Genomic DNA, 113905 nt, shown 5'->3' with positions numbered 1-113905 from the left:
AAGCCATTTAAACGTCTGTTATGGGGGAACAAACTTCTAAATACTCACAGAAATTTAAAAAATCACTTTTTGACTCCATTTAGAGGTATGGTCCTGCCTAGAAAAGGCTTTAGATGTCTGTTATTTTGGGCTTTTTATGTCTGATCCCGACCTGACGTCTATTCGGGTGACGTTGATGGGACGTCGGACCTAGTCCGACGTTTATATAGACGTCTGATCTGTACAGATCGGACGTCTATAAAAACGACTGACCTGAACAGATCAGACGTCTAAAACATCGTTGTATTTGATTGGATCTTTCTCCGCTTGAGGCCTCTTGGGTTGCTTCTGGCTCATGGTGAATCGAGTTTACAACTTTATATTTTAGTTGAAGATAATGGATTGTACGCTTTTTTGTATTGGATGGTTTTAAAAACGTAGTGGAGGGAATTTGAGGAGTGCAAAACGCAAGAAATCGCCGCCCAAGAACGCCGCCCAAGGACACGAGCAAAATTGCACCAAAACCCAACAAAAACGCATTTTAATCGGTTCAAATGAAAGATAATTCATCAAAGAGTAATGTAATCGGAGTAAAATTAATTTAAACGGTGCAAAAGTGAGAAAATGAACCTGAAAAATGTAGCCCGTGGAGAGAAAAAGAGAGGAAGATAATGAATAGTGATTGCGCGTAACGGCTGCCTCGCGTTCGGGGTGTTTTAATGCAGACATTTAGGAGTCGGTTCCCCCCATAACAGACGTCTAAATGGCTTTGGAAATCGGAGTGACGAGATCATACGTCTAAAAATTGAGTCAAAAAGTAACTTTTTAAATTGTTGGGCTGAGTATTTAGAAGTCTGTTCCACCCATAACAAACGTCTAAATGGATTTGGAAGTGAGAGTGGCAGGATCAAATGTCTAAATGGAGTCAAAAAATGACTTTTTAAATTTTTGGGCTGAGTATTTAGAAGTATGTTCCCCCATAACAGACGTCTAAATGGCTATAGAAGTGTGAGTGGCGGGATCAGACGTTTAAATGAAGTCAAAAAGTGACTTTTTATATTTCTAGGCTAAGTATTTAGAAGTCTATTCCCCCATAACAGACGTCTAAATGGCTTTAAAAGTCGAAGTGGCGGGATCAAACATCTAAATGGAGTCAAAAAATGACTTTTTAAAATTTTGGGCTGAGTATTTAGAAGTTTGTTCCCCCCATAACAGACGTCTAAAATAGACTATAGACGTCAGACCCCCCAACCTAGACGTCTAATAGTAATAAAAAATTCATTTTTTTTACTTTTACGTATCTTTTTGGCATCCAATGGAGATGTCTGGCGTCTGAATAGACTATAGACGTCAGACCCCCCAATATCAGACGTCTATTTACTCTTTTTAATTACAAAAATGCCACTGGTCATTTTTTACGTTTGATATTTGAGGGTTGGATGTCTAAACGGTGACATCAAAGGTCTTTTTTGCACTAGTGAATATCAAAAGTATTTATGGTTAAAGTCTAACAGCTTGGCACAACCATCTCAATCTCCCAGTACATCAATAACCTACATTTCTCAATCCATGGAAGGACAAAATTCACGAGTAATTGACTCAGGTGCTTCTGATCACATTTCTGGTAATTCCTCTTTATTCTCATCTATTTCCTTTCGAGAAAAACCTCAATTCATAACCCTTGAAAGTGGATCTAAAACTTCCTCAAAAGGAGTCGGTCATGTTTCCTTGTCTCCCTCGCTCAATCTAAACTCTTTCATTTTTGTCCCTAATTGTCCTTTTGATTTAATTTCCCTAAGTCAATTGACCAAAAATTTAAATTGTTAGATAACCTTTGATCATAAATCTTTTATTATACAAGAGTGTGGTTCAGGTTGACAGATTGGAGAAGGATATGAAGCTGGCGGATTATACCATTTTGGATCTCGTCCAAGGGTGTGTTGTGTTGCTGCTCTTAATCCTAAAGTGCTACATGATCGACTTGGCCATCCTCATTTGTCCAAATTAAAAAAGATGTTTTCTGAACTTAGTGGCCTCTAAACTTTAGAATGTGAGTCATGTCAACTAGGAAAACATGTTAGATATACCTTTCCTAAAAGGTCTCAATCAATATGTAATTCTAGTTTTTCCATCATCCATTCTGATATATGGGGACCTAGTTGTATTGCCTCCTTTGGCTTTAGATATTTTGTTACCTTCATTGATGAATATTCAATATGTGCTTGGGTTTATCTTATGAAAAATCGTTTTGAATTGTTAGCCATCTTTACATTCTTTTTGAATGAAATCAAGAATGAATTTGGTCAAGTAATCAAAATATTAATAAGTGATAATGCCAAAGAGTATTTCTCATCCTCATTTTCTCTCATCCTAAGTTCTCATGGTATTTCACATCAATCTACTTGTCCTCATACATGACAACAAAATGGTATCTTATATCAGTATGCTCGTACCCTTTTGTTTGATGCCCATATTCTTGTCCATCACTAGGGGGATGCCATCTTAATTGCATGTTATCTTATTAATAGGATGTCCTCCTCCTCTCTTGATCATAAAGTCTCTTTCTTCATTCTGTTTCCTAATGATCCTTTCTTTCACACATTTCCTCGAGTGTTTGGCTATGTATGTTTTGTTCATGACATGTCTCTAGGACTAGACAAACTCTCCGTGACTAGACAAACTCTCCGCTCGCGCTCTAAAATGTGTCTTCTTAGGCTATTCTCGACTCCAAAAAGGATATCAGTGTTCCTCTCTTGAAACTAAGAAGTATTACATGTTTGTCATGTCACATTCTTTGAATAGACTCCTTACTTCTCTTCATTTGTTTAGGATGTTTCTATTCTCCAATAGGTCCTTCCTATGCCAATGGTTGAGTCAAATAACTTCACTATCTATATCATTCCAAGTCTCGATCACAATCCTCCTACACTCGTTTCTCCACATACTGAGATAATCTCACACAGAGTCCCAATGGATTGTCCATCTCCCCAAGAAAATGGTGAATCTCCTACTTTAGATTCTTCTCCCTCGTCAACTCCTCCCACGCCTCCTCGTGCAAATGATTCAGAATGATCTATTGCCCTAAAAAAAAGTACTCGTTCCACTCGAAAACCTCATCCCATTTATAATTTTCTTAGCTATCATTGATTGTCGCCCTTCTATTTTTCTCTTTTATCCTTACTGTCTTCATTTGTTATACCCAAGATGTGAAAGAAACACTTGATCATCCTGAATAACGACAAACTATGATTGCAGAAATGCATGTTCTTGACTACAATAATACTTGGGAGTTGGTGCCCTTTCCTCTGGGCAAAAAGGCGGTTGGTTGTCGATGGGTGTGTGCAGCGAAAGTCAGCCTTGATGGTGAAATTGATCGGCTCAAAGTCCAGCTTGTTGCAAAGGGTTACACTCAAGTTTAAGGCCTTGATTATTGTGACACTTTCTTTCCTGTATCCAAGATGACTATTATTCGTCTCTTCTTTACCATGGCCATCATTCGTCACTGGCCACTTCATCAATTGAATATCACGAATGTCTTCCTACATGGTGATGTTAAGGAAGAATTTTATATGGAGCAACCTCCTGAGTTTGTTGCTTAGGGGGAGTCTGGTATGATATGCAAATTGCATCAATCTTTATATGGCCTCAAGCAATCACCATGTGCTTGGTTTGGAAAATTTTGTTCTATTGTTCAAAAATTTAGGCTAAAACACAGTGAAGTAGACCATTTGATTTTTTACTATCATTCTTCTCTTGGGAAATGTGTTTACTTAATAGTATATGTTGATGATATTGTCATTACAAGAAATGATGTTGTCGGAATATCTCAACTGAAAGAGTACTTGTGTAGACATTTTCAAACCAAGGATCTTGAAAGGCTCAAATACTTCTTAGGCATTGAAGTAGTGCAATCAAAAGATGGAGTTGTAATCTCCTAGAGGAAGTATGCTCTTGATATATTACAAAAAACAGACATGATTGATTGTAGACTGGTAAACAGTCCCATGGACCCAAACTAGATATTAAGGACAAAAGAAGGTGAATTATTCTTAGATCTAGAGAGGTAAAGGAGGCTAGTTGGAAAACTGATTTATCTCACTATTACAAGGCCAGATATATCCTTTGCAATTGGAGTGGTTAGTCAGTTCATGCAGGCTCCATGTGTTGACCATTGGAATGCTCTTATTCGCATTCTAAGGTATGTCAAAAAGGCTCCCGGGCAAGGATTGTCATATGAAGATAAAGGAAACATTTAGGTCTTTGGGTATTATGATGTAAATTGGGCAGGTTCTCCTATTGATAGACGATCTACTTCAAAATATTGTGTTTTTTTAGGAGGAAACATTATTTCATGGAAAAGTAAGAAACAAAATGTAATAGCTCGATCAATAGCTGAAGTCGAGTATAATGCCATGATGTCACTAACATGTGAACTTATATGGGTGAAACAATCTTCAAAAGCTTAACTTTTGTGACATCTATACTATGAAGATGTATTGCGATAATCAAACTGTTCTCCACATTGCATCAATTCCAGTGTTTCACGAGAGGACTAAACATATAGAAATTGATTGTCATTTTGTTCGTGAAAAATTGTTGACAAAAGAAATATATACTGAGTTTGTTGGGTCAAACGATCAACTCACAAATATGTTGACTAAGTCATTAAGGGGTCTTCGAATTGAGTTTATTTGTTCCAAGCTTGGTACATACAATTTGTATACTTTAGCTTCAGGAGAAGTGTTAGAATATTTACCCTATTTATCATCATTATATTGTGTCTAGGGTTACGTTATTTATCATGTACTTGTATCAAAACTTTCTTATATATAAAATGAGAGTGAGAGGATTCTTTCAAGCCTCGAAAATTATTTTATAGTTTTAATCTCAATTATATATAACTAATGAAAATTAATTTTTCAACTTTTTCACATATTTTTTTTATACTTTTATATATTTTTATCTTTATCTTTAGTTTATAATTTATATAAGAATGAAACAATATTGAAATTGTTTTGTTATATGATTATATTAAAAAGTTTTTCTTATAGCTATTGTTTTATGTATTTTATATTTTAATAATTATTTTGTATTGTAATAATAATGTAATTTTTAAAATTTTATCTATTATTATTATAAAACATATAGAAATACGTTTGCTTGTATAGTGTGGATTTATTTATTGGCATATAAATAGATTTTTAATCTATAAACTATTTTCAAAAATTATGTTTGGTCTTTAAATTAATTATAGACTTATTTCATTTATGCAGATGTGAAAGTAGGTAAAATATTTTTTCTCATAAATTAGATGTAAAATATCTTTTCATGTGATAAATAGAGTTCTTAACGAATTATAATATATTTTGTAGGTGTAATTTTAGAGAATTAATGTTTTACTTTACTCTTATAAAATTTAAAATCAAAATAGATATATTATTTAATTTAAATATCAATTACATTTTTTAAAAATAATTTTAGAATAAAAAACATGTTTATATATATAATTGAATATTAATGGAGTGGAAGGTTATTTGTGGAAAGGAAAGGACATATGCATAACAACATAGTGCATATTGTAATAAAAGAAGAAACCTAACCCGTGAAGAACCAAAATAAAAAATAATATTAATTATTTTTATTATTAATATTAAAAGATTAATATTAAAAGAAATAAGATTACTCCCTTTTGTCACTGTCTGCGTGAGTGTGGATCTGGAAAGAAAGGGAAGGGGAGGGAGATTGCGGATCCGAATTGCTGTTAGGGTTTTAAAGGGATTTTTCCTTTTACTTCAATGGCCACGCCCTTTCCCATTCCAGTTACCGCAGCGCAGGTTCTTCTTTCTCTTCTTTTTCCTTTTCTTCTACTTCACATATTCATGTCAAATGGAATCACGTATTTTCTGTTTTTACAGGTTGGAACATACTTCGTGGGACAGTACTACCAGGTGCTTCAGAGTCAACCAGAGTTCGTGCACCAGTTTTATTCCGATGCCAGCACCATGCTCCGGGTCGACGGCAACACCAGGGAAACCGCCGCGGCAATGCTTGTAATTTACAGCTGTCTTTTTTTTTGTTCCGTAAACACCTCTGTTTTTGGTTTGAGTTTGGTTAGTTTTTGTTGTAGTGTTGAGTGAAAAGAATTGTTTGTTAAACTGAGGAAGGAATGGGTTTGTAGTTGAGTAATTTCAATTTTGCTAGAGGGTGTCGCTTGGATGCATAGAATTGTGAGGTGCCGTAACTTTAGTTGTGAGATGCTCAATTAGTTCCAAAGCTTAACTACTTATTCATTTTAGCGACAAATTAAATGTGGATGAGAAGTTTGGTGATTTTCATTAGGAGATGGAAGTTAGTGCTGAGGATAATAAGAGGGAATTTGTGTGGCAATATTTGTATCACGGCTATGAAAGATTTTTGTGGTTATCTACTTGTTAGTATAGTGATGACCCATCGGGGATCTTAAGATTATGGAGCAAATGTCTTTGAATTGGAATCATTAAATAAGTGTGGGTGTCACGGAGAATTTGTGGTTAAACTTGATAAAAAATAGTGATTGGGAATTTGATGCATGCTGGTAGGATTTATTTATTGATGGGTCACTTCTTGAAATGATTTCATATCTCGTTTTGGGAATCAATGTAGCTGGTAGTGCAGTTACACTATTTTATACGATAACAAAATTATGAATGATATGGCTGTAATGCCTGGCCTGGATTAATATGCACATGGTTCTACTTGTTGCTGCGATACTAGAAATTTTTTTCTGATGCCTTCTTTGAATATTGATGAGAGCAACCAGAGGGTGTGGAAGATGAGGGATAAAGATTTGAAGTTGCCATAGAACTTACGAGGCTTTTGATACCATTTTAGAGAAGGAACTTAAGGAACATTGATAGAGAAAAGAGAGAAAGAATAACTCTCTAAATTCCTTGTTTTTAATATACGAGAGAGTGACTACAACATGAGAATTGGTAGAGATAATGAACAGTTATAAATACAGATGACAAGAAACTAACTAAAGTATTCTAATTACATCAAACTGAACTTTTAACTGAACTCCCTCGGAGGTAGTTTAATAACTGCTATATAAAATATTCACAGCTCTAGTCTTGATGAATAAGAGACTGAACATGCTTAGTATTTCTAATTTGGCTTGTTTATCCACATTTTAGAGAAGGAACATAAGGAACATTGATAGAGAAAAGAGAGAAAGAATAACTCTCTAAATTCCTTGTTTTTAATATACGAGAGAGTGACTACAACATGAGAATTGGTAGAGATAATGAACAGTTATAAATACAGATGACAAGAAACTAACTAAAGTATTCTAATTACATCAAACTAAACTTTTAACTGAACTAACTCCCTCGGAGGTAGTTGAATAACTGCTATATAAAATATTCATAGCTCTAGTCTTGATGAATAAGAGACTGAACATGCTTAGTATTTCTAATTTGGCTTGTTTATCCACATGTTATATAAGTTTTCTTCCTAATGTTAAATTAGATATTTGTGATATGAATGTATGAAACATTTTATCATTCTTAGCATTCTAGTTTATTCCTAGCATTCGATTCCATTATATTAAGTCCTTGATTGTTTGAAAGGACCTGGCATTATCTGTAATTGTTTATGGCTTATGCATGTACAATTGTTAGTATTGCTCCATTTTCCCTACAACTAAAAAATACTTTTCCAACTGCAGCAAATCCACGCCGTAATTATGTCACTTAGTTACACTGGAATTGAAATCAAGACTGCACATTCTTTAGAGTCTTGGAGTGGTGGAGTTCTTGTGATGGTTTCTGGATCTGTGCAAATTAAGGACTACAACCAGAGGAGGAAATTTATGCAGACATTCTTCCTTGCCCCGCAAGAGAAAGGCTTTTTTGTGCTCAATGATATTTTTCATTTTGTTGAAGAGGATCAAGTTCACCAGCAACAAGCAGTTTTGCTACCTCAGAGCAATCATGATTCTCAGTTGAATACTTCAAGTGCAATCAATAAGTCAGGTAAGTTCTGTACCAGCTTGAGCTCTTGTACATGAAGGTGCTGAGTTGTAAGAAAAAATATTCACATGTTATTGTTTGATTTGAGAGTTGGCAGTGCAGATGTAGGAGTTTATCAGGTTTTGTAGAGTGAAAAATTCTTATTGCTTAGAATTTGACTTTGAGTCTAACTCAACTTTACAAAACCATCCTGTGAGATAAAGTTTGTCCCCATTTGTGTACTCTTTGAGCCAATGTGGGATTTGAATTTTCTCCAATGTACACCCTTTCACTTCCAGCAATGTTGAGCTTGAGCTTGAACCCTGCAAAAACTCGCTTGAGAGGTTTAGGGTTTCCCCATACCTATGTACCTTTTTTTCAGGCTCTATTTGAAGCCAATGTGAGACTTGTGTTTTTTCCAATATGACTTATTGTGGCTATAAATGTTAGAAGTTATATCACTGTGATGTTGTGCCTCCTAGTCTTACCTGATCTTTTATGTGAATTATAGATGAAATGATGAGATTGTTTCGAATATATGTTAAAAGTATCAGTAAAATGGTCTGTAGTTGTTTGCTTGGCCAAACTCCTTCATAAAGAGTTGTAGGAGAAAAAAATAAGAAAAAATGAAATGAATTTATCCGTAAGTTAAATTTAGCTTATGAATAAGATAGTTTGTAGAAGCTCTAGGGTGTGGCTTCTCTAAAACATTTCAGTTGGAAATCCTAACTGCATAAACTATCTTTTAGACAAGCAAATCCGTTTATTATTGTCACCAATTCTATTTGCTACACTGTTATCTGTTGTCAACTGCCACAACCAGTATTATCACTTTGACGATACATAAAAGACACTTGTTCGTTCAAATTGATTGATAAAACTGTTTCTTTTCTGATTAATGTAGTTTTACTTTATAAAGTTGTCAGCTGTCAGTGAAACACCAGTACAAACCTCATTATCTTTGATGATAAATGTTTTATATCTTTGAAAAAATAAACAGGTTTTACTTTAAGAAAAAATCTGATAAGTAGACAATTTGGGTGATTATGTGATATTAATGATTCTCAAATTCATATGCTTTTAACTTTTTAGTAATTTAGAACCATGGATTTTACAGTATCCAACTACCTTCTGGGAGGAGATATTCAGGCTAGGGACTATGTTGCTACAAATGAGGTAAAAGAAAACGGTGTAGTTGATAATTATGGATTTTCAGAGAAAAGATTGCAGCGGGGCCCTGATTCTGAGCATATTAGGGAGGATACTGCTGTTGAAGAGTCAAATGGTTCACTTCAATCTTCAGTGACTGCCGTCCAAGACCATGTACCTGCTTCTCCTGATCAACCTGCTGGGGAGCCCCAAAAGCACACTTACGCTTCCATTGTACGCACTGGCTAACCATTATATTAATTTCCAAAATAATGTTTTCTTTTGGAATTCTGTTATGACATTAGAACTGACAATGTTATGGACTGTTGGAAGTTACGGGTTGCTAAAGGACAATCTACGCCATCTGTTGCTTCTCAATCCTCTCATAAGAATGTCTCCCCTTCAGAATGGGATCAAGCTCCACAGAGTAGTATTCAGCAACTTCCAACGACTGCTTCGACAAATGCATTTGAAAGGTCTGAGACTGATGCAGTGGAGGAGCTTCCCGTAACAGAAGATGAAGGTTACTGTGTGTACTTGTTGAGAATTAATTAATTATTCTGTCCAGTTATTAGTTAATTACTGGTATTCAGCACATCTTCATGGCTCATTGCTTGATAACCTAATAAGTTAGCTTGTTTAAAGACTGTTTCATGTAGTAATTATCAAGTATTCATTGGTAACTATCAATAATCTTGGTCTTCTTGGAATTGCTTTCAGATGAAATCAAGTCTGTTTATGTGAGAAACTTGTCCCCTACCGTGTCTCCTTCTGAAATTGAAGAAGAGTTCAAGAATTTTGGTAGAATCAGGCCTGATGGTGTTGTTATTAGAAGTCGCAAGGTTTATATTCCTCGTTTTCACATAACTACTAATTATGGTTTTGAGTCTAAACTTTTCACATGTATTCAGGATGTTGGTGTTTGTTATGCATTTGTTGAATTCGAAGATATGACAGGCGTTCATAATGCAGTCAAGGTTTGGATTTGCTTTTAAATATTAAGTTTGGGATGTGCATTATTCATGAATTGTCATGGGTAATGTGCACCTTAACCCAAAATTAATACTGAACATGCTACTTTGTGTCAGAATCTAAAATCATGATTGTTTATATTTGCAGACAGGATCTGTTCAGATAGCAGGAAGACAAGTATACATTGAAGAAAGGAGACCAAACAGTAACATCCCTTCTCGAGGAGGAAGTATGATTTTCTTAATTTTTTAATTTTTCTTCTGTTTTTTTTTTCTTCCAAGTTCGTCATCATGAATGTCCCCAACATATTGGTTATAACATGTAGATATGGTAAAATGATGAATCTGTTTCCACTTTTGCTAATGGAGATGAGTTGATGGTACTGGTAAAATATTCTCATGTGACTTGCCTTTTTAACAAAGGCAAATTTAGCAATGATATGCCAAAATTTTATCTCAATGACATTGGGTTCCTGTGATTTCTTATAGTCCTAATATGTCGACTCAATGTTTGGTGACTGTTTGACATTGAGAAAGATATGTTAAATTTTGTTTCGGCCAACCTCTTGCTTCACTGTGGTTCATAAATTATCACAATGATCTACACAATTTTTTACTAGCAATATTTTATGTACCAATATAGTTCCAGAGAGGTTCATTGCACCCTCCATGTTTTTTCCCCATAATTCAATATTTTAAAGCTACTTTTTTTTTCTTCTTATGTTACGTCATACTCTCTTTCAATGCATTATCTATCGTCAGGACGGGGCAGAGGCAGAGGTAGTTATCAGTCAGATGCACCAAGAGGGCGTTTCAATTCAAGGAGCTTTGGCAGAGGAAATGGTCAAGATGGTGGTGATAGGGAGTACAGCAAATCGAAAGGAAATGGTTTCTATCGACCGAATCCTCGCCAAGAGAGGGGAAATTCAGGGCATCATCACGTACCAAGAAATGGGCAGAACCTTGCTGAGTCCTGAGTCAACAGATAACTTCTGCTAGAGAGTCCAATTTTGGGTCCACATATTTCAACTAAATAGTCAACTTCAGTAGATTAGACCAAATTTGATATTCTTCATGTCTTAAATTAAGTGTTAAGGGAATATGGATGGGATAATTTCGTTTTTTATTGATAAATTTTGTTCAAGGGGCTTCGTGTTTCATTTATTTCTCCATGAATTCGATGTTTAGCTGGAAATGTGTTTAAAACATTTGACATTTATTTATTCCTAATTGAAATTTGAAATTAGTTTTGTTAACAGTTCTTTGATATGTAATCGTTTTAACAAGATTGGTGGATCAATTTTTCTTATTTATATATAGGGCTTTTAGCAACTGGCCTTTAGACTTACACTCTATTCTGCCATATTATTGTCCAGGGTTTTCCTTTCTGCATTTTCATGGATTCTTCCTGCACCTTTACAGGGTTTAGGATTTACCTGGGCAATGTAAAAAGTACTCTTTCATGCGAGTCATTGGAAAGATTCTAGATTGATTGATCCGAAAGGTTCAGAATACATTTCTGAAAGTTAAAATTTTGGGTATTGTATTATGAATTGCATAATGTACAACTTTTTATTTTGAATATTGTCCAACATTTTCAATTATATAATGTAGAATGTATTGTTAGATTGTATAGTCCAAAAATAATTCATAGTTATAAAATTATATTTTCAAAATTGCTTGCATAATCCTAGGAACAAAAAGGGGGTAGAGTAGGTTTTTGAATAAATAATCCCTAGTGTGAAGGAACATGAACAGAAAGGGGTAAAGGTAAAGTTTGTAACCCTGACAATGGTTGTTGTGATAGTGTCATAGGTATGCACATTTGGGAATCTCCATCCTTTGATTCTGAGAATACCTGGTAACGGAGGGAACCATCTGCGAATCCTGGTAATTGTTCCTTTCTCCTTCCTCTCAATGCTTAGCTCAATGCATGACCCTTCATTATCACCCCTTTGTTTTTAGTTAATTCACTATCTTCTTCTGTCTTTATTCAGACTGCTAGTGACAACTAAGTGTTTATAAAGGACATAATATAATCCAAAATACAATTTTTAAAGCCAAATTTTTGGATCTTATATATAGTTGGTGTTTCATATAGCTTTGGAAAAAGTAAATTTCGAGTTAGGAAGTTTGTCGTCTTTAAATTTAGACTATTAAATTAAATGTAATTTATGATTTATTTTTGTTCTCATACTGATTCTAACTTAAACAAATATAAGTATTAAAAATATATAAACTTAACATAGGTTAAATGAATACTAATCTTAATATTTATTTTTGTCATCGACTGCCGACGTTAACTTACTTGCTTGTAATATATGCTAATACCGGTTAATTTATTTATTTTTAATATCTATTTAAATTAGTGTTTGTTTAATTTCCACTAACTTAATAATTTTTAATATTTATTTAGTTAAAGTCAAAATTGAGTTTTTTGTTTTTAATATTTATTTTAGTTAGTATTTATTAAATTGACATTACCATAAATATTTATTTATTAAAAATTATTTATATTTTATTTTTTTTAATAATTATTTGTGTGAAACCGATTTAACTTATTCTAATAAGGTACTATATGATCGACATTAATATTTAAAAACTAAATTTATGTCTTTTTTTATTGAATTAATACTTTAATTTGAAATAAAATTATAAAAATACGAGTAACTTATTATTTTTATTATTATAATAAATTAATGCACGAATTGCTTGATGTTGAATTATGGAGATTATTTAAACTGTTTAGATATAATATAAATATTTAAAAAGAGTACGATAAATTGTTAGTATTAGATTTGTTTTTCATTGTCTAAAGCTTTATATAGAAACTAGTTTCAAAATTAGCATTAATATACAATATTACCACAATAAGTTTCATACATACATACGTTTACTATATATGTCACAAATAGCACAGTTAAACACAAACTAAGTCGTAGAAAGTTGTGACATTTTTAAACACGTAAGCATGATTTGTAATGACACAATTTCAAGTCCTACAACATACCTTTTACTAACAAACTAATCCTGATATAGACCGAAATCATAAGAACAAACATTTCCAGATCATGATTCCTAAAAAAGGGAACAAATTAAGGTTGTAAAACTTTCGAGCACCACTGTGATTTGCTATGGTTAGTACAACAAAATTGTTCTCCCTTATTCACAAAATCGCTTATTTCTTTCCCATGCACCTTCACGAAACTCACTCACCATCTTCTTTCTATCCAAAGCATTGAAGCCATAGAACGCTTCTGATAAACTCAACCACAAACACTTTCATTTCAATTTTCCCATTGATCTTGTTGATGCGATTTGATTGTCCTTGCTAACAGTGCTATCATGTCCAACATTTTAGCATGTTTCCAACTCCTAGAACTCAATGTCATATCTGCACAAGACTTGGCTCCTGCAGGTCGTTCAATGAGGACCTATGCAGTGGCATGGATTGACCCAGATCGCAAACTTTCCACTCGAGTTGATTCTCACGGCGGAACCAACCCAACTTGGAATGACAAGTTTGTCTTTCGAATTGATGAAGACTTTCTGTATGATGAAAAGTCTGTGATAACTATTGACATTTACGCTCTTCATTGGTTTCGAGACATTCATGTGGGCACTGCTCATGTTCTCTCCAGTGACATTTTTCCACCACCTTCACAACCTCAACCCCAGAGAAACACTTACACACCCACAGGAATGAGATTCATGGGGCTTCAAGTTCAAAGACCTTCAGGTCGCCCCAAAGGAATTTTGAACATTGGTGCTGCTAGAATTGACAGTTCCATGCGCAGCATGCCTCTTTACATGCAAAACTCCCCAATAGTTGGATACAGTCAAGATGATCATGATCAACCAAAACGTCAAGCCAAGCCAGAGCTTCGACGCTCAAAAAGTGATTCCAGCTCAATGCTTGGCTCAGAAGTGGTAGTTCCCGACCCTCAAGCCAAGACCAAAAGGGAGAGGGCAAGTTCTCAAGTTCTCGCTTCAGAAATAAGCTCCAAGAAGAGTAAAAAGAAAGCTAGCTCCATATTAAGTGCCACATTCATGAAGGGAACCCCAAAAGATGGCAAATTGGGTAGAAAGAAGACTAAAGCGAGAGGCCATGATTCACCAAACAACTTCAATGCAAGGGTAAATGTTGATTACCCAGTAAAGTCCACGCCCAAGCGCCAGTTTCAAAACTCTACCTTTCCAGCCAAGTCTTATAATAACAACAACAATTACGTAGGTAGTGTGAGAGCCACTCCATTGCATGCCTTTGCGATTGCAGACACGACAATGGAATATGGAACCCCGTACCGCTCCAACTTGGGTTGTCGTCCTTTTATGACGGACTCCGAATTAGGTCCGTCAGCTTCGGAGGTGGCGGAGGTGGTGGCGAGACTACCAATGGAGGAGGGGGAGAATTCTACGGAGGGAGGGTGGAGCTTCGATGACGGCGCGGAGGGCCCGCAACCTAAGGGGGAGAGGTGGCAGACGGAGTCCAATGTCACGGGGGCAAGCAGAAAAGGGAAACATTCACGAAGGCATGCAGATGGGTCAAATGGGTTGTTCTCTTGCTTCAGTGTAATATGTGGAGTTGAGTGCTCCATTGTTTGCGGTGGTGGCGGCGGCGGCAAGAAGCATCGCCGGCGGCGGGTTCAAGCAGTGGACAATGAAAGCTTTCTATCAGAAGAGGAGGCGTATTGAGGGGTGCATGCTTGCATGACTGGTCGAACATGGAGATAAGAAAATTATGTGAGAATTCAGTAAACTCAATCTTCGTAATTCATTGTACTTTTTATGTTTATTTTAACCTGATTCTTTTGTACTCCATTGTGTTTCTAATGAATTTCACGTTGCAAATCATATGATCTTTGTTTACTGATGTTGTAGAATGCATTTTTAGATTTTGATGATGGTGTTTACTTTTGGATTTTGAGGGCGGTGAATATTTTCTGAAGAAAAAGAAAGGTGATTTATTAAATCGTATGAAGTAGAACAAAACTTAGTATAAGTTATTATTGTTCTCCAATCAAATTAAAAGTTTCACTTAATTTCTTTCTTCTCATATTACTGATATGAAATTCTAACTGAAAAAAAAAATACCATAAGAATAAATGTTTATCAAATTTGAGAATTTACATAAATTTATGAGAGTTGAAAACTCGATTCGTAAACTCAACTCGTAAGAGTTTATTTCAGATGAAAAAAAATTATATAAATAATATCTTAATTCAAATAAGTCTACAAAATTATATAACTTTAAATAAATAAAATTTATAGTTATATTGTTCATAAAAATAAATATTGTAAAACATAAATACATGAATTATTGTCATTAATTTTGATGCATTTCATTAAAAATATAACTATAATTTTCAAGCTCGCAGAATCGCTCCAAACTCGCGATTTTACACGATCCTACCGATTTCACAGTTGATTCTATCGAGTTTACGCAGAAAACGAGTTTAGTTCTGAATTAATTCGGAAGCCATGTCTGAGAACTCGAGAGTTTGATAACCATGATAAGAATCGTTCTTAATCATACAATATCTTATTTTGTCAAGTGAACAATCCAAAGATAAAACTTTTACAAAAAGTAACGAAGGAGCTTCTACTTTCAAGAACAAACTCTTAATTCAGTAAATTTCAAATTTGAACTTGTATGTTAATCTGAGTTTATCTACCCACATATATGAGTAACTATCAAGATAAACTTGGAACAAACAGAAAGGAGTTACTAAAAGCTGGATTGACAAGAAAATCCATATGAAATCAGTCATTCTAGTAGCTGCAACAATGATCATGCTATACTCAACAAGCACAAGATGAGTCAATCTTCTTTGACATCTACCACAGTGCCAATTTCATAGAAGTTACATAAAATTTCTTCAGGCAAAAAATACTAATGTATTTGTGATCCTGCTGGTATTACCTCGTGGCTAGAGAATACATAACTAACCAAAGTGTATAATAGAATGAGGTGTAACAACTTCCTACTGCAAAAACTCTCTAGGATCAGTAACATAACCAGTCAATGCAGATGCAGCAGCTGTATATGGCGAAGCCAAATATATTTGACCTTCCTTGTGTCCCATTCGGCCCGGGAAGTTCCTATTTGTAGTTGAAACACAAACCTGCACAACCAGAATGTAAGCAATGGGGTAAATTATTCAGATTCTCAATATCATCACTTGGGTAGAAAGCATATAAATGCAATCATACGACAAAGGAGAAACCATTTAATCCCTTGGCATAACATAACAGTATCACTTGCTTAAATATTCAGAAGCATACAGCTTTATGATCTACAAAAATCTATAGAACTTCAAGATATATAATATGATTGCATTGCATGTACTAGATAGCCACCATAAAAATTAAAGTATATTTCAGCCTAACCATTTCAGGCTTCTCTGATAGTCAAATACAATTCTAGAAAAGTTTTTTTTTTTTTTTAAGTACCCTTTTGTAACCAAGAAAGACCAAAATAGATATTCTACCGAAGCTGATTAGAGAGACTTCTAATCTTAATGAAATGAAATCTTTTAAAAGTTGTGTCAGATAGCCCTAACTTTATATTCTCACCCAACTTTCTTCATTATTTTCAAGCCAGAAACAAGTTTCTACTTTTACCCTTTGTTCACTTGAATGAATTTGGGGGAAAATGATTGACTGGATTTGAAAGGATTTAAAGATAAATTTTTTGGTTGTTTAATTGAGTGAATTTGGAGATAAATGAGAGTGAATTTGGAAGCAACATTTGTGAGAATTAGTGTAGGATTTGATTGATGTGACAGATTAAAAAAATTTACTTCCAAATCGACTCTCACTTACTTCCAAATTCACTCAAATAAACAACAAAAGAATTTATCTTCAAATCCTCTCAAATCCACTCAATTACTCTCTTCCAAATCCATTTAAGTGAACAAAGCCTTAAGGAATTTGGTTTTGTTTTACAAATTACAGATTTTAAGCTAAATGTCAACTATCAATCGATTGTAAAATAAAAATTACAAATTATTTGTAACATTGTAGTTAGTATTGCACAATTCACATGATGATTCACCCGATTCAGTGCCAAGACAGGTCAGTGCCAAGATTTTCAATTCCATCAATGTAATAAGGATAAATGTAACATAGGGAGAATTTGAACTACACTTGTCAATTGCAAGATGTGGGGAAGAAGTAGGGAACTTGCCTGAGGTTCATTCATGCGTGCATAAGTATCTTTTGGGCCACCCAAACAAGCACCACAACTAGGACTAGCTGGAGTGTCACACCCAGCTTCTTCAAATATCTGTGAGCAAGTCTTACCACCAGATCCAGGAACTGGGATGCTGTATACGTCCATCCAAACCTGAAATTTCATTAATAGATACCAGTTGGAAAATAGTCATCTAGCATTATTTCCCAATAGAACTTTATTAATAACTGTACATCAACTGATGAAAATATACAAACATGAGCTTCTTTTCAGACCTTTTGGGTAGCAGGCACAAGAAACGTGGGAACTTTGACCTTTTTACCCTGCAGATTCAGACATTTTCTAAGTTAGGGGAAGTAGTTCTAGGATTCATGTTGGAAATATTAATAGTTAATGGACTTGGGAAATAATATGTTTACATATCAAAATGATAGTCCTCATGGGTACTAGTGACTAGAAAGTTACATGCAATTAACAACTGTAGCGTAAGAAATAGTCTCCACCAAGTCTATCAAAATCCTATTATATGGATATTTTGCATAACACATGTAACACATTCTATTGAATAAGCAAGCACATAATCCCATTCTAAATTATCGCTATAAAATAATATTAAGTTACCTCTATTTTCTGGTCAAATTTAAATAATTCATGGGAGAGACATAGGCACAAAGGTCACAAAAAGGCTGGTAAATTCTATAAGCAATGCAAGATAAAATACCATACAAGAAAACACGATGACCAGTCCCATACATTTTAGGATACAAATTGGTTATGCCATACTAACAAATGAAAATAATAGTAAAAAAGTCTAGGACTCAGCTAGAAAAGCTTCCAGTAATATCTTATCATAGATTATAGATATACAATAGGAAAATATGATGCTTACTGATGCCAGAAAAACTTTTGCTGCAGCCATGAAATCCTCTGTTTTCCCACCTGTACAAGATCCTATATATACTCTGTTAATCTTCACGTCCTTGCACTCTCTTGCCAGAGCACGGTTATCAGGAGAATGAGGCTGCAACATTTATAAGCATAATATTAGCAAGGGAACCTAATGGCAGCATCATATAATAACAACACAAATGCATAGAAAATAAATACAATACAAAAAACCTCACTGGAAATGCAAACAAAGACTAACCTTGGCCACCACTGGCTCCAATTTTGAGACATCAAATCTATACTCTGAGAGAAATCTAGAGAACAACAAAAAAAGGGTGTTACTAATAGATAAACCTGACTACCATTGAATACTATTTCTGCAGCTAAATCAAGTTTTTCTCCAGTACAAAGATTATAGACATTTTTTTTCCTTCCCCAAGTTTAATTCATAAGGGATGCAGGTTAAAAAATTATTTGTTAGAGATCACACATAGACTAGAGATATAATCATGTTATAAGTAGGCAAACCTCACCTACAATCCGGTTTTGTAAGGTTTAATAAGTTCACTTTCTAAAATGGTATAAAAATGCATTATGACCAGGTTTATTAAACTTATTGCGTCACCCACTTTTAGACCAATTATCGAACCACCAACAAATATCTAAACTCTCATTCCCTATCGTAAGAGACTGTGTTGTAGATCCCAAATCAATTAGGGATATAATCATATTATAGTATATAAGTAGTTCTAAGAGTGTTAACAAGCAAAATTCATGCATCAAAGCTTGGTTTGATAAATTAAACCCATATGTATCTTGAGAATCCAAGGGGGTGATCATAACTAGATCTATATAGCATGCCAATTTCAATATAACATTGCCAAGAAGCAGCTATCATAATCATAACACACCGAAACATAAGGATAGCAAATAGTTAGTCTTATACTTTCTTCATGAGTACCATATCATCCTCCTCATAAGATGAAACATTTTCTTCGTAAAATCCCCAAAGTCAATATGAAATCCAAAGTTGTTCTTCCCACAAAGTAAATATCAATTCCTTTACTCATACTCCAATGACAGGATAAGAGTATGAAAATCTGTAACTATACTATACCCATATTGAAAAGTCGATATGAAACAACACAATAAGATTTTCCTTACCATGTTGAGAAAGCGTGAAAGAAGAGACACAAACTGGCTGGAAAACCATGTGTCTCAACTACACACCAAGTCTGGTTTATATAGAAATATTGCTTTAGTATCATAATTACATGATATTCAGTTTCTCAAATAACTAACATCAAATTGATAAGTATCCAATCACTAGGAGAACCCACCCTCAAAAGTTAGCTATTAAAGGAGCAAAACCAAACACTTACGCTCTACCAAGCATCCATATTACACAATGGGGGACTTAAGCACCCCATAATACCCAAGTTCCCATCACAACAAGTCAATCTACATTATTCTAATAACTCATGAAAGAAATCTAAAGTAAATGCATAATATTTGATACTCATTCTCAGTGTCTATTTATACTGACTATGGATTTTATATAGTGTCCATCAAAACTTTCAACAGATAGAAAGTATCTTATTAAATACAAAGTTATACAAAAGCATTGAGCTTTCCCGACACTGAATAAAACCAGGAAAATCAAGAATTTAGAAAACTAGAACTACCTTGCTTTCTGGTCGCTATAAACAGGCTCATATGACAGAGATGTCTTGCCCTGCAAAAAGAAATGCAAACAATATTAAAACTAATACTATAAAAGACAGTATCAAAGAGAATGCAAGATTAAATGGACACTAAATATAGCCACCCATTTCATCAATACAGCCAAACTGAATGAGATGTATAATTCAGAAGGCAAGATTAATAATTGGAAACCAAACCAATAAAAAAAGAAAAAAAGATAATACTTTCACTATCAAATGCCAATCAAGATTATCCACGATAGACAAATTACTGTACATTCCTCTCAATGATTCTGAGGTACATCATGATATTGTGATGTTTACCAGATCTTCTAACACCCTCTCAAGGCAAACCTTACTAAGCTTTTAACCTTGTAACAAAAAAAAAACCTCCACAAAAGGAAATAGCATAAATACGAAGTGTGAAGTGCACCCATAAATCATAGCTAAAAGGGCAACTTGCAGATGCTAAAGCTGACCACTGCTGGAAAGATAACTCAACAATACAGATGCAATGATCATTAGCTTGATTTAAATTTCTCAGCAAGCTATAAATATGGCATGAACTAAAACTTCACCAAGATAAGTATTTGGAAACTTCAAACATCAAGAAGAAAACAAGAAAACAGAGATCTAGTAATCTTGGAAATTAAATCTTGCAAGGGCACCGTAAGTCATAGCCAACATAAGTTACCATTAGAATGATCATTAACGGAAACAGAAGTCATTTCATGCAGGTATGATTACCAGTGGGAATGGGAAGATGAGTAACACACTAAACTCAGCTGGAAAATCAAACACCCAACAAAGACCAATGGCACAACAAAGGTCAACTTTGAAGAGCCCAAGGTTTTACAAACCCCATACATCCCATACATCCAATGTGGAACTCGATCCCTCTCTTTACAGTGAAATTAGATCTTAACATTCTTATATAAATTATCTATTTAATTTGACAAACGAAATTCCAAATTTTGAAAAAACTCGACAGTTGAATGCTAACAATAGAAGTTATGGAGGATGATGTCAAGCTTAAGATAACAGGTTTAGATAAGAAAGAATATACATAAAGGAGACTCCACATAATAAGACATTGAATTGATATAGTTAATGATGAGGCAATACACAGCACCAACCACTATTAAACTTGGGCATATTATCCTAGGCTCCCAATTCTAATCAAATTATGAAAAAGATTAGGAAATTTAAAGAAATATGGAAACCACAGCAAAGTGATTATCTAAGAAATATTTTAGGATACAATCAATATATTAAGACATTTAACATCAACCAAACGGTACTAAAATCTTTTCAGAGGCACAATATCAATTTCAGAGAATCTCAGTGGGACAAACCTCAAGATATTTAAATGTAGTACTATCAGCAGGAACAACACCATTCTTTCCACCAGCTTCGACAACCATGTTGCACAATGTCATCCGTTCTTCCATCTATCCAGGAGGAACAGGTTACCAAAATAACAATTACAATCAAAAGAAAAAGGGTTCACAGATTGAAGAAATACATAAGGCTCATTTACTTGTGTTTCTGGTTCCTGTTATAACTTTTTAATTACAAAGCCACCAACTGTTTTCAATTGTCTTTCTGTTTTCAAATACTTGTAAAAGAGACATTGAAAACGACTTTTTTTTTTCGGTTATCTGAAGAAATCTTTCAAAACAGGAAACAAACTGGGAACAATATAACAGTTTTGCAATTAAAAAGAGAAAACGAAAAAATGGAAATACAAGTAAACGAACTCTTAGTGTTAAATCATAACATGACATCTTGCTCTACATGCTTACAGTTAAACTTTCAACAGTTGTGCCAACAAACTCCATAGCTTTATATGTTGCACCAGCCACACCTATTTCACCAATAATCTGTAAGGTAAACCATTAACCACTGTAAGGATGTAAATTTTATATTTTCCAAATGAAAATAAGCTAACAGTCACAGTCACCTAGTACTATGGCATGTCCAAACCAAAGTACAGGACCAAGGCACTTACTTGCAGAATTAAATCCTTTGAAAGCAAATAATCAGGCATTTCTCCATCCATTACAAATCTCAAAGTTGGGGGCACCTGCATTTTAAATACAATATATTATGGATTAAAAAATGAGTGCATCAAGTAAAACAAATAAGTTAACAAGCTTATAAGCTAGTTTGACCAACACAAAAGTGTTTGGCAAGTTACTTCAAAGTATTTTAAGAGTTTTTAACTGATAAGCTACATACAAACTATTTCCTCTAACTTCTAGCTTGTAACATATAGCTTATTTAATTTTCTTTCTTTACTATCCCTTAGATTTTAATACATTTCTTCATTGTCCTTAATTCTTTATCCATTATTATCTATTTTCATTATAAATTGAAGTAAATAATGCTTCATTACATGAAGCTAGGTAAAAACTCACACACAATGAAAATTATATCAAAGAAACTCAATGCAAAAATAGTTTAAAATGAGAAATAAAAAATTTAAATTTCTGAAAGTAAATAAAAATTGAATTTGATTAATACTCATTAGATCAACTAGTTTAAATAAAATAATATATCCATATAAAAAAAGCATATATAACTTTTAAAACTTAAATATAAGCACAAAAGAGTTTAAAAAAGAATTTGATTGTTTTTAAAAAAATCAATAATTGTAATTACATAATACATTTTTGTCTAGAAAACACAAATTTGATTTATATGATAAAACTTATGTAGTTATGTCCTTTTATGACATTTTTACATTTACCAATCAGCTAGTTGTAACAAACACTTCTAATCCAATAAAATAGCTCATCTGGTCAGAACTCTTAAGTTATGAGCTTATCAGCCAGTTTTTCCAAACACACCCTATCTCTACTATTAACAAATTAAACAAAAAGGTACTATTCCATCTTTATTCTTGTCCCAAAATATTCAAAGAAATCTTTATTCTGTTTTTTATGTTTTGCTCTCATAGTATATTCAAATTTTTTTGCACTCAAAATGGGAAGATAAGTCTTGGAAATACAGAGCAGCCAAACAATATGTTCTTTCAAATATTTGAATATTATAAATTATAAATAGTTAAAAGAAAGAGACACAACAAAGTTGGTTGCAAATTCTAATCAGTAATAAGAGAAAAATGACATAAAAAGAGAAAATAAAACACATTAAACTTTTCATTCTAGAACTAGCAAAGATAAAACCTTGTGCTGGAGTTGATGATAAAGGTAAAAAAATATATAATGGTTCTACAGAATATCTTCTATTAAAAACCAAGAGATGTGAGTCTTGAGCAGAAGCTACCTTGAGCAGAAGTTTCCCAGTTCCCAGCACAAAACCGGCATCAGTATTTCCAATCCCTGTAGCAAATTGACCAAATGCTCCAGCAGTACATGTGTGAGAATCAGTACCTAAGAGAACCTGCAGGTAACCGTGAAATTAAAAAAGCAGGAACCAAAGTTATGCTAAACAAATGAACAATACATCACCACAGTAAAATTATCTTGTTATACTAAACAAACCTCTCCTGGCCGACAATGACCTTCCTGTGCAAGAGCAACATGGCAAACACCCTTATAGTCTGGATTTGCCTGCAGTTTTATAATCTCAGAGTCAATGTTCTTGGAAATTGTGCATTACAAAGCATTTAAAGAATTGAGTCAGACAAATAAAGATTTAAATATAAAAAAAATGCATACCTTAAAATTACTAAGATCCTTAATATCATAAAAATATTTTATATTTTGCTCCTGGCAGAAATCTCTTAATATGTCCACATTGCGATTGGCACGTTCATCACTTGTAAATATATAGTGGTCAGGTATTATTACAAGCTTTTCACGGTCCCAAACCTTCAAATGAATAACACAATCAGGAAAACACAGAAATAAAAAAACACAATCAGGAAATCACAGGCGTGAAAACACAATCAGGAAATCATATAAGTTAGGTCTCAGCATGTAACGAGATTAACTGCCAACCAGTCCTAGAAAAATTAGAATCACTCTAAGAGCCACATAAGTATAAGAACACGCAAGAAAATTTCCAGCAAAGGCAACTTTCAAGGTAAAAGAATCAACCGTGTAATGGACATGAAAAAGTGCACAATCAAACCAGTAATGTATTTTGAAGTTCCCACTTACAAAAGTAATAATCATTTTACATCCCTTTTCAGCACTCAATGCTAGAACCTCTCACATGACTTCTAAACCGACAAAGTTCCCACCCAGAAAGCACAAAGCTACATTCAACAAACAGAACCTATCCCGTAGATTGTCCTTCAAAATCAATTTCACCACATGACCCCAATCCTACTTTCTTCAACAACCCTCACAATTCATCTTTTCTCGAACCGTCCTCAAAGTTCCAATAGACTTCCAATCCAACAGCACAATCAATGAAGAACCATCAGAAAAATCAAAACTCCCATAAAAGATAGTCTTGAGTAATACCAGCTAAGCCAATTAACTAACTCACCTTAGCATCCTCACCAAACTCCTTCTTGAAAATCCCAATAGAACCGGGCCCGCAAACATCATGTGTCATCAAAATATCAACATTGACCCAAACATTGTCCCCAGGGCTCAACTCGGCCTTCTCAGAAGCTCTGGCCAATATCTTCTCAGTCATGGTCATTGCGGTTCTCACCTGAAACACATAAAAATAAGCAAAATTCACACACAAAAACTCAAAATCAACTCCAGAAATCCAAAAGGGAGCCCGAAAAACTCAACTGATCCAGTGGTAGAAGGCTGGCGCTGAGGCGCCGCCACAGAACAACGGATTCTCTTTGGAACCGCTTTGAAGCATCTCTGAGAGGAGAATGCGTAGAGAGAGAGATCCTTCAGAGAGACAAACAAAAGAAGAAAAAAGGGGTTAGTATGGGGCAAAGCTAACCCATTGGAGAAACAGGGGTGGAGAAAAATGAAGTTTTTTGAAGCATGAGAAAGAGAAGAAAGTGAATGACGACTATGCTTGGGGATTGGGAGCATAGAAGGGAATCATAGAACGAACCTTTGTGCGGAGAAAGGAAGTGAATGATGGAGAGAGAAGAGAAGAAGCCATGGATTATCGATGTTGAAGCTGTGATGAACACAAAACTAGTCAGTGGAGGCTGTGTCCTTTATTACCCTGTTTTGATTGAGTGTCTCTGTTTTTTTTTTCACAAGTCTTAGGAATTCTGAGTGAAATTAATTAATGAATTAATAAATAAACTAAAAGGAGGATCGTGTGATGCACGAGTACGTATGGTCTCTAAAAACTATCAGGGAAGATTTTTTTAGTATGATATAGTTTATTAAGGTAATGAAGTAATATTTGTAATTGTCTCGACATTTAAATTATTGATAAAATTTAACCATTTAAAATAATATGGAAAATGAGATATTAATTGTAATCATGCATAGGACATAACAATTTGTTGAATGATGATCCCTTCACCTCCCATCTTCTTCACCATCCCATCTTCTTTTTACATCTTTTCAATATTTTTTAAATTCCAAATTTATCTTTTTACTTTTACTTTTATTAATTTTATTTTTTATTTTTTAAAACCTATTCCCAACTCATAGCAAGCCCTACCCCCTTTCCCCACTGTTACTTCCTCTCTTCTTCTTAGTTTTCACTTCCGTTGATACAACATTCTCCGTTTTGGTTTCTCCTTTCTTTCTTCTCTCCATTGGTGCGTTGGTGGTGCATAGTTCGGTGGTTGCCTTCAACGGACATCCGACGGACGTGGGCTTTCGTTTAAGGACAAACGAATATCCGACATCCGTTGTAACCGCGGAATCGGGTTGAATAGGTTCTGATTAGGATTTCTGCGGAAGGAATTTTAGGTTACCGCCATTGTCATCGTCGTCGAGTCTGAGTGAGTTTGCGATTGTCCTTGCAAACCACGACATGGTTTGGTTTGATTGATTACAGCCTCTTACCAGATTTCGATCACCACTTCCTCCCAACTCAAGGCTCCCCTCCTTCACCGGATAAGCTCATACTCTGTCACACCGTTTCAGATTGCACAAACCAAAAATTTTTATTATTTGCGTTTAATTCTAATTTCCCATTAGCTTTTTCTAATTCATTCTTATTTCTAACTCTGCAACCTTTCTTCATTCGAAATGAGATTAAAGGCAATTTTGAAAAACATGTCATTTTTCTTTGTTAATTATGTTTACGTTTACATTTCTTCACATTTTAATTAATTAAATATTTTTAATCAAACCTTAAATTAATAGATTATGCTTCAATTTAGTCAAATAAAACTTATGAAGTTGAGACTTAGTTCAAAGGTGCTCAACCTTCTCAGTATTTCCTTTATGAATCTCACATTTATATCTTCGAAAACTTTATCATTTGAATTTTTATTATAAAACTCGTGGTGCCATTTTTAACCACAATCACGTATGAATATCAACACACAAAATATCATGTCCCAATATTTACACAAAATAAAATTGATTGAATACACAAAGAATACAATTAAACAAACTAAAATCAAGAAATTAAAATTTTAGAGGATGAAATCTAATTTGTTTTGTATGAGAATCAAAATGGACATATTATTATTTTACCATGGTTAATGATACAAGGATATTCGATGAAAACTATTAATGAAAGTGGTTGGTTGTTGGATAAAAAATAAATAAAAATTAAATATTATTGAAGGACAAAAATGGAATGAAGAGCTGTAGAAAACAATACGTGGTAATGGAGGGAGTAACACTCTAATTTATTGTAGTTAAATTTAGATTACTGTCTAAATCATGTTTATTTATTGAGAAAATTTAGACAATATCGTGTAAAATTTTAATATCGATTTTTATAGAATATGATATTTCATCCTTAAAAAAACTGCCAGAGTTTTCTATATCTATTACATAGTTAATGATATTTGCATAATAATAAAGAAAGCTCATACATAGTATACAAATATAATAATTTTAAAACTAAAACAAAATACTCTTTGTCAGACCCATTAAAAATCCATCCAAAACCCAGCTGAGTGGAAGACAAGTGTCGAGGAAGGAGAACTGAAAAACAGAAAGTAGAAGACAGGTGTGAGCAGCGGAGTGGGCGTTCGCTAATGACGGTAGGAGTAAAATTCTAGGTTTTCAAAAATTCACGCCACTTCTTCATGCTTACCTTCTTCTCCAAATTTCCGAAACCATTTTCTCCTCCTTCTCTCTAAAAAGCTCTTACTTCTCTCTAAGAAATCCTCATTTTTCCTTCCTCCGATCACCACTCAGGCACCATTTCTACTTTCCCGGCGTCGAGGGCGTCCGTTTGAACCGATCAGTTTCAGATTCTGGACTGGTAAGTTCATCTCTCTCAGTCGAGTGGTTTTTTTGTGCATGCAAGCCTAGTTTTGGCTGCTTGAATTGATCACCTTTCCATATTTAATTCTGATAGTGTGTTGGTCCTTTACTCTGGTATAGTTTTGAAATCGGTGAGCTTTAAGGGTAGAAGAAACCATAGTGGTGAACCTGTATTCTGCCTCTGTAAACGTTCGGTCATGCTTAGAGGTAAGGGAAGCTTATATAATTTGATTAAGATTCTTGTTTTGAATGAATGTACGTTCGTTGATTTCTGAATGAATATGAAGTATGAGTGTTGATATGTTTTGACTGTATGAAGTATGAATATTTACTATGATATGGATGTATGAAGATAGATGTTGAGAAATGTATTGATAAGATTATGAATTCTAAGTCTAGAGTTTTATGTGAAAATTGATGTTCGTCACTGAAGATCTTTGACAGTTGGGTTTTCCTGTAGACTCGGTTGGAACTGGATTCTTTCATTTGGAAAGAATTCCAATTGAGGACCGAGCGTCTTTGTTCAGTAATATCTGTATATAAGCGTTCAACCAAGGATATTCGTTCCTTGGTGTTTGACGATAAACTTAAGTATATCTATTGTATTTGTATATTTCGTTCGTTCGTAAACACTATTTAAATGGTATCTTATTATATTTATCAAGCCTTTCTTCTATAAGATTAGTAGTGCTCGGTCTTACACCAAGCGCTCGTACTAAGTAGTGCTCGGTCTTACACCAAGCACTCGTACTAAGTAAGTGCTCGGTCTTACACCTAGCGCTAGTTCTCATTTCCGTAATCTATCTTTATAATAAGAACGTTCGTCCAAACTCAATAGTGTTTGCTCTCTACAGTGCCCGGTCTTCGACTGGCATTCGGTTTCCTTGATGTTTAACTCATTAAGAAGCTAAGTATTTATTGGCGTTCGGTTTCTTCATATGATTCCGTCAAGTGCTATTATTTGATGTCCTACAGTATCTGTCTTAATTGGTTTCAGCCTAGAGTCTTAGTACTCAGCCTAGGCTTTACAGTGTTCGGTTTGAACTCTCAAGAGTCAGTTCATTAAATTGGCTCACTTGGTAAACAACATTCGATTATATTAGTCTCTGAGAAGTATTATTATATTCGGTCCTTTTCACAACTAGTGAGTAACTTATCAATTTGATTATGTTTGAGTTGGAGACATCTCGGTCTCACTCCAAGTGTTCGGTCTTGTTCTGGATTAAAAACTAACGTTTGGTATTTGGTATCCTACGGGATCTTTATTCAAATTGGTTAAGTTGAAGTTTTAATGATGAAAGATGATGGAATATGATATGGATGAAATGACTTTGATTATGAAAGAGTATTCCGGGGAGGAATATCTCATGAATGGATATTGGAATTGGTAAAGTATGAATGTGGGCACGCTAAGCTAGCAGATCATCCTCATATTCCGTGATTACTCGTTCTCACGTAGAGAAGGGTAAGTCATGTGTGACAGGAGGTCCTAGTCCTTATGGTTAATTTGGACAGATAGGACTAACCTCGGGTGGCAGTTGTTGAGGGTATCCCAGTTACTACATCACCCGGGTGCACGAACGTCGTAGCTACACAGAATTCATACAGTCCGAACAATCAGAGTATAGTATTAGGCTTTGCATGAAGGAGTTAATGATTTATCTTGTTTAGTTGATTGTGTGAAATATATGTTGATACATGAATTAAATTACATAAGCTTACCCTATTTTCCTGTCTTGTCCGTTTTGTACGTTCGGTCGTTTGTCCTGTTGTAATGATCATCCGTGTGGATGTGAGCAGAAGGAGAAGAGATGCTGGAAGAAGCGCTGGAAGAAGAAAGTTTGGTCGAGGTAGAAGTTAAGACCGAACAGTAGAACCGTTCGGTCAGTAGTTAGTTTATTTGTACGATGATCGTTCGATCATCTTTTACCTTTTTCTTTTGTAAGACCGTTCGATATAGGCCTTTTGTAAACCGTTCGATCTAGATTGCTTATTTGTACAATTTTAACTTTCTCATTATTCTGTAAAATACCAAAAACTGAAATTTGTTGTTTTTCTGCTTTTCAAATCTTGTAGAGTTGTAAAAAAGGATTAGAATTAATTAAAAAAAACAAAAAAATTGCTTAGCATCGAATATTAACAAAATTCAATGTCAATTTGATTAACGTCGAATTTTTTAAATTCGACATCAATTTAATGTCTCCCGATATGATGTCGACCTCGAATTCGATGTGAAAGGCCAAAAAACAACGACGTTATACGATATTTTTGTACTAGTGTGTTGTAGGAAAACCTTTTGTCAAAGGTAGTTTAATAACCTTGTTAAAGATTAAACACTTTATATAAGTTGTCAAACACTTAGAATTATAAAGTTTTGTTTAATGTGCAAGTTTAGAAATAAATGTTTTTCAATCGTTTAGTTAAATCTACTACTGTATTTTGAGAAAGATAACTCTTAATAAGGATAATGTTTGGTTGCAAGAGCTTGTATGAAACGATTAAGTTAATAAGTAATTGCAAAGTTTATAAGAAAAACGTTTTGCAAGACTGAAGTATTAAACACACAATTATTTCATACTGTTTCACTCCACCAAGCCACGTCTAGTTCTCCTCTAAGATCTCTTAGAGGATTCCACTATAATCTTCAAACAGATTACAACTAAGTATTTGCATCACTCCTAGTATCACCTAGTCAATCCTAGTAACCTCATTACTCTACTAGACTTGAGTATCACTCACTCTTGGTTGTGGAGTATTCTTCACCATTTCTGGTATCCCTAGACAATCACAATATCTTCCTGATATGTTGTCTAGTTGAGTTTCACTCACTCTTGATTTCTGCTAGACAAACCCGTTTAGTTACCATTTAACCCCACCGAGTTAGTTATTAAGTATTTGTATTCTCTTCAGAATGTGCAATCAATCAGATCCGCTTACAAGTCCTTAGAAGATTACTCTCATAGAGAAGATGTGTTTACAATACAATTCAATTTAACTTACTTTTAGAGTTTTCTCTCTTTTTACAAATGTAAGCTTATAATTCTATGAAGCTTGAGAGTATTTTCTTTTTTTTACCTTGTTTTTCTTTTCAGATGATTTCTTTCGTATTGGTGTGCTTATTCTCTTGATCTTCTCTTCAAAGATCTTCAATTTATAGGTTTCAAGAAAATATCTGTTAGATAGTACTTGTTTTGATCTTCGGATCTTCTTAAACTTTTTGTAGGTAACGATGGTAGGTTAAAGTCAACTTGTGAGAGTAGACATGTTTTTTCAGTACTTTATGAAAAGTAGGTTGTACAAACTCTTTGGCGCAACTTTTGATAAAGAGAACATTCCATAAATGTCTTACTTGTCTCTAACGTCCACTTCTGACTTGTATATGATAGAGCAGGTGGATACTTGACATAAGTAATTTCCAAAGAGTAGAGTAGATATACATGCAGACATATATGTTCTTTTTCTAATCACTTTTGTTGTTTTGAAACGTTGAGCATTTAATGTTCTTTAATGCATATTCATTTTAATGTGTGCTCAGAAGAACTATAAGCTTTTCAAATTTTCTATTGCTCAAGCAAGATTTGGTCATTTAACCATTTCTGTAGAGATTCCAATCAGTTCATAAAGGTTTCATCATTGGACGAAAACGTCGTTTGGTACAAGGTATTGTTTGGCCTATAAGGAGTTTCCTAACAACGCTTTGTTTAATGATCTTCATTTGGTTTAAGAATGCGTTTAGCAAGATGTCTTTCAATGCATGCTTTTGGAGCAATGTTTATATCTTTTAGCGTGTTTATCAAAAACATTATTTTGCTCATTATTGTGAGAGTTCGTCTAGCTTGTTCAGCAAAGTATAACAAGATCGCGTTTAGAAAGACTCTCATATAGCACATTGACACATTTTGTGAGGAAATCGTTTAGTAGTGTACTACTAAGATATTAATGTGTTTACTAAAATATTAGTGTGTTTACTAAGGCTTTTCATAAAACATTTAGATTTCATAAAGGTTTTTCACAAAACACTTATCTTCCAACTATATTACTTTTCCAAATATAATACTTTGTCATATGTTCATTTTGTTTATTGTTGTTTATTAAACTTCAAAACATATTGAGACGTTAGACGGTCTAGTCTTATAAACGATCTTGTCTTACAAGTAAAGATATTGGCAAGTTGGACATTGTATGGAAAAAAGATGGAGGAGATTAGCTTAATTTCATTGTGCTTTGTTCTTTAATGAAAATTCATACTGTGAGCTATATTAGGAGTTATTTGATTTTCACAGTAGTAATTTGAAGATCTTGAAAAAGTAATTTATCTATTATAATGCATAATTAGCGGTGGCTAGAACTCAATACTTCATTTATGAAGAAGTGCGAGAAACCATGATCTCATATAAGCTTCAAGAGTTTGAGCATAATAAATTGAGTTTGAGTGTTTTAAAGTCAAAGTACAAAAAGGAAAAAAGAAAAACGAGAGAAGTCAAAGTATTCATTAGAAGATAAGGTAGAGAAATTGTTAGAATTATAAGTGTAAATCTAAGTCCCACATTGGATAGAAATGAGAAAGTAGAACATTATATAAAGACTCATTAACCTATTGCCTTAAGGTTCTAAGATTTTGGGTAAAGAGTAATATTAATCTCTAATGTAGATGGACTCAGGTCTCATTAATGTTGTATGTTTGAATTAGATTAATATCTTATTTCTTTGAGTTACCAATCAAAAATATTATATGTTTGAATCTTATTTCTTTGAGTTACTAATAAAAAGGTATCTTGAGAATATTTTATACCTGAAAACCCTTTAGCTTAACAATAATTTCTTTTAAACTAATATTCTTTTGTTTATTGAAATTCAAAGGTTAAAATTGATTCATAAAAATATTAATGTTAAAATGAAAATTTCTTGATGTACTTAAATTAATTTTGAACTAAAAAAAGAAATTAAATATTATTAGACATAAATACTAAAATGAAAATGCAGGATAATAAGCCACAACTAAAAATTAATAATTAAAATAACATATAACATTTAACTTTTCATTTATGTACCTATAAAATGAATTATTATAAAAAAGACTTATATGATAAAAAAATATTATGCTATAAAATTAATATTTCAAATCAAGCGGGGCAAGATAATTTTTTTTTCTTAGGACAAAAACAATGATAAATGAATGTAGAGGTGATGACTTATTGTTTTCTTTTCATAATAGAAGAAAGAATAAAAATAGTGAATAACTTAAGTTTTTTTTTCCTTTATAATATTTAATGTTAATTACTTTACATTATCGGATGAAGTGCACATCAAGTAATTTGGATTTCGTTCTCTTTAAAAATAATCAGATTAAATAATTTTTCTGAAAGTTGTTGTCCTATAAAAAAAAGAAAATCTCATGTAAAGGGATAGAAAATCAATATTCGATAACTCTTCTATTATTTCAGTTTAGTTATATATTTTTTAATTTATTTGTAAAATTTGTGTGATTTGAATAATTTTTATTATTTTGTTCTTAAAACCCAAAAATTCTTATAAGACCTTTTATTTTCTTAAATTTAGTTATGATCTTTCTTATCATTTTACTTTTATTTATGTTTTTCATCTGACTTCCATGAGTCCTTAATCAATCTATATTAAAAAAATAAAAAATATATATTTACTCTTTATTCGTTAAATGATTGAAAATGTTGCTTTTATTTTAATTTCTCATTCAAAACTTTTATAATTAATCTTTATTCTGATTAAATAATTGCATAAACTAATGATATTATAATAAGGGTGAATAGTTAGTTTCAATTTAGGTTTAAATTCTTGTTAGTCCTTATATTAGTTTTAAAATCTTAATTCAGTATTCAGATTTTGAATAATCTTAATTGATTTTTTAAAAAATATATAATAAATAGACCATTTTAGTTAGTTTTACTAAAACGGGATGAATTTTGATGAACATTAATAATTAATTAATTACTTATCATTTTGATTACTAAAACGGCTATAACTAAGCTTTATGGTGCAAAAACAGTTTTTTGTGAATTCAGAGAAGGAAGAGGAGAAGGGAGATTGGTGACAAAATGGTGAAGATAATCATAAGACGTAAGAGAGCGAAAATGTTAACGAGGTCACCTCCGACCACCGTACCTTGTCGTCGACTCCTCCCTTTTTGAATTCCAATGACGTGCCCATTGTCAACCTCCTCGACGCTAATGACACCCATTACAACATGTCATTATCTCATTAGAAACCTATATTGGATCTTGTAGTAATTGAAAGAAATTAGGTGATAGATAGAACACTTAATGATTAATCAATCCATTTCTTACTTCAATACGTTAATTTTAAAAAAAATGTCAACAAACACATACAAAATATTTTCACCATTTCGTGACTCTTTGCTTAACTGAGAGCAATGAGTATAATGAAACCTAATTTAGAAATTGATTTGATTGTATATTTCTTGCTTTTCGGACTAAATTCATGAGAAAATGTTTGGAGAACCATGAGTTGTGAAAAACATATAAGAGACCATGACACTACCTTTAGATCAAAATCTTAAGACATTGAATTTGTGGATCTTTTCATTTTATATGTTTTGCTCTTATTGCTCAATTTCATTCCATATGAGACAAGTACCTTGCATTTCGCTCTAGCAAAGTATATTGTCAATTACTTTCAAGAATATTGAAACATGATTACATTGATTGTGAGTTAACTTTCTTGTTGAAAAACCAAGAGAATTCAGAAAAAAAAATGGTAGAACAGTGTTGATAAATGATATGTAACATGAACATGCTAAAGACTTATTTGAATTTGTAGGACTTTGTTGTAAATAAGAATGAGAAGTTGTATTATTTTCTAGAATACTAATTGAACCATATTTTTTTCAATATGATTTTACATGATAGATGGTTTTGTGTTGAAAGTGGGAGCGCTGATAATCCACCAGTGAAACTAATCCATGGTTTCCTTCACATAGGATTAGGGATGACAAAAAAATCCACGGACACGAGTATTTGTGGATAAAATCTACGGCTGATATTTACTATTCGCGGGTAACGGGTAGCGGGTATTTTAATACCCGCTTTTAAACGGGTTGGGTATGGGTAGTATACTACCCGACCCACGGATATCCATTACCTATAAAAAATAATAAAAATTAATTTATATATATTTTTAATTAAATTTAATTAAAAATAAAATAAAATAATATTTTATTAGGTTAAATTTAATTAAAATTAAATTTTAATTTGTGAGAACCTGAAAAACGAGACAATAGAGTGAGTAGAGTTATTATGGGTTAGGCTACCGAAAAGCAAATGCATTTTGGTGATATGAGTAGCCAAATTAATTCATTTAAGCTATCCTTCAACTGTACAGTCCCATACCTATACAGTCTCTAGAACCCTCTCATTCAGGTGCATGTTCGATTCTTCCATATGTCCCTCCCACTGGAAGCCTGCCAGGAGCCACTCTTTGTTTGTGCCTCTTGCACCCGCGATCATCCTCGCCCTCGTCAGTGCCCGGGTGTCACATGCCCACCAGCTTCCGCTTGGTTCGTCCTCGAACCACACCGTACTGGGAGAGACTAGGCTTTGATACCACTTGTAACATCCCTAACGGAGTGCCACTAGAAAATAACAAAAAACCAAAATTTACGCAAGTTTTTTTTTTCTTTTAAAGATAACATCGCGAAAAGAAAACCTCAAAAGTCTAAGCGTCTTACAACATAAGGTTCAAACCTTACAAATATCAAATTCATTATTCAAAAACATAAAATAACTTTAAACACATGATAAATTCCCCATAGCTATTCCCATATCTCTCGTTGTGCTACTCCATCTCTGCCTTCTGCAACGCCATCTACTCCCGTACAAGTACGATCATCGTAGGTGGAACCACAACCACAAAAGGAAAGGGTGAGTAACTAAGAGCCTAACATAGCATATAATTTCAATGTCAAAACATCATAACATAGACGATCCTAGTCATAACCTTACAATACATCGCATTATTCAACTCATAACCCAAATCATCACCACCCAGACTATCATAGTCATAACATCACAATACATCCTGATATTCGAAACAATGACTCAGATCATTATCACAAGCTTCTGTTGTTTCCTTGAATTTTGTCGTACCAAACCTGTTTCGTAAAACAGGGCGATTCGAGTCGTCTTCCATCGCAACTTCAGACCTATCTCCCCGACTCCTCAAGGAATTACAAGTAAAAGCTTCGGTTAGGCACACCCACTGAGCTCTATACTCACACGAGCCAAAATAAAGACCAAACGCACACCCCTCCCATGCACGCACACAACAACCACTAGACCAGACTCCATCCACTGATATAATAGCGCAAACAATATATTTAAATACTTTTTCAACCTTTTTCGAAAATTAATATAAAACCAATATTAATTTGATTTTCTTTCCTTCCTTAACTATTTCTTAACATGGTCTCACATCACAATTCATTATGTAATACCACAAAATAAAATACTTAAAGTAAGAAATCATTTTATTTATACGGGTCTTAGATTCTCCCCTATTCCAAAAAATTTCGTCCTCGAAAATTAAGGCTACTATGCGAACAAATGCAGGTATTCTTTTCTCATAAACTCTTCAAGCTCCCAAGTCATCTCTTGAGTTTTCTCGTTCCACAACACCTTCACCGTGCGAATTTCCTTTCCCCTCAGATTTTTCGTCTACACCTCCAACACCCTGACTGGCCTAGCTTCGATTGTAAGATCTTCATGAACTTGTATATCATCAACCTCTAACACATGCATAGGATCTGGAATGTATTTCCTCAGTTGAGACACGTGAAACACGTTATGCAGGTTTGCCAACTGCGGCAGTAATGCTATCTCATATGCTACTGGTTCAATCCGCCTAAGAATCTCATAAGGACCGAGAAACTTAGGTGACAACTTCCTCGCCTTGATAGCCCTACCCACACCTGCCATCGGCGTCACACGTAGGAACACATGATCCCCTTCATTGAACTCAAGCGACCTTCTTCTCCGATCAGCGTACGACTTCTGTCTACTATGTGTTGCTCTCATTCTTTCTTGAATCAACTTCACCTTTTTAGTAGTTTGTTGCAACAACTCAGAACCTACTGATACTACTTCCCCATCTTGAAACCAACAGAGAAGAGTTCAACATCTTCGCCTATACAAGGCTTCGAAAGGCGCCATCCCAATGCTAGAATGATAACTATTGTTATATGTGAACTCCACTAACAGTAAGATCTCACTTCAACCACCAAGATGGTCCAAAACACAAGCCCTCAACAAGTCTTCTAATGACTGAATAGTTCTTTCAGTCTGTCCATCTGTTTGAGGGTGATATGCTGAACTCATCCTCAGCCGCGAACCCAAAGCATCCTGCAACTGTTGCCAGAACCTCAAGGTAAACCTTGGATCCCGATCCGATACAATGTTATCTGGTACACCATGCAATCTTACAATTTCTCTTATGTATAACTCTGCTAACTTCTCCATTGACATCTTCTGATTGATGGATAAAAAGTGGGCACTCTTCGTCAACCGATCAACTATCACCCATATGGAGTCGTGACCCCTCGATGACCTCGGTAAGTGAGTTACAAAGTCCATCGAGATGTTGTCCCACTTCCACTGGGGAATATCCAGCTGCTGTAACATTCCACCCGGTCTTTGATGTTCAATCTTCGCCTTCTGACATACCAAACAGGAAGCTACGAACTCTGCAACATCCTTCTTCATTCCGCTCCACCAAAAAGATTCTTTTAGGTCTTTATACATCTTAGTCATTCCCGGATGTATACTAAGATTACTCTTATGCCCTTCCTCCAATATGAACCTTCGCAAATTTGTTGTTGCCGACACACACACTCTTCCTTGAAACCGAAGAATACCATTCCAGCACAAAGCAAAATCTTTGGCTTGATCAGTTCCTAACAACCCCACAATTCGTTGCAGCTCCAGATCAGTTTTTTGTTCTGACTTCACTTGCTCCAAGAAACTACTCGTAATTGTCAGATGACTACACCACATGTGTTCCTGACCCAAATGAACACCGAGATTCATGTCCCTCAACTTCTCAATTCACTCTAACTCTTTGATCATCAGAGCTGACATCTGAACCCGCTTTCTACTCAAAGCATCCGCCACGACATTTGCCTTTCCTGGATGATAAAGCAACTCAAAGTCGTAGTCCTTCAAATATTCCATCCACCTCTACTGTCTCATGTTCAACTCTTTCTGATCAAACAGGTATTTCAGACTTTTGTGGTCATTAAAAACATGAAACTTCGCTCCATACAAATAGTGACGCCAAGTCTTCAAAGCAAACACTACAGTTTCCAACTCAATGTCATGCGTCGGATAATTCTGCTCGTGTATCTTCAACTGACGAGAAGCATATGCCACTGGTCTTCTATTTTGCATTAATACGCATCCCAACCCTTGATATGATGCATCATAATATACCTCAAACGCCTTGTCTATATCTGGAATAATTAGCACTAGAGCGGTTGTCAACCTTTTCTTCATATCTTCAAAGCTTGCTTCACACAGATCAGTCTAGACAAACTGTTGGTCCTTCCGCGTCAACTGAGTCAGAGGACCTACTATCTTGGAGAAACCCTCTACAAATCTCCGATAGTAACCTGCTAGTCCAATAAATTTCCTTACTTCCGACATCGATGTAGGACACTCTCACTTCAACACAGCTTCCACCTTGGCTGGATCGACTGATATTCCTTGAGCAGATATCACATGACCAACGAATTGAACTTCATCCAACCAAAACTCACATTTCGACAGCTTGCCATACAATTGGTGCTCCCTCAAAATCTCCAACGCTATCCGCAGATGTTCAGCATGTTCCTCTCGGTTCTTCGAGTAGATAAGAATATCGTCAATGAATACAACGACAAACTTATCCAAACAAGAACGAAAGATACGATTCATGTAATCCATGAATATAGCTGAAGCATTGGTCACACCGAAAGATATTACAACATACTCGTAGTGCCCATAGCGTGAGCGAAACACTGTCTTCTGCACATCATCAAGCTTGACAAGAATTTGATGATATCCTGACCGTAGATCAATCTTTGAAAACACTCCAGCTCCTTTCAACTAGTCTAATAGATCATTAATTCTTGGCAACGGGTACCTGTTCTTGATAGTGACTTTATTAAGCTGCCGGTAATCCACACATAACCTTGAGCTTCCGTCTTTCTTTTTCCCTAGCAACACCGGCGCACCCCATGGAGGCACACTTGGTCTGATGAACTTCTTTTCTAACAAATCTTCAATCTGCTTCTTCAACTTTTCTAACTCCGCTGGAGCCATACGATATGGAGCTACAGATACTGGCCCTGCACCGGGCATCAGATCTATTGCAAAGTCCACTTCACGACTCGGCGGCAAACCCGGTACCTCCTTAGGAAAAACATCAGCATATTCCTCGACTACTAGTATTCCACTGATCTGCTCGTTTATGCTCTTCTTCTACTCTTTCACTATCAACATAAAGCAAACAGCTCCACTCTTGAGATCTTGTACGACTTCCTTTGATGTTGACATTTTAATGCCTTCTAGTTCCTGGAAGACTACCCTCTGACGTCCACAGTCAATCATCACATGGTTATCAGCTAACCAATCCATCCCCAAGATCACGTCCTGACCTTCAAGCGGCAAGCACACCAAGTTGACTTTGGACTTGTGACCTGCCACCTCGATCGGACACCCAACACAGATTGAACTGGTTTAAACATGTCCGGATGTTGGAGTAGAGACAACAAGCTCACACCCCAAGTCAAACATAGAGAGTCCAAGATTCTCCACACACAAAAATTATATAAACGAGTGTGTCGCACCCGAATCAAACAGGACATGCACATTTCTACCAAACAAAGATCAAGTATCAAGTATCAGGCTACCTGACTTCTCGGCTTCTGCTCTCGTCATGGCAAACACTCTACCCGCAACCTGCGACTTTCCACCATTAGCTGACTTCTGAGGCGTTCCACCAAATGACCTCTTCTGAGGGAAATTAAGAGAGATATGCCCAGGCTTATTACATGTGAAACACGTCCTCACCTCCTTCTTGACGTCACTTAGCTTTGGAAAATTTCTTCGGATGTGATCTCCGCCGCACTCAAAGCACTTCAACAAACCTGACCTAAACTGTTGCGGCCTCTCATACGGTTTCTTCTGCTGCTTGCCCCTGGAAAAGCTTCCCTTCTGGTTCCTTATCACACGCCTAGACTCATCCAACCTCTCAGCTATCGTGGCCTGCTCCACTAACTCTGGAAATTCATTAATCTTCAGGTGAACAAGTGCCTTCAAAAGATGGTGGCGCAATCCTTGCTCAAACCTCCTGCACTTCCAATCCTCGACTAAGTATAGAAACGAGCCAAATACTCGAATCTCTCCTTGTAGTCTTGCACATACATACTTCCTTGCTGAAGAGCCAGAAACTGCGACTCTCGTTGCTGCTTAGCGCTAGCCGGAAAGTAACGCTCCAAGAATCTAGCTCTGAAATCTTCCCAAGTAGCAACTTCCCCTCGGGTATACATGCCCCTCCGCATCCCATGCCACCAGTACTCAGCTTCCCCTGCCAACATATATGTAGCAAACACTAACTTCTGCCCCTCAATGCACTCGATCGCTTCAAATATCTTCTCAAGGTTGCAAATCCAGTCATCTGCTTCATCTAGAGTTGCCTTGCCATTGAACTTCGCAGGACTGTGACGTAGAAATTTGTTCATGCCCACTCTCGGCCTGGGTGCCTGCTCAGCATGTTGTGCTTGCAAAACCCGAGCAATCTATCGCATTGCCTGTGCCAGCTCCGCAGTAGCATCGGTTGGAGTAGGATTTCTTGGTCGTCCCGACATCCTTATCATTTATAACGCAAAAGATAAGCAAGGAAAAATAACCACACAAAAAAAGAAAAAAAACATCAAAATTACGCCACCGAACTAGTCGAGCTCACTCCCAAAAAGTCCCAAGAGCCCCAACAACTTCCAGGGAATATTGACTTCCCAGAAGGTCACCCATCCCTAAATTACTCCAGGCTAAACACGCTTAACCATGGAGTTATTATGGGTTAGGCTATAGAAAAGCAAATGCATTTTGGTGATATGAGTAGCCAAACTAATAACTTTAAGCTATAATTCAATTGTATAGTCCCATACCTATACAATCTCTAGAACCCTCTCATTCCGGTGTATGTTCGATTCTTCCATGTGTCCCTTCCACTGGAAGCCTGCCAGGAGCCGCTCTTTGTTTGTGCCTCTTGCACTTCGTGCATCTTGCACCGGCGATCACTCCCCGCCCTCGTCAGTGCCCGGGTATCACAACCAACACCATTGACAATATTGTTCAATTTCTTTTACTTGGACTGTGTATGAATGATTGGATTATTAAGTGCTTTGCTGGATTATAATTTTCCTTGTCCTTTTCAAAGTTTTGATGACGGTGATTAGAAGAAAATGAAAGCATAGATCTAGAAGATGTTGAGCTTGCCAAAAAGTATCAATCCAATCTTCGGGTCGATGGAGTGCGATTGTCCAATCTCGGTGCTCTTTTCCTTGCTTGTTTTAGTTTGCTACTTGATTATATTTAATTTTGTTGTTTTTTTGTTTTACAAGTGATGGTGAAACCACCAAGCAGGGAAGGATGAATTTTTCTTCCAGAAGTGGTGGAATAAAGACGAATAGTCGATCAAAAAGTGTTTCCCTGAAGTCTAGTAAAAGGTCCAAAGATGGAAACAAATTGAAAGATTCTAAGACAAATAGCAAATCTGAGGACGGAGTTAATAAAAAATCTAAGGAAGACACTCCTAAAAGTTCTAGCAGTAAATCCATTGTTGCTACTAAAATACTGAGTAAGAAATCGAAAAATACTGATACTACTTCTACTGAAATATGTTGTTTTCCAATTTTCTTTGTAGCTTCTCTTTAACTTGAATTTCATAACTCTCTCCAACCACCTTCACCTCTACTGTCTATTTCATTTTATGCAGACTTCACACCATTTAGAGAGACCACACCAAAGGTTGTAATCTAACAAAGGTTGGTGTCTTTTACTTTCCAAGGCTATATTATAGCAGAAGTTGAGCCATTACATCTTTAAATTGTTATTGCTATGCTATGTTTTCTTTATTTATTTATATTATGAATATGAAGTTATTAACAAGTGAATTGTGATAAGGTTTGTGGTTCCTAAGTACATGGGTTGTGCAAGTGATATGTATAGCTTTTCCAAATTTGATTGGAAAAGAAACAGAGGGTTTTCATGGACATGTAATTACTTGAAATCTGCTGTTAAGACTAAATTCTATTTTATTAAGAAGAAATAATTGTGATGAAACTCTTATTTGAGAATCTACCAGGTAAAGTAGAAATTAGATTGTATCACTTTTGTGGATCCTAAATTGTCATCCGTGGTCTGTCTAATTTCTAGAAAGTGGACGAAATTCTTGAACTTGTGAAGTCAACATGGAGAGTTTTAGGAATCACAGAGACAATCCATCACCATCAACATGGAGAGTTTTATTAATCTATTTTATTTTGGATGTTTACCTCTTTAATTTTTAATATGAATGTGGTTCTTTCATTTACTTGATTTCATCAAGACAAAGAAGTCATTTTGTTTGATAGTAATTAAGATTAAGTTTGCGTTGTTAAAATTCCACTCATTGGGATATATTGATTATTAGGCATTTAATGTATTTTTCATTGTTGTTTAGCTTTTTTTTTCTTTTTGTGATACTGTACTATTTGACTAATTAATATTTTTCGAATAATGGGACACAACTAATTCTTTAATCATTATTTAATGTTGAATTACATTTCTTTTTCATTATGGGGATGTAGTGTGTTATCTCACAAGGGAGCATGGGTTTTATTGCATGCACTTGATAAATTAAATAAAATACCTAATAGTAATTCATCCAGAACTTCCCCTTCAAGGCTTGAAGATGCTGAATTTGTTAATAGCTTACTTGCTTCAAAAATTGACAACCTTGAAGATGAATGTCTGAAAATGCAATTCCAATATCTTTATTTTTGCACATACATTTACTTTTTATTTAATAGTAAAATTATCTGTTCAAGTTACATCTCCAAGCTTAGAGGTTCTATCATTAAAGCCATCCAGTGATGTTGTGGTGGACCGGAAACAGAGTGAGAAGATTTCCCATGAAGTAAAGGAGACAATAGCGAAGGAAAATGGTGACACGGGTCGTGTAAAGATGTAGCATTTTCAGAAGGTTGTTGGTAGTGGAAGTTCAAGCACGATTCACGCGCTAAGATCAGTGGAAGACGAAAATCTTGATTATGACAACAATGCTAGCTCATCGAGTTTTGAGTTTGATAAAGGAGAGAGACCAAGGAACAATCCTGCCACTAGATCTCTATTCAAACATATTCATTCCAGATGAGCTTTTGAGATCTGTGTAAACATTTTCTTGATGTATAAACCTTGTATTTCTTCAAGATAAAAAAAAACCAACTTCATTGGGATCACTGGATATGACAGAATTATGTCAGAATTATGTCACTGTATGATATTTCCTAAAACTATTATAAATAGTTTGATTTGATATTGACTAATCTTATTTTTTTTATTGAATTTTCCATGCGATGGACTAGTTTCTTTAGTTGATTTTTCTTTGATTGCAGAAAGGTTGGAGAAATAAAATATCCTTCTACTGCCTCCGTTCAATTTCAAACTGAGGCATAAAACTCTATCTCTACTTCCTCGATTCACTAGCAACCGAGGCCAAAAGTCTGGCAAAAAAAAGTAAAAAAAGGAACACCTTCTACTACTTCGGTTGTATTTGAACCGAGGTAAAAGCATACACCTTTTTGTCTCGGTTTAGAACCGAGGTAAAAAGTGATAGACTTTTTGCCTCGCCAGTATATACCTCGGTTGTGGAACCGCTGCGAATAGGCGAAAATAACCGCTGTCGTTTTCCTTTACTACACTAGTTAAGTTAATGAAACCATAATTTTTTTTCTTAAAAACACATTTTAGAACATCCTGGTTCATTAACCAAACCCTACTATATTTCTTGAACTCATTTCTTCCAAGTTCTTTTCCTTCTCTCTACCAAATCTCTTTTCTGAACCATTTGATTTCCGATCAAGTGGTGCCCAAGCATCCACAACGTACAAACTTTCAAAACCAACCGATCAATTTCGGGTCTTAGTCGGATAAGTGGCTCTATCCAGTTCTTCTTTGTTCTTCATCTAGGACATGCAACCCTTGCTGGTTGCATGTGTCTTGTGCTTTCCTCTTTTTCATTTCCCATTCCATTCTAGCTCTAAGACTTGTTCCTATCACTAATGTGGTGGTCTATAGGGTTTGGTTGAGTTCTTGTTGCGAAAGGTACGGTTGAGGTGTTCTTGTGAGCTGGTTAGTTTGTACTTGAGGTAAGGGGAGCTAGGTCTTTCTTAAAATTTATTTTATGAAATGTGTAGATGTGCTGAACTTTGTGTGACCATGCCGTTTGGGTTGAACTTATGTTTTAAAGAGATTTTCTGTATGAATTGAACTACATGCTGGAAATTGTGACTGTGGATTTGGTTGGGCTGAAGTGATATTTGAAATCTGATATGTTTGAGGTATGGGTTCTGTTAAATGAGGGTTCAGATGGAAGGTGAGGGAGTATACACTGTGTTGAGTGAACTATTAGGATTTTAGGCCACTTTGAGAGGAAGTGGGATAATGATTTTGAGCATTGGAGGTCTTGAGTGAAATTGGGTAGTTCAGATAGGTTAATTTTGACTTGTTAGGAACATCAAACTAGTCTAACACGAGTTACAAGTGGTAAAATTGAATTTGGGTCACTAAGTTGTTGATTTTGGTTTTCTAAAGTAGAAATTGAGTCTAAATCACCTTAGAATTGTAGTAGGAACGTTTATAATCATCTAGACAAGTTTAATTAGGTGTAAAACATGAATTAGAGGTGTTAGAAATTTGAGAAAAGGCCTAGAAATGGTAAGGGTTTGTGTGAGTGCATAATTCTGTAGAATTTGCGTTCTGCAGATGATGCAGAGTCACTATGCGAATTGTCTCGCATAGCGAGTCCCTACAGAGGGTACTCTCTGTTTGAGGCATTCGTTGTGCGAGCTGGTGCGCTGTGCGAATGACTAAAGGGTGCTGCTCTCTGTCTAGTGATTCAAATAGCGAATCTGGTCGATGTGCAACTGGTGGTGGTCTGAAGTCACTGCCAGTTTAATTCGAAAGGCGAATTGGGCGCGAAGCGAGAGTTTTAAGGGGGTTGGTCTCTGTCTGAGCTCTCGCATAGCGACTAGGGTTCACTATGCGAGAGACATGAGGTCTGGCACCTCAGTGAGTTAATTTGCCTTGCGAGTGAGGGTGCGCTGTGCGAGGTGATCCTGTCTCACCTTGCGAATGATGTGTGCTGAGCGAATTCTCTGAGTCGAGATTTCTCTTTTGCTCTTTCTTTGGTTGAATTAAGTGTATGGAATGATTGGAATGCATAGTATGATGGTGGTAATGTTATTACATTGAAAGTATGAGATATGTTTGGTGGTTGAATGTAACAAAGTATTGGTTGATGGACGTAATTCCATGGATCTCAAAGGGATGTTACATGGTGGTGCCCTATGTTATGGATGTAATTCCATGGATCTCAAAGGGAGGTTACATGGTGGTGCCCTATGTTATAGACGTAATTCCATGGACCTCACAGGGAGGTTACATGGTGGTGCCTTATGTTGTGATCCAAAGTGAATTCTCTTGTTGAGATTCGAGTATGTTTAGAATGAATGCAGGAGCTAAGTCTTGGGGGTTATCCTGAAACTCCAATGGTCTTTCATTCTCAAGTAGAGAGGATTGATCCATGTCGTGAGGAGTAGCAGGAGGTCCTAGTCTTGGGTGCTTCCAGTATGGCCTAAGGTGAGTGATAATGGACTAACCTCGTGAGTGTGGTAAGGTGAAACCCATTGGCAATGGCTTTCGAAAGCAGTAGAAGCCACCACGAGTGCACAACCCGCCATAGCTCGGCAATCATTCTAAGTCCGGACGAGTCAAGTTTAAAGTATAACATGTTATGATGTGTGATCCAATTTACTTGAATCAAACATGAATGTTGTGTGTTATTATAATAGTATGAACTTTGTATATCTAGCTCACCCTTGCTTCTGTGTTTATCTGTCTGTGTATTGTTTTCTCTTTTGCGATGATCACCTTAATGGTGTGAGATTGGTGTGAGCTTAGGGAGACATCTGTTTCAGTTACTTTAGCGATAGGGGTTTGAGGGGATTCAGTAAAGAAGTCGGAAGAATCTACAGGTGTAGATATTGTCTTTCGTAGGTTTGTTTCTTATATTAGTTAAATTTATCATATATGTAATATTCATTTTAGTAGTATTTTACTATTAAAGATGGGATGTTACATAATTTATATTATATTATATTAGATATATTTTTTGTAATTTTATTTTAAAAATGTATAAAAAAATTTATTTATTTTTTGCGGGTATCCGTAGGTACCCGCATATATTTTCTAAACAGGTACTTGTACGGGTAACGGATCAGGTAACATATACAGTTTTGTCCGGCGGGTCAGGTTACGGGTAGGCATTATTCGTGCCCGACCCGACCTGTTGCCATCCCTACACAGGACCTCTTGGATTGCGTTATTATATGAAATTTCAATCCATGCTTTCTTAATTTTAAATTATGATGATGCAATAATCATATTAGTTTTCTTTCTTTTCTTAATTTTATTTGCGTTGTGAAAGGTGAATTCCTGCAGAGTTGCGAGCAACCTCGAAACCCAAAAAGTAAGACAAGTTACCCATGTTTTTTATTTTGAATTGCTTATTTAGGAGATGAGTGATATGATCAATAGCAAGCCTATTATTGCCAGTAAGAATGATGTCGTCAACGTAAATTAAAAGGATGGTGTTGGTGTTACCTTTGTTGGAAGTAAATAAAGAATGATCACCAGATGTTTGAGTAAATTTATGAGAGAGAAGAAAAGAGGAGAGCTTTTCATACCATTGTCGGCTTGCTTGTTTTAGGCCATAGAGTGATTTATGTAGGAGACAAACTTGGTTAGGATTAGAGAGAATGAGTCCCCGTGGTGGTTGCATGCAGACTTCCTCATGTAAATCTCGATGTAAAAAGGCATTGTTAACGCCTAATTGCCTTAGATTCCAATTCTTTGTAGCCGCTAATGAGAGGATTAACCGAACAGTTGTGAATTTGGCAACTGGTGAGAAGGTGTCGAAATAATCAATACCTTCCAATTGTGTATATCCTTTGACAACAAGACGAGCCTTGAATCTATCAATGGTGTTGTCGGCTTTGTGCTTGGTCTTATAAACCCATTTACAACCTATTGCTCTCTTGTGGGAAGGAAGAGTAGTGAGAGTCCAAGTCTTATTGTGGTCAAGAGCAGCAAGTTCAGCTTGCATAACATCACGCCAATGTGCATGTTGGATGGCTTCTTTATAGTCAGTAGGATCGTGGATGCTGTCTATAGAAGAAATAAAATGTCTATATGCAGGAGATAATTTATCAAAACTAAGCACATGCTCAATAGGATATTTGTTATTAAGAGTACTATAAGATGATATTTGAAAATCTTTAAGGTAAGCAAACATAGTTCTAGTGTGAGTAGACCGCCTAACAGAAATAAAAGTATTGTCTAAACGCTCTTCATTGTTAAGAGAAGAAGAATTATGAGAGCCAGGGGGAGTGAGCTGATCATTATCATGCATAATGTTGTTATGATGTAAAGGTAAAGCAGAATGTGATGAAGTATTGGATGCCATGTCAGGAAATTCATTTTCACAGAAAACAAAATTTCTAGATATTTGAATGTCATTAGTTGCAAGACTATATGTTATGTATCCTTTAGTGGTGGGATGAAGACCAAGGAAAACACCAGCAGTAGCACGCGGATCAAGTTTCTTTATATGAGATTGAAGAGTGCTGGTGTAGCAGAGACAACAAAAAACTTTAAGTCTAGTGATATCAAAAGTTGTGTTATAAAGTTTGTCATGTGGAGAGTCGTTATTGAGAAGGGGAGTAGGCATGATATTTATGAGAAGAGTGGCATAATTAAGTGCATATGTCCAAAATTGGTTAGAAAGTTTTGAATGAAAAAGCAAAGCCCTGGTGACATTTAAAAGGTGTTGGTGTTTTCTTTCAACAATCCCATTTTGTTGAGGAGTTTCATTACAAGAGGTTTGGTGGATAATCTCTTGAGAACTAAAATAATCATGCATAGCAAATTCAGGCCCATTATCAGATCTTATGATTTTAATAGTGGTTTGAAACTGATTTTTAACATAAGATATGAAATGCAGAATGTGATTTCTTGTTTCAGATTTGGCATGCATTAAATGAACCCATGTGTATCTAGTATGATCATCAACAATTGTTTAAAAATATCGATGAGAGTGAATGGATGCATTGAAGCAGGGTCCCCAAATATCTATATGTATAATATCAAAAGCATGTAGAGCAATAGAGTTATGAGTAGTAAAGGGTAATTTCTTTTGTTTGGCAATGTGACAGGCATTACAATTGTCTGATCTATAGTCAATGCAGGGATATTTTTGTTTAAGAACCTCCAATCTCTTATCAGATAAATGGCCCAAGCGGTTGTGCCAAATGTTGTTGTTGATAGCAAGGAGTGATTTTTGTGAACTGGCAGAGTGCACACAAGGAGCAACGTGAAGGACATACAAACCTGCTTGAAGATTAGATAAACCAATCTTGTGGTGTGTTGTTAAGTCCTGGATAAAACATTGGGAATTAGTGAAGGTCATGTAAACATTATTATGCAAAACCATTTTGGATATAGAGATGAGACTATAGGAGAAATCTGGAATGTAAAGAACATCAGTTAGGCAAAGTATATCATAAAGTTTTATGTTTCCTTTATGAGTTACTTTAGTGGTGATGCCATTGGGAAGATTAATAGTCACAGGCAAAATTTTATCATAGGAATGAAAGTGCTTGAGGGAGGAAACAACATGGTCAGTAGCACCAGAGTCTAAAATCCATGTTGTGATACCTGTTGCTGCAGCACTGTCAAAAGTTAAAATGGTTTTACCTGGGTCCTGAGAACTGGATATCATGGAACCGATTTTGGGGTTGGAGGCATTGTCCGCAGTAGGGTTGATGAGAGCTATGAGGGCCTGATATTGTTGCTTTGTGAGGCGCACTTCAGGGTCAGAATTGTCTCCTGGACTGTTAGTGATAGGTTCTTGGCTTCTTGAGAGGAGACTTTTACCATTGTAGAATTTGTGTCTGGGTGGGTAACCATGTTTCCTATAGCAAACATCAACTGTATGTCTAGTGTTGCCACAGTGAGAGCAAGATTTCTTGTTTGGAAGGGGTTTTGCAGGAAACCCATGTTTCTTGAAACACACAGAGTCAGTGTGACCATTCTTGCCACAAAAAGAACAAGCAGCAGTGCTTATAGTAGCATTGATAGTTTTGGGTTCAATGATATTTAGGAAATTATTGTTCATTAACTGTCTCTCCTATTGCATGACATAGGAAAAAATCTCCAAAATGGGGGGTATAAGATCCAGTAAGAGAAGATGAGATTGGATATTACCATACTGCTCATTTAGGCCACAAAGGAATTGCAATGATCGGTCTTCATGTTTCCTTTGCGAAATCGTTGAAAGCATTTTGCAGGAACACTGGACGTCACAGGTGCATGTTGGATCAGGGCGAAAATTCTCTAGCTCATCCCATATGATGCGCAATTTAGTGTAAAACTCACTGACGGTGGATGTTCCTTGCTTCAGGAAGGAGGCATCTCTTTGCAGCTCGAAGATGCGCAACAAATCTCCTTGGAAGAATCTTGATTTGAGATCTTTCCAAATTGCTTGAGCATCTTCCATCCAAAGAATGTTATGCCTGATTTTTGGTGACACCAAGTGGACCAACCAAGAAACCATCATGTTGTTGCATCTTTTCCAGGCGTTGTGAGAGGAATCTCCACGAGGTGGCTCTTCAGCAGTTCCATCGATGAATTGAGATTTGTTCTTGGCGCTCAACGTAGTTGCCATGGACTTGCTCCATGCGTGATAATTGGTTGAATCAAGAAGGGGTGAGACCAAGGAGGTGGCTGGACTCTCGCTGGGGTAAAGATACAAAAAGCTTGAAGGCCGATTATGTTTGTCAGCCATGGTAGAAGAGTAAAAAAGAGAAGAAGAAAAACCCTCAAGAAAGCGAAAGAAGAAGTAGAAACCAGAGTCTGATGCGCGCCACAGAGCTCTTCAACCCCACAAAATCGGCTTGTAGGGTGAGGTTTACACCCACTTATAAACTATGAATTAGCCTTATCTCTAGTTGATGTGGGACTTCCAACACACCCCCTTCACGCCGAGGTATAAACATCTTGTGCGTGATAGTAGAAATTGGGTGGTCCGATAACGGCCCGATAGCGGGTGGAATAGAAGAATAGAATGCCCACTTAGAACTCGCTAGGATAGGCTCTAACTATGGCTCTGATACCATCATAGAGGTACCCCGATAATGAGAGGCAAAATATTGTCTTCATATTCATACTCATAGAGAAAAGTATTGAAAGCCATGAAGAAGAGAAAACGTGTATATTTCTAATGAATGTAGGAATAGTTACAAAAAGATATAAGCCAATGCCTATATATATACAGCAGAAAGGAAATTAACAGGAAGCAGTTGAGTAGTGAGGCGGTGGTAGTTAGGATTGAGATTTGACAATTAAGCGGTGAAAGATTGGACCGATTGGTGAAAGGTAGACCCAAGTGATGGAATGGAGAACCGAGCGGTAAGGTTGAACCAAGTGGAACCGAGCGGTAAGTGGAATCGAAAAGTAAGGTGAAATCGAGCGGTAGGAATTTAAGATTTTGAATTCTGACAAAATAAACAACTTTATTTCATTATTTTATATTTTTGGGAAAATAAGGCGTGATACCAAGAGCCCATCAAAATTGCAAAAGATTATTTTAAAGTTTCGTTTAGACTAATTATCTTAGTTGGTAAAGCATGGTATATAATTCGATTTGTCTATGACATATAGAATTTAAAATATTTTTATTATTAGTTAAATCATTAATATTTGAAATCCACGCAATTTTCATCTAAGCTTTTTTATAACAGTTGTAACATCCCCAAAAATACAGTCTAAAACTATACAATAGAATAATCACATTAAATAGTAATACAGATCAATCTTACACTAAAAGAGAACGTACGGTTATAGCCGAACGACCTTACAAAGAAGGACAAGAAATTAAAGCTGTACAGTGTGCAATTCTGACCGAACGGTTTACAAAAGCCCATACCGAATGGTCATACAAAAGCAAAAGGGGAAAAGGTGATCGAGCGATCACCTTACTATCATACTATACTACTGACCGAACGGTTCTACTGTTCGGTCTTAACTTCTACCTCAACCAGGTTTTCTTCTTCTAGCGCCTCTTCCAACAGCTCGTCTCCTTCTGCTCACATCCACATGGATGATCATTGCAACAGAAGGACAACCGAACGTACAAAACAGACAAGACAGGAAACACATGGTAAGCTTATGTAATTTAATTCAGATATAAACATATATTTCACACAATCAACCAAACAAGATAATTAATCATTCGTCCACGCAAAGCCTAATACTAGACTGACTGTCCGGACTGAATGAAATCTGTGTAGCTACGACGTTCGTGCACCCGGGTGATGTAGTAACTGGGATACCCTCAACAGTTGCCACCCCGAGGTTAGTCGTATCTGTCCAAATTAACCATAAGGACTAGGACCTCCTGCCGTTCCCACACATGACTTACCCTCCTCTACGTGAGGACGAGTAATCACGGAACATCAGGATGAACCGCTAGCTTAGCATGCCCACATTGATACTTTACCAATTCCAATATTCAATTCATGAGTCATTCCTCCCCGGAACGCTCGTCCATAATCCAAAACATTTCATCCATATCATATTCTCTTCATCTTTCATTATTAATCATCTCAATTAAGCCATTTGTACAAAGATCACTAAGGGTACCAAATACCGAACGTTAAACTTTAACCTTTAACGAGACCGAACACTTGGAGTGAGACCGAAAGGTCTCAAGTTCCATAACAGATTAAGACCGAGAGGGTTACTGTAGGGTTGAGAAAGAAACCGAGTACAACTATATATCAAAAGAACGACTAGAACTAACGTTACTTACAAAGTGAGCCAATTAGATGAACTGACTCTTGAGAGCTCCAACCGAACACCGAAAAGACCATGCCAAGTACTAAGACTCTAGGCCGAAACCAATGGATGCAGACACTTCAAGACATTCAAAGAATAATACTTAGAAGAATTCACATGAAGAAACCGAACGCTTATAAATACTTAGCTTATTTGAATTTAGCCTCAAGAAAACCGAATGCCAGTCAATGACCGAACACGGTAGAGAGAGAACTCTATTGAATTTGGACGAACGCTATTTTCATCAAGATGGATTATAGGAAAGAGAATGAGCGCTTGGTGTAAGACCGAACACTACTTAGTACGAACGCTTGGTGTAAGACCGAGCACTACTTAGTAAGAGCACTTGATGTAAGACCGAGCACTACTAAACTTATATTAGAGGGCTTGATAAATATAATAAGATACTATTGGAGTAGTGTTTAAGAATAAATGAAAATATACAAATACATATATATATACTTAAGTTTATAACCGAATACCAAGACACAACTATGCTTGGCCGAACGCTCATGCACAGTATTTCGAAACGAAGACGCTCGTCCTCAACTAGGATTCTTCCCAAATGAAAGAATCCAATTCTAACCAAGTTCACTAGAAAAACCGAACGGTCAAGGACCGTTCAGTGACGAACGTACACTTTCATAAGGGAAATTTCATACCAGAATTATTTATATTCAACTCATTTCTCAACATATATCTTCATAATTTCATACATTCATATCATAGTCAATTTTCATACTTCATACAATCCAAACATAGCAACCATCATATATCATATTAATTCATTCAATTCAACGAACGTTCATGCAATACAAGTAACATACAAATTAAATTAATAAGCTTCCCTTACCTCTGAGCGTGATCGGACGTTCACAGAGGCAAAAATATGGTTCGCCCTACTACAAGTCCTTCTACCCTCAACGCACAACAATTCTCCAAAACTAAACCAAACACAAGACCAAAAATGGCTCAGAACAAGATGAACTCATGCAACCAGAATATTGGCTCACATGTGCCAGAAAATGAACGGCTAAAGGAGAAGAAGAACTTACCAGTTCAGAACCCGAAACCGATCGGTTCAAACTGAAACTCTTGACGCTGGAAGTGCTTCTACGGTGTCTGAACGGAGATCGGAGAAGATAAAGGGTGAGATTTCTTAGAGAGAAGGGAGAATTTTTAGAGAGAAGGAGGAGATTTCAGAAGGTTGAAGATGGCCGGTGCATGCAGAAAAGTGACACGAACTTAGAAAAATTTCAGTTTTACTCTACCTTCAAAAACGTTCGTCCAATCCGCAACACATACCTATTTTCCACTTTCTGACAGACCTCCTTTGCTTAACATGTGGCGTCCGTTCAGAGAGTTTGGATGCGTTTTAAATAGTTTTGACAACAGTAATTTGCATTTAAGTTATATCTACTCCGCCAATTTTGTCAATAAAATTAACTATTATTATACGTTACTATAACGGCATTTATTTAAAGGACAAACCAAAAAAGTCAAATTGCAGCATCTCCAATATTATTAAATTTAGATATTTACAATAAATATTTTTGTTTTACATTAAAATGTTTTAAAGGATTTATACATTTTCATATAAAGTTATTCTATTAATAAAAAACATAAACAGTTCATACACTACCTTTTTCATTTATACTTAAGTTTGTTTTAAAATTAAAATATTAAATTCATGTTTTTAGCATGTATTTTGTCAAGATACAAAGCTTATTTTCAAAATATCCTCTATATTATATACCTAAAAAAAATAATATATTTTAAAATAAACTAAAAAAACTGCCATTAAAGATGGTATAAGTAGATACCCTTTTCCTTCCCTTTCCCAAGGGGAAAATGTGCAGTCACCACTTTGAGGTCCACTGCTTGAATTTAGCAAATAAAAGGTCATTGTCTTAATACTCGACTCAAAATAATCAGCGTGTGTTTGAAGTTCATAAAAGAACTCATGGAGGTGCAGCAATGGTGGAGGATCAGATTCTCCTTCAGGAGTGCAACCATGATGGTGTGTTTCCTCAACGTAATAACTGCAATCTTCTTGCTTCATACTTTTTTCACCTCTGCCTACACCCGCAACAAATTCTCCTATGCAAATTCGTACTCAGGCTAGTCGTTTCTGTCTAATTTTTCTCTTTTTTCGTGGAAAATTTTACTCTTTTAGTTGAATTGGCTATGGGTATTTGTTGATTTCGTTAATCATGTCCTAAAGTTGAGTTTTTTTGGGAAAAGATTGTAGCTTTTTGCGTGATTGATTGGATTAAGGGGAAAGGGGGTGGTGTGAGTTTTTTTGTTCGTATGATTTTTGAATTTTTTTATTTTTTATAGACTGTGATTTGGGGCATTCTTAAAAATTTATGATTTTTGTATCTGGTGGTTCTTATGCCTTAGAATTGTGAGTTTGAGCTGTCATGGCTGTGTAATGTACTGTTGTTTAAAATCAGATGATGGATTTCTTGCCAAGTGTTTGTCATGCTGTATTTGCTTATTGTCCAGAAAAATATATGAGTGTTGTTCATAGTTTTCTCATATTATCTTTGTTGGTGGTCCTTCAGTGATGGATGTTTGAACTTGTGATTAGTGTCTGAATTCTGTGAGATGGGTTTGGATTTGAACCGTTGCATGTTACGAGAGAGAAAGATACAAAACCAAGTTTAGTTGATTCCATAAATAATAATTTGTGTTGCTGTAATTGGTAGTGATTTTCTTGTCTCATAATAAGATAAAAAGTGAGACAAAAGCATGACATGATCGGGACAAAAGCCCGTTACTGAAGGATCATAAGGATAAAAGAAAACAAAGCATCCTTCAAGAGAAAAATGAAATCATTTCAGTTTTGAACTTTTGAGCAAAACTGTTATCTTACAATGATACTGATTCTACTTTTGAAATACCTATAATAGACTGGTAGGGATATACTGGGAAGTTTTTATTAAACTTGCTTGAATCATATGTTCCTAATTTTAGTTTCAAGTTTTTAATTGCAGCTCAACTCAGGTACATTAAGGAATCTGAAGAGATTCGACTTGCCTTGCTACCTGTAGAGCTGATAAAAAGAGTGAGTTTGGAATTAGTTTTGTTCACTATATTTGTTATTTATATGGTTGATGCACATTAATCATGTTGAAGATGCCAATAGTATAACTTATAAATGGTATACTGTTAGGATTCCAAGTGTGAGTCTAAGTCCCACATAGATAGACATACAATATAACAGTCCATGCATTTTTTTTTTCTGGCAAGCTGTGATATTTGTACATTGGGAAACGTATACCTGAAGTCCATCCAGCAAATATGGCTAATGATGAGTGTAAATATAGTTAAATTTGTTTCACATGTAGTTAATTATTATTAATCATTTCAATGACTTCGTAATATTATTAACCGCTTGTGGCTTGTGGGGCAAGGCTAACTACTATTAGACTTTTCAGTGTTAATCACAGTTGACGCAATTACATCCCTTTATTCTTAACACTTGTGAAGCAAAGTAAATATGACTACATATATAGTTAACCACTTGTGATAGACAATAACCTTTTGACATTGTTAATTACTTGTAAATCAAAGTTAACCATCATTAAATATTTCAATAATATTGTGACACTTCTAATCATATATCATGACTCTCCTAACCATTTATAAAACAAAATTAACCATACTTTTAGTATAATTAAACATGTTTTCAGGTGGAATTTGGGTGGATAAGATGGAAGTGGACGTTTTCCTTTGTGACAAATTGATAGTTTATTTCAGAAGTTCTGGAACCAATCTCGACTTTGTTGTGGTTTTCAATTCACTCTCTAGTTGGAAAACTGGGAGGAGCTGATCTCTCAAATTATTCACAAACAAATTTTTTTATTCACTAGCCACTTGAAAGCTTTATCTCTCTGTCTTTGCATGTCCAATATTAACACAAATTAAGATATACTTTCTTAAACTCAGTTTCTTGGACAATGCTCAAGTTTTTATTCTTTCAGCCAAATCACTCTATTTTATCATTTATTTTCCCTTTTAGTTTTTGTGATCATACAGCGATGAGACTTCATTCCAGGTCATTAACTTTATTGCTCTCTGTTGTGTAAATCTGTGTTTTTCCTGAGCATAGCTTCACCAGAGTCATATAAATTGTAAACTTTTAGTTCTTCAATGGGTCATGTTAGTACATGCAGCCATCAGTGATATGCATAATCATGTTCATTATAATCAGATACTCGTTTAGTCATTAACTTAAAATTGCCCTAACTCTAATTTTTAAAAGTTAGAGATCACAGTATTCTTTAGAGATCAAGGTCGTCTTCTTCATGTTTGGCCTTGAATTACCTTGAAAAGTTGGCAGTCCCAATATTTCAATAGCCTGACAAAATATCAGTATGCTGCTTACTTTTCCACTGCAATCATATCTCTACAGTGTGTGAGCCCTAGGCATACATATCTGGAAGAATTTATGTACTATGATAGTGAGGAAAAGTTTAAACTTTTGGTAGCCATGGTTTTTTTCTCAATTGTTACAGTAATCTGCTCTTGTAACTTCTGGTATATATATTTTTTAAAAATACGTTTTTCTATAAATCTGAGTGTCTTCCTTTTAGGTGAAGGAGATTGAGCACGAAGTATACACTGAACCAGAAACAGCGCAGAAGAAAGACACAAAGCAGACTGCTGCTGTTGATCTGTCTAAAAGGTTAAAGGATTTCCATTCCTTGAATGATGCTACCAGCTTGAAAGGTGTTTCTCTTTTCTCCTGACAAACCTATAAACCCATCTCAATCATAACTTGCTTTTGTGTACAAATACACTAGAAACTCAGTAAATGTGCATGTTCATTATTTCTCTATTGTCATTTGTCCATAAAATAATTTATCGGTTAAGTTTTCCAGGGAGTGTTAATAATGTTTTCAATTCTGTTATATTTTGAATTTCGGATTATCATAGTGATTGAACAACATTTGTTAGTTATGTGAGGATCCTTCATTAACACTTCTTTTGACATGGACATGATTTGAATTTAAAGATGTTAAACTATAAGAAATAGAGAGTTATTGAGCTGAAACAATGTGTTTCTGAGACATGAGTGTTTTATTCATATTGAGAAAATGAAATCAGTAAGATAAATAGAGGAGATATGGTATCATCTAATACGAGAGTAAATAAAAAACATTCCTAATAATTCATATGTGTCAGGATATGTGAATTTATTGCACAATTAATATAGCAATTATGTGTAATCCCTAAAATTAAGGGATTAGGATTAGTAATTATTGGGCAGATTTCCTTTTATTAAGATCAGGTATTATTGGGTAGATATCTCCTTATTTAGAGACTTTATTTCAGGAGATTTTTTACCTTAATTAGACAATAGTCTGTTTCTTCTTAAACACCTATGTATTGTTTCAAAAGCATGAATGAGAGAATAATTAATTCCAGCATCCTACTACTGTTTTACAACAATATGTAATCTGAATATTCTTGATTCTAAAAGATTATAAAAGATATTCTTGATTATAAAAGATTTGTGCCTTATTTTTATAATTATAATACTCCTCCTCAAGTTGGAGTATATAAGCCATACGTGATGAGCTTGTTGCAAATATAACTGGTCCTTGGTCTTCTTAGAGACTTGCTGAATGTCTGCCAACTATTCTGATAGGTTCCTGAATTGGGAACCTAATCAAAGACTCTCTCACTCACCAAGAAGACACAAGAAAGAGAGAAAACTGAATACCCAATAGTTTGAGTAATTCTTTTATTTTCATAAATAAGGCCTTTGTCAAGAACATTCTTAATATAATTTAGGATTCCTGTGATTGCATCCCAATGGTCTTGATAAGCAGAGTTTAAAGATTGACTTACTACTATCATTGCAAAAGCAATGTTAGGATGAGTCAGAACGAAATAATTTAGCTTACCAACTAACCGTTTTTATCTCTTAGGGTTAGAATAGGGTTCTCCTTGGTCAGTTATAGTGTGTGTCCACAAACTTAACATTTAGCATAGCTATTTGTTCTAAAATGTCTAGAGTGTATTTTCTTTGACATATGACCAAAGCTAGAGTGTGCAACTTCTATACTGATGAAATACCCTAAGTGTCTAACATCTTTGTTTGTAATTGTTGAGCAAGATATTATTATAGGTGGATGATTTCTTCCTTATTAATACCTATGATAACAATGTCATCCATATATATAATGAAGTACAAACGTCCTTTGGGGAGAATGTCAATAAAATAGAAAATTATCAACATCACTTTGTATCATTCCAAACTACTAGATAGTAGTTTGAAAATGCCCAAACCATGCATGAGGTGATTGCTTGAGACCATATAGGGACATTCCATATTAGATAACTGCTTTGAGTAACAAATCCAAAAGGTTACTCCATGTATACTTTCTCATCAATATCAACATGTAAAAATGCTTTATTGTTGTGAAGTTGAAACAAAATCCAGGGACAAATAGCTACAATAGAGAAGAAAAGCTACATGGTGTTGCTTTTGAAACATGAGAGAAAGTGTTAGTAGTATAATCTTGTCATCTCAAGGTATGACATCGTGGGAAACAGGCTACATATATCCTAATTAAAAGGAACAAGTGTATAATATAAGACAATCTCAAAGAAAGAGACGTCAATAGAAATAAAATACCAATGAAGTTCAAGAAAGAAACATTGATACCCCTTTTTAGAATGATGGTATTTGAGAAAGAAACATTTGAATGACAGAGGAGAAAGTTTATCTTGACCAGATGTTCGAAAGATGTAGAACCTTAAACCCATGGAGGAACATATATATGGGAATGAGGAAAAAGGTCCAAGTGAGATACTTGATTAGTATGGATGAAATTCCTTTAAAAACTATGTGTGTCAAGATGTTCTTTGAAGTACGTGAATGTTCTTTTTTAAACTTGTGGGGCAATCTTCTTGAGCATCCAATGTACCTTTCAAAGTCATCTGTTGAGATTATGGTTTTCTAACCCTTCATGTGTTTGTTGCTTGTTGATGTCGTCTATCGCTTTAAGCAAGTCTTCTAGTATTGGGTCATCTGACAATACATCATGAGACTTCTATTGCTTTTGTTGCATGGCTTCAAGTCTTGGGTCATCTAACGACTCCTCACAAGACATCTAGCAAATGACAAATGTCTGGAAAACGACTAGTAGCTCAAGGTTATACACAAACTTATGGTATTAACTATGAAGAAACCTTTACACCAATGGCAAAATTGAACTATTAGAATCATAATGCCTCTTGTTGAAAATCTTCATTGAGAGTGCATCAAATGGATGTGAAGAATTCTTCCTGAATAGAAATTTGGAGTAAGTTTCTAGGCAGCTTAACGACTTTAAAGGAAAACATAAATCTGGCACTATGTGCAAGTTGAAGAACTCCTTGTATGGACCAGGACCAAAATAGTTCCCTAGGACATGGATCACTTAATTTAACCTTGTTATGATACAGGCTTTTCAGGAAAACATAAATTTTCTACTATGTGCAAGTCGAAGTCCTTGTATGGACTAAAATAATCTCCTAGAGCACTACTATTCACTAAATAATCTCCTTACTATTTTTGTTGATGATACCCAAGGAATTGGGAGACTTAATGATCAACTTCAAGCAACATTCAGAGTAAAGGACCTTCGATGCTTAAAATTGTTTTTTGGGCCTCTACACAAATATTGGAAAAATAAACTTCAAATGAAGAAGACTCTCCTTTGGAGAAGGAACCCTACCAGCAATTCGTAGGAAAATTAATGTACCTATCTCTTAGTAGACCAGACATTACTCTTAGTGTAACTACAGTGAGTCTATTTATGGATTATCCTACCAAGAGATATGATGCTGTAATGCAGATTCTTCATTATTCATCGAATGTTGTGACATGTAGAAGTAAGAAGCATGCTGCAAGGAGTAGTTAAGATGCATACTATTGTTGCAAGGAGAAGTGCAGAAGCAGAATTTAGAGGAATAGCTCAATGTGTCTGAACTTATTTGAATAAGTAGCTTACTTGGACACCTATGTATTCCACTTGAGGTCCCTATGAAGTTGTACAGTGATAGTTAATCAGCAATGGGCATAGTTCACAGTCCTATTCAACATGATAGCATAGGATGAAGCATGTGAGGATTGACCGCAACTTCATAGTGTCTGAAATTGAACGAGGAACTTTCAAGCCTACACTATGTATGTGCCAACCAAGTTACAAAAAGCTAATGTGTTCACGTAATTACTGAAGTCACAATTTAATTTAAATGTTTAAAGAGCTGAAAATGATTGAGTATCTATTCACAGCCTGAGAGTGTTGTATTTAGTGTTGTTAGATGTTAAGGTGTATGTTTATGTTAATTGGGCTCAGCCCATTCTGTATTAAGGGGTCTTGGCCCATATCTTACATTATAAATAAAATACCCTATGTGTATGCAATACACACAAGGGAGATTTCTCCCAATCTTCTCTATTACTCACATGGTATCAGAGTCATGGTTAGAGCCTATCCTAGCGATAATTTGTTATTTGTTGGGCATATTGCTCCACCCGCTATCGGACCACCCATTAAAAATGTCTAATCCCACGCTCGAGATGTATATGCCTCGGCGTGAGGGGGGTGTGTTGGAAGTCCCACATTGACTAGAGATAAGGTCAATTCATAGTTTATAAGTGGGTGCAAACCTCACCCTACAAGCCGGTTTTGTGGGATTGAGTTAGGCTTAAAGTCCACTTCTAACATGGTATCTAGAGCTTAGGATTAGTTCCAGCCAACTCCACGGTCTCCGACACACATCACCGCCGCCGTCGCCGCCATCGCCGGAGTTCCAGAATCGACCGACGACGACACCATCGGAATCGTCTCGGCCGGGCGACCATCGTGGTGCAAAGATCTCGGTGAACGGACCACCCACACGCCGTCGCTTCCCGCCGCGCGTGGAGGCGCGTCACTAGAGAGTTCCGTCGCCGATCAGGACTGTTGTGATCGCCTCCTCGCCCTCTTTCTGGATCTGTGGTCATTGTGTCAATCAGAGCACTTTGGATTTTTAGGGTTTCTTCCTCTGCATGGCATCTTCCTCGTCTACCAACACCTCTGTTGGTGGCTCATCTTCTGATCCCACAATATACACCAATTATGTGAATGTACACTTGTCCATTGACAAGGTAGATGGCACAAACTATGCAACATGGGCGTCCGACATCAAACTTTGGTTGAAGAGTCAGGGGTACGTAGATCACCTTAATCAAAATGTGACTACTGCTACCACAGATGACACTTCCCGCTGGATGAAAGTTGATGCCCAGTTATGCATTGTTATAAAGTCCACCATTCACTCCTCAGTGAAACAAATGTTTTGATCATATGAAACATGTTTAGAAGTATGGGCACAAGCGAAGTTGTTATACACAAATGACACTCAGCGTCTTTATGGTGTTTGTCAGGACCTATTCACTGTTATTGGTCCGCGCAGTCCTGGTCCCATGGCAGAGTATTTGGGTAAAGTCCATGCCCTTCTTCATGATTTTATTGAGCTATTACCTCCTGCTTCCACCCTGTTGAAGAATTGGAACAACGATCAAAGTTCTTCATGTTGTTGGCATTATACGGACTCTCTGATGATTTCTCTCATGTCCGTGATCAGATTTGGGTTCTCCTGTCATACCCAACTTTACTTCTACTTGTTCTTCTCTTTTGCGTATACCGAGCAAACCAGTCACTGAGACATCTCCTAATTCCTCAGTTATGGCTGCCCAACATGATGATCGAAGTCAGTCTCGCAAGCCAGGTAAAGGACGTCCAAAATGTGACCACTGTGGCAAGTTAGGCCACAAAATTGATAGATGTTAAGCGTTTCATGGACGTCCTCCTCGACCTGTAGCAATGGCTAATTCTGATCCACCTCCCCGATCACCGTCTGCAAACCATCCTACTTCATCTAATACCATAGAAAACCCTGCAATCTTTCACGAATTTCTCAGATGGTATGAGGATCGTCAGCACTCTAGTTCCACTACATCTACATCTGTTGCACGTACAGGTACACCTTTTGTTGGTCTGACTCACTCTCACTCCCTCGGACCTTGGGTCCTTGACTCAGGTGCCACCGATCATATCACTGGTAACAAGTCTTTGTTTTCTTCCTTGTCATGTCCGGATAATTTACCCTTGGTAACAATGGCGGATAGGTCTAGAGTCTCATCTCTTGGTGTTGGTACTGTTCATATTTTTCCGTCCATATCCATTAATAATGTACTTTATGTCCCTGGGTCTCCCTTCAACTTATTGTCCATAAGTCGTCTAACTTGTGCCCTTAATTGTGTTATTTCATTTACCAAAGATTCTGTTTGGTTGTAGGACCGGAGTTCGAAACACATGATTGGCACAAGATGTGAGTCTCATGGCCTATATAATCTCCGCCCTTCTCCACATGTTGGCGTAATCATGGAATCACCATCCCTTCTTCATGCTCAGTTAGGTCATCCTAGTCTTGCCGAACTGCAACAACTTGTTCCGAGGTTGTCGAAATTATCAAGTTTGTCGTGTGAGTCTTGTCAGTTAGGAAAGCATACTCGTAGTTCCTTTTCTCGTAGTGTCTCACAATGAGCGTCGTCCCTCTTTTCATTAGTTCATTCTGATATTTGGGGACCTAGTCGTGTTAAGTCCACTTTAGGTTTTCAGTATTTTGTTACCTTTATTGATGACTATTCCAGATGTACTTGGTTGTTTTTAAGATGTGTGTTTATGTTAATTGGGTTCAGCCCATTCTGTATTAAGGGCCTTGATCCATATCTTACATTATAAATAAAATACCCTATGTGTATGCAATACACACAAGGGAGATTTCTCCCAAGTGTAAATGGTGTTAAAATTAAGGGATTATAATATGGATTTTGTTTTAATGGTTCTGAAATCAAGGGGATTATGATGATCTCAAGAAAATAAAGAAGGATTGGCTGTATCATTAGGAGAATATTGTCTACCTATTTATAGGATCTGATTTGTAACTAAAATTTAGGGGTTATTCCTTTTTATATTTCCTAATCTTTAGCTTAACATCAACACATCTTCTGTATATAACATAGATTGGTTTTACAGTGAAGAAACACAGTATATCTAAACCTTTTGTTCAAAACGTCATTCCAACAAAATTTGTATTGGCATTGGAATTAATTTCTGTTATGATTTTATTTTCAGCTTTAGAGGAATGGAGAAAGAGGAAGATGGAGAGGGCCAGACAGAGAGAATTGGAGAAAAATGGAACAACTTCTCATGCTTGACTTTATATATTCTGTGACATAAAGTGAAGGTTGCACGCTGATTTAAATACATAATGGGACAACAGTAGACATTAGTATACACTGTATAGCAGCTTTAAAATTTCCTTACATAGCTTATGTTATAAAGTGCATCTTTTACAAACCCAAATCTACTTTTGTTCTCTTTATATTTCAAAATTTAGAAATAAATAACTTACCCATGTCTTGATCTTGTTGGATTGTATCATGTTTACACTGTTACTATATTATGTATTTTGATTATTCATTTCTCTGTTTTACACTTTCATGTGTTTGATGAAAATTGTTTGGTACCCTTTATAGCATTTGTATAGTTTAAATAGCTTAAATTCCACTGTAATGCAGATAAATAAAATAGCTTGCTTTTGTTAGTCACAAAATTTACATATACTAAAACTTTTGTTTATCATTTTATGCATTAATTTATGAACAGAAACCATTCGACCTATGATTTAGAACTAATTATTGGTTTCCTTTATAAAGATTTTGAAATTTAACTCTATTTTCTGAAATGACAGAGAAGCCAAAATCAAGCCAATATGGTAACGAGCAAATCCTTTTACTTTCTTGCTCCAAAGATCTTATTATTTTCAGTGGCAAGATAAGTGAGTAACACATGAGGATGTTGAACAAAACTGTGAAAGTGGAAGTTATGGTCATGATTTTCAATTTTTTTATATGCAATTAGAAGTCGTGCTCTAAGGAGTAGATGACTTTCAACGTGATGGTGTAAATAAAAAATCATGGGGAAGTAGGATGAGGTTTTTTTATATAAATTACTTAATTGTTATAGTATATTTCACCTTATATTCTAAAAAATTGTAACTAATCTGTGTATGTTTTATTCATGTTAAGAAAATATATTTAATAAATAAGAGTTGAAGAAATTGTAAGTTTAGTTTTATATTTATGATTGGACCCTAATGTATCACTATGGAAGGAATGATGAAGGGAAAAAGAAGAGCTAACGTGATATCCCATAATCTCACACTTGATAATTCATAATTGATATATTGTAACATTATATTTAAGGTAACATCTCATAATTTCAGACTTGATAATAGTTGATATATATATATATATATGTTTTAAACTCAGATTTCAACTACAAACTCATAAATATAACTCGAATTCCTCTAATTTATTCTTCTATCTCTTTCTTCATTCGCATTGAATCAGACGACATTCCTTCATCTGCTCCTGTATAACGAATTATACGATCATCGCACATACAGAAACACAAACAGTAGGGTGAGCTAACATGCAACAAATCATTTATAAAACATGCATAATTACTTTGATATACTCAACAAACATTATATAATAATTATGTCAGACACCCTCATACCATCATACAACAATCGCACCATAGACACTCATCCCATCATACCACAATCCCTAATAAACACTCATTTTACAATACCCAATAGACACTCATTCAACAATACCCAATAGACACTCATTCCACAATACCAAATAGACACTTATTCCAGAATACCCAATAGACATTCATTCCACAATACCCAATAAACACTCATTCCACAATAACCAATAGACACTCATTCGGATGATACGTTGATGGGCAGTCACGGGAGGTTATGCACTTATGATGACTTCTACTTCTTCTTACAAATACACTTCCAAAATACTTCATACCATCCACAAGGTTAGTCCTCAACACTATGTCCAAAACCGGCACATAGACCAGGACCTTCTGCCCCTCTCACCACATAATTCATCCTTCTCTACTTGAGACAAGATGATTATTAGAGTATCAGGATAACCTCCAACAACAGGACCCTCAACATCAACATATACATTAATAGCATATCATTACAGAATCTCTCCACGAGACTCATATCATGTTCATATTAATCAACTCATACCATGCTCAAATTCATAATACCATACCCACCACAATAACATGAATTCATCAGAAATTTTCATTCCAACAAGATATATTGCACAATAATTTAACAGTACATAATTTGTTCAATAAGATTTAAGTTAAAAACTTGTCGAGTAGACTTCCAGGAAAGAGAGGTGCGTCACAATGGACAACTTAAGTACCAAGTCTTTCCTTAGCCAAAGTGTTCATCAACTAGTTTTTAACAAATTTCTTATTTATATATTCAAAACAACAGCATATAATATTAACACATAAATTCAATATAGATAGATATATAACAAGCACATATGTTTTTCATTAACAATATTCACACATAATTTCAAGACATGAATAGTAATAAAACAATACTAAATCATAATATAAAAGCTTAGAAAGGTTAGCTCCCCTACCTCTATTCCAGACTTGGTTTGTTGATCAGAGATTGTTCCCGGAAAACTTCCAGAATCTCCACACTAAAATCCTTCTTACTCTAAATTCTTCCTAATCTTATGATTTCTCTCTACTTCTTGGTGCAAAACCCCCCTCCCCCTTGCTTGGTATGTATAGGCCAAGATTCTGGTACTATTTGTTTTTTTTAATTTATTTATTATATATATATATATATATATATTTATTCTTTTATCATTTTAATCACCGAAAGATGTTTTGGTGTTTTGCTATTTCAATCATCGAAAGTTTCTTTGTCCATTTGTTTTCTTTTTCTTTTCTTTTCTTTTTTTTAAAAAGAAAAAGGTAGAAAAGAGTTTGAACCCATGTTCTTGAAATCACCACAATTTTCTACCATTTAAGCTACCAAAATTTCTTATTTAGCTTTCCACATTTTAGTTTTACATAAACTTATTAATTATATTTTCCATTCATAAAGAAAAATTTATTACTACTAGTAATAAAATTGTTACTATTAAGGTAAATATTTTTCATAGGTCTTACATTCTCCCTAACAACAAAATATTTTCGACCTCGAAAATTCTATACTTCAAGAAAATAGTTGAGGGTATAATTGCTTCATTTCTTCTTCTAGTTCCCATGTAGAGTCACCTGTTCTCTTATCCCAAACCACCCTGACTAAATTGATAGTTTTCCCTCTAAGTTCCTTTGTTTTAGTGTCTTCTATACAAACAGGTTGTACTTCCACTAAGATATCCTCTCGGATTTGAATCTCCTCTATTTTTAAAATGTGAGAAGGATCAGGTACATACTTTCTTAGTTGGGAAACATGAAACACTGAATGAAGATTGGCCAACTGAGAGGGTAACACAATCTCGTAAGCGATTGACCCAATTCGTTTCAAAATTTGGTATGGACCAATGAACTTAGGAGAAAGTTTCCTCGAGCGAAGGGCTCTTCCAACACCCGTGGTTGAAGTTACTCGCAGGAAAACATGATTCCCAACTGCAAACTCTAACGGTCTCCTTCTTTGATCTGCATATGATTTTTGTCTACTCTGAGAAGCCTTCATTCTTTCCCGTATCAATTTTACTTTATTGTTGGTTTGTTGTAGTAGCTCAAGTCCTATTAAAACAGATTCACCATCCTGATACCAGCACAACGAAATTTGACATTGTCTGCCATACAAAGCCTCATAAGGTGCCATATCTATGCTTGCTTGGAAACTGTTGTTATAGGTAAATTCCACAAGAGGAAGTATTTCATCCCAACTACCAAGATGATCTAATACACAAGTTCTCAATAGGTCTTCTAATGATTGGATAGTTCTTTTAGATTGTCCATCAGTTTGGGGATGATACGCGGAACTCATTCGTAATTTGCTGCCCATAGCTTCCTGTAGGGTTTGCCAAAATCTAGAAGTAAATCTTGGGTCTCTATCTGACACAATGCTAGAAGGTACACCGTGCAATCTCACTATTTCTTTTATGTACAATTGTGCCAGCTTAGTCATTGACATTCTCAAATTTATTGCTAAGAAGTGAGCACTTTTTGTTAATCGATCAATGATGACCCAGATGGCATCATTACCTCTCATTGTTCGTGGTAAATGGGTAACAAAATCCATAGCAATGCTATCCCATTTCCACTCTGGAATGTCTAATTGTTGTAACATTCCTCCAGGCCTTTGGTGTTCCACTTTTGCCTTTTGAAAAGTCAAACAAGCCGCTACAAACTGCGCTACTTCCTTCTTCATTCTAGGCCACCAAAAGGACTCCTTAAGATCTTGATACATTTTAGTCATGTCGGGATGCATGCTAAAATGACTCTTGTGTCCTTCTTCAAGGATTAATCTTTTTATCTCTGCATTGTCTGGTACACACACTCTACTTCTAAATTTTAATACACCATCAGGTCCTAACCTAAATTCTTTAGTTGGTTCTGTTTCAATCAATTCTGCTATCTTTTTCAAGTTAGGGTCCACCAATTGTTTCTCCTTGATTAAACTTAGAAAGTCACTATATATAGTCAGACTACTACATCTAATGAAATCTACTTCATACTCCATCTGTAGCTTCAGATCTCTGAATTTCTCCACCAACTCTAATTCTTTGATCATCATATAGGAAACATGTACCATCTTCCTAGTCAAAGCATCAACTACTACATTCGCCTTTCCCGGATGATACAAAAGTTCAAAGTCATAATCCTTTAAAAATTCCATCCACCGCCTTTGCCTCATATTTAGCTCTTTCTGGTCAAATAAGTACTTCAAACTTTTGTGATCGCTGAATACTTGAAATTGGACACCATAAAGATAGTGTCGCCAAATCTTCAGAGAAAACACCACTGCTGCCAATTCTAGATCATGAGTAGGATAATTCTTCTCATGACCCTTTAATTGTCTTGAAGCATAAGCCACTACCTTCTTTTCTTGCATGAGCACACAACCTAACCCCTGGTGTGAAGCATCACAATAAATCTCAAAAGACTTACTTGGATTTGGGATAATCAATATTGGTGCACTTGTCAACCTTTGCTTCAATTCCAGGAAGCTTTTCTCACACTTATCCGTCCAAACAAACGGTTGATCTTTGCGAGTTAGCTGTGTTAAAGGCGCTACTATTTTAGAAAACCCTTCTATAAATCTTCTATAGTATCCAGCTAAGCTCACAAAGCTCCGTATTTTCGTTATAGTCTTTGGTCTCTCCTACTGTAGCACTGCTTCCACTTTGGTTGGATCCACCGCTATGCCTTGAGCTGATATAACATGTCCCAAGAATTGCACCTTCTGTATCCAGAACTCACACTTTGACAACTTTGCATATAGTTTCTTTTCTCTCAAGATCCCAAGCACAATTCTTAAATGCCCACCATGTTCTTCTCGACTTTTGGAATAAATGAGTATGTCATCTATAAAGACTACAACAAACTTATCTAAGAAGGGTCAAAAGATTCTGTTCATGTAATCCATGAACAAAGCTAGAGCATTAGTTACCCCAAACGACATAACTACATACTCGTAATGCTCGTATCTCGATCTAAAAGAAGTCTTCTGTACATCTTCAGCTTTAACCAAAATTTGATGATATCCAGACCTTAGATCTATCTTTGAAAATACTTGAGCTCCATGCAACTGATCCATCAAATCGTTAATCCTAGGCAAAGGGTACTTGTTCTTGACGGTTAGCTTGTTCAACTGCCTGTAGTCGACACACAATCTAGAGCTACCATCTTTCTTCTTCACCAGCAGTACCGGTGCCCCCCATTGTGATACGCTTGTTCGGATGAATTGTTTTTCTAACAGCTCTTCAATTTGCTTCTTTAGCTCTGCCAACTCTGCTGGGGCCATTCGATATGGAGCTATCGATACTGGTTCAACTCCAGGTATTAAATCGATGGAGGATTCTACTTCTCGTTGAGGTGGCAATCCTGGTACTTCTTCTGGGAACACATCACTAAACTCATTAACTATGGGAATATCAAGATTTTGTTCATTTTTCTCAACTTCCACATGAGTCAAGATAATGAAACACGAAGATCCTTCTTTTACTTCTTTTAACACTTGTTGTAATGACAACAACTCCGATTCTTCAGGATCAGGGAAAATCAACTCCTTCTTGTTACAGTCTATAAGGATACGATTGACAGATAACCAATTCATTCATAAGATTACATCTAAACCTTGTAGAGGTAAAGATATAAGATGTACTTTGAACCTACGTCCTTCTACAACTATTGGACATTGAGGACACATCCTCGATGTTTTTATCAATTTAGAGGCCGGTGTAGATACTATAAGATCATACTGCAGCTCTTTCACGGGTAGGTTCAACTCTTGAATAAGAGTTTCAGACAAAAAGGAGTGTGTCGCTCCAGAATCAAACAACACATTCAAGTCTCTACCAGCTATAATACAACATCCAATAATAAGGTTACCTGATTTGGCAGCTTCTACTCCCGTTAAAGCATAGACTCTTCCAGTCGCTTGTGGCCTATTGTTAGTCCTTCCCTGTTGAGGCGGTTGTTGAGGTTGAGTTGTTTCTCTTTTGTTAGAGGAACAATCTCTAGCAAAATGTCCTTCTGCTCCGCAAAGAAAACATTTGTTGTGCATAGTAACTTGTGGACAAACGCTCTTCAGATGAGGTCCTTCGCAGACGTAACATCGGATTATTTTCTGTTGGGGTTGTTGCTGATGAGAATTCCTCTAAGGCTGCAGTCTTTCATAAGGTCGGATCCTTACATTCTGTCCAACTCGTGACCTAGATGGTCCTCCCACCCTTTGTGACTTCTGCTGAACTTCAATCTCACTCGTTAACCTTTCCGCAACTTTGGCATGTTCCACTAAAGCAGAAAACTCTTTAATAACTAAAGGGTTCACGAATAATTGTATGTCTTCTCTCAATCCATTTTTAAATTTCCTACACCTCCATTCTTCATTTGCTGGTTGGGTGTAGAAACGTCCCAAATGTTTGAACTTGTCTGCATACTCAGCTATCGACTTGTTACCTTGCACGAGCTGCAAGAACTCCACCTCTTTTGCATATCTTACACTGTCCGGAAAGTACTCAGCATAAAACTTATTCTTAAAAACATCCCAGGTAATAATCTCACCACCTTCCTTTGATACTAGCTTCATGTTGTCCCACCAGTGTACTGCTTCTCCAAACAGCAGATACTCGGAGTATGCCAACCTAGTTTCTGATGAACAATTTTTCGCATAAAAAATCTTTTCCATATTTCTTATCCATAGATCAGCCTCGTTTGGACTTGTCCTCCCATTAAAAGTAGGTGGACGGTGTTGTAGAAAGTTTTCTAAGGTTCATTCCTGAATCCTATGAGGTTGAGCTTCTACAGACGTGCCATTCTCAGATAGTTTCCTTAAGGCTTCCACATGTTCTCTTTGACTGGCTTCAGAATTCAGCCTAGCCGCTTCTAATTATTGTAGAGTCGTTTCGTGTTGTTGCACTAAAGCAGCGCCCTGTTGTTGAAGAGCAGATGCGATAGCCTCCAAAGCCCTTGCCAAGCTAGGCATATTAGAGGTTTCACAGTTGGGTTGTGTGCGTGTCATTTCTCTGTTCACACAGAGAATTATTGCCATTATGATTCATAATATGAGTTCGTAGGATAAATCCACAACTCTTAGGTCGTCATAAAGACGAACTGCTCTGATACCATTAATGTAACATCCCATAATCTCACACTTGATAATTCATAATTGATATATTGTAGCATTACATTTAAGGTAACATCCCATAATCTCACACTTGATAATTCATAGTTGATATATATATATATATATATATATATATATATATATATATATATATATATATATATATATATATATATATATATACATGTTTTAAACTTAGATTTCAACTACAAACTCATAAATATAACTCGAATTCTTCTAATTTATTCTTCTATCTCTTTCTTCATTGGTACTGAATCAGACGATATTCCTTCATCTGCTCTCGTATAATGAATTATACGATCATCGAACATACATAAACAAGTAGGGTGAGCTAACATGCAACAAATTATTTATAAAACATGCATAATTACTTTGATATACTCAACAAACATCATATAATAATTATGTCAGACACCCTCATACCATCATACAACAATCGCACCATAGACACTCATCCCATCATACCACAATCCCTAATAGACATTCATCCCACAATACCTAATAGACACTCATTCCACAATACCCAATAGACACTCATTCCACAATACCCAATAGACACTTATTCCACAATACCCAATAGACACTCATTCCACAATACCCAATAGACACTCATTCGGATGATACGTTGATGGGCGGTCAAGGGAGGTTATGCACTTGTGATGACTTCTACTTCTTCTTACAAATACACTTCCAAAATACTTCATACCATCCACAAGGTTAGTCCTCAACACTATGTCCAAAATCGGCACATAGACCAGGACCTCCTGCCCCTCTCACCACATAATTCATCCTTCTCTACTTGAGACTGGATGATTATTAGAGTATCAGGATAACCTCCAACAACAGGACCCTCAACATCAACATATACACTAATACCATATCATTACAGAATCTCTCCACGAGACTCATATCATGCTCATAGTCATCAACTCATACCATGCTCAAATTCATAATTCCATACCCACCACAATAACATGAATTCATCAGAAATTTTCATTCCAACAAGATATATTGCACAATAATTTAACAGTACATAATCTGTTCAATAAGATTTAAGTTAAAAACTTGTCGAGTAGACTTTCAGGAAAGAGAGGTGCATCACAATGGACAACTTAAGTACCAAGTATTTCCTTAGCCAAAGTGTTCCTCAACTAGTTTTTAACAAATTTCTTATTTATAGATTCAAAACAACAACATATAATATTAACACATAAATTCAATATAGATAGATATATAACAAGCTCATATGTTTTTCATTAACAATATTCACACATAATTTCAAGACATGAATAGTAATAAAACAATACTAAATCATAATATAAAAGCTTAGAAAGGTTAGCTCCCCTACCTCAATTCCGGACTTGGTTTCTTGATCAGAGGTTGTTCCTGGAAAACTTCCAGAATCTCCACACTAAAATCCTTCTTACTCTAAATTCTTCCTAATCTTATGATTTCTCTCTACTTCTTGGTGCAAAATCCCCCTCCCGCTTGCTTGGTATGTATAGGCCAAGATTCTGATACTATTTGTTTTTATTTATTTATTTATTATTATTATATATATATATATATATATATATTTATTTATTTTTTTATCATTTCAATTACGGAAAGATGTTTTGGTGTTTTGCTATTTCAATCACCGAAAGTTTCTTTGTCCATTTGTTTTCTCTTTCTTTTCTTTTTTTTTAAAAAAAACAAAAAGGTAGAAAAGAGTTTGAGCCCATGTTCTTGAAATCACCACAATTTTCTACCATTTAAGCTACCAAAATTTCTTATTTAGCTTTCCACATTTTATTTTTACATAAACTTATTAATTATATTTTCCATTCATAAAGAAAAATTTATTACTACTACTAGTAATAAAATTGTTACTATTAAAGTAAATATTTTTCATAGGTCTTACAGTTTACATAAGTGAGTTTTGTTGCAAATATAAGATTTGTTTGAACTAGTTTCTCTAAGAAAATAAACAAAAAATAAAAATGAAATTCCACCCTAGAAAAGTTAAAATTAACTTATATATCCGATGTGTTTTAGAAATTTTCTGACATAAATTTTTCCAAGTTTTTATTTTTAACAACATAAGCTAATTTTGAAGTAATGATTAAGTTAATTTGATTTTCATTGATATCTTTCCCTTGAAATTGAGATGGAGAAACTCATCAAAATGGTCATAAAAAATGTGGTTGAAATATTTTTTTAATTTTTAGACTTGACGAAAATGAACCTTACTCTTACGTATTTTCAATTAAATAAAAAATAAAATATTACGTAATTTTAAATGAAAAAACGGTTCAAAAACCTATTTAAGAAATTATTTGATTTTCTTAGAGATGAATCCCACTGTTATCATTTTTATGTATCTCCATTTATAATGAATAATTGGTGATCACGTGATTCTTATAAATTCTTAAAAGAAAAAACTATTTGAAAAATTATTTATTTTATTTTATTATCAATTTTTTATTTTTTGAAACCTTTTGTACACAAATTTTAATAAATGACGAATTTACCTATTCCTAAGGAGACTTTTGATAAAAAAAGATTTGGTCAACCCGAGACCCATAAGAAACTAATTAATTAAATAAAAGAACTTTTATTATTATTATATATATAATTTTTATTTGAAAAAAATCGTTTCATTTTTTTATTTTCATTTTTCACAAAAGCGGAGTGTCAAAAGTAAAATAAACATCGTGAGGCATAAAAATGAAATAAAAAAGTAAAAATAAAAGATAAAACTAAAACCTAAAAAGTACCAAGAAAAAATAAAAATAAAATAAATAAAGTAAAATAAAAATGAGTATATGTGAAAAAAAAGAATATCCATGAAAACAATTGACGGAGAAATTCACATAAAAAAAAGCTTTGCTAATTGATACTCAAAGCAAAATATAACAGAGAAAAAAACATGAAGACAACAATACCAGAATAATGAGGAAGAAAAGAATGAATACCTTATGCAGATTTGGAATTAGAAAGGAAAGCTTAGATGGGTAGCTGTGTTACCTCTATGCATCCTTCAATAAGGTTTTGTTTTTATCCTAAAAGAGGTAAAAAAGAGAGAAATTTCAAGAATATTCCGAAGTGCATGTTTGTGGATATATGATTATTGAACTCCATGTTGAAACCTATAATAGAATAATTGATTGATGGTGCATCTAGACATAAAGTTTATCAATTGATTACTCTAAAATCCAAACTTAATGTTTAATGTAGACTTCTAATAAAAAGATATAAGACATTAGGGTTTTTATTAATATATTTAGATTATTTATAAGATATTAGGACTTATTAAATAGTGGTGTAAATGTTAGAGTAGGAATTAGAAATATATTGTTTAGTTTTTTCATATTGATTTGATGTATGAAATCTAACCCATTGAAGTTTTTATTGTATAAGTACTTTCATCAATTTAATTGCATTTTAGATCTTAGAATATTATTCTCATAAAAATTAATTTTTTTCATATTCAAAGTTTTTCACCTAAATTAATAAATAATCATAGTTTTTCTAAACAACACGAGTCTTTTGTGAGAAATTGAAAAATGATATATGAACAATATATTACTTTACAACTTGTGATAACACTTAAAAAAAAATCAAATCGTAGCACAATATCTTATATTAATTCTAATTATTATCATGAATATTAATTCTAATTATTAGAATCATATTTTTCTCTATTTGAAAATTCTTGATACAACACATCACAAAAATGAAAACATAAAGTAATATCAAGATATTTATTCTAATTAATACTATGAATATTGCTTCTAATTATCAACATCGCATTTTTCTCTAAAATTAAAGATTTCAAAATATTCTTTCTTGACATGTCTTACAAAGAGTGTAAAAAACATATAGTTGAGATGATGATATGTATTAAACTCTTGAACTCTTGGACTCACGAAAGGTGTGATAATTAAAAACAAATTGGACTATCACTTCTCTTCCTCTTTTTAATTTAATTTAATTTTATTATATATTTATTATTATTATTTTATTTTTTATTTTATTATATAATTTTTTATTCTTTTTTACTAAAATTAAAGTTTGAAAATAAAAAAAAAAAAATATTTTACCTTTTTTTCTTTTTTAACCTACAATTAATTAAAAACATGTTTTTTTTAAAAACATATTTATATACTTGAACAAAATTAGGCGTCGATACATATGATCCTCATATACACAAATTCTTCTATATATATATATATACTTACTTGGTAATCATTTATCTCACAGACCAATCTTAACATGTAGCCTATATATAATAGGTAGTTCATTGTACACTCGTTGAGTAGTTATGATTCTTCATGTCATAATAAATGATATAAACATTCATAAACTCTCATTGATATTTTTATTTATATAATTTGGATTATCAGTAAAGTTTATATATTTCACCAACATATGTCGTAACTTAATACTTAGAATATACTAAAAACTACAGGTTAGGATACTTTTTCATTAACATCATTTCACACTATCATAACAATATTTATATAATGTAAGAATAATTTATATAATATAAGAATAAGTAATTAAACATGCACAACCTACTATAAAAATGTTTTGTTGAATAAGTGACTAAACTTAGCACTACTACACACTCTTTAGCATATGGTCTCTTATGCTCTTTATGATCGGTCATTATTTAGAGTTAATACTTAATTCTTTAACTTGACTCCAAATCATAGAAAAGCTCCCACACCATCTTTATTTATCCTTAAACAAAAATTTAGTCTGCTTTAAGCAACAATTGAATCTCAATCTAGATATTGACTTTGAAAACACAATTATAGAGGATTATCCTATTGCATCTCTAAAGCTTTAGGCTCTATACATTTTATCTCTTTAATTGTAGCAAAAGAGAAACATATAAAGTTAAATTTCATAAGTTTAGTGCATACTTCCTTAGAGGATGATTAAAACTACAAAGTGATTAGATATTGTTTTAGTGAAGCTAGATTGTTTGGATTGAAGATAATAAGATGAAACAATTGAGTTGTAGAGATATGATCATGGTGAAGATGTCATGGGACGTGAGATGTAGTGATTCTTCATGGATGTTAGAATTTTTTTTATGAAGTTTATTATTATGTTTTATTTTTGGGAAGAATGTAAAAGCTTATTTTTTTAGCTTTAGAGAAAAAAGTTAAATTTGATGAAGCATAAATATTCATTTAAAATAATTTTGTATGGTTATAAATAAAAAATAAAAACTAAGAATTTCGTTTTAAATGTTTTATAAGCATTCATTGGTCTAAAAACCAAGTTCTCAAACTTCTCTCTAAAATTTTATAGAATTATTTTCTTGTTTTATTCTTTTATTTTCCAAACCAATATGAAAGAAATGATCAGGTCTATAAAAAGGTTGAATAGATCTTTTAAAAATTCTTTGAAATTTTTTTGCATACTTAGTCAATTAGACATTAGTAGGGGTCATTTAAAGATTTTGAATCTACTTCATAATTTTTCTTCAAAATCTTCAAAAAGAATGATAAAAAATAGATGACTGAAACAATAGAAAAAGATGTGAACATTTTGTTTATACCTTTTAACCGAATTTGGACTATATCCATTTTTCTTTCTTACAATATACAAAATTCTCAATCAATTCTTGCTTACCTAAGTAAATAAACTTAATCCTCAATGTTATACTCCTTGCTTTCAGAATCTTGACTTCATTGTAGTGAAGGGTATATAAATAAGATACACTAATAAAGTAAACACTTCAAAGCTTGAAATTGTTTATACATGCAAGTTTGCATAGGCCATGAACATTTAACTTTTTGTGTGTGTTTTGCCTTTAGAAGCTTCCTTTTATAGATGTCCTAAATCAAATAATTGAGCTTGAAATTTGTGACTTTTTCTTGTGTGAACGCCCATTCAGAGTCACGAATAACTTTGTGTTGACACCTTTAGTCGCTACACTCAAAACACAATCATTTTTATGTACTTTTAGATCATCTAATCTAAGCTTTATTGAATTATAATTGAATCTAAATTCATTGAAATTTGGCTAAATGAGATTAATTGAGCTTGAGTCAAAATCATTTATAAAAACAAGATTTTATGACTTGGATAAGCAATCAATGTTATGGACAAACGACCTCAACAAACAATGAGTATAGTTAGAGAGTCCAACATTTGAATCTTACCAAATGATATGATCAATCATTTGAATCTTACGATAAGGTCCATTTGTTGTATTACAATTATTTATAGATGGTATTTTGATAGCAAGCAATATTAAACTTGAGGAATAAAAGGTTAAAACTGAGTTGAATAACAAGTTTGAAATGAAAGATCTTAAAACTGTTAGGAAGATTTTGGGGAACAAGATCACTAGACAACAAAGAAAAATCTTCTATATGTCTCGAGAGGCTTATCTGAAAAAAAAATTCTTGATAAGTTTAGAATGACGAACTTGAAACTTGTATCCATACCTGTTGCATCTTACAACAAGCTAAGTGATAAACAATTTTATAAGACACTAGAGGAACACCGTTATATGGATAGTCTTCCACATGCTAACATTGTTGGTTTTGTTATGTATGTAATGGTCTGCACACATCTTGATATAGCCTATGATGCGAGCACTGTTAGCAAGTTCATGTCAAATCTTTGGCGAGCTCATAGGAAAACTCTTAAGTGGATCCTTTATTATTTGAAGAGATCACTTGAAGAAGTTTGGTTTATAATAGATCTAGATTATTTACAAGGGATGCTCCCATAGAAGGAAGGGTTCGTGACTCAGACTATGCTAGGTTTTTGGACATCATAAAGTCTCTCACGATCCCATGTATTTACTACTTATGGTACTACTACTAGTTGAAAGGTCACACAAAAGGTAGTGGCTTTGTCAACTACTGAAGCATAATACATTACCATGACAGAAACTATGAAGGAAGCCATGTGATTGAAAGGTCTAACCAAGAAGTTGAGGATGCAAAACCAGATTCTCATAATCTATTATGATAGTATTAACACAATATAGTTGTCTAAGAACCAAGTCTATCATTAAAGAACTAAGTACATTTATGTGAATTTGTATTTTGTGAGATAGAAAATTGCACGAGGATATGTGAAGGTGGTAAAGGTCTTAATAAATTATAATCCCTTTGATATGATTACGAAAGTGTTGCTAGAAAATAAGTTTTCATTGCTTGAATTTGATCCAACTAATTAATGATTAAGTCTACAATGAACTTAACCAAGAATAAGCAACTCTTAGCTTAGAAGATTTATGCTAAATCAAAGTTTAGATTTGAGAAGAATTGGTTCAATAAAATCTTGTATAAAAGGTTCATAGACCAATTTGAGATATTTTAAATGATTTTATAATATAGTAGAACATATGAATAGAATACTAGTATTATAGTGTCAACTAAAACTAGTAGAATATGTTAGAATCATCTAGTATCCATTTAATTTTATTATAAGAAACATTGTTCACATAACTTCTTAAATGAATATAGACCTGTCTCATGCATGTGAGTTATACCTATTTAAATAGTTTTATTAAAAGACCTATTAAATATCTACTATTAAATAAATAATTAAAAATAAATATTCACTATTAAATACCATATCCGTACTAACTGAATGAACAATAATCATATCATTGCATGCAAATATCCATTAAATATATTTATTTATTATATATTATAAATTTTAACTAACATAAAATTAGACGCATGCTCGACATGTAATCGTTGAGTAGACATAGGAGTGTATGATAAGTGTGTAGACATAACTTTTTGTTGTTGATGATATTTCCATTCAAGAAAATCTTCAATGTGGATACAATCATATAAATAACATTCTGCCTCGCTTTTCTTGTAAATCAGCTAAAAGATATCTTAAACATTTAATTATTGGCTTCACGCACTTTAGTGACAATCCAACTCAACATAAATATCAACCTAATTTTAGTGGGTTTTGTCATCGAGTTAACTCCAACTAGTTTATGATGGAAGAACTCACATATTACTCATCCAAAAATCCCATTAAAAATATAATTTTAAACTTTATTTCACTTAAACGTATTCGAAATACGTTATTCAATTTTCTGAGCTTCTCCATTTCACATAAATTTAAATATTTTATACAAAACTTAACACCAATTATAAATTATTAAGCAACTCCAATAGAGTTATTTATAAAAGTTGTTTGATAAAATACAGAAATGGATCACGAGATGTGGAATTTCTTATTCAAAAGTATACTTACTAAAAAATGTATGCTGTGAGAAAAAAAGTACTAGTGAAAATGTATTTTAATTATTACGTTATATGTTAATTCCATAACTCATACATTAAATATTAGTATATATTAACAATATTAGCATTAGAGTGAATTTGTAGGCAGGGTTTTTAAATCTACATAATATTATAGAATCCACAAAATTAAAATAAATAACTTAATTTAATTTGATAATTTTTTTATAATTGAACTTAATAACACATTAAATTTTAAAATATATTTTCATAATTATTTTAATGTCACGTTATTTCTGACAACAAATACAAATAAAATCTTATAATTTGTTTGAATAGAGCTAAAAGTTACATTTGTTGATGTGATAATCTCTCGTTTATTGATCATGTAATTATTATTATTTTACTCACTTTTCAATTTGCGATTAATTTTTGTTTAGCTTTTCTTAACATTTACATTTTTATTTTATTTAAGTTTTCTTCTAAGAATTTTAGAATTTAATTTAACCTCATTTTTCTTTATAAATCTAGTTATAATTTTTTTCTTATATTTCGATTCTTGTTCTTTCAACAAATGTGAACTTTATGATATACTAACAAAAATGTTTTCACTAGATGAAGATAATTTATAAATATGTTTAAAATTACTTTAATATATTTAAATTGAAATTCTTTACAAATTCTTAATAAAAAACTTCAAAAAAAATATTTACCTTTAGCTGAAATAATTTATTTTCAATTATAAATTGTTTTTGCCAATTTACGTATTAATGTCTTTTCTTAATGTTTATACTTCAGCAAAGAAAATAGAATAACATCATAATAATAAAAAATGAAAACAGTAATTAGCCAAAAAAAATACAATAATATTATAATAAAAATTTTAAACAGTAATTAAAAAAAAAGGCCCCTTGATAACCCTATATATTATTATCCCACTTCCTTTCATTTCATTTAATGTAATTACTTAAGAACTAAACTAAAAATTCTAACATGTACAAGCAAACTATGTTGAATCCAAATTTTATTCTAATTTTGAATTTAAACGGTTTTCAAAGGACGGCTATTACTTGTATAGCAGTTCTACTGAAACAAGTAGTTTAAGAGAAAAGTGTACATGTGTGTGTGATTATATATATATATATATATATATATATATATATATATATATATATATATATATATATATATATATATATATATATATATATATATATATATATATTAAAGAAAAGGTAAGATAAGATCACATGTGATTCCTTGTGGTGTTCATAATTTGATATTATATTTATAATGTTTTGTTGTTTTGGGTGTCTTTTCAAAGTAGATTATGATCAAGGTTTTAGGATGTTGTGGGGTCATGTTACAAGTTTTAAAATTAATCTAATTTGTCTTTCGGCTTAAATAGTTTAACTTGAATAGAGTTATGTTCTGGCATCACTAGTGTTTCCAGAAGACCATTTATTAATAAGAAACTTTTGACTATCATCCCTTAATATTAATTTCACTTTTATTAAGATTGTATAAAGTTAGTATACCTCCTCTCCATCCAAGGTGAAAAGTACTGCTGAACAAAAATATAGTTATAATAAATATTGTTATAATATTATATATATATATATATATATATATATATATATATTATTTTTATATTAGATATAATTATAGTATATGACAAAATATTACACAATAATAAATATGATTATGAATACAATACGTTACAAATTCTTTTAAATTTGATAGTTGACACGTATACATAAAAATAATAAATTCAATAGTAGACATTCTTCATTTTATTTGTTAATCAATTGCAGAAAAGACTTTTTATGAGTAAAAAAGCCAACTGAGACCACAACAAGAAGAGTCAAAAGAGACTATAACGAGAAGAGTCACTAGAGATAACAACAAGGAGAGCCGATGGAGGCTACAGCGAGAAGAGCCAACGGAGACCACAGTGAGAAGAGCCAACAGAGACAACAACGAAGAGAGTCAACGGAAGCCACGACGTTGATTCAACAGATGCCACGAAGGGAGAACGTCATCTGAAGAGAAGAAAAACTTACAAAGAGAAGTATGAAAAATGATGAACAAAATGTAAAGAGGGTAAGAAATTAGAGATTGACATTCTACGATAGGAAATTTGTTTTGAATTTTATTACAAAAATATCACTACTTTCAACATATTATGATAGATTATGAATTAATAGTCATAATAACGCTTATTATGACAGGGTTTTTTTGGACCTATAATATGTTTTGAATTTTATTACAAAAATGACATTATGTCTACCTATTATGATAAGTCTTTCAAAGTATGTCATAATAAACTTTCGTTTTATTACGAAAATGTCACTGATTATTATGACATGTAGATTTCACCTATCATAATAAATCATCATAGAAAACATTTTTTCCACTAGTGTATCTTTACATGTCTTATAATTTTTATTCATTTTTGTTTATAAATACAATAAATTTTTATAGGAAGTGTTTACTCAATCTCACATATTTGACTTTACTTATTTAAATTTTTTTTGTTTATAGATTTAAGCGTTGGACAATATTTTTACCGATGGATTGTCTTTTAGTTTCAATCGCAAATAAATAGAAAATCTATTCACATAACTTTGAAGGACTAACACTCTTTTTTTAATAAGAATAATTAGAAAACTAAACATTTTTCCTTTAAATGGAGAAGATTATGTAGAAAATTAATTAGATTGGAAAAGAAGAGTTAATAAATTTTGTGTTTTCTACAAAAAGAGTTAAGTAAGGAAAATGTTTAAGAATATCCTAAGTTTTCAAGAATATGTCACATAATGTTTCAATTTTTGAGGGAGAGAGAATAATTCATCATGCGCCTTCAATTAGATATTGGAATGAGTTTAGGAGTATCCTAAAAAGGAGTACCATCTTATTGTGAAATAGAGTCGATGAATAAACTCTAAAGGCTCCAATAAAGAAATTTGAGCATAGAGGTGTAGATAGGGATGTCAAATAAACCTGATCTAATGGATATTGTTTGAATACATCTCCGTTTTGATGAAAATTTCTCACATTGATTGGGTATGAATATGGGTAATATCGAATATTTTTAATTGGATATGGAGATGAGAAAATATATATATATATATATATATATATATATATATATATATATATATATATATATATATATGTCAACACCCAATTTCGTTCGGGTAAGTAAGTAATTAAAAATAAAAAATAAGAGAATAATAATTAATGGTGAGTAAAAAGGGATAAAATAATAACTTTAATACCAAACACAATATTTTTGAAATGTTAGTTTAATATGGTAATTAATATTATGCTAATAATTATAAACAATAATTAAAATAGTATATTAATATAATTTGTTGCGTTAGTTGCTTTTAAAGAGGAAAATATGATTTTTTGACAATAATGATAATTAATGTTTTGAATATTATTTAATTTGTTTTCTAAGAACCAAAACCCTTTCTTTTCCTATTTTGTTTTATTGTCATTTAATTTACAATTAAGCCAAGATTGTCATAATATTATAATGTGTGTATAAAAATACGCACTCTATCATAGAAAAAAAAAGATAGAGAGAAGCATGGAGTAATTGAAAGAGAGTATAGAAAAAAATAGGTTCTCACACCCATAAAAGTTCTGTCAACTCCAATCATCAAAGAAGAAAGAGGAGAGTACTAAAAGTCTAAAAATGTATGTCATCTCTACACCATTCTTTTTCTCTTTTTATTGTACTCTGAAGTTTTTTTCTAAAGATATGTTTTTTTTCCTACACACAAATAATGTTTTTTTAAATCATAATTTTTGTATAAGTATGTGTCGGCCTATGACCGGTTTCTTTCTTTTTCCCACCATTCTTAAATAAATAAAAAATACAAAATCTTCAAAACCAAAAAAGACGTCAATCTTGTTAAACCAAATCTTTTTCGGATTCACTTTTCAAAAATCTAAATCAATCAATAATAATTTTCAAACAAACTCACAAACCTTTTTCTAGATAAAGAACTACGTGATCCCTCATTGTCCATTATAAATGGATGTACGTAGGACCAAGGTCAATTCTTGTCGGGTTCATAAAACAAAAAATATTTTTTTGTCTCTTAATAGTTTCTTTATATTATTTTTTTTAGGGAAAATTAAACATTTAACAAAAAACCACGTCAACCTTTTTACATTTAATTAAAGGTACTGCCTTTGGGCAGGCGCGATAGGGTGCTAACACCTTCCTTACGCGTAACCGATTCCCGAACTTAAAAATCTACTTTTCGCAGACCATGTCTTATGTTTTTGGTTTTCCATAGTTTTTCCATAATAAATTATGGTGGCGACTCCAAAACCTTTTTCTCAAACCCGTTTTTTTTTCGGGTCGTCGTCCCGTCGCGATCCCGGTTGCGACAATATATATATATATATATATATATATATATATATATATATATATATATATATATATATATAATATACCTTGTGAATTGGGCCAAATTGACATTCTATGATAGGTAATTTGTTTTGAATTTTATTACAAAAATATCACCGCGTTTAACCTATTATGACAAATGATGAATCAACAGTCACAATAATGCTTATTATGACAAGTTTTTTTGGACCTATAATACATTTTGAACTTCATTACAAAAATGACACCGTGTCTACCTATTATGATAAGTCTTTCAAAGCTTTCGTTTTATTACGAAAATGTCACCGATTATTATGACATGTAGATTTCACCTATCATAATAAATCATCATAAAACATTTTTTTCACCACTGTATCTTTACATGTCTTATAATTTTTATTCACTTTTGTTTATAAATACAATAAATTCTTATAGGAAGTGTTTACTCAATCTCACATATTTGGCTTTATTTATTTAAATATTTTTTGGTCTATAGATTTGAGCGTTGGACAATATTTTTGTAGATGGATTGTCTTTTGGTTTCAATCGCAAATCAATAGAAAATCTATTCACATCACTTCTAAGGACTAACACTTTTTTTTAATAAGAATAATTGGAAAACTAAACATTTTCCCTTTAAATGGAGAAGATTATGTAGAAAATTAATTAGTTTGGAAAAGAAGAGTTAATAAATTTTGTGCTTTCTACAAAAAGAGTTAAGTAAGAAAAGTTTTTAAGAATATCCTAAGTTTTCAAGAATACGTCACATAATGTTTCACTTTTTGAGGGAGAAGAGAATAATTCGTCATGCACTTTCAATTAGATATTGGAATGAGTCTAGGAGTATCCTAAGAAGGAATACCATCTTATTGTGAAATAAAGTCAATGAATAAACTCTAAAGGCTCTAATAAAGAAATTTGAGCATAGAAGTGTAGATAGGGATGTCAGATAAACTTGATCTCATGGATATTGTTCGAATACATCTCCATTTTGATGAAAAATTCTCACATTGATTGTATATAAATATGAGTAATATAAATATGAGTAATATCTAATACTTTTAATTGGATATGGAGATGAAAATATATATATATATATATATATATATATATATCTTGTGAATTGGGCCAAATTGACCGCTTTACTTACAAATATGGAAATGAAAATACATAATCAATCCAAGTTATTTAATTAGTGGACATTTTCAACTTTTATTAATTGTTTGTATTAATGTTTTTAACATTGTAGTCATTTGTTGTGATAATATATCAACCATTTTGTAGTTACTATCATCTAGTCCTAGATAATTGCAAGGAACTATTTGATATTCCTCTGTTTCTTCTAAGTTTATACTATAGGTATAAGAGAAATATCCATCTATGATTAATCAATGTAGTTTAATGTTTTGATTATTTATCACTTGAGAGTTTGATGTAGGTTTTCGTGGTAACTTCCATCTAAGAATTGGGTGTAGGTTGCCAAGGTGACATTTCCCATAAATATCTTATGTTAAGACGGGTTCTATAATTTCGATTTTTAACCATCAAAGTTTCTATTCAAGCTGTAGGGTTTAATTAAATAACGAAATATTTTTATTCTTGTAGTCATAATAGGACTAATTTGTGTTAGAACAAGATTCATCATTGATGAAAACAATTTTAAGATTATTTTTAATGAAAATATTTGATGGTTGAAAGATAAAACATAAACCTTCACACATTGTAATGAAATGACAAGAATAAAAAGATAAATATAAATTGAATTCAAACACTTGTGTTTGAATAAAATTCTAAAATTATTTTTGCAGAAAATTTAATTATTAAGCAACCATAAACATAATTAAGAGCGTGTTATTATTGAGTTTGGCTAAGCTATCTTTAAGGTGGACTAACTCGAAGGCCGACGTGTTGTCAAACTTATCATTCTGAAGAGAAAAACTCACTTAAGGACTCTAACATTCAAATCAGTAAGAGACTTTAAGTAATTATATAAATAAAAATGATTATAAGATGATCATACTTCTTACGATAACATGTATTTATAGTCTTATAAAAAACAAAGAGGTTGATGAATTTAGTTATAATAGACGAACTTTGTTTATATCATATATATCATCATATAATATCAAATATATACTTAAATATTTTTTTTCTTCTTATGTCAAGGAGACTAATATTTTATTAGATCATACACTTGGATCTATACTTAGTTTTCGACTTGCAGATATGGACCACTACGATTCAACAATAATAATAATCTAAATTTGAAGTGAATAAGTACACAAATAATAAAACCATTAAATCATGAACATAAGACAAAAATTAAAAAGTGAGTAAAATAATATAATCAAATGAACAATAAATATAATGGGCAAAGGAAGAAAAAAGTTACCAAGATAAAACATACATTTGCAAAAGAAATCTATAAAGTTAATCAACAAGAAGATTATTATACCATATGTCTGATCAACCACAAATTGACCGGTCAACCTTCACTCGAATCATTGAAGGAGCCACCACTAAGACTGGTTGGTCCGAAATCAAGTTGGTCAGCAATGAGTCAACACGATTAACTTTACTGCATATCAAATTAGAGGCAAAGTGTGATTATCCATGATTGGGCCATGATTGAGTCATGATTAAGCCGATGTTAATCAAAATCGCACTTTGAAACCTATAAATACAGGTTTGACGTAAGGAGGTAGGTGATCTATCTTTACTATGCTATTAATTTTTAAACTGACAATGTTAAACTAACTTTGGTATTATAGTGTTTTTTCCAAGTATCCTTTAAACGGTTTGGACGAGTGGTTGAACTAGAACTTGGACTACATGACAACTTTCAAACCCCAAATGACTTATCAAACCTTGATGCGTTGACTTCGATCCTATACTCCAAAGCAATTACTATACATTCTCTTTTCCATTCCCATGTTTAACTTTTACAAAAAGAGCTTTTGTGTGTAATATTTTCGTTGCCCTATGAAATCCCCATAAATAGATATATGTTGGCACCTATATTGTGTTTTGTTGAAAGTTCACTCGTCAGAAATTGTTATAAAACTATATGTTAACTTGGTAATTGCAATTTTCAATACCTAGTAACTTCTACTCCCATCAAATTTGTGGATATGATCTCATTCTCATTTTCCTTAACAAATAACTCCTATCTACATTTTCACTTCATGAAATTCTCTCATAATAAATTTTACTTTGAAAAGTAACTTCCATCTCAATAAAGGACTTTTTTCTCGACTTATTTTCATAATCTCGCATCTATCAAAATCTAATTTCCACCAACTACGATTCTTCAAGCATTTTTACTTTTTTTATATAATATTTTACTACCTATTAAAATATTTATGTTAAGTATTTGGCAAGAGGATTTATTCTTTATAACTAGTAGAATTTTTAATACATTATAGTAATCTTAGGTAATTGGACATGATTGTTTTCGGTGATAGACATTTGTGTTTATAAAACAACATTGAAAGAAAAAAAATACGCAAGGTCTTGTAAGTGCCGAATATTCCAGTGCACAGTTAATTAGAGTTCAAAATTGACTTCTAAACATATTTGATATTAATTGAAATTTCATTTTCGGACTGACATTTTGAGTTTAAAAGTGTATATCTATATTATATATATTGTTTATCCTTGGAAGAAAATCTAGATTATTTTATTTCATTGTTCATATGTGAGAACCCTTGAAACCCCAACTTAGTGGAGTACATGTATAAGCGAAAGGGATGTTTGAAATTCAGAAAGTGGAAGACAGGTGTGTGATGCAGATTGGACGAACGGTTTTGATGGTAGGAGTAAAACTTAAACTTTCAAATTTTCGTGCCACTTCTCTACATGCACCATTCATCTTCAACCTTCTGAATCTCCTCCTTCTCTCTACCATCTCCACCTTCTCTCTAAGAAAATCTCATCTTTTCTTCTTCCGATCACCTCTCAAGCACCGTTTGAACTCTCCCAACGTCAAGGGCTTTCATTTAAACCGATCGAGTTGTGGTTCTAAGCCGATGAGTTACTTTCTCCTTAGCACATTCGTTTCTTTTCACATGCAAACCCAGATTTCTTGTTGCATGAGTGGATCATCTTATTCTGAGTATTTCTGGTCTTTTGTTTGGTTTAGTTTCTTAAAGCGTGACTGTCGAACGTTAAGGTCTTTAGTAGTGGTGAGTTATATTATGCATCTGTCAGCGTTCGGTTACGTTTAGAGGTAAGGGAAACTTATATAATTTGATTAAGATTCTTGTTTTGAACGGTTGTATGTTTGTATGACACTTTGTTTGATTATTTGATGAATATGAAATATTCGTGTTACTGCATGTTTGGATGTGTGGATAGATGATTGATAAATGGTGTGAACTGAGTTGAAATAGGGTTGATCTTCAAACTGTAGTATTCTTAGTAAATTCTGTAAGTGTGATCGAGCGTCATTCGTGATTGTTCGAATTCTTCATGGAAGTGTATGGTCTTAACAGAATTCTCATGCTTTAAGGATATTATCTGAAAGTCATTCTGTAATACTCTACAGAATTATGTAAACTGTAACCGAGAGTCAGTATTGATTATTCGGTTTTCTTTTGAGCGTCCGTCTAAACTAAATTTTTCTTCTGGATAAAATTTAGTTAATGATGATCATTTTATAACATTAGATATATGTAAATGAGCGTTCGGTCTAAGTATAGTTCTTTTTTATGTTTCCTAAACAATTTAGTTAATGTATTCTATAATAAGTAAAGGCGTAGATGATATCGTTATTTTTCATTAAAAATAAGTGTGGCGCAATTGTATATATATATATATATATATATATATATATATATATATATATATATATATATATATATATATATTCATTCATTTTATTTAAGTTTAGTAGTGCTCGGTCTTGGACCAAGCGTTCGGTCTTAGTAGCGCTCGTTCTTGATAAGTGCTTGGTCTTGGACCAGCGCTCGTTCAATAGTGATCAGTTTCTACAGGGCTCGGTCTTAAACATAGTGCTCGGTCTCGTTTCAGTAATCTATTATTACCGTTTTTAAAATAAAAGTCTTCGGCCAAACTCAATAGCGTTCGTTTCTTCATAGTATCTCATCAGTTATTAGTATTTGGTGTCAAACAATATTGGTCTTTAAATGGTGTTCGGCCTAGAGTCTTAGTACTCGGCCTAGGCTTCGTGGCGTCCGGTTTGAACTCTTAAGGGTTCGCTCATTAAAGCGGATAAATTTGTAAATAGCGCTCGGTCATGTTAGTTTCTAGGAAGTGTTATTCCATTCGGACTTGTGCTATGATGAGAAAGTGTGATCTTATTTCAGTTGAATATATTGATGATGAAGTATAAGGGAATTTGAAATGTGATGCGAATGAAATAGTTTGGTTATGAAAGAGTATTCTAGGGAGGAATATCTCAGAAAGTGGTTATTGAATGGTAAAGTATGAATGTGAGCAAAGCTTAGCGGGCGTTTATCCTGATATTTCGTGATTACTCATTCTCAAGTAGAGAGGAGTAAGTCATGTGTGGGAATGGCAGGAGGTCCTAGTCCATAAGGTTAATTTGGATGGAACGGATTAACCTCGGGTGGCAGCTGTTGAGGGTATCCTAGTTACTACATCACCCGGGTGCATAAACGTCGTAGCTACACAAGATTCATACAGTCCAGACAGTCAGAGTCAAGTGGTCGGTCTTTGCATGCCATGATGTATGAATTATGATTTGGTTGTCATTTGATTTAATCACGAACATTGTATGTTTTATTGAATCAATTAAATTACATAAGCTTACCCTATTTATTGTCTTGTCTGTGTTGTGCGTTCGGTTGGTTGTCCTGTTGCAATGATCATCCGTGTGGATGTGAGTAGAAGGAGAAGAGTTGCTGGAAGGAGTACTTGAAGAGGTGGAAGTGAAGGTCGAACCTTAGGAACGTTCGGTTATTATTGCTACTTATGTTTTGTAGAATCGTTCGTTTGTGGCATTTTGGAAACCGTCCGTTTTAGGCGATAGAATTTGTAAAGTTTTAAATTCTGTAGTATTTTGTAAGGTCGTTCGGCCATAATTGTGCTTCCGATCTTTTGTAAGACTGATCTGTCATATTATTAATATGTGATTATTCTCGTATATGGTTTATACTGTATTTTTGGGATGTTAGATTTAATGATATAAGAGCAGTTTTGTTCCTTTATAATACTGTAGGTTATGAGTATACTATGCTTTTGTTGTGTACTCAGCGTTCGTTTAGTGAGTGTTTTGGACTCTTTGAATTAAACTGATGATTATTTTTCTCTGATTATCAGAGAAGATGGCTCCTAGACCTCCTCCTCCTGTTTCTGCCGAGCGTAATCCATCTGACAATACCAGGTTGTTAGAATCCATGATAGAGGCTCTTCAACAACAGAATGCTGGCCTAGTACAATAGAATACAGCAGTGTTACACAGTTTGGAGGCTGCTAGAGCAAACTCAGAAGCGACTCAAAGGCAACTCATGGAGATCATATCCACCACTAGGAACCTCGCTGGGCCGTCTACTTCCACAACGACTCATCATATTGAATGGAGTTTGGAGAGTTTCCTCCAACACCACCCTGCAAAATTTAATGGAAAGTGTCTACCGAATGAGGCCGATCAGTGGTTACATGATATGGAGAGGATTTACAATGCAAAGAGGTGTCCGGATGACAATAGGTTATCGTTTACCGAGTATCTCTTGACTGGAGAGGCTAGTCATTGGTGGACTAGCATGAAGATGATATTAGCGGACAGCCAAACTCCCATTTCTTGGGAAATTTTTAGAAGTAAGTTCTATGAGGAGTACTTCCCGGATAGCGTTCGGTTCGCTAAAGAGGTGGAATTTCTTCAGTTGGTGCAAGGTGGGATGTCAGTATCGGAATACACCAACAAGTTCAAGCATTTAGTGAGGTTTAATACTATGGCTACCAGTGAAGAGTGGCAGTGTCGGAAGTTCGAGAATGGATTGAGGAGCGATCCCAAAGTACTAATTTCAAGCCTATGTATTAAGTCTTTTCCGACAATGGTGGAGAGAGCCAAAGTATTGGAGAAGAATATTTCAAAAGTAGAACAGCAGAAGAAGCATCAACAAAAGACTACTAGAGGACCTATCTCTTCTAGAAACATTTCGAGTCAGAGGAGGACCCCTTATACTCGGCCTACACTACCCTCTAGCTCTAGTGGGTCTCTTTCCCAATCCTCGGGCGTTGTCAGTCAGTCTTGACAACAAGGAGCAGTGGCCTGTTTTCATTGTGGAGGGACTCACTACAAGTCGTCATGTCCTCGGTGGGTAGTAGAGAAATTTTGCGCTCGGTGTAGAAGGAACGGTCATTTCGAGAGCGAGTGTAATATGGGAAGGAGGGCGTTGATGAGGCCACCGAATGCTGGAAGACTTCAACAAGGAAGGGGTGGCCGAGCACAAGCAATCGGTCGAGTTTATGCTATAACTGGTGTTGAAGCAGCAAGTACAAGTAACCTCATTATTAGTACTTACTTACTGTTTTGTGTTTCCTATTGTGTGTTGTATGATTCGGGAACAACACATTCCTTCATCTCGAAGGCATGTGTTGAGAAATTGAGATTAATCGAGAGTGAGATGCAGTTTGACTTGGTGGTGTCTACCCCAGCAACTAGTGAAATTAGGACGTCTACTGTTTGCATTAGATGTCCTATTGAGGTTGAGGGACATAGATTTAAGGTGAACCTTATTTGCTTACCTCTCCAAGGTTTAGAGGTAATTTTAGGAATGGATTGGTTGGCTGCCAATCGCATTCTCATAGATTGTGGTGAGAAGAGATTAGTATTCCCTGATGGAGAGGAAGAGTTTTCTATAACGATCGGTCAATTGAGGGAAGATATCATGAAAGGTTCTAGTTGCTTCCTGGTATTGTCACATCTGGAAGTGGTTGAAGGAGAACACTTAGATCGATCAGTGCAAAGTGAGCAGACTGAGAACCGTTTGTTCATAAGTGAATGTATGGATGTTTTTCCTGAAGAAGTACCAGGATTACCCCTCCAAGAGAAGTGAAATTCTCTATTGACCTAGTGTCAGGAGCTGGTCCAGTCTCTATTGCACCATACCGAATGTCTCCAGCAGAGTTGGCTGAACTCAAGAATCAAATTGAAGATTTAATGGACAAGCAGTTCATTCGGCCAAGTGCATCACATTGGGGAGCTCCAGTGTTGTTAGTAAAGAAGAAAGATGGTAGCTCTCGGCTGTGTGTGGACTACCGGCAGTTGAACAAGTTGACCATCAAGAATAAGTACCATTTGCCAAGAATTGATGATTTGATGGATCAACTATATGGTGCAACGGTATTCTCAAAGATCGACCTAAGGTCAGGATATCACCAAATTTTGGTTAAGGAGGGAGACGTCCATAAGACTGCATTCAGGTCTAGATATGGTCATTATGAGTATGTAGTAATGTCGTTCGGTGTTACTAATGCTCCAGCCATATTCATGGACTACATGAATCGTATTTTTAGACCCTTCTTGGACAAGTTTGTGATCGTTTTTATTGATGATATCCTCATTTATTCCAAGAGCCGTGAAGAACATGAAGAACATTTAAGGATAGTGCTTGGTGTGTTAAGAAAGAAGAAGTTATATGCCAAGTTATCCAAGTGTGAATTTTGGATGGAGGAAGTGCAGTTTTTGGGGCACGTAATCTTGGCAGAAGGTATCTCGGTGGATCCGGCTAAGGTGAAAGTCGTACTAGAATGGGAGAGTCCCCGTTCGGTCACTAAGGTTAGAAGTTTTGTGGGACTAGCGGGCTACTATAGGCGGTTCATTGAAGGATTTTCTAAGATAGTAGCGCTATTGACTCAACTGACTAGAAAAGATCACCCGTTCGCATGGACCGATCGGTGTGAATCCAGCTTTCAAGAACTGAAGCAGAAATTGACGAGCGCTCCAGTATTGGTTATTCTTGACACGGCCAAACCGTTCGAAGTTTATTGTGATGCTTCTCATCAAGGTTTGGGCTGTGTGCTTATGCAAGAGAGAAGGGTAGTCGCTTATGCTTCTCGGCAGTTGAAGATTCATGAGAAGAATTATCTTACGCACGACCTAGAATTGGAAGATGTGGTCTTTGCGTTGAAGATTTGGAGGCATTACTTGTATGGAGCTACATTCCAAGTTTTTAGTGATCACAAGAGTCTCAAGTATCTCTTTGATCAGAAAGAATTGAATATGAGGCAGAGGCGGTGGCTAGAGTTCTTGAAAGATTATGAGTTTGAACTGCTTTATCATCCAGGGAAGGCGAACGTAGTGACTGATGCGTTAAGCAGAAAAGTAGTTCATGTCTCGACGATGATGGCTAGAGAACTAAGTCTGGTTGAAAGCTTTTGAGATTTAAGACTGCAGTTTGAGTTAGTACCGAGCAGTATAAGGTGTTGCAGTCTTAGAATATCAAGTGACGTGTTTGACCGTATCAAGGAGAAGTAGTCGTCCGATGTGGATCTACAACAGACCTTAAGTTTAATCGGTTTAGAGAAAGGAAAAGATTTCAATACTGGGATGGACGGTCTCTTACGGTTCAGAGGCAAGACGTGTGTTCCTAATGATGGGGAGCTGAAAAGAATAATTCTTGAGGAAGGGCACCAAAGTCGTTTTAGCATGCATCCAAGCATGACTAAGATGTATCAAGACCTCAAGAAATCTTTTTGGTGGACTGGTATGAAGAGTGACGTGGCTCGGTTTATGTCTTCCTGTTTAACCTGTCAGAAGGCAAAGGCAGAACATCAAAGACCAGGTGGTCTACTACAACCATTGGAGATTCCAGAATGGAAGTGGGATAGCATCTCTATGGATTTCGTGACCCACTTACCCCGTACGGTCAGGAACCATGATTTAATCTGGGTTATAGTGGATCAGTTGACAAAGAGTGCACACTTTCTTGCTGTCAACATGAAGATGTCTATGACAAAGCTGGCTCAACTTTACATCCAAGAGATCGTTCGTTTGTATGGAGTGCCATCTAGCATCATCTCAGACTGAGACCCCAGATTTACCTCTTAGTTCTGGCATTCGCTTCAGCAAGAATTGTGGATTTGTTTATAGATAAGCTCAGCATATCATCCTCAAACAGACGGTCAATCTGAGAGAACAATTCAGACGCTTGAAGACTTGCTGAGAACGTGCGTATTAGATCACTTGGGTGTTTGGGACGAAGTACTACCTTTGTTTGAATTTACCTACAACAACAACTTTCAGTCCAGTATTGGAATGGCACCCTTTGAAGCTCTTTACGGGAGAAAGTGCAGAACACCACTTTGTTGGTTTCAAGAGGGAGAAGTGGTGTTAACTGGACCTGAAGTTATTCAGCAGACGACCGAGAAGGTGAAGTTGATTCAAGATAGGTTGAAAGCGTCTCAGAGTAGGCAGAAATTTTACGCCAATAAGAGGAGAAGACCTCTGGAGTTCACTACAGGAGATCACGTTTTCCTTAGGCTGAATCCAACTACGAGCGTTGGCAGAGCCGTTCGGCCTAAGAAGCTGTCTCCTAAGTTTATCGATCCTTACCAGATTCTAAGGCGAATAGGACCGGTTGCGTACGAGATAGCCTTGCCTCCACAGTTATCCAACCTTCATCCAGTCTTCCATGTCTCTCAACTCAGAAAGTATATAGCCGATCCCTCTCATGTGCTGGAAGTGGAGGACGTTCAGATCAAAGAAGATCGTTCGTTTGAGTTCAAGCCTGCCAGCATTGAGGATACCCGAACCGAACAAATCAAGGGTAAAACCATCAGTTTAGTTAAAGTGGTTTAGGACAAGAAGACAGGTGACTTTACATGGGAACTGGAAAGTGTCATAAGAGAGTTATACCCTCACCGGTTTTCTGGCAAGTTTTAATTTTCGAGGACGAAAATTTTTGTAGTTAGGGGGAATCTAAGAACCCTTAAAACCCCAACTTAGTGGAGTACATGTGTAAGCGAAAGGGGTGTTTGAAATTCAGAAAGTGGAAGACAGGTGTGTGATGCAGATTGGACGAACGGTTTTCACGGTAGGAGTAAAACTTAAACTTTCAAATTTTCGTGCCACTTCTCTACATGCACCATTCATCTTCAACCTTTTGAATCTCCTCCTTCTCTCTACCATCTCTCTAAGAAAATCTCATCTTTTCTTCTTTCGATCACCTCTCGGGCACCGTTTGAACTCTCCCGGCGTCAAGGGCTTTCATTTAAACCGATCGAGTTGTGGTTCTAAGCCGGTGAGTTACTTTCTCCTTAGCATGTTCATTTCTTTTCACATGCAAACCCAAATTTCTGGTTGCATGAGTGGATCATCGTATTCTGAGTATTTCTGGTCTTATGTTTGGTTTAGTTTCTTAAAGCGTGTGATGGAAGACCATCTAAGACACATATTGGACCTTTTACTAGAGCCATGGCAAAGAGGATTCAAGAGGAAGAAGGATCACCTACCATTTTGCTTCTATGGAAGGTAATTTACATTAATCCTTCTTCCCATAATTAAAAGCACATTTTTCTTTGCTTTGTAGGATTAATAAAATTGGAGGGAGCAGCTGCCAGCACAACATTTGAGCACGTGAAAAGAGAGACTTGGAGGGAGAAGCTTGCTGCCAAAGCTATCAAAAAAACTCAGCCAATAACCTAGTTAGCCCAACGTTTCAGAATTGGTGATGTTTCACGTGTGCTTCTGAGTTGGAATGAGGCATGTTTGAAGCTGAAGAAAATTGGCGCCTTTTTCTTTAATTTCATTTGCTTTTGGATTGAATTTCATTTCAGATTTGAGGCTCTTATCTTCCTATAAATAGGAGACCTCTTTCCCCTTTTGTAGACACTTTTGAGCTTAATGATATACTGCAGAATTTGCTTTCCAGCTTTTGTGCTCTTAAGTCACCTTTGATTTGCTACTTCTTCTCCTTTCCTCAAGCTTCCTTCCTCTATAGGAAGGCCCTCTGACCTGTGAGGCTTCACCCATACACCTTTCCTCAATTAACACACCTCAAACACTCCACCATTTCATCAATCCGCTGCACCATCATTCACTACTGGTTTCTTCCGGTCTGGAGCCTCTGTCTGCACGTTTCCAGTTGGGATTAGTTTCCATCAGCGTGACTGTCAAACATTAAGGTCTTTGGTAGTGGTGAGCTATATTCTGCATCTGTGAGCGTTCGGTTACGTTTAGAGGTAAGAGAAGCTTATATAATTTGATTAAGATTCTTGTTTTGAACGGTTGTATGTTTGTATGATACTTTGTTTGATTATTTGATGAATATGAAATATTCGTGTTACTGCATGTTTGGATGTGTGGATGGATGATTGATAAATGGTGTGAACTGAGCTGAAATAGGGTTGATCTTCAAACTACAGTATTCTGAGTAAATTCTGTAAGTGTGATCGAGCGTCATTCGTGATCGTTCGAATTCTTCATGGAAGTGTATGGTCTTAACTAAATTCTCATGCTTTAGGGATATTGTTTGAAAGTCATTCTGTAATACTCTACAGAATTATGTAAACTGTAACCAAGAGTCAGTATTGACCATTTGGTTTTCCTTTGAGCGTCCGTCTAAACTAAATTTTTCTTCTAGATAGAATTTAGTTAATGACGATCGTTTTATAACATTAGATATATGTAAATGAGCGTTCGGTCTAAGTATAGTTCTTCTTTATGTTTCCTAAACAGTTTAGTTAATGTATTCTATAATAAGTAAAGTCGTAGATGATATCGTTATTTTTCATTAAAAATAAGTGTGGCGCAATTATATATATATATATATATATATATATATATATATATATATATATATATATATATATATATATATATTCCCAAAACAGTTTAGTTAATGTATTCTATAATAAGTAAAGTCGTAGATGATATCGTTATTTTTCATTAAAAATAAGTGTGGCGCAATTATATATATATGTATATATATATATATGTATATATACATATATATGTATATATATATATGTATATATACATATATATGTATATGTATATATATGTATATATACATATATATGTATATATATATATATATACCTTCATTCATTTTATTTAAGTTTAGTAGTGCTCCGTCTTGGACCAAGCGTTCGGTCTCAGTAGCACTCGTTCTTGATAAGTGCTTGGTCTTGGACCAGCGCTCGTTCAATAGTGTTCGGTTTCTACAGGGCTTGGTCTTAAACATAGTGCTCGGTCTCATTTCAGTAATCTATTATTACCGTTTTTAAAATAAGATTCTTCGGCCAAACTCAATAGCGTTCGTTTCTTCATAGTATCTCATCAGTTATTAGTATTTGGTGTCAAACAGTATTGGTCTTTAAATGGTGTTCGGCCTAAAGTCTTAGTACTCGACCTAGGCTTCGTGGCGTCCGGTTTGAACTCTTAAGGGTTCGCTCATTAAAGCGGATAAATTTGTAGATAGCACTCGATCATGTTAGTTTCTAAGAAGTGTTATTCCATTCAGACTTGTGCTATGATGAGAAAGTGTGATCTTATTTCAGTTGAATATATTGATGATGAAGTATAAGGGAATTTGAAATGTGATGCGAATGAAATAGTTTGGTTATGAAAGAGTATTTCAGGGAGGAATATCTCAGAAAGTGGTTATTGAATGGTAAAGTATGAATGTGGGCAAAGCTTAGCGGGCGTTTATCCTGATATTTCGTGATTACTCATTCTCAAGTAGAGAGGAGTAAGTCATGTGTGGGAATGACAGGAGGTCCTAGTCCATAAGGTTAACTTGGACGAAACAGATTAACCTCGGGTGGCAACTGTTGAGGGTATTCTAGTTACTACATCACCCGGATGCATAAACGTCGTAGCTACACAGGATTCATACAGTCCAGACAGTCAGAGTCAAGTGGTCGGTCTTTGCATGCCATGATGTATGAATTATGATTTGGTTGTTGTTTGATTTAATCACGAATAGTGTATGTTTTATTGAATCAATTAAATTACATAAGCTTACCCTATTTATTGTCTTGTCTGTGTTGTGCGTTCGGTTGGTTGTCCTGTTGCAATGATCATCCGTGTGGATGTGAGCAGAAGGAGAAGAGTTGCTGGAAGGAGTACTGAAGAGGTGGAAGTGAAGGCCGAACCTTAGGAACGTTCGGTTATTATTTCTACTTATGTTCTGTAGAACCGTTCGTTTGTGGCATTTTGGAAACCGTTCGTTTTAGGCGATAGAATTTGTAAAGTTTTAAATTCTGTAGTATTTTGTAAGGTCGTTCGGCCATAACTATGCTTCCGATCTTTTGTAAGACTGATCTGTCATATTATTAATATGTGATTATTCTCGTATATGGTTTATAATGTATTTTTGGGATGTTACATCATCAATAGACTAATAATCCTCCTCGATCATAGCCTTGAGTCACAGTGAGTGTCAGCTCTATATAAAGAAAAATGGTTATATGTTTAACCGAAATAAACTGATAAATTAATTGATGTTACAAAGGTAAATTTTAGATAAAATTTAAAATTATACTGTTGGAATTTAATTTTAAAATTATAATATAATAAATATTTTCAATATAAAACTGCATAATCAATTTAAAACTTGGTTAATAAAAGTATACCATTTGATGAGAAACATATTAAAAGCCCTAATCTAATACAAATGAATATAATCTCACACTCAACTTCAAATAGAGTTGAATTCAAATCTTTGAACAAGTACCAGCTGTTTATCAATATTGATAAATGTAAATAACCTCATAATTATATTTATATCTACTCTTAACCAATTGTTGTATGCCTATCTCTTATGCCTTTTCTGTTTTTATTTTATTCTTTTATTGATGTCGTAGAAGAAAAAAAAAGATAAAAGAATATTTGAGGTATTTTGAAGCATTTAGTCTCTATCTATCTATCTATATATATATATATATATATATATATATATATATATATAGATATATATATATATATATATATATATATATATATATATATATATATATATATCTATATATATATATAAATATATATATATATATAGAATGATAAATATGATCTCTTGAGGGATCATGCAGTTAACTAGACATCATAATATAAGATTTAATCTCACTTTTGGCACATCACCTTACCTTAAGACAGAGTATTATAATAAGTACTTAGGATTTTTTGTAGGGGATTTCCTTATATGAGACAAGAAAAAAAAAGGTTAAAAGGATCACCACAGCAATAATAATAATAATAAAAGAGGGCCAAAAAAGAAAAGAATTTTTATTTTAATTCACAAGCTACGCTGATCAATAAAATGCACATCTTCCAGGAAAAAAAACTTGAATAAAAAGTGGATTTTTTATTAAAACAGGGAAAGGAAAAAGAAAGGTTAACATTCTCTTGTTAGTGCATGAAAGATCTTAGATTTTGCATAAATAAATTAATAGGTAATTTAATAATTATATAGAGATGAAAGAGTTGATGGTTCCAGCATTCTACCAGCACTATCTTTCCAAAAATATGATGAGAAGACAACACCTGTCACCTTAGATGACGTCGAAGGCATGATAGCCCTAACATTTAAATACAGACAATACTGAAAATGGTATCCAACAATATTATAGTTTAATGAAGTTTCAGAGATTATAGTCCTCTTGAGAAGTAAGCAAATCCAACACCTGGGGAAACATCATTAGTCCTTTTGTAATATCTTGTTTTAAAAATGCCCACCACCATAATTTTTTGTCTCATACCTTGTATTATGCTTCCTTAAGCTTCTAGTTTTGTGTCCAGGTACAATCACCCTATTTTACAGGTGTCCTCAGGCAATCACATTTCTCTTTCCATATATATTGTCTCATTTTCGCATCTATTTTCTCTTTTATCTTTACTCATGTCACCTAATTGCATAACACATTCTTCAATTTCCAAATATGCCTTTATGTTAAACAAAAATTAATTTTACATGTAATTCCTTTAATTACCTCTTTTAACACCTAATAAATAAATAATATTTTTATTTTTCTAATTGATTCATCTCTCCAACAAAATTTTACACCACTGATATTAAGTAAGTGTGTATTAGGAAATGGGATATTTATATATCATCACCCTTTATTAAAATAAAATAGCAAGTTATTACTTTATTAAAAGTTTCTATTTTCTAAACCTCTCATTGTCACACAAAAATTGCCCTAGATTATAAGGGGTGCTATTGTTTATCTCTAAATTGAATTAAATATTTGATTTAATCATTATATTGATATAAATTACTTATAGTTGGAAATCATGGGGGAAAAGGAAAATTTTGAGTGTTCATTATATAAATATTTCTCTTGTTACGTAATTTATTTCACAAAAAAAAAAATAACATTAGAAAGCAGAATCTAGTATTTTATTTTATAATATATGCAGTACTATTTTTTTTATCAAATAATTAAAGTTAGAATTATAATGGAATAACAAATAAGGAAGTTTTGTAGTAATTATTATCTAAATGACAGAAAGAGTGTAATGGTATTTTGGTCATTTGGTAGTTGAAGGACAAGCGTGCAACATTTTCAGTGTCACTTTGGTCCCTAGGGTTTGTTTATTGAAACATGTTCTTAGAAAAGTGTTACCCGTAGTACCTTAAACAGTGAAGTGGATAGACATCATACGAAGTTAAGAAAGTGACCTTTGATTGACTGATAGAATCCAGTAGGGCAAAACATCTCAGGTATAAATATGCAGCAAACACCACAGCCAAAACATGCATCAAACATTAGACCTAATTGAGTGTCACAGAAATTGTAAGAAACCATTTTTCTCCAAGAACAAACTTGGAACCCTTATTGCATGTATTGGGGGAAAGTTTTGGGTGGCCAGATAGGTGGTGGAGGTGTGATGGAGGAGGAGGTATGGAGGAAGGGACCATGGACTGCTGAAGAAGACAGGTTGCTTGTTGAGTATGTCAGACTGCATGGTGAAGGAAGATGGAACTCTGTTTCTAGGCTTGCAGGTAATTAACAACACTCGATCAACAATAATCTTTTACTGCTTTCTTCATTGAATTTCATTTCTATAAGTTACAATCCAACTGTGTTTTCAACTTCTTCTGTACATAGTGTTCCTTAAATATCTTCATTTTGAACATTATACTGCAGCATGGCAAAAACTGTTCTATGATCTGATAGGGTTGTTGTTGTTTGTTCATCGACAGGGTTGAAAAGAAATGGGAAGAGCTGCAGATTGAGGTGGGTGAATTATCTGAGGCCTGATCTCAAGAGGGGACAGATAACACCACAAGAAGAGAGTATAATTCTGGAGTTGCATGCAAGGTGGGGGAACAGGTAAAATTTATATGCATGTTCATTCTCTTGCCCTTTTGCATGTTTTTGGCAGCATTTTTTTCTAAGTTCTTGATTGCTAACTACAAAAACCGAAAACTTCAGGTGGTCAACAATTGCAAGGAGTTTACCAGGGAGAACTGACAATGAGATAAAGAACTATTGGAGGACTCATTTCAAGAAAAAGGCTAAAAGTCCCTCTGATGCAGCTGAAAAGGCAAGGAATAGAGTCCTGAGGAAGCAGCAATTTCAGCAGCAGCAATTTCAGCAGCAACAGTTGCTGCAGCAGCAACAGTTGCTGCAACAGCAGCAGCAACAGTATCAGGCACAACAACAGCTACAGTTCAACTTTGACATGAAAGGCATCATGGCCTTGCTTGAGGATAACAACACATGTAGAGCACCTTATGCAGCACCTCAATCTAGACATGAAATGATCAACATGCAGCAAAACACCACAGAAGAGCAAGGATTCTCGTACTCCATGCTCAATGCCAACCTTTCAGAAACCTCATCTGAAGAAACTTTTTTGGATGGTCTGTGGAACTTGGATCATGGGAATTTCACTGTAGCTAATTCAGCAAGCAAAGTTGGTCTATATAATTTAGTTGCTCCCTTCTGTTAATGGTTTAGAAAACTACTCCTTAGTTAATCTAATCTAAGTCATAGTTTCATATGGCTCCAAGAAAAAATCTACAACTTTTGGAGTTTCCATGAGTAATTGTTGTTGAGAAGCTGTGTGGTAGAAATATTATATTCTGAAGGCAACTTACTTTGTAATCTGTCAATAAAGTGTCTCATTTTTTTCTTATAAAAACTGAAATGAACTTTGCTTTTTGGATAACAACCACTGATGACAACTTTACAGCTTCTAGGAAAATAAGGAAGAGCCAAAATGCAATAAGAAACTGATAAAGGGAACTTTCCCTTTGCATTTATCCCAAAAGCTTATTAAATAATACACGTGAGATTTTTTAATAAATCTTCTCACACGTGGAGTCATTTGGTTTGAAATTTGAACAATGCAGAGGTATACTATGGCAGTGGATTCAGAATCTTTTTAATGGGGAAAAATAGATTATAATATTTTTACAAGATAAACAACCTTTAATCAATAATTTAGTTTATTCCATCTTTTTTCTCTTGTGTTTTTAATTTGATTTAAAAAGTTATCTTACAAGATATTGTAGATTAAAAATACTTGTGTAGATTACAAGTAACCTACATCAGCAATTGTCTAAAACATGCATGTGTTGAAATTCCATTTTGTAAGACAAATAAAAATTAGACTTGAGTGCATTGTTGTTTAGTATGGGAACAATATTTCGGTTCATTTTGGTCTATAATTATTTTTTTCACAATTTTGGTTCACATATTTCAAAATGCTAAATTTTATCTTCCTAATTTAATTGCTCAAGTTTGGTTTATATATTTAAAAAATGCATAATTTTATTTTTACTCTTAACTTATCATTAGGTTTTAACCATTTTAATGAAGCGGCAATCTACTTATCTAATTTGTTTTAGGTGTATGGTGTGTCTTTTAAAGGTTTTTTACTTCTTTTTTTTTATATTTTATATTTTATATTTTATATAAACAATATATATTAACTTGTAAAAAATAAATAATCAATGTGGCATAGATGTTTCGTAGATTTATCTCGTTACATATATTAAAAAAATTCAATAATAGGTCAAACATAATAGGACTAAAATAATAAAATTTTCAAAATTGTAGATAAAAATCGAATAATAAAACTATTAAATCAAATTGTCCATTTTTTTTAAATGGCTAAGTTTATGCAATTAAAACAATGAGATACGAATCGTCCATACACTAAACAATAGAATAAAAAAAAGAAATTAAACCTAAATATTATATTTTTACTAAAAGAATACATCAAGTGACAAATTAAGATAACATTCTAAATTATTCTCATCCGTTCATTTTGTGGACAAATTTTGACAATTAATAAATGTTTTCCACTGTTAAATAAATATGTGGTCTCAAATAATTATATGATGATCAACCATTGATCCCAAAAACTTGTCTTATTAAAAGAAAGACAAGCAGACGACATTAACTTTAATTATATTACATCTCTAACAATGATTCTCAAGATTTTTGCTTTTCTTATGCATTTGTCTGAAATAAAGAAAGTGCAGCCAATTAATCATAGAAAAATGCACTAAAATTCTGCAAATATTGTTTGATTTGGATGGGAAATATTTAAATGAAAGCATGGGTTTGCATAAACAAAACCCTTTAAGCATAGATTATGCGACACTTTTTTGGTGAATATGTATAACCCAATACATAGTCCACATATTTGAATTCTTTTTCTTTCTTTAATCCACATATACATACAAATGCTTTCTATTTCTTTTTGCTTTCTATCAAATTAATCAATTGGGGTTTGAGCTTAGTCTAAGACAGAACTAGATTCTTGAATACGTCACATATCTCACACGATATCTTTTTTAATTTCGCAAATAATCTATACGTGTGTCTATATATAAAAGGATTATCCTCTGAACTTATCATCCTAGAGTCCGATATTATGTGAAAACAATTTTTAAATGAAAGTTTTCGGAATATGGCAAATTAAGAGAGAAAATACAAAATCTCTCCTCTCATATTATATATATATATATATATATATATATATATATATATATATATATATATATATATTAGAAAATAATGCATATTTTTATAATCTTATGGAAACAATATAAATGCAGAATAATCACACACAAAATTTGATAATGAAGTTCAGTCAATTATGTAGGTTTATATCTTTAGGTTGCTGCAAACATTTTATTTTAAAACACTTAACTTACAACCGAAACAAATCTAGAAAAATAAAATACTATTTTTCTCTCTCTCCTCTCTTTTTCACTAGTGTTGGAAGGCATAATAAACTTTTGCGCAAATTTATATAATCCTCACATCTCATTTCTACGATGATGTTATCCTTTCAATTCATTGGTTTTAATTTTTCTTCATCAAAATTACTCTTTTGACCAATTATAATAATCTTCCCACTTGAAGAATAATTTCATTTTGTCTTCACATCTTAGATCAATGTAGCAACATTCTCTTATATGTTATTTTAGCAGGGCAAACGAACAACTTCAATTTGTCAAATGGTTACTACCTTTGTCAACATATATGTTAGATTCTTACTACCTAAAATTTTTCTTCATGTTAGCACCTCATAGTTAATCAAAGATATGGTGAAGTGATAATGAAGACTAATGAGTTTTATTCTAGAATAAAATGTTGAATTCTTTGCTAGATGTATCACACTCTGACTATCACTATACAAAACACTTTTATGGATAAATCCCAACTCGGTTAACAAATCTTGAAGCAATATCCATTCTTCACTAACTTCTATTACTACTACATACACAACCTAGATAAAGCAATAATCTTTTGTATTTGTGACATCCAATAAACAATTATAATACCAACAATAAAAATGTAACCAATGGTACTTCTTTGGTGATCAACTTCACCTCCTATGTAACCTTACTTTTAATTCTCCTTTACTAAAGTATAAACATTTCTCTAGTATGTCTCGTAGATACCTTAAACTCCCCTTGAATGACTCTTAACGAGCTTTACCTAGATTTGACATAAACTTGTTAATAACTCTCAGTGCATGGGTAATGTTTGACCTTACATAGACCATCACGTACATCAAACTTCCAATGGCTGAAGCATATGGAACTTTAGCCATTTATTCTCTTTCTTCATTTGTCTAAGGTGATTGATCCTTGGATAGAGGAAATAACTAGCCAAAGGTGTGATAACTGTCTAGGCATCTTCCATGTTAATTCTATGCAAAACACAATTGATGTAATCTGCTTGAGATAATCTCAAAATTCCTTTTTGTTTATATCGTGTGAGTTCCATTCCAAGGATTTTCTTCACTGAACCGAAGTCCTTCATGTCAAATTCTTTTGACAGTTGCATCTTCAAGTTTTTAATTTCATTCATATTTGAACCTGCTACTAGTTATTCATTAATATAAATTAACAAAAAGATATAACTAGATCTTGAAGAAACAATAATGGTCATCATTGCACACCATATTCATTTTCCCTTCTTCTAAGAAACCTTCAAGTTGATACATTTAAATCTCTTCATCTAAGTCACCATGAAGAAATACAGTCTTTAGGTCTAATTGGTCAAGGTAAAGTCCCTCACTAGCAACAATACTTAAGAATGTCCTGATAGTATTAAGTTTCACAACTAGTGCAAAGATTTTTGTGTAGTCAATTCCTTCCTTATGTTGAAATTCTTTGACAATTAGTCATGCTTTATATCTCTTGGAGCTATCATGATCATCCTTTACTCGATAAACCCATTTGTTGTGAAGTGTCTTTTTCCATACAAGTAACTCTACTAGTTCCTATGTTTGATTGGATACTAAAAATTTCATTTCATCTTTCATAGCAAGCTCCCACTTACTAGCATCTCAAGTATAACATGCTTCCTTTTAGTTTTTGGGTTCCCCTTCAACAATTACTAATATATAATTTAAGCATTTCTTGTTAGACTATTGAGATCAAGAAGACCTTCTCAAAGGAAGAGTTGGAGTATAAGGTTTTGGAATGTCAAGTTGTTAGTCATTGTTATTTTCAATTGATTCCTCTCGCCGAGAAGTATCAATTATATGAGTTTTTAGGATATCATCCACCTCTAAATAAGCTGGATCGCTCTAAGCTTCTAATGTATGTGTTGCCCTTATCCTTGTACATTACTTTTTCATTGAAGATCACAACTCTACTATGAATAATCTTTTTGTTTTCATTACCCCATAAACAGTAGTCAAACTCATCTTTATCGTAACTTATGAAAGTGCACTTCTTTGATTTAGGATAAAGTTTATTCCTTTCTTGATCACTAGTGTGCGCATATGCTACCTGTCAACATATAATTTCATCCGAATAAATAAATTCATTTTTAAAAATAAAAATTAAATAAATAATATAAAAATTAAAAATATAAAAACATATAAAAAATGTTTTCAATTAATGGTAGAAAAAAAACACAAAAGACAAAATAAACTTTCTTTAAGTTTTCAAACTTTAATTTTAGCATAAAAAAGAATAAAAAACATAATAACAAAAGTGATAATAAAATAAAATAGCCTATTTTATTTTTAATCCTTTTTGTTTATAATTAAAATTAATATCTACATATTATCCCATGATTTGTTGCATCATGTTTTTTCCAATTAAATAAAGATATGATTTTAACCATTAAGAGCAGTATATATAGTAATAACTAGAATCAATATCTTGGATATTACATTATGATTTGATTATCGCAATATGTTACCGTCAAGACCAATTCCTTCCATATATAGTTCATTTATAATTACTAATAAGATTATGATTGCATTACAATATGTGTATATAAATACATAACCCATGAAAAGAAAGGGACGAAAAAAAAGAGGGTGATACATAGAGAGACATAAAGAGAGAGGCCAGAGAAAAAGATACAAGGGAATAAGCTCTCGCGTAAAAGGGGCTCTGCTAACAACAATTACCAAGAAAGAAGTCATTGGAGCAATGAAAGTTTTGAAGGAATAGCATTCTCCAAGAGGATTGTTTGCTTTCTATGTCTCTGTGTATGTGTTATTAACTATCCTATGTGTTTACCTTTTTTTATATATAAAAATAATAAATTATAAAATAAAAGATAAAAATGTTTTCACTGTTAATTAAACATTTTGGGGAAAATTAAACATTTTGAAAACCACGTTAACTTTGTGCAGTTAATTAAAGGTAATGCTTTTGGGCAGGCGCGGTAGAGTGCTAATACTTTCCCTACGTGTAATCAATTCTCGAACCCAAAATCCATTTTCGTAGACCATGTCTTATTTTATGGTTTTCCATAGTTTTTTCAGAATAAATTATAGTGGTGACTATAAAATATTTTTTTAAACCCGTTTTTTTTTTCAGTTTGTTGTTTCATTGTGATCCCAGTTGTAACACTACACAACCAAAAACTCTAAGATATGAGAGCTTTATCTTTTTTCCACTCCGTACCTCTTTTGGTATCTTGTGTTCTAATGGTACTAATGAACCTCGGTTGATTAAGTAAGTTGTTATGTTGATTGTTTTTGCTCAGAACTTCTTTAGTAAGTCTAATTGTAAATTCAAGCTTCTGGCTCTTTCAGTAAATGTTTGATTCATACACTCAATTACACCATTATGTTGAGGTGTACCTGGCATAGTCCTCACCATTTTGATCTAGCACTCATAGCAAAACTTCTTAAATATATTGTCTTCATATTCACCATCATTGTTCTTTCCAAGCTTTATTATCTTCAATCTTATCTCATTTTCTACTATGGCTTTCCAAATCTTAAAAGCATCAAATACTTTTGACTTGTGTTTTCGAAAGTAAACTTATACCTTCCTAGAGTGATCATCTATAAAAGTAACAAAGTGTTGTTTCCGACCAATGGATGGGACAGTCATTGGCCCCCAAGCATTAGAGTCGACAAGCTCAAGTCTCTTTTTCTTTGAGGTTCTTTTACCTGTGTGAAAGATAACTCTTTTCTTCTTTATAAGTATACACTTTTCACACGTGTTAATTTCTACTGATCGAAGACCTGATAGTTTATCTTTTAAGTTCATGATCTTCATCCATTTCTCGCTTATATGGCATAACCTTTGGTGTCATATATTGGAATTTTCATTTGTTGCAATTGCAATCAAATGACATGCTTCAGTAGTCTTGTAAAGAGTATCACTCTTTTTACCATGAGCAATAGCCATCGCACCCTTTGAAATCTTCCAATGATCTCCATATGGAATATTATCATATAACCTTCATTGGCCAATTAGCCTACTGAGATTAAGTTCTTTGTCAAGTCAAGAATATGTCTACCATTCTCTAATCCTGTATTGATCTGTTTAACTTAATCTTTACTACAAACTTTCCAGCAATCTCATAAGATTGTTCGTTACCAAGGTAAACTTTACCAAGGATTCTAAGGACATAATTCTCGAAGAATTGTCTTTGTGATGTGGAATGAGAGGATGCTTCAGATTCTATCACCTAAGATTATTCCATTGTTCTCTAAAGAACAAATCAATGCATCATCTCATCCAGATGTAGAAGAAAGATTTGCCTCTACCTTCCCATCTTGATTCTCCGATGCATTCTTGCAATGGTTTTTGTAATGCCCAATTTCTCCCCAATTCCAACACTAAATTTCCTTTGATTTATGGAAATTATGAGGGTTTTAGACCTAGACATCCTTTATTTAGATTTAGTACATATGCATAGTTAAATTTCTCACTCTTGACTTTGTATGCAAAACTGAAGAGGTTGATGATTCACCTAACTTTCTTCGTCAGATCTCTACACTTAGATTCAAATCATGATAGTAGCATTCCAACTTTCTAATAGGGAAAACAAAAGTATCAATGCTCATACTTCTTCATCAAATTTAATTCCAATAAAACTCAATTGGGTTATGACTATATTGAGTTCATTGAGATGTTGTGTTGTTAATGTACCTTTTGTCATCCATAAATTGAACAATCTTCTTATCAAATGAACTTTGTTTGAAGCGGAAGACTTTTAATACATTCTAGAAAAATCCACCATGAGATTTTTTGTGGTTATTTATTTTACAATATTGAATGTAACATTGTGAGATAACGTTAAGTGGATAACTTTGAGAGCTTGTTTATCAAGAAGAGCCTAGTCTTCATCTTTCATGCCCTCTAGTTTGTTTCCTGAGAGAGGTTGATACAACTTTTTCTGATACAAATAATCTTCAATTTGCATCTTTCAAAAGCCAAAGTCCGCCCCATCGAACTTTTCAATTTTCACTTTTCCTTCACCTACAACCATTTCTCCCACTCAAATCTAATTCCCTTTAGATCGTTTATAATAAGAAACAATAGTAACAATTTGACTCTGATACTAATTGTTAAGAAATAACGCACATTTCTTTTAATCAAATTTATGTAAACAATATAAATGCAGAATAATTACACATAAATTTAATAACAAAGTTCGACCAACTATGCCTACTACATCTTCCGATTGTTGCAAATCTTTTATTTGAAAGAGAAAATTACAAAAAAAATGTTTACAAATTTCAATTGTTTTACTAGTAACCAGAATGATAATTATTTTGCATTGTTTTTGTTTTTGTTTACATGTTGTCTTGTGTTATAAAAAGGAAGTTTTGTGACTAGTGTAAAATAGTGGTAAAGTGTGGTTGGATAAAAGAACCACGACAACCTGATTTTGATTTAAAATGACAATAATTTTTGTAGATTACAGGTTTTAATAAAAGAATAAAGATATAATTATATTATTTTTTTGTTAAATAGAATGTGTTCCTAATTTTTGTTAAATAAAATGTCATTCTTCTCATTGTATTTACATTAACACAACTTTAAAGTAACCACCTCTTACACAAATAAAAATATTAATTAGTAATTTGGTTTTTATATTTTTCATCTCACTAATTAAGTTCCTATATTTTTACAAAGATACAATGTGATCCCTTTTCCATTAGCTTCGTTCTCAATAGATCCTGAAAACAAACTCAAAAGCCACAATTGGATTCATGTGTATGTATCCGACAATGCAGTAGACAAAAATGAAGATATTAGATATATGATATTAGATCTAAAGGAGATAATCTAGATGGATTGTGCCACCACAAAAAAGGGGTTGGAGAGGAAAAAGAAGGTTTGAACTCACATCTGGTCACCTCCTAATGATGTTAACATTGATTTCATAGAATAAAACACAATGTCTCTATTTAAACAAATGTAGGAACTCGATTAAGTAAAAACATATATAAGAACCACATTGACTCTTGTGCTTAAATATAGGGGTCAAGTTATTAATTAAGTCTTTTATTGGACTAACATTTAGTCACCTTTCAAACTATTTAATGTCGACTTAATGAATAGAACCACATTGACTATGTTTAACAAAAATTAGGACCATATTTAGTCAAAAAATAATATATGGACCAAATCGAATCAAATGTTTAAATATAGAAAGTAAATTACTAATTAATTCAAAGGTAAATGTTACAAGTATTAGAATCAAATTAAGGAGTTCATGTTGGATAAAAGTTGATAGAAACACGAACAAAATTTCCTGAGACGTGTAAATTTAATGTCCTTAAGGACTTATCCGCGGTGTATTGCGCAAGTCCCCCAGGATGCAACAGGAACTTTCCAGAATATCTCTGAGAATCTCAGAACTAGCAAGGATCTCTAAAAAGAGTATAAAATAAACCCAGAATAATTTTAGAAAAGGAAAAGAAGAAATGAAAATGAGAGAAGATTACTTGTTTGTGTGTTTTGGAATGAAGGAAGAGCTTTCTAGTTATAGAGCTAAGGGGGAATAAAATCAATAAAGAAAAATAAAAATCATTAAATATTTTACCGTTGAAGCACTTACGAAAATGAATTTGAACGTTGTTGGCAATTAAAGTTTTGAACGTTGCAATCCAACGTTTTCTTTTGCAATAATCTAACATTATTACAATAGTTCATACACAGAAATTGATACCAAGAACTAAATGATCTATTGCAACAAGTACAAAATTAAGAATAAAAAGACTAAGAATACGATATAACGAGAAAAAATGATATATTAGTCAAAATTATAGTTTTCACATCCTCAAATAGAAAATAAGAAATTATAGATTACAAATTTCAATTATTTTAAAATCTTCAACCATTAGTAAGAACGCACTATATATAGACTAGTAATGACACTAGTGTAGCGAAGGATTTTGACACCAATTTTTTTCACTATTATATTTTTGTTTTACAACTAAAGCATATCCAAGTGAAGTAAAAAAGGGAAGGTTTAGGCATCGGTTGGTAAGACAACTGAAGCATAAAGTGATAAAAAATAAATAAAAATTAAAAGCAATAGGCTTTAGTCAAACGCGAACGAAAACAAGAGGATAACGACGATGAGAGCGAGAATTAGGACTGGGCAAAAATAACTGATCTATATTGCACTATAGTTAATTGTACTATATTATACTTAAAAAAAACTGATCCATTTTTACTAAAAGTTCAGTATACTATTTTATGGTTTAGTTTTTAAAAATTGACCTTATAACAGTTTCAGTTCATTTAACTGTGAGAATTGTATCTACCCTTTCTTCTTCTCTAGTTCTCGTTCAACTGTTTCGTCTTGCCAAGAAAACGTTATTTAATAATATAATATTAATAAAAGAAACCGTTCACATAAAAAATTAATAATGAATTTTTTAAGACAACTTTTTTATCACAAATTTTTATATTTTTTTATCAATAAACATATATTACTTTTAAAATAATATTATTTTAAGTAATAAAAGTAAAAATATTTTTTTTTAATTTAATTTTATTAAATGATTAAGTAATAGAAATCATAAAAGAAAAAAAGACTGTATAAAAAAAACTTTAAATATATTATATTCTTTAACATATTATTAAATATGTAAAAATATGTTAAAAAAAACTTTTAATGATATTAAAATGTGTGTAAGCGCACACACTAAAATAACTATTTATTTTAAAAATCAGCTTACTTTAAAATAAATATCAATATTATTATTTTTAAATGATATTATTTTACAGACTAAAACTAAAATATATTTTTTAACGTTAAATTTATTAAATGACTATATGATGAAATATCATAAAAAAAATAGTAATATAGCAAAAATAATTAATAGTATAGAAATATCAAATGACAAAAAAATTAACAAACGTTTGTTAAGAGTAACTTTTCTAGTATCATCTTTTATTATATTATAATCATTAATAAATATTAGTTTAATTTTTACATAATAAAATATAAATAATAAATAATTGATTAATAAAAAAAATTTATGAGGCAACAAAATAAATATAAATAAAAAATTATTTTAAAATAAAATAAGTAGATAAAAAGATAAAATAAATTATACACACATATAAAACAAAATAAATATAAATAAAAAATTAAAAAAATAAATATAAAAGTAAAATAATATTCATGACAAAATAAATATAAATAAAAAATAAAAAATAAAATAAAATAAATAAATAAAAAATAAAATAATTTCCATACACATATAATAATAAAAGAAATATAAATAAAATAGAAAATAATAATATCAAATAATTAAAAAGTTAATTTGTAAGAACTTATGAATAAAATAAAATAAATATTAAAATAAATTTCAATTAAAAAGAACATGTATTGTTATATTATTCAGTTTAAAAACTAGTATAATTCAATTTAAAAATAGTACAATTCAGTTTAAAATTAGTATAGGTAGTAGTTGAGTTCAGTTTATATTGTAGTTTAGTACAATTTAGTATAATTCAGTTTAGTCTAGTTTGATAAAACAAAAAACAGTTCAGTTCAGTTTGTCTGAACTGTTTTACAGTTCAGTTCAGTTTAGACAAATTAGTTTTTAGTTCAGTACAGATTTTAGTAGTACAGTGCAGTTCAGTTCTATTTGCCCACCCCTAGCGAGAATGAGAGCGACAACGAGAGCGAGAACAAAAGCAAAACAGACCAAGACCAACCGCTCAAACGCGAACCACCAACCAAGACAACAGTAATGTATTGGAATCCTAAACACAACAAACAAAGACCTACATGAACTTGCAATGTTGTGATGCCCTAACACGAAAAGATGACAAAGACCACCAAAATGCAACGACAACACCAAAATGAGAAGAAAAATAGCTTAAGGGAAGGAAGAGGAAAAAAATGAAAGGAAGAGATAAACAAGAAATGAGAAGGAAGATAAATGATAATGAAGACAAAAACTAACCTTAATGAAGACCATAATGGAGGAAAACGTGAAATTGCAATGACAAAGGAGAAGAATACAATCACGCCAACCAAACCTTTTTCACAGGTTGTAAAAATTCATAAATTTATCCTATGTAGATGGATAAAGAAATTTTTTAAAATATTTGCACAACTATAGGTTTCAGTTCTTTAAATATTCTAAAAAATGTCACTGCATCATTATAGGTTTCTTTAAAGAATCAAAGCTTATACTCATGTGGTTAAGGTATAAGCTTCGGTTATCTTTGAATTGTTACTTACAGTTGTGCAAATATTTTCAAAAATATCACCGAGTCATTATAGGCTTTGTTTGTCTTAAAAAGCGGAGCATATTAGACATATCAAATCCTATTTTTGCACTAGTATGTGTTAAATTATATTAATATTTAAGATTGGTTCATGTAATTTAAAGTATAACTTTGATGTACAGATTGTAATGTGATGATTATTAGAATATAATGTATTAAAGTTATAGGGATTATCTTAGAGTTATTAAAATTAATCCCTCTCTTCTCACTTCAATAAAGGGCATTTTGGTATTTTATTAAAGTTGATTAAATATCATAAAAGAGGGAAAAGGTTGGACTACGGTTGACAGGTTAAAGTTTCTAAAAAGAGAGAAAGAAAGGTTACGTTCTCTGAAAAGAAAAGAAACTGTGACATCCCTCAGAATTTCTATATCATCAAGAAAGCATTAAAGAGGAGTAAGAGAAGGGAGAACATTGACAGGAAGAAACTATACAATGGATCCAGGTAAGTTCTTTTCCACTGTGTATGAGAGAATAGTGAGTATCATGAAAATTCAAGATCCTGTGTGTGTTTTTCATTCAATTGAAAATTAAAGAATTGCTTACAAGTGGTATCATAGCCAGGTTCTGAATTTTATGATTCTCCATTAATGGTAATTTTTTTAATTTTTTGAAACCCTAATTTTTGAATTGTAAAATTTGGGGATTTTAAATTTTCATATGTTTAATTAATTTTATTGGCATGAAATCCAAGCCGTAGTAGGGTTTTATGATATCAATTTTTTTTATTGATGAAAGAAAGTTCAATTCACTTTAACGTGAATTTTACCCTGGAAGCCGAAAGTTTAAAAGCAATTTTATTGTTGCATGATTGTTTCAATTCACTGTATCGTGAATTTCGAAGCCGCAATTTTTTTTTATTCATTGTTGCATTAAAGCAACTTTATTGTTGCACATCTTCAGCCGCGAAATTCCATTTTGGAAGCAACTTTATTATTGCGGCACTGTTCTCAGTATTTTACTCTTGTGCTTATGTATTTTTTAACATGGTTGTGCATTGAATGAAAATTAAATGTGAATTAAAAGTTTAAAGGTTTCAAATGCTTTTAATTTGAAAAGTGCATCTACTGACATGCATGGTATAATTTTTGTTTAATGAATTATATGTAATTGTTTAGAATTGATGACATTAAAGTGAGACATTTCATGTACTTAGTAAATATGTTTGTATATCCAAAGATAGCATACATATAGACTTAAGTATGATTGATTGTTTATTAAAGTATATATGGAATTTGTCAGTTTAAGAATCACCCAAAGGTGAACTTAAATGAATGACTTAAATGATTACCTATCAGTTTAAGTGTCACCCAAAGGTGAACTTGAATGTATGACTAGTGTAGTAATTTGTTTGAATCCATTAATTTTATCAAAGCATTAATGTATGAGTTTGTGTATTATTTCCAGCTTACATGAATTTATCAGGTTTGAGCAACAATGTGGTCAAGTTTAATGGGCTCAATTATGCTGATTGGTCAGAACAAATCCAGTTCCAACTGGGTGTGTTAGACTTGGACATGGCAATTATGATGAATGAAATGCCCGCAGCCATTACAGAGACTAGTACAAGTGATGAGAAGTCTCTTTATGAGGCTTGGCATAGGTCTAACAGGCTGTCACTAAACTTGATGCGCATGTCTATGG

General features: G+C 33.6%; 6 protein-coding genes across 12 annotated transcripts; 4 read left to right on the top strand and 2 right to left on the bottom strand.

Annotated features, from left to right (window-relative positions):
* Positions 1–5656: 5656 nt before the first annotated feature.
* On the top strand, positions 5657–11330 carry LOC108326577 (nuclear transport factor 2). Of its 2 annotated transcripts, none has more exons than XM_017560157.2 (9): positions 5657–5813; positions 5895–6029; positions 7685–7991; positions 9085–9350; positions 9450–9639; positions 9837–9958; positions 10028–10093; positions 10236–10317; positions 10850–11330. In XM_017560157.2, exons 1-9 carry the CDS (start codon positions 5775–5777, stop codon positions 11062–11064), a joined length of 1422 nt encoding a protein of 473 aa, XP_017415646.1. In that variant the 5' UTR covers positions 5657–5774; the 3' UTR covers positions 11065–11330. The 2 variants fall into 2 exon arrangements, with proteins under 2 accessions (XP_017415646.1, XP_017415645.1); XM_017560156.2 differs by having other exon boundaries at positions 9450–9645.
* A 124-nt stretch (positions 11331–11454) lies between these two features.
* LOC108325340 (uncharacterized) lies at positions 11455–14938 on the top strand. Of its 5 annotated transcripts, XM_052874306.1 has the most exons (3): positions 11455–11591; positions 11895–11977; positions 13506–14938. In XM_052874306.1, the coding sequence occupies exon 3, from the start codon at positions 13514–13516 to the stop codon at positions 14780–14782; it is 1269 nt and encodes a 422-aa protein (XP_052730266.1). In that variant the 5' UTR covers positions 11455–11591; positions 11895–11977; positions 13506–13513; the 3' UTR covers positions 14783–14938. The 5 variants fall into 5 exon arrangements, with proteins under 5 accessions (XP_052730266.1, XP_052730263.1, XP_052730265.1 ...); XM_052874303.1 differs by having other exon boundaries at positions 11472–11977; XM_052874305.1 differs by having other exon boundaries at positions 11472–11977; positions 13491–14938.
* An 889-nt stretch (positions 14939–15827) lies between these two features.
* LOC108326667 (3-isopropylmalate dehydratase large subunit, chloroplastic) lies at positions 15828–25036 on the bottom strand. Its single transcript, XM_017560278.2, has 15 exons — positions 24875–25036; positions 24595–24702; positions 24338–24508; positions 23560–23712; positions 23383–23451; positions 23165–23281; positions 21885–21959; positions 21679–21756; positions 21229–21324; positions 19856–19905; positions 18430–18484; positions 18172–18303; positions 17558–17605; positions 17277–17435; positions 15828–16212 (listed from the first exon to the last, which is right to left on the bottom strand). Exons 1-15 carry the CDS (start codon positions 24923–24925, stop codon positions 16072–16074), a joined length of 1503 nt encoding a protein of 500 aa, XP_017415767.1. The 5' UTR covers positions 24926–25036; the 3' UTR covers positions 15828–16071.
* Positions 25037–37877: 12841 nt separating this feature from the next.
* LOC108324495 (uncharacterized) lies at positions 37878–39940 on the bottom strand. Its single transcript, XM_017557440.1, has 5 exons — positions 39594–39940; positions 39110–39549; positions 38709–38896; positions 38358–38606; positions 37878–38276 (listed from the first exon to the last, which is right to left on the bottom strand). The coding sequence occupies exons 1-5, from the start codon at positions 39938–39940 to the stop codon at positions 37878–37880; spliced, it is 1623 nt and encodes a 540-aa protein (XP_017412929.1).
* A 13258-nt stretch (positions 39941–53198) lies between these two features.
* On the top strand, positions 53199–62950 carry LOC108324284 (uncharacterized). Of its 2 annotated transcripts, none has more exons than XM_017557194.2 (4): positions 53199–53536; positions 54416–54486; positions 56018–56153; positions 62603–62950. In XM_017557194.2, exons 1-4 carry the CDS (start codon positions 53380–53382, stop codon positions 62683–62685), a joined length of 447 nt encoding a protein of 148 aa, XP_017412683.1. In that variant the 5' UTR covers positions 53199–53379; the 3' UTR covers positions 62686–62950. The 2 variants fall into 2 exon arrangements, with proteins under 2 accessions (XP_017412683.1, XP_052731144.1); XM_052875184.1 differs by having other exon boundaries at positions 53248–53436.
* A 36591-nt stretch (positions 62951–99541) lies between these two features.
* Positions 99542–100886, top strand: LOC108325756 (myb-related protein 305). The gene is made up of 3 exons (XM_017558845.2): positions 99542–99766; positions 99968–100097; positions 100200–100886. Exons 1-3 carry the CDS (start codon positions 99604–99606, stop codon positions 100717–100719), a joined length of 813 nt encoding a protein of 270 aa, XP_017414334.2. The 5' UTR covers positions 99542–99603; the 3' UTR covers positions 100720–100886.
* Positions 100887–113905: the final 13019 nt, after the last annotated feature.

This window comes from Vigna angularis, chromosome 3 (genome assembly GCF_016808095.1).
Source record: "Vigna angularis cultivar LongXiaoDou No.4 chromosome 3, ASM1680809v1, whole genome shotgun sequence".
Taxonomy (NCBI): Eukaryota; Viridiplantae; Streptophyta; class Magnoliopsida; order Fabales; family Fabaceae; genus Vigna; species Vigna angularis.
The sequence above is the reverse complement of the archived record's forward strand: the minus strand, read 5'-3'. Positions and strand labels throughout refer to the sequence as shown.

Bases quoted from the DNA above. Each gene is read 5' to 3' on its own strand.
- LOC108326577 (XM_017560156.2), top strand. From the start codon at position 5,775: ATGGCCACGCCCTTTCCCATTCCAGTTACCGCAGCGCAG. The intron at 6,030-7,684 runs GTAATTTACAGC...TTCCAACTGCAG, and splicing joins AAACCGCCGCGGCAATGCTT to CAAATCCACGCCGTAATTAT. The intron at 9,959-10,027 runs GTTTATATTCCT...ACATGTATTCAG, and splicing joins TTGTTATTAGAAGTCGCAAG to GATGTTGGTGTTTGTTATGC.
- LOC108325340 (XM_017558398.2), top strand. From the start codon at position 13,433: ATGTCCAACATTTTAGCATGTTTCCAACTCCTAGAACTCAATGTCATA.
- LOC108326667 (XM_017560278.2), bottom strand. From the start codon at position 24,925: ATGGCTTCTTCTCTTCTCTCTCCATCATTCACTTCCTTTCTCCGCACA. The intron at 24,703-24,874 runs GTTCGTTCTATG...GTCTCTCTGAAG, and splicing joins CTTCCTTTCTCCGCACAAAG to GATCTCTCTCTCTACGCATT. The intron at 17,606-18,171 runs GTAAGCATCATA...CTGAATCTGCAG, and splicing joins CAAAAGTTTTTCTGGCATCA to GGTAAAAAGGTCAAAGTTCC.
- LOC108324495 (XM_017557440.1), bottom strand. From the start codon at position 39,940: ATGAACAAATTTCTACGTCACAGTCCTGCGAAGTTCAATGGCAAGGCA. The intron at 38,897-39,109 runs GTAGCCTGATAC...TCGAGGTGGCAG, and splicing joins AGCAGAAGCCGAGAAGTCAG to GTCACAAGTCCAAAGTCAAC. The intron at 38,607-38,708 runs GTTTGCTTTATG...TTTCCTAAGGAG, and splicing joins AAGATCTCAAGAGTGGAGCT to GTACCGGGTTTGCCGCCGAG.
- LOC108324284 (XM_017557194.2), top strand. From the start codon at position 53,380: ATGGAGGTGCAGCAATGGTGGAGGATCAGATTCTCCTTCAGGAGTGCA. The intron at 54,487-56,017 runs GTGAGTTTGGAA...TCTTCCTTTTAG, and splicing joins CTGTAGAGCTGATAAAAAGA to GTGAAGGAGATTGAGCACGA. The intron at 56,154-62,602 runs GTGTTTCTCTTT...TTTTATTTTCAG, and splicing joins TGATGCTACCAGCTTGAAAG to CTTTAGAGGAATGGAGAAAG.
- LOC108325756 (XM_017558845.2), top strand. From the start codon at position 99,604: ATGTATTGGGGGAAAGTTTTGGGTGGCCAGATAGGTGGTGGAGGTGTG. The intron at 99,767-99,967 runs GTAATTAACAAC...GTTCATCGACAG, and splicing joins CTCTGTTTCTAGGCTTGCAG to GGTTGAAAAGAAATGGGAAG. The intron at 100,098-100,199 runs GTAAAATTTATA...CGAAAACTTCAG, and splicing joins CATGCAAGGTGGGGGAACAG to GTGGTCAACAATTGCAAGGA.